Consider the following 144,179-nt stretch of genomic DNA (forward strand, 5'->3'; position numbering starts at 1 on the left):
TGTAAAAACATAATTGCATTACATATGTACTTGTGTTCTGTTTTGTTACACAATGTGTATAAAAGCCAGTTAGACTATTGCATACTGTATTTAAAAGATAATCTTAACATTGAAAAGATCTACAATTTGTATTTAAACACACAATAATAAACTAACAATAACATTAACATTGAAAATGAAAAAACAGAAAATACAACAGAACAACTAAAATAAAAGGTAATAAATGTTAGAAAAGATGGCTTTAAACTAGAGGGGGGGTGAATTGTTTAAAGAGGGTTTTCGCAAACTTTTTAAAACTATAATGAATTTATCTCATAAACCAATTGATTCAGCAATTCAGTTAGCCAAAACAGCAAGCAAAAGCTGTAGTACCAGAAAAACAATCGATTGTTTCGTAGAAACAATCGGTTGTTTATACCAGCAAACAACAAATAAACTGAATTTAAAGAGTTAGAGATAGAGAGATTGTACACAGTTGTTTATACTGGTTCACTCCAAACCAGAGCTACATCCAGTCTTCTCAGAAACCCTGAGGATATCCACTAAGCAACCACACCTTAATCACTTACACAAGAACCAAGAGAATGACCTTGAACACCTCAAGAAACACACTCTCCTTGGCCAACACTAAGATTACTGATCTTGAACACCTCAAGAACACACAGCCAATCTCAGCAAACACAGAAACGAAATTGTTCAACAGAGTACAAAGATTACACTTGTTACAGATGAATATCTGAAATCAATACAAGTAGAATCCTATTCCAGCACCTTGATCAATCACAAACTCTTATCAATCTCAGCTCTTTGAAAAACTCTTTAGAAAAACTTTGTCAAAAGATTCTGTTTTTCTTAATATATTCAAAGATGTAGTTTGTTATCAAATCTTAACAAACTCTTAAATTGCATTAAAAGATTGGTCAAAGCATTTATTGACTGGAGCGTATACAGTTAAAGCATTTAAAGCTTAGTCAAACACAAAACAGTTTTTCTGTTATGATTCCAAAACAAACAATCGGTTGTTTCCTCGAATCAATCGGTTGTTTTGGTACTTAACAGTTTCAACCATTCAAAAACAGTTTTCAATCTTTCTCAAAACACCTAAGTATAAACAATCGGTTGTTTCGACAAAACAATCGATTGTTTCAACGTAGTTTGAAAAAGATTTTACTTTCATAAAGATTGAGATGCTAATTGCTTGAGATTTAATCTAAGGGTGGATTACAACATATAAACTACCCCAGAACAAAGGTTAAACCAGCACAGCAACATCAAGCAAAGCAGAGGCTTCAACATCCTTCAAAGGATTTGGATTCTTCAAAACATTTACCACCACTTGGTTCAACAATCTCCCCCTATTTGATGAAGACAAATCCCTTATGCTTGTGTTGTACCTGATTAAATCTGAAGCAGTTCCTGCAATAGAACTTTGAGCAATACATTGAACTTCTGATATTCTGTTAGCATACAGATAAACAATTTAAAGCTTAAAACATCTAATATCATAGATATATTACATATTCCAAACTGTTTTATCAACTGAAAAACAGAAACTTAAAACAAACTAGAAACACAGCATATATCCTAGAAACACAGCATATATCTCCCCCTATTTGTCTTCACAAATAGACAAAGATAATAGATAAAACAAGATATTGTTTTCATTACATCAGAATAAAACAGCAACAACAGAAGGAAAGAAATTTTAAAACCAGAAAAGAACAGCCAAAAACAATCGATTGTTTCGATGACCAATCAGTTTTTTTCCTTCATTCTTCTTCATCAGCAAACTGAAGATTTCCAAGATTTGATTCTGGACAGCTTCAATCTGTTCATCCAGAGTCATAAACCCGGCATCCATGTTGTCAAACCTGGTGTCAATCCTTTGGAAATTACTAACACAAAGATCATGGAGGCTCCTTTGATTTTCAGCAAAGCTATCAAGCCTATTCACCATGAGTCTTTCAAAAGACGACATGGTTGGCATTCTTTCTCCTCAGCAGCAGTAGGTCCTGCATCTTGAAAATTTTCAGTTGGATCTTCATGTTGAACATCCATATCAGCAGGTTCATCTTGTTCAAGATTAGCAGCACCACTAGATAAGGCACCATGATCACCATCCTTGCTTATCCATTTTCCACCTACTTTTGTAAAGCCCATCTTGCTGAGTGATCCATTGTTCAACTCTTGAGTTGACTTGACCAGCTCAGAAGTTTCATCTTCAAGATTAACTTCAAAAAAGAGTAGAAACTTAGATATTAAAACAACATAGGGATAATGATAATCACCTAACCTCATGGCTTTTTGCACATGTTCTTTGATTATATGAATCCAATTGATCTTGATTTTCTTGGTGATGCAGAAGATATAAACCAGATCTTCTTCAGTTAGCACAGAGTGATTACTCCCCCTTGGAGTTAGAATCCAAGTTACAATGAGAGCAAGCAACCTCTCATCAAGCTTCAAACCTCCAACTGAGCATGTACTAACTTGAGCATGTTGATTCTTCAAGCAACTTTTGTAGAACTGGATTTTATTAAAATCCTCCACCACACCAAGATTTCCCTTGTTGATTCTCAGACCAGAAAACTTAAGTCCAGCAACAGCAATCCAAACTTCATGAGTTATCTCCATTTCCACACCTTTCACATGAGAAACTAGATTGTTTCCCTCAAACTTCAATATTGAGTAGAACACCCTCACCAAATCTGGATAAATGTTCCCTTCATCTCTAGGAACTTTCTGAGAGATTGATCATTGAGCAGCCTTCTTACATTATCAAGCTTTTGACTTTTCATCCAATCAAAGCATACAACCTTGGGGTTGTTTATCTTCTTGATACTTGTCTCATATCTATACTTCTCAATGAGATCATTATCTCCAGAAAACCAGCCTTCCATCCTTCCTCCAGACCTTACAGCCCTGGTTTTGACTCTCTTGGAGGTGGGAGGGGTTGATTCCATGACAGCAGAGACGAAAAAAGAGGAGAGCACACTTCACAGATTTTTGCAAGAGATGGTGCAAGAGATATTGCAAGAGATGTTGCAATTGGTTGTTCTTGTGGAAGAGATCTGCACCTGATTTTATAGCAGTAAGAGAATCAATATGAATTTAATTTTATTAAAGGGTACCTGATTTTCAGAGAGAGAGGACTTGACTCTGCTCTGCACAGAAAAAGTCAAAAAAAGCTGAAAATCACATGGTCTTCACATGTGACCTTTGACTAGTCATTAAGGCTCTTGAATTTCCAAGATTTTGGAATATTCTCCTTTATGACTGTTGTAACTTCTCTCTGAACGTAATCAGCTTTCAATTACAGGTTCTTTGACCAAGATTCTCCATTTGAATTGATCTGCAACGGATAGAAATGTAAAATAGCAATTAAAAGAATTTCTTCACAGTGCTGTCAGAACCAACACAGTCGGTTGTTTCGAAGAAACAATTTGTTGTTTTTCTGCAGCAGTTAAAAACTTGATTTTGAAATTTTAACCATAAGCATAAGCAGTTCAAAGCAGATGACATTGATTAAAAGAAAATTTATCACAAGAGAGAACTTTGAAACAGAAATTGATAACAAATAAAGGAAAGTCTTATCCTTATGTTGATTTTTCAATGAGCCAATTGCTTGTTGATCAAGAAAACTCCTTTTCACTGTTTAGATCTTTTGCATAGCATTGATTCAGCTTCAATGACTGCCTTTTTCTTCAACAGCTTGATCAGATGGCTCAGTTCTTCTTTTTCTCTTTATTTTTCCTGCATAAACAATTTCAAGTAGCAAGATTTGGTCCCCTTACAAATTTGGGTCCGTTTGACTTTTCTTTGCAGTTAGAAACATCACATCCCTTAGGAATCCATTTCATAAAACCTTTAGGAACACAATATTTTCTAATTTTACAGAATCTAACAGAGTGGCCTTTCTTCATGCAGTAAAAGCATGTAACAACCGGTTGTTTCGTCTTAACAATCGGTTCTTTTTCTGATTTTCTAAAAAAGCTTTTTGAAAACCTATCTTGCTTGTTCTGTGGGTTGAAGCCTAAACCAGCCTTTCCAAAAACACAACTTTGAGATGCCAAGACATTCTCAAAGTTTGATTTCCCCTTTGAAAGCTTGTCCACAGTTTCAACAAGATAGTGAACCTTTTTCTCAAGATTTTCACAATTTGTGCAAATGAGAGCATCACACTTGCAAGAGGCATTTTTGAAATGATTTTCCAATTTTTCAAAATCATTTTTTGCTTTTCTCAGATCCTCTTCAAGTGATTTAACTTTCTTTTCAAGCCCACTGTTAAGATCTTTCAATCGGTTGTTTGAAAGAACCAATCTATTAGCTTCATCATGTGTTTCTTGAAAAGCTTCAAGCAATTCACTATAATTTTGTTCATTTAAGGAAGCACATGAACTTACCTCACTTGAGCTGCAAGATTCATCATCATTTTCAGCTACCAAACATATGTTTGCTTTTTCATCTTCACTTGATGAAGAACTTGATGATGACACCTCATTTTCATCCCATGCTATGTAGGCTCTTTTTGTCTTGCCTTTCTTCTCCTTGTAACTAGTCTTTTTCTCTTTGCTCTTGTTGGGACAATCTGCCTTTATATGACCTTGCTCACCACAACCAAAACAAGTATAGTTATTTGAATTAAATTCATTGGGTTTCTTGTTTCCATACCTATCCTTGTTGTTGTCTTTGTTGCGGTTTCTCTTTAGGAATTTGCTGAACTTTCTTGACAGCAAGCTAAGGTTTTCCTCATCACTTTCATCACTTGAATCTTGCTTTCCCTTGTGCTTGGATGCTTTCAAGGCTATGCTCCTTGTGTGCTTATCTTCACTCTCTTGAACATTGAGTCTATTCATCTCTAGCTCATGTTCCCTAAGCTTTCCAAACAAAGAAGCAACACTTAATGATGTTAGATCTTTATATTCGGAAATAACAGTTACCTTTGGTTGCCATGCTCTATCAAGACCTTTCAAGATCTTGATGTTCAGCTCTTCTTTGTCAAACGTCTTGTCTAGGCTCATAAGGTGATTGATGATGTGTGTAAACCTTTTCTGCACCTCAGCTATTGTTTCTCCTTTAAGCATTCTAAACATCTCATACTCTTGGATGAGAGCATTCTTTCTAGCTCTTTTCACCTCATTTGTTCCTTCATGAGTGACTTCCAAAGTGTCCCACATTTCTTTTGATGATTTGCATTGTGAGACCCTGAAAAACTCATCAGAATTTAAAGCAGAGGTTATAATATTTTTGGCAATGCAATCGAATTTGACCTTTTTGCTTTCAGCATCAGTCCATTGAGACCATGGCTTCTCAATGACAGATCCATCTTTTTCAAACTTTGGGATAAAAGGGCCATTTTCAATTGCATCCCAAATTCCTTTGTCAAGAGATTCCATAAATATTTTCATTCTTACTTTCCAAAACTGGAAGTTCAAACCACAGAACAAAGGTGGTTTGTTAATTAAAGCACCTTCCCCAAACGGTAGTCTATCAGCCATTTAAAAAGATTTTAGAATCAACTTGAATAACTTTCAAGAACCAAGCTCTTGATGCCAATTGTTAGAAAAGATGGCTTTAAACTAGAGGGGGGGTGAATTGTTTAAAGAGGGTTTTCGCAAACTTTTCAAAACTAGAATGAATTTATCTCAGAAACCATATGATTCAACAATTCAGTTAGCCAATACAGCAAGCAAAAGTTGTAGTTCCAGAAAAACAATCGGTTGTTTCGTAGAAACAATCGGTTGTTTATACCAGCAAACAACAAATAAACTGAATTTAAAGAGTTAGAGATAGAGAGATTGTACACAGTTGTTTATACTGGTTCACTCCAAACCAGAGCTACATCCAGTCTTCTCAGAAACCCTGAGGATATCCACTAAGCAACCACACCTTGATCACTTACACAACAACCAAGAGAATGACCTTGAACACCTCAAGAAACACACTCTCCTTGGCCAACACTAAGATTGTTGATCTTGAACACCTCAAGAACACACAGCCAATCTCAGCAAACACAGAAACGAAATTGTTCAACAGAGTACAAAGATTACACTTGTTACAGATGAATATCTGAAATCAATACAAGTAGAATCCTATTCCAGCACCTTGATCAATCACAAACTCTTATCAATCTCAGCTCTTTGAAAAACTCTTTAGAAAAACTTTGTCAAAAGATTCTGTTTTTCTTAATATATTCAAAGATGTAGTTTGTTATCAAATCTTAACAAACTCTTAAATTGCATTAAAAGATTGGTCAAAGCATTTATTGACTGGAGCGTATACAGTTAAAGCATTTAAAGCTTAGTCAAACACAAAACAGTTTTTCTGTTATGATTCCAAAACAAACAATCGGTTGTTTCCTCGAATCAATCGGTTGTTTTGGTACTTAATAGTTTCAACCATTCAAAAACAGTTTTCAATCTTTCTCAAAACACCTAAGTATAAACAATCGGTTGTTTCGACAAAACAATCAGTTGTTTCGACAAAACAATCGGTTGTTTCAACTTAGTTTGAAAACATTTTACTTTCATAAAGATTGAGATGCTAATTGCTTGAGATTTAATCAAAGGGTGGATTACAACATATAAACTACCCCAAAACAAAGGTTAAACCAGCACAGCAACATCAAGCAAAGCAGAGGCTTCAACATCCTTCAAAGGATTTGGATTCTTCAAAACATTGAACACCACTTGGTTCAACAATAAATAGTTCATTACATTTACTTGTTCTGGTTTTTTATCCACCCAAGAGTTGTCTTTAGGTCATTGGTGTGTGCGACGAAACAATTTTAATATAGTGAGAGGAATTCCATTCATCTTTGTCTAAAAAAATAAAATAAATTTCACACACTTTCCATATTATATATATATATATATATTGAGATGTTATAAAAAGAAATTAGTTAGGAAAACAAATTACCATATTATATTTATGCTGAGATGTGCTAATAGAGCCACATGTGTGACGAGACCCTCCAAAACCTCCACAGCCATAGACTTTATTTATTTTTTCGATCGTGCTTTTCTTTTAGAATTCTTCAAATGCCCATTGTTGACATAATATATCCCATGTACTATCTCCAATCCAGTTTGGCTTAATCGTTCTTTGTCGAGCCTTATTTAGATTATTTTTCATGGGTACAACACCTCGCATTTCAAAATTCTTTCTTGCCCAATCTGGTGGACAAATCGGAAATTTCTTATGCATTAATAGAGAAAAAAAGTTATATGTAAGACTAACATAGATAATAAAATTAAACTAGATAATTAAACAAAGTTAATTATATGAAATCAACCAAAAACTCTCTGAACCACAAGTCCCTTGTTCTAATCGGTATCTTCTTCCACGATAGCCATGGATCAGTATAATGACTTTTGAGGATATCTCCAATCCCATTAGTTGTAGGGCGTGAAGGTAAGAATCTGCAAAATGTAAATTATCACTATTCCTGATGGATTTGTGCCTTCCTATTTTCGGATTTGTTGATGAGTTGCGGAAGCTTCACGGTTTGAAGATGGAACAAGGTCCTCCTAGGAGTGGTGGTGACCTTGAAGGTGCATGAGAAGTAGGATTTGAGAGTGGTGAGGCCAACTCTACTTGGAAAGGGAAGGTTTATGAAGATTAAGAGCCTAACCTAGGAGGTTTTGGGCAAAAAGTGAGATTGGCACAATTTTGGCAGCAATTCACTCATGTATTAATCTTGAATTTACATTACCCAAGCTCCTCTATATATAGCAAGAGAGGCTGAATATGAAAAGAGAATTGGAGGGAAATTCAAATGTTGGCACATGGGAAGGTGGCTCCTAAATTCAGCACATGTGAGGTAGGTTCTAGAATTCTTCCATGTGCTAGGAGTTCTAGAACCTTACGCTCCACTTAGGTTAAATGTGGGCTAAACCTAAGTTTAATTAGGAGTAGTAAACTCTAATTAAACTTATGTTAGCATTTTAGGTACCACTTTGCATGTTTCAACAAAAATACAAAAGAATTAAACTATGCTACTTTTGACAAAAATGTAAAAACTATTCTACACTAGAGTTTATGACATGTATAATGCGTCCTCTTGACCCCTCTTTGACCATAACTCTAGTGGTTGCCTCAATTTGACATTTTGGTGCCCTTTCAATGGATTGGTGCTGGGGGCCTCTTCCATCAATTCCACAATTTATTATTAATTTGGTTGTCCTAAGAGTAATGATAACATTGATATACATACCCTTGCCCATCAAGGTTTAAAACTTACTTTACATAATTTCCATGTGAATTTGATGCAACAAAGTTTCATTTGATGTAGAATTAGTTTCATTTGGTGTTGAATTAGTTTCATTTGATGTTGAATTAGCTGCAAACTGAGATGTTTTGGATGATTGATCAAAATTTGATTTTGAACTTGAATTAAATGCTCCTTGTGCCAAAGGTTTGAGTTGCAAACTTATATGTTCTGAATGATGAATCAATGGACGGGAAAGCAATTGGTCGAGAAACACAAGTAATTTGTGAAGGACGTCTTGAACGTTGTTTGGTCGAATGTTCACAAAAAGTAACTACTTTACCATGATTTTTGTTTGACATCCGCAATAACAATAAAACAAATTAGAAATTTGTTGAAATCAATAAAACATAATAAAAAAATAGAAAAAAGAAAACACAAATACAAATGAAACCTCACCTTTACACTATCATAAAAAAAGTGATTTGCTCATCACTATCATCACTATTACCATTAAAGTAATCATGAAGTCTATATTGATGTAACATTTCATCATCTTCAGAATCATACTCAAATTCACTTTCAAAAAAAAATTCTTCTTCCTCTTCTTCCTTTTCTTCCTATTCTATTTGCTTACTTTCTTTTGAGTTCTCAACAACTCTCATGTCTACTTCATTTATTTCCTCATACTCGTCTTCATCCACCAAATGACCAAGTAGCTCCTCATTTGTTGTGATATTAACGTTAGTTGTTGACTCTTAATAAGCAACCTCTAATGTATATCGATCATCAACTGTACATCTTGGTTTGGTTTTAATAACCACCCACCAATCAACCTTTTCTTTTATTTTTTCTGGATAAGGTACATAATATACTTGAATTGCATTTGTTGCAAATATGAAAGGATCAAAATTTGAATATCATCAAATCACTCACAGTTAAATACCACTAATTGTTTGGTTGGTTTTCATGGGTATTCTACTTGCATAATCTTTTTTATAATACCATAATAGTATTTTTCATTATCATCCTTCACACAAACTCCACATTTGATTGTTTTCTTACCAATACTCCATTCTTTCTTGTGATACTTGAAACCATTGACAAAGTATATGAGCCAAGTATGAACCATTTTTTTGGGGGCCCATGCCAAGTGATGCAAATGTTGATTTTGTACTAAGTTATTTCTATAATGAACCTATAAATAGCAATCCCAAAATCATTATTTTTCATAATTAATAAAACTATTCAGAAGAAGAGTGTATAACACTTACACATGTTCAAAACCAAAATGGAAATTCATATGCAATTCTCCCATCAATATCAATTCTACTTATATTTGGAATAAATGCTTCCAAATATTGCACAAGGTGACTGTCATTGTATACATTCTTATATACATTAAAACTATTAACAAAATAAATAAATGAGATATAAAATTAAAATACTTACTTAATATATGGTTGAACTTCCTCACAATTAAGCAGGACATGCAAATGCAAAGTAGCTAATTATTTCTCATTCAAATATTGACTTTTACAAGTTCCTACTGGATGACCAACATGATTGAAAACTGATAAAGTTTTTTGGCTCATGTCATTTTGACCTCCAAAATCATTTCGACCAACTTTAGTTCGCATTGATTGAACATGTGACTCAAAATAATATGAACAAAAATGAGAAGTCTCAAAGCTTAAGTATGCCTCACAAATAGATCCCTATACATGGGATTTGTTTTTAACCATTCGTTTCAACCTATTTAAGTACCTATGCAAAATCATAATGTTAACTATTAAACTCAAAACTAACATATAAAGTTGTGTACATTAAATGAAGTAAACAATTACCTCTCAAATGGATACATCCAGTGGTATTGAACAGGACCTCCCACTCTAGCTTCATACAGTAGATGAATAGGCAGATGCTCCATGGAATTGAAAAATCCAGGAGGAAATATTTGTTTCAACTTACATGTCATAATGATGATGTTTTTTTCATTAATAACAAATCATCCACTCTCAAAATTGTTGAGCACAAATCCTTAAAAAACTTACTTAAATCAGCTATAGGATTCCACACCTGATGGGGAAGTGCACGAAAAGCAATAGGTAATAACATCTCCATTAACACATGGCAATCATGACTTTTCATTCCAAACAAATTCCTCTGATTTAGATTTACACATCTACGCAAATATGAGGCATACTCATCTGGTATTTTCAACTCACTAATCCATTTGTAAACAATATTTTTTTGTTCATTGGACAAAACAAACTTTGCTTTAGGCTTTAAGACTTTTCCACTAGGTTGAACTTGTAGTTCTAGTTCTCTTCGCTTACAATACTCCTTCAAGTCCATTCTCGCCTTAAGATTATCTTTGGTCTTATTTTTTATAGGTTTAATTACCTTTTTCGTCCCTATATTTATAGCCAATAGTCAATTTGGTACAGTGGTTTTTAAAATATTCAATTTGGTCCCTAAGTTTTTTAAAATGTATTCAAAATGGTCCTTTTTGTTAAATATCACCAAACGGTGTTAAGTGGTGCTTATGTGGCAGACACGTGTAAATACTGAATTAGGGTTTAGGTTATTCAAATTGGGGATTTCGAATTTCTGATTTAGGGTTTCTAATACGAAGATTGCTCCCCTGGTTGGATTCTGTGGTGTGCTTCCCTGCTTCGATTCCATTCGGAGGTGTGCTCCCCTCATTCGATTCTGTGGTGCGAGTGAATTCGGAGGTGCGATCTTCTGGTTTGTGATTCCTTTATGGGTGTAGTTCCGTTTATGGTTGAAATGTGTGCATATAAATCTGCATCTGTATCATCATGTAGCTGTAACCGAATGGATGTGCAACAACAACGATCGAATTCTAGCCATGGTGGTGGGAGTAGGATGACTTTTGTTGCTCCCATTTGCGATTGTGGGGAATTTTCGGTTTTGAGAACCGCAACAACGGTCAAAAATTGTGGGAGGCAATTTTGGGGGTGTCCAAAGTATAAGGTGAGATGTATTAAACTATGGCTTATGAAAAAAAAAATGCATTGGTATTGATTTTTTGCTTATGGTTTTGTCTAATACAGAGTAGGAGTGGCGTAAGCATGGGATGCAATTTTTTTAGATGGTGCAAGTGCATTGAAGACATTGGGGATGACAAAGATGGAACTATTGCTAGACAAAGAAACAAGATTTGTAGCTTGGAAAAGCGTTTGAAGATGTCAAGAAAGTGAATAAAGATGTTGTTAGTAGGGTTGTGTGTTGTTGTTGTAATAAACCTTACTATGTTGATTATTTTCTTAAAATTCCCTTGAGTGACGTCTGAATGTATGTTTTGGTTGGGATTATGATTGAAAGAATTAATGTAATATGTATTAGTGTGTTGAGTTGATTATATCTAGTATGTAATATGTATCCTGAGATCTGTATCAATGAAAAATGAATTTTAGCAAGTGGTTGGCATAAAAGTTATGTACTGTTTTCTTGTTTTGTGGTGCTGCATAATTTTGGGGTTGAATAAGTTGGCATTGTGGAAAATAAGAATGGTGTAACCAAATTAAGATGCAGATTCATTCTTGAAATCAGTATCAGAATAAACTAACATGGGTTAGACTTGCTTAGCTTGAACATTAATGTTAAATACTGCATCTAGTATACATCTTAAGTTTTTACTTTTTTATGAGACAATAAAGTTCAGCTATCCTGTGTCTGAATAAGGTGATATGCATCTCATAATGGTCTAATGGACAATTCCACAATGGTTGCAGTGAGCGAAGTAAACTTCATAATTGAAACTATGTTGGTTAACTGATTTGCAATTCCCAGGGCCAAGGCTGCATTGTAAACTCAAGTTTATTATATGTAAATGAAACCTGATTGAAGATTTCACAAAAGTGATGTGAGGGTACATCAAATACGTTGGCTGTTTAGAAGATATTTATAGAAAAGATAAGCAGTGATATTCTCAGAAAAATTTAAACAACATTTAAAAATGTGCAACCGCTATATAAGTTTTTTATCCAAGGGCTTGAGATTGCAAGGTATTATACAATTGAAATTAAGAATCAAACAGATTAGTATCATGAACAATTAAGAACTCTGATTTGGAGAACATCAAGAAAATTCAGAGCAAGCAGAGGCCAATCTCATAAAAGACTAAATAAATGAAGGAAAATTGTGATGTTATAATAATATAAAGGTAAAGTATGTAAAAGTAATACAAAAGATATGTAATACATTAGAAGATAAAGCACAAACAGATTTTCTTCACTAATGAATCCATAAGAGCTACCACAGTTTGGTCCTATAATAATTGTTTTTCAAAATACATATGTTTAGAAATGAGTGAGTTCCAAAAGCATTCATGGCTTCCAAAATCGGCCTCTGATGGACTGTAACTTAAGCCTCGTGTTGGGTCTTGAAAATGTTGCAGTTGTAGCTGCCTGACTTGGAGCTTCCTGAGATGGCCCTGATGCCCTTGGAGCTTCCTGAGGTGGCCCTGGTGCACTTGTAGCTGCTTGACTTGGAGCTTGCTGAGATGGCCTTGGGTGAGATGGTTGTTTTGCACTTGGACCTTGTTCAGATGGCTTTTCAATGCAAGACTTTCTATTGTGGCCAAGCAAGACATAATCGCTCCTCCAAATCGACCATGGGAACGCAGCTCACCATCATAACTCACGATCGCACCACAGAATCGAATGAGGGGAGCACACCTCCGAATGGAATCGAAGCAGGGAAGCGCACCACAGAATCCAACCAGGGGAACAATCCTCGTATCAGAAACCCTAAATCAGAAATTTGAAATCCCCAATTTGAATCACCTAAACCCTAATTCAGTATTCACCAAAGTAATGTAAGCACAATCCACGTAACTTACACGTGTTTGCCACATAAGCACCACTTAACGTCGTTTGGTGATATTTAACAGAAAGGACCATTTTGAATACATTTTAAAAAACTTAGGGACCAAATTGAATTTTTTAAAAACCACTGTACCAAATTGACTATTGGCTATAAATATAGGGACGAAAAAGGTAATTAAACCCTTTTTATATCCATCACTATGTTGAAGACATTATCAAACACATTTTTCTCTACATGCATTACATCAAGATTATGTCTTATCAAATTGGTTTTCCAATAAGGCAACTCCTAAAAGATGCTTTGTTTTTTCCAATTTGAGACCCACCATGTTCATCACAAATACAAGGACTAATTTCAGTTGTTTTTGGGAAAAAACAAACTTGTTCCCACAATTCATTCCCAGTCAAAATTTTTAGAGCTTGCGACTTTTCAATTCGATTTTTATAAAATGCATCCTTATTTCTTCTAAATGAATGGTCCATAGGCAAAAATTGACGATGAGAATCATACCAAGAAATTTTCCCACCTCTTTTCAATCTAAAAGCCTTTGATTGGTTCATACAGTATGAACATGCTAATCTCTCTGATGTACTCCAACCCGACAACATTCCATATGCAGGAAAATCATTAATAGTCCACATTAATGTAGCTTTCATCATAAAATTTTGTTTTCTTGAAATATCATATGTCAACACTCCATTCCATAATTGTTTTAACTCATCAATCAATGGTTGCAAATACACATCAATTTTACCTTTTGGACTATGTGGCCCAGGGATAATTAATGTCAAAAACATAAAAGGAGTAGTCATGCATAATTCTGGAGGAAGATTGTAAGGAGTGATAATTACCAGCCAACAAGAATAAAGTGGAGTCGAATTATTAAAAGGTGAAAAACCATCAGAACATAAAGCTAACCTTACATTTCTTGGTTCAGATGCAAATTCAGGATACATTTTATCAAAATGTTTCCAAGCTTCACCATCGGATGGATGACACAACACCCCATGTTCTCGTCTATTTTCATGATGCCACCTCATGTGTGGAGCAGAACTCATGGAGGCATATAATCTCTTAAGCCTAGGAATGAGAGGTAAATAATGCATTCTTTTAACAAGAACTTCTTTGTATTTATCTCTACCAACACCTCATATCTGAAAACGTGGTTTGTGACAAAATATACATTCTTTTAACTTCATTTCTTCATCAGTGTAAAATAACATACAACCATCAACACAACAATCAATTTATTTTTTTGCAGTTAAACCAAGTTTTGAGACTGGTTTTTTGGTCCTATAGAAATCTTTAGGAATAAGATTACCAATAGGATGTGTCTCTTTCATAAGGGCAAATGTTTGATCACAAGATCTTTGAGACATGTTCCCTTCTTATTTAATTGTCAAAAATCTAACAGCAAAAGATAATTCAGTGTGATTATTACATCCGGGCCATAATGGATTTTGGGTTGCATCTAATAGCTCATAAAACTTTTGGGCTTCTATTTTTGGAGTCTTATCCATACAGGACAGTCATCCATTTCTTGATCATGATCTATTTCATACTCTAGACCAGCAACATCATAAACCATGCTCTCAAATCTATTGAGGTGTCCTTCCTGTGTACTGAAAATCTCAGGACTAGTATTTATACATATGTTTGGGTCACTTTCTCCATGACATGTCCAATACCAATTCAGAAATGAATCCTTTCTTATAAAGAGGAACTTTAACTTCTTCAAAATAGAAGAACTTTAGATTTTTGCACTTAGAACAAGGACACCTTATTTTTCCATTTGACAAATTTGTTTCTTTACATGCATAGGACACAAATTCATCTATTCCTTTTAAAAATGCATTTTTATATCCACTTCTATCATACATAAATCTATCATACATCCTACTTCGATTTTGACGAATATCCACAATCTGTCGTATAACAGAATGCATCATTCAACTATAAAATAAAGTCTTATAATATGTCATTGTTTAATTTATTTAAGAACAATAAAATATTCCCTAAACTATGAACATACAATGACTAAAATAAAATATGTCTAACCTTTTTTCACTTGAAGAAAACTTGCAGCCCCACAACAAGTGTGCCTTGGACTAAAAGAAAAAAATTGAGTCTACAAATATAGAGAACATTTCTTTAAACTGATTAGCTTATTAGTAACATGGCTCATAATAATAATAATAATAATAATAATAATAATAATAATAATAATAATAATCTATACCTATATATAAAGGGGATTCCCCTCTTAACTGATCTTCATTTTTTTTCCATTTTATCCTTATATTAATATTTAATTTTATTATTGTATTATGGTCATTGTGTCATTTCTTATTTTTTTCTACAATATTTGGTATATGTAGTGGGGGCGGTTTTGAATTGAAAGAGAGGTGGAAGAGTGGTTTTGAATTGAAAGAGATGTGGAGGAACAATTATGAATTAAAAGAGAGGTGGATGAGCGGTTTGATTTATTTTCAAAATCAATTACATTTTATTAATATTTTATATATTAATATTTTATTTTATTTCTATTTTATTCTTATTTTTATTATTTTGTAACTGTTTTTTATATATAATTTTTTTAAAAGAACAGTTAAATATAAAGAGAATTCTCCTAAATAACCGTTTTTTATTATTTTGTAGACAGTTTTGAATTTAATTTTCTATTTGTTTTTTTTTTCTTTTTGAATCAGCAGAACGGTTTTTCATTTTATTTACGAAACAATTTGAATCAGCGAGAGTAGTTCTCAATTTGATACAGAACAATTTATCATTTGATTTACACAACAGTTTTCAATTTGATTCAAATAGATTTTTCATTTCCTCATTTCTTACCTTTTTATTCCTTCAATCAACGAAATCTAATGTAAACTCTCATTTTCTCTCTGTTGATGTTGTTTCGTCTCTCTGTGGATGTTGCTTTTGATTTTCCAGAGAAAGTGGAGAACAAGATCGAGAAGTCGATGTGGTTTCATGCGATTAGTCCTTTAAACTTGATTTTTTTTCAAGCCAAAAGAAAACCGTGAGGGGGAGTCTGAGAAAAAGAGGGACCAATCCAAGCACCCCAACTCACGCGAAGATTTCATCATCTTTCTCAGTCACATTATGCTTCGTTGCAAGTTCGTTTTGCATTGCGATTAACAAGGTTTTGCCTTCAATTTCTCAATTAATTTTACTCCAAAGTCAAGATGAAGACAAATGAAACTTTTTATTACAGTTCGTGTGTTTATGCTTGAATTAATACATCATGACCTGTGCAGGCTGGACTTGCTAAGGCTTATTGAACTCGACTCAGGTACGTGTGTGCTTGCTTCTGCATAAATAAATCCATGAATTATAGTTTTTTTTATTTAATTATAGCTTTTATTTGTTTTCTATTTTTGGTGTGGTGAGATTTTAAGACATTGTTTGCAAACCCAAAAAAATACTTGCAGTTAGGGATTCGTATATGTCATAACAGTTTTATCTTTGTATTTGTGAGAGGTTTGTTTTGAATTTTCCTGATATATTCAACCTTGGTTGCTTCATGAAGAATGGCCTACATGAACAGGAGAGGTGAAAAGTGCTTCCTTCAAGATGTGGTTTGTGGGACATGATTTTAGTGATGCAAGTATTGTTGCTAAAGAAAACACAAAACCTGATATGGAGATTGTAACAAGGGTAATGGGACTTGAAGTTGGATATCTGATCACACCAATAATTGTTTTCTGTGTGCAGCCCAACGCAACAACATTCCAAATGTTCATATAATGAATTGGTGGTTGTCTTGCTATGTTTGAATTTAGTTTATTGAAGCAATTGATCAAATCCGAGAAGAACTCTGCCTCATTTGTAGGATATAGTCCTTGGGGTACCATATAGACCATATGGAGGTAACCCTTTTGTAATGGCTTTCTTGAATTGATTAAGATTAGTAATTTATTTTAAATAATGAATATTTGTAGTTATTTTTATATTTTTATGTTGAAAGGTGCTCTCTCTCTTCTCTTCCCTTTCTATCTTGTTTTCTTTCTATTGGTTCTTCTATAATAATTTATTATTTACGTCTCTCTCTCCTCTTCCCTTTTTTTATCTCTTTTTGTTCGTTCTTTTATAATAATTTATTATTTACGTCTCTCTCCTCTCCACTAACTATACCAACCTTTTTTAAAAATACTATTATCTTTGAGTTGATCTGAGTTCTAATGGGATCATTCATTTTTTAAATTATTTTTGTTCAATATTTCTGTAATATAAAAATGTGTATATTTAATTGTTGTATAAAAATATAAAAATAACTAACTGGTAGGATAGTGGAGAGATTGGTTACTGATGAAGAACAGATAAGATAGGCTTTTACCAATGGAGGAAGAGGTCATTCATCCACACATTTAAAGTTCTTCCTTCTAGTCTTCTCAAAATTAAAAGAAGACATAAAATAAAGAGAGGATCAAGCCTAAAGCCAAAGAAGTTTACAAGCTTTCAAGAATGGGCTTCAATTAAATATCTCTCTTTATAGTTTCTTTTGTATTAATTTGTAAATAAATATAGAATAGTTTTTAGGAAGGTGCTTAGAGGAAAACATTAGATACCTCTTTTGTAAAGCAACCTTAGGCTTTAGTTTAGAATTTTCTAGAAGGTGATTCTTCATAAGTCACTATAGGCGTTAGCTTAGGAGACTCTTGGGTAGCTTAGGGTACAAGCTTTGTAGCTCATGACTGGCCCTTACTCCTATAAAAGGAGGGATTGGGTCCTTCATAATTGAGAATTGGAATTTGTAGTATCAAAACTCTCCCAAATTGTTGATTGAGTGTAGTGAGAACTTGTCTTCTCCTCTTCCTAGTCTCATCTTGAGAGCCTTGGTTCTCTCAAGTGGCGCCAATTCACACTTATCTTGGAGCTTTCACTCTCCAAGTGGCGTGTTCATCAACCAAGAACTACAACCACATAAGTCTTCTTTCTTCTCCATCTTCTCATTCCATTTCCGTGCCTATTTGAATTCCTAAACATGTATTAGGTTCCTTTCTTGCTTTCTATTCGGTGTTCTTGCTTAGTTTCATGTTTCAATCGGTTCATCTTCTTCCTTCCTTGCTTTTGTTCGCTGCTTTTCATTTGTGAAGCTTTTCAATCGGTTCCTTTCATTTCTTTAGCAATTTAATCGGTTCATTTGCTTTCCTTCATCTTTTAATCGGTTCAATTGACAAGAAATGGAACTTCCATGTGAGTTTTGGTGTTTGGCGCAAGTTTTGGTGAGTTCTTGAAACATAGAACATTGATCCATTTCTATAAAAGTGCCTCTTCATTCTTCAACTCAAGTTGATTCCATAAAATGTCAAATAATCATCTATATCTTGCTATTCGAATCATATCATGTGGTATCATGAGTTTAGGTTTCTTCTTGTTTGTGTTTTGAGTTGATTTGCACTTTTAATTCAAGAACTTTCAATTCTTGTTGTTTCATTTCTGTTTTTAGGATACTTTTTAGTTTTCTTGCTGTTTTCCTTTTGATATTACATTGTGTTTGTGTCATTTTAATTTTTGAATCCATACAAGTTTTGTCATAGTCATGTTTTTCCAAGCATGTTATCAATTCCTTGTGTTCCTTTTATTGTAATTTTTGTTTCTTGCTTTTGTGTAATGCAATTTTCTGAGTTTGTTTCTTGTTCCTTTTATGCATTTTCCTTTTAGTTTTGAGTTCATACTTGTATTTTAGATCTATACAAGTTCTTATACATCATTTCTATTATGTTTTTGCTAGTTCTTAATTCTGTTTTTCATTCCTGTTAGGATTCCTCTGTTTTCTGCAAATGTGCTGACTGTTTTGCCTTATTTCAATTGATTTACTTACTGGAAATTTCTGAAATTCTATATTTGTGTTCTTCAAGGTGTTATAAAAGAGTAGAAAAAAGAAGTACTTAAAAATTCAAAGTACCAAAAAAATGATAAATAAAATACAAAAAGTGTGCAATTCTGCCGAAAAAAAATACGGTAATCTGGCAGTGATTTTAGAAAATTTATCACAATTAAATGGCTTACTGTTTTTGAGTAATTCCAGTGCCATTGTTGAGCTAAGATCTTGAAATTTCTGTGGTTACAATTTCATAATCCAGTTCGCTTTATATCATTCCAGATAAATCAGTAAACATTTCGCACAGTTTGCATAAAAAATAAATTTTCCAGTAGTTCTGTTTTTGTTTTCTTCATCTAATCTAGTGCTTTTCTTTAGGTCTCTTTTGTGTGTCTTCTTTTTCATTGAGTACCTTATTTTCTTTCTTGTCTTTTCTCCATTACTCTTTGAGTTTGTCATACATCTTGTATTCCTTTTGTTATAGCCTTTTCTTGTTTATACCTTTTCTTGTTTGTCTTTTATTGTTTCTTTGGTTTTGTGGTGATTAGCTTTGAGATTGTGTGCTCTTGCTTTGACATCTTTCATTTGAGGTTACTGAAGGCCTCAAGTTCAGATTGTTAAAGGGGAGTATTCTTTCTTTGGAGTGTTTTAAGTGACACTTCACTTCGGCATTTGTTCTAAATTTTGTGTTTGCTAACATTGTTTCTTAACATTTGTGTGCTATTTTGTTTGCTGTTTTTCTTTTATAAATGGCTTCATATTCCAGCAGTGATTCTTCCAAACAGCATTCTCCTAGCAAAGCTTCTGTTCTTATTGAATTAAAACAAGCAAACCGAACCATTAATCTCAAAGATGAAGCTATAAGAAAGTTGGAGGAAAGATTACAAAGACTTGAAATGAAGCAACCTAGGTCCTCTCATTCTATCAATGAAGAACATCATTCTCATAGACCTTCATCTAGAGGTTCTTCCAATGATCATGGTCGTGAAGAGGATACTAGAAGAAGGAGGCATCATCATCATTCCAATGAAAGAAACCATCACCGTGACCAAAGACATCACCAAGACCCCAAGTCTCACATTCCTTTTATGAAAATTCCTACCTTTAATGGGGATAGTGATCCTAATGTTTATCTAGATTGGGAGGCTAAATGTGAACAAATTTTTTATGTCTATGAGGTCAAAGAAGACCAAAAGGTTAAGATGGCCTCCTTAGAATTCATTGATTATGCCATGAAATGGTGACATAGTGTTGTAAAGGACATTATCTATAACAAGGGTTCTCACGTGGACTCTTGGGACACTTTAAAGGAACGCATGCGCCTTAGATTTGTGCCACCACACTTTAGGAAAGACCTCATGTTGAAGCTCCAAAGGTTTCAACAAGGCACGCTAAGTGTGGATGCTTATTTTAAGGAGTTAGAAACGCTTTTACTTAAAATTAATTTGAAAGAAAGTGAGGAAGCTATGATAGCTAGGTTTGTAAGTGGCCTAAGAAGGGATATTCAAGATGTTGTTGAACTTCAAGAGTATTCATCTTTGGGATCTTTGGTTCATCTTGCAATGAAGGTTGAAACCCAAATTGCTAAGAAAAATGCTTTTAAAAACTCTCCCAATGATGGTTACTACAACAACTCTTGGAAAAATAAGAAGTCTTTTTCAAACCTTCCTTCTAAGGATTCTTCTTTCACGCCTAAAGAGTCTAAGCCTTCTACTTCTAGTCATATATCACCCATTAAATCATCTAGTAAGAAGTGATTTAAGTGTATGGGTTATGGTCACATTGCGGCTAATTGTCCTTCTAAGAGGAATATGTTTGTGCATAATGGCATTGTGATGAGTGAGCATGATTCCAATTCATCTAGGCATTCTTCACCTTCTAAGCCATTAAGTGAGATTGAGAGTGAAAGTCCTTGTGGAGGTGACTTATTAATGATAAGGCGTATGTTGGGCACAATTCCAAAATCTTTGAATGATACTCAAAGGGAAAATATTTTTCACACCCGCTGTCTTATCAACAACAAGTTATGTTCCTTGATTATTGATGGGGGTAGTTGCACTAATGTGGCTAGTACAAGAGTTGTGGAGAAGTTAGCCTTACCCACTATCTCTCATACCAAGCCTTATAAGTTGCAATGGTTAAGTAATGAAGGTGAAATAATGGTGAACAAACAAGTCCTCATTAACTTTGCAATAGGAAAGTATAAAGATGAGGTTTTATGTGATGTTGTACCCATGGAAGCAACTCATCTTCTTTTAGGAAGGCCTTGGCAATTTGATAGACATGTTTTACATGATGGCCTATCAAATACAATGTCTTTTTCCTTCCAAGGGCGCAAGGTTATCTTAAAACCTCTCTCTCCCAAAGAGGTTCATTAGGACCAAATAAAAATGAAAACTAAAAGAGAAAATGAGAAAGAAAAAGAAGTAAGTACTAAACCGAGTCACACCACTTTATCCACTAAATCCATCATGTTGACTCGTCCTACGCCTCACATGGAACCTCCAAGGTTTTTTTCTTCTTTATCTTTTTCATTACCCAAGGTTCCTATTTCAACACCAACTTGGTTAAAAAATGTTAGGGATGATTTTTTCATACCTCCTAATGGGTTTCACCATTTAAGAGGTCTTTTTCCAAAACATATCATCATTCCCAAACAAATTTTTCCAACTTGGTTTGCTTATAGAACCTCATTTTCTGAACTCCCACTATTTACTAAAGCTAAGTCATGTTTGCCTTTTTCTTCCACTTTTAATTGTAAAAATAAACTGACTTTGTTATATGCAGGGATTCAGAATTCGTGGTCGAATTCTCTCCAACTCGAGGAGTATGATGAAGAAAAGATAAGAGAGACTTTTACCAATGGAGGAAGAAGTCATTCATCCACACATTTAAAGTTCTTCCTTCTAGTCTTCTCAAAATTAAAAGAAGACATAAAATAAAGAGAGGATCAAGCCTAAAGCCAAAGAAGTCTACAAGCTTTCAAGAATGGGCTTCAATTAAATATCTCTCTTTATAGTTTCTTTTGTATTAATTTGTAAATAAATATTGAATAGTTTTTAGGAAGGTGCTTAGAGGAAAACATTAGATACCTCTTTTGTAAAGCAACCTTAGGCTTTAGTTTAGAATTTTCTAGAAGGTGACTCTTCATAAGTCACTATAGGCGTTAGCTTAGGAGACTCTTGGGTAGGTTAAGGTACAAGCTTTGTAGCTCATGACCGGCCCTTACTCCTATAAAAGGAGGGCTTGGGTCCTTCATAATTGAGAATTGGAATTTGTAGTATCAAAACTCTCCCAAATTGGTGATTGAGTGTAGTGAGAACTTGTCTTCTCCTCTTCCTAGTCTCATCTACAGAGCCTTGGTTCCCTCAAGTGGCGGCATTTCACACTTATCTTGGAGCTTTCACTCTCCAAGTGGCGTGTTCATCAACCAAGAACTACAACCACATAAGTCTTCTTTCTTCTCCATCTTCTCATTCCATTTCCGTGCCTATTTGAATTCCTAAACATGTATTAGGTTCCTTTCTTGCTTTCTATTCGGTGTTCTTGCTTAGTTTCATGTTTCAATCAGTTCATCTTCTTCCTTCCTTGCTTTTGTTTGGTGCTTTTCATTTGTGAAGCTTTTCAATCGGTTCCTTTCATTTCTTTAGCAATTTAATCGGTTCATTTGCTTTCCTCCATCTTTTAATCGGTTCAATTGACAAGAAATGGAACTTCCATGTGAGTTTTGGTGTTTGGCGCAAGTTTTGGTGAGTTCTTGAAACATAGAACATTGATCCATTTCTATAAAAGTGCCTCTTCATTCTCCAACTCAAGTTGATTCCATAAAATGTCAAAGAATCATCTATATCTTGCTATTGGAATCATATTAGTTACTTTTCTGTTTTAAACTGATATTCTTCTTTATTAAATAAGCATATTTTTAATTTTAAAATTTTATTTTATGTGTTCTCACTTAACTGGCAGGAAAGTGGAGAGATTGGTGCCTTTTATTAGGGAAGAGTGGAGAGAGAGGGGTGAAATGTGGATTTATGGACGGTTACTTTTTTAGGCAAAAGAGTGATATATAAGAAAACTGTGAGAGAGAAATAATATAAAAACATCTTAATGTCTCCAAAATCCTCCAAAATCTTAATTTTGAGATTCTGAAAGAGTGATATATAAGAAAACTGTGAGAGAGAAATAATATAAAAACATGTTAATGTCTCCAAAATCCTAATTTTGAGATTCTGAAACTCTATTGTTGTTCTTCTTCACATTTCATCACCGCCACTTCACCAGGTCTTCCGTCTCCTTAATGCTTCAAAAACCCTAATGTTGAGATTCTAAAATTGTGTATTGCTAATTTATTTCATCTCTTTTATTTATCTTATTTTGCTTTTCCTATTTCTCTAATGTATACATTTTATTTTATTTTTTTTATATAGAGATGTTTCGTTTCTTTTATAATTAAATTAATAACTTCAATTTCTTTAGTTAAGAATCACATTCTTAAAATATTAAGTTCTTCAATAATATTACATTTGATTTATAATTGTTTTAAACATATTTAATTAAAAATAAATATAAATATAAGTAATAAAAAATTAACACAAATAATAATATATTATTTAATTTGTTTAAATTTTGTATTTCATTATATAAAAATAAAAAAAATAAAAAATGCGGATACACAGGCGCTCTCACGCCTGTGTGCCTGCTAGTAATAATAATATAAGTGTGTATATACATTTATTCGCTTATAAACTATATGGACCGATAGAACAACGAGGACAAACACAAGTGCTTTTTACTAGCTTTACTAATGTCGAAAAAAATAATAATACTAAGGACAAACTTGTACTAATTCTCTGATGTCTATCATTAAGGTAGTTCTCAAACAAAACAAAGCTCATAGCAGCAATGGTTGACAGAAAACTGCCTCGCTTATAATTTGCCAGAACAAGACAACATAGATGTATCTAGGGAAATTTTCTCAAAAAGCTTATGGGAAACTTAAAGGGAGGTGTAGAACAGTAACAGTGATACATCAAAACCAATTGACCACCAAAAACAGAATTTAGAAAAACTAATCATTGAAGGGCATGCATATTGAAGTACAACAAATTATTTATTGAAACATGTGGATTCATGCTTAATTGCATCGCCTGTTTTAAAACTTAAAAAATACAAAGATAATATTATGATTGGAATTTAATAAAATTAATTCTTTTTAATAACAAGGAACAGGATAAAATATATACATGATTGTCTTAAAATGGTTGGGTTGTGAATAACTTAAGTTGCTTAAGGGCTAGTTAAATATATTGATTCATAGGAAAATAGTACCGTGAGCATAGAGATTTACCACCAAACAAAAACTCAGAGGAAACAAACAAAGTACTTACTCTCTAATTTTTTTACTTCAAGGGTCTTCATTCAATATTATATGTAATAGTCTTATAGGTTTGGAACTAGACCACATTCGATCTCGTGAATTAAATAATGCTAGAAGATACTCATTATGTGGCGTCAAAGATTCGAATAGAAACATCATATGTATTGTTTATAGAATCAAAAAGTGTGTGCAAGATTATAAAGCCAATTTCATACAAATATATCTTATTAATGTGTTCAAGATGCATAAATTTAAGTGATGAAGAATTTTGTGAATGAATTAATGGATTGATTTGGATTTTATACCACACAGGGAATACTCTATTCCAAAAACACTAACACTATTATCTTATAAGGAATCTATACATAAATTAAAATAATTATCAGTTGATAGTTGAGATAGTTAGTTAAGTATTTACGCAATCACTGGATGAGAAGATTAAAAAGAATTGCCAAGTCTTGTATTTCTGAAATGGTAATAATTAAAAAATGTGTAGGAGAACCATTCAAAGAGTCTATGGGATTGAAGATCAAATGTTGAAACTCCACACTGAAATATAATTGTTAAATCTATACATATATATAAAGGGGATTCCCTCTTTAATTGCTCTCAAATTTTTTCCTATTTTATCCTTAGATTAATATTTGGTTTTATTTCATTATTTTGGTTATTGCGTCATTTTCTACTTTTTAAAAATATTTGAAATAGATTATCGGTTTTGAATTTAAAGATATGATGTATTTTAAAATTATGAGAGAGAAACAAATATTAGGAAACGTGAGTAGTGGCCAAAGTAGTGGCAACAATTTTGAAATGTAACATCTTCTTTTTAACTTCTTTCATAAATATTTTAACTCCCCACTTCTTGGGTTAACCTCCACGATTCCCCTTTAATTGTTAACTCCTTATTTTAAGTCCTTTAATAGTGCTCCCCCTTTAACTCCTTATTTTAAGTCACTAACACCCAACCTTCTCAGAAGAAATTATTACTTTTACTTTTGGAGAATAAGAAGAAGGCGAAAGAAAGAGAAGTGTTCTTCTATATGTTCCTTCTTTTTGTTAGTATGTTTCCTCTTAACGGAGAGTGACGAAGATGAAGAATGGTTCCGATGGAGTTATTGGAAAGAAGGCTTAACATATGCAATTCATAGGTACCATCACTGAGTCAGACACCTAATTGAAAGGGAGACAGGCGCAACTCCGTGACTCGATCATTGGTGCACGCTACTCCTCTCCTATCGATGCACGCTACTGCCGCTTACTAATGCCATAACAACTCCCCTTTCTATTTTTTTTTGTTTCGGTTCGTTCTTTTATAATAATTTATTATTTACATCTTTGTCTCCTCTTCCCTTTCTATCTTTATTTTGGGTTCGTTCTTCTATAATACTGTTCTTTTATAATAATTTATTATTTACGTCTCTCTCTTCTTTTCCTTTTCTACCTTTTTTTCTTTCTGTTGATTCTTCTATAATAATTTATTATTTAGTCTCTCTCTCCTCTTTCCTTTTTATCTTTTTTTTCGTTCTTTTATAATAATTTATTATTTACGTCTCTCTCCTTTTCTGTAACTATACCAACCTTTTTTAAAAATACCATTATCTTTGAGTTGATTTGAGTTCTAATGGGATCATTCATTTTTTAAATTGTTTTTGTTCAATATTTCTGTAATATAAAAATGTATATATTTAATTGTTATGTAATAACAGAAACGGTTAGTAGATTTTAATTTTTTTTAAACAAAAATAATTTAACAAAATAAAATAAAATCAATAGATACAAGTTTATTATTTGTTTTTTTTTATTTTTTTTTATTCGCTGTTAGTTTGGGATTTTATAGAAAAAGGGTGCTGATTATTAAGGTAGTGTTAAAAAGGGTGTTGATTATTAATGTTTTAAAATAAATAATTAATATTATTTTGAAAAATTAATATATTTTGATGTCATAGATGAAAATCTTTTATTGTTAAGGGTGCTGATTATTAAGGTAGTGTTAAAAAGGGTGTTGATTATTAATGTTTTAAAATAAATAATTAATATTATTTTGAAAAATTAATATATTTTGATGTCATAGATGAAAATCTTTTATTGTTAAAGATCCATTTTTTTTAGTATCATTTGGAAGTAAAATATTTTATTTATTCTCACTTAATGGAGAGATTGGTACGTTAATTTTATTTTTTGTTATCACCTGGCAGGAGAGTGGAGAGATTGGTTACTTTTCTGTTTTAAACTAATATTCTTCTTTATTAAATAAGCATATTTTTAATTTTAAAATTTTATTTTATTTGTTCTCACTTAACTAGCAGGAAAGTGGAGAGATTTGTGTCTTTTATTAGGGAAGAGTGGAGAGAGAGGGATGTGGATTTATGGACAGTTACTCTTTTTTAGGCAAAAGAGTGATATATAAAAAAACTGTGAAAGAGAAATAATATAAAAACATATGTCTCCAAAATCCTCCAAAATCTTAATTTTGAGATTCTGAAAGAGTGATATATAAGAGAACTGTGAGAGAGAAAAATATAAAAACATGTTAATGTCTCCAAAATCCTAATTTTGAGATTATGAAACTGCATTGTTGTTCTTCCGTCTCCTCAATATTTCATCACCGCCACTTCACTAGGTCTTTCGTCTCCTCAATGCTTCAAAAACCCTAATGTTGAGATTCTGAAATTCTATATTGCTAATTTTCTTCATATTTCATCTCTTTTATTTATCTTATTTTAAACATATTTAATTAAAAATAAAAATAAATATAAGTAATAAAAAATTAACACAAATAATAATATATTATTTAATTTGATTAAATTTTATATTTAATTATATAAAAAGAAATGCGGATACACAGGTGCGAGAGCGCCTGTGTGCCCGCTAGTTTGACATAAGGAAAAACATCCTACTTTGCTACAATAAAACAAAGTTTAGTCAGGTTCCTAAAATCTATAAAGAATATGTTCATTGTAATGAAAAAACATTAAAATAAAATATTCAAAATCAAATCTGATATCTCCTTAAAATTATAAAATGCATAGCGAGAATAGAGCATGAATTGAAACTTACAATAGAACGAGAGTAGAGCCTCCTTCAGAGCAGAGAAGCGCCATTTTCGTAGAGCGTGTTACCGTCACAGGGTGTGTTGTCGTTGCGTGTTGCCATTGCACGTTACATCGCACGTTTTTTTTATCAACAATGAATTAATGAATAAAAAGAGACACTTTAGGGTTGTCTCAACCCTTATACAAACCTCAATTGCACAGATACAAAACAGAATAACAAAAGCACATGATTCAAGCCTTCTTTTGCTCAAGCATAAACTTATGATTTGTACCTAAAACAAAAAATTCTCAAGAGAACGTTGCATCGCGCGTTGCCGTCACAGAGTATAGTTTCGATTGCAAAGTGTGTTACTGTGAGAGTGAGAGATGAACCGAAAATCTTAAAGAGAAAGAAAAAGTTTGAAATTCAAACCCTCAGCCTATTTTCTCAAATTTTAAAAAAAATTAATTAATTTTATATTTAAATAAAATTAAAATATTAAAATATTATTTTAAATGTAATATTTAAATTGATATTAATTATTTTAATATTATACTAAAATTAATAAATTAGTAAATTTATTCATATTAATTTAAAATATTTTATAAATTAATAATTAATAATTAATTTTATAAAATTTAATTAGTCCAAAATTAGTATCTAAATTTAAATAATAGTGACTAAAAATTTAAGTATCTAATTATATGATTATTAGAAACTAAAAAATTAGTTTCTAATTTTATTATTTTTAGAGACCAAAAATTAGTTTCTAAAATAGATTAAAAGTGACTAAAAAAATGTTTCCATTTACATTTTAGCAAGAGACTAAAAAAATGGTTTCTATAAAAAAAATTTATTTTTTTTATTTTTAGCTACTAAAAATATAGTATCTAATTATATTATAACTTTTATTAATAATAGATACCACTTTAGTAACCAATAATTTTTAGTTTATAAAATGGTATCTAAATTAGTTACTATAATTTTATTTTATTTTTGTTTCTAAATTAGTTACCATTTAATCATTTTCTTGTAGTGAAGAAAGGCTAAACCAAAGTTAGAAAAGAGATATGACAAAACTTTGAATAGAAGACAATCAAGAAAAGTACAAAAGAAAACCCAAAGAATCCTTACTAAACTTTTAACTATGAAACTTTTTGAACTAGAAAATTACTAAAGCAAAATGATACAAAATTGCACAAAGTAGAAAGCAATTTGTCAATCAAGTTGAATCCAAAGATGTGAAAAATGAAATTCTAAACCAAGTGATAAGTAAGATGCCTTTTGAAAAAAATTATTTGCTGTTTTTTTATTTGAAACAACAATACCTTGCTGTTTTGAAATTGCTTACTGTTTTTAAATTAGGAAAATAGCTTGCTGTTTTGGCTCTTTTTTTTTTTATATCCAAATTGCATCATGCAAAGTGTCAAGAACATTCAATTTTCCACAAAAAATTTTGGTAGATTCAGGATAATTGAACACTTGCAATCATATGTTTGGAACTTAACATCAACTTTTACTAAAACAAGTTTCTAATTGAAATGAAAAGTTCACAATTAAAAGTAAGCAAGAAGAATCAAAGTAAGAACACCTAGAACATTAAGAACATATGACACAAAGTAAAAAACAAGATCAAAGAAAAGGCACAACAAGGAACATATTCAAAACGAAAAATGAAATGAATATAACAAGGCTAAAAAAAAAATCTGCACTGAATTAAAGGTGCTGGAAAATTAAAAACAAGAATGTAATGACAAGAAAGTAAAGGTACTTGAGTTTAAAGAACAAGAATGTAAAGGTACTTGAATGTAAATTGCTTGAATTAAAAGTGTCAAATCAACTCAAAAAAATGAACAAAACCATAGCTCATGATACCACATGATGTGAGTTGATTTTAGGTTGATTCATTAGGTGACACTTTTTAGAATTAGGATCAAGATTCTTAAGCAATTAAGGTGATAAATCTAAGGAAAATTCTCACTGGACATTAACTTAACAAGTGTTAAGTAGAAGTTAATGTTCATTTCCAAAGATCAAAGGAAAAACACAAGTATAGGTGATGAATGAGTGTTAAACATGGAGCGGAATCATGAAGACAAGAACAAGAACAAATTAACCAATTAAAACAGCAAACAACACATTTTAACCGATTAGAATGAACAAGGAAGACATATAAACCGATTGGAATGAAGAACAAAACAACACATTATATTTAGGCATTCAATAGAATGGAAAATGGAATTAGAAGATGAATGATAGGAAGAACTTATGTGGTTGAAGCAAGGGAAGAGGTACACTCCACTTGGAAGGTGAATAGACTCCAAGATGAGTGAAGGATGTCGTCACTTGAGAGCTCCCAAAGACTCACAAGATAAGACTAGGAAAGGAGAACAAGTCTGACAAATTCTCACTCAATTTGAGTATAGTAACTTTACTTCAATTTCAATGTATCTTTACATGAACCAAGCATCCCTATTTATAGTGCCATAGGTTCGGTTTTCACAAAGAAAATAGGTGGGAAATTCAAATGAAACTCATTTGAAATTACCGCCCAATACTAGTCACATGGAAGGTGTGACTTCACATGGAATGTGTGACTTTGCTACTTCTTCTCATAAGCCCTAAACTCCTATCCACACCTCCCTTTTATGTTTTATTTAAATCTTCTCTAAAGAAATTACAAAAAGAGTCACCAATTGATACTCATCTATTAATGCTTGTACCCTTGCTCTTAGTAATCTTCTGAGGCATGATGGATGATGAAATCATGTGTTGGGCTTGGGCCTCAGTTTGGGCTTGGGATCAATGTTAAGAATACTAATAGGAAGAACTTCAAGTCTTTTGGTCCTTGACCATGTTAGAATGTATGGCTTTAAACTAGAGGGGGATGAATGGTTTAAAGAGGGTTTTCGCAAACTATTTAGTCTAGAATGAAATTCCTTTGAGAAAAATTGATTCAAAATTCAGTTTGTCAAAAACACAAAGCAATTTAGCACAGCATCAGAAAAACAATCGATTTTTTCGCAGAAACAATCGGTTGTTTATACTAGTTAACAATATAAACTGAAATTAAAGAGTTCAAGGGATAGAGAGATTGCACACACAGATTATACTGGTTCACTCTTAAACCAAGAGTTAAATCCAGTCTTCCCAGAAACCACTGGGGGAATCCACTAAGCAATCAAACCTAGATTACTTACAAACACCACCAAAGAAGTAACCTTGATCCCCTCAAGACACACACTTCCTTTGGCTCAGCACATACACCACCAAGAATGTTGATCTTGACAACCTTAAGAACACACAACACTTCTCAGCCTTACACAACAGAGTTTACACAAAGTACAGAAGGATTACACTTGTTACAGAATGATCTGAAATCAATACAAGATGAAAATCCTATTCCACTCTCTCTTGATCAAAGCAATCTCAAAGCAATCTTCAACTCTTCAAAAGCAAAATCAGTGAAAAACTCAAATATGTTTTTCTATGATTTAATCTTAGTTGTTTGTTACAAAAACTTAACAAACTATTTGTTGCTTTCAAAGACTGGTCAAAGCATTTAAAACTGGAGCGTATTCAGTTATAAAATCATTTAAAGCTCAGTCAAAGCACAAAGCAGTTTTCTGTTATGGTCCTAAAACAAACAATCGATTGAATGCTCGAATCAATCGGTTGTTTTGGTTTGACAGCAAGTCAACCATCAAAAACAGTTTTCAACCTTTCTCAAAACACCTAAGTATAAAACAATCGGTTGTTTCAACAAAACAACAGGTTGTTTTTCACTTAGTTTGAAAAAAACTTTCAATTAAAAAGGTTTGAGAATTCTTAAGCTTTAGATTCAATCTAGAGTGGATTAACACAAATAATCTACCCCAGATCCTATTCTAATACACCTCAGCAACAACAAGCACATCCAGTCTTCCATTAAACTTAAAGGGTTTGGATTCTTCAACCTTGAACACACTTGATTCAATAATCTCCCCCTATTTGATGAAGACAAATCCCTGGTTGCTTGTGTTGGATTTGATTGAATCTGAAGCAGTTCCTGTAAAAACAGCATATATACAATCTAGTGTCTCCTACAGCAGCAGGCTAGTTTTTCACAAATTTAAAACAATTTCACAGACAAACAATCGGTTGTTTACACGAAACAATCGGTTGTTTCTATCAGCAGAAGCAGGAACAGTTGTGATATCAGAGATTTCAGCAGTTTTAAACAATTTTAGAGAAAGATACACAAGAATCAATCAATTCTCCCCCTATTTGTCTTCACAAATAGACTATAACAGGTATAAAACAGATTTAGGAAAGATTTTGAAGGTCAAGGATAACTAACTCATTTCGCAAAAAGAAGAACCTCTCTTTTGGTAGTGGTTTTGTGAAGATATCTGCTAGTTGCAATTTTGTCTCAATAAACTTCACTTCACAGTCCCCATTGCTCACATGATCCTTGATGAAATAATGGCGTATCTCAATATGCTTAGTTCTTGAGTGTTGAATCTGATTTTTGGTAAGATTGATAGCACTTGTATTGTCACACATCAAAGGGACCTTGTTGATTTGCAATCCAAAGTCTGCAAGTTGTTGTTTAAGCCATAGGATTTGTGCACAACAGCTTCCAGCAGCTATGTACTCAGCCTCTGCAGTAGAGAGAGCCACACAAGCTTGCTTTTTGCTATGCCATGAGAAGAGACTTGAACCAAGAAGGTGGCAAGTGCCACTTGTGCTTTTCCTATCTAGCTTGCATCCTGCAAAATCAGAATCTGAATAGCCAATTAAATGAATGGGAGAGTGAGAAGGATACCATAACCCAACAGTTGATGTTCCTTTGAGATATTTCAGAATTCTCTTTGCAGCTTTGAAGTGGGATTCCTTTGGATTTGCTTGATATCTTGCACAAAGACATTTCGCAAACATTATGTTCGGTCTACTTGTTGTTAGATAGAGCAAAGAGACAATCAAACCTTTGTATTTTGTTTGATCTACCGCTTTTCTAGTAGCATCAGCGTCCATGTAGCCGCTTGAGGGCATAGATGTGCTTGCTTCCTTGCAACTCTCCATTTCAAATTTCTTGAGAATCTCTTTAAAATACTTTGATTGGCATAGAAAGATTCCATCCTTTGTTTGCTTAACCTGCAATCCAAGAAAGAAATACAATTCTCCCATCATAGACATTCCAAACTCACCTTTCATAGCAGCCACAAATTCTTCACTCAAACTATCTTGTGTAGCACCAAAGATGATGTCATCAACATAGATTTACACAAGGATAATTTCAGAATTTGACTTTTTGATGAAGAGAGTCTTGCCAATCATTCCCCTTTCATAGCCATGAGACAAAAGGAAGTTGCTAAGCCTTTCATACCACTGCCTTGGAGCTTGCTTCAGCCCATACAAAGCCTTTTTCAGCTTGAAGACATGATTAGGATATTGATGATCTTCAAAGCCTGGTGGTTGATCCACATACACTTCCTCATTGATGTAGCCATTTGAAAAAGCACTCTTGACATCCATTTGAAAGAGTTTAAATCCACTCATACATGCAAAAGCCAGCAATAATTTCACAGCCTCCAATCTTGCAACAGGAGCAAAGGTTTCACCATAATCAATTCCCTCCTCTTGATTGTAGCCTTTGGCAACTAGCCTTGCTTTGTTTCTTGTGATCACACCATCCTCATCCAATTTATTTCTGAAGACCCACTTCGAACCAATGATGTTCTTCTCATTTGTTTTAGGGACAAGAAACCATATCTCATTCCTTGCAAACTGATTCAGCTCTTCATGCATAGCTTCAACCCATTTTTCATCCTTGAGAGCTTCATCAATTGACTTTGGTTCAATTTGAGAGACAAAAGCAGTGTGCTTGCAGAAGTTTGAGATAGAGCTACGTGTAGAAACACCCTCCTTTATCTGCCCAATGATGTTCTCCACTGACAGATCTCTAGGAATCCTCCATTCTTTGGGCAACTCACTCTGCTGCAAAATTTCAATCAGTTGTTTCGAGCAATCAACCGTTGTTTTTCTGCACAGATGTCCAACTTCTCAAAACTGATGTTATGCTCATCCTCTTCAGCATTGTTCTTCGAGATTTGAATGTTTTTGCGATCCACTTCATCAAAGACAACATGAACAGAATCTTCTACAGTCATTAGCCTCTTGTTGTAGATTTAGTATGCATGACTATTTAGAGAATAGCCTATGAAAATACCATGATTAGCTTTTCCATCAAATTTCCCTAGGTTTTCCTTTCCATTGTTGAGAACAAAACAGTTGCAACCGAAAACTCTAAGGTGATTTATGTTTGGTTTCCTTCCATTGAAGAGCTCATAGGGAGTCTTCTTCATAATTGGCCTTATTAGCACTCTATTAATCACATAGCAAGAGGTGCTACCTGCATGAGCCCAAAAAATACTTGGAAAGAGAAGATTCACTTAGCATTGTTCTAGCTAATTCTTCAAGGGATTTGTTCTTCCTTTCCACTACACCATTCTGTTGTGGAGTTCTTGGAGCTGAAAAATTGTGCAGAATACCCATCTTTTCACAGAACTTACTGAACTTTTCATTTTGGAATTCACCTCCATGATCACTTCTTATTGAGCCTATGTTGTTGTTCTTTGTATTTTGCAATCTTCAAGCAAGATTCTTGAATGCAGAGAAGGCATCACTTTTTGATTCCAAGAAGAAAGTCCAAGTGAACCTAGAAAAATCATCCACAATAACAAGAGCATAATAGTTGCTACCAAGGCTCATGGTTCTTGAAGGTCCAAAAAGATCCATGTGAAGTAGCTCAAGAGGTTTTAAAGAAGAAACAACATTTTTTATTTTAAAATAGTTTTTCACTTGTTTCCCCTTTTGGCAAGCTTCACAAATATGGTCCTTCTCAAACTTGAGCTTGGGCAGCCCAATCACAAGATCCTTAGATATTAATTTGTTCAAGTGATTCATGTGAATGTGAGCAATTCTTCTATGCCAAAGCCAAGACTCATCATGCTTGGATAGAAGACAACCAATTGAACAAGGAGAAGAGATATCTAAAAGATAAACAGTATTGATTTTCTTACCAATCAACATTACCTCTTTTGTGTTGGGAAGACATATTTGGCAGGAGTTTGTTTTGAAGATAACTTGATATCCTTTGTCACACAATTGACTAATGCTCAACAAATTGTGCTTTAAACCTTCTACATAGAGAACATCATGGATGACCAAGATATCTTTGTCTCCTATGGATCCTCTTCCAAGAATCCTCCCCTTGTTGTTGTCCCCATAGGTAACATGCCCTTCTTGCTTAAAGGAGATGCTTAGAAACTTTGATTTGTACCCAATCATGTGCTTTGAGCACCCACTATCCAGGTACCATTGTTGCATGCTCTCCTCCAAGGTTTCCTACAAAGAAGATTTTCAAGTACAAAGATTTGGTCCCCTTATGAATGTGGGTCCATTTGGTTTACATTCATCATTTGAACCTTTACACAATATTTGGGAATCCACTTCATAAAGCCTCTAGGAACATCATATTTTCTGATTTTACAGAATCTGATAGAATTGCCTCTTTTCATGCAATAGAAGCATGTAAAAACCGGTTGTTTCGACAGATCAATCAATTGTTTTTCTGGCAGTTTCGAAAATGACTTTGAAAATCTATCTTGTTTGTTCTGTGGGTTAAAACCCAATCCTGCTTTTCCAAAAACACAGTTTTGAGATGCCAAGACATTCTCAAAGTTGGATTGACCTTTTGAAAGCTTATCTACAGTTTTAACAAGATAATGAACTTTCTTTTCAAGATTTTCGCAATTTTCACAAATAATAGTATCACACTTGCAAGAAGAGTTTTTGTAAATAATTTCAAGGTTTTCAAAATCTGTTTTTGAATTTTCCAACTCTTCTTCCAGTGATTTTACTCTGTTTTCAAGCCAGCTATTCATTCCCTTTAACCGGTTGTTCAAGAGGGCCAATCGGTTAGCTCTTTCATGTGTTTCTTGAAAAGCTTGAAGTAATTGACTGTAATTTTCAGAATTTGAGGAGTTAGAGGAACTTACACTACTTGAATCATCTTCCTTTCTGGCCATGAAGCAGAGGTTGAGGCTTTTTCTGTTTTGCCTCCTTTTCCTTCGTGCTTGGCTCCTTGTTCTTACTTCCTTTGATTCATTGATGTTCCCATGAGTAGCTTTGAGTGTGTCCCACATCTCTTTGGCAGATTTGCATTTAGATATCCTGAAAAACTCATTAGTATCCAGTGCAAAAGCTATTATGTTTTGAGTAGTACAATCAAGCTTGGCCATCTTACATTCTTCATTGATCCATTAGGACCAAGGTGTTTTGCAATAAAAGATCCATTCTTTTTAAGCTTTGGAATGAAAGGGCCATTTTCGATTGAATCCAAAATTCCTTTATCAATAGATTCAACAAAGATTTTCATTCTAGCCTCCCAATACTTATAATTCAAACCACAGAATAAAGGTGGTTTGTAGATTGAAGCACCTTCCTCAAAAGATAGTTTTCCAGCCATTGAAAAAGATTTTCGGATCAAACTTGAGTATCTTTCAAGTACCAAGCTCTTGATGCCAATTGTTAGAATGTATGGCTTTAAACTAGACGGGGGGTGAATGGTTTAAAGAGGGTTTTCGCAAACTTTTTAGTCTAGAATGAAATTCCTTTGAGAAAACTTGATTCAGAATTCAGTTTGCCAAAAACACAAAGCAATTTAGCACAACACCAGAAAAACAATCGATTGTTTCGCAGAAACAATCGGTTGTTTATACCAGTTAACAATATAAACTGAAATTAAAGAGTTCAAGGGATAGAGAGATCGCACACACAGATTATACTGGTTCACTCTTAAACCAAGAGTTAAATCCAGTCTTCCCAGAAACCACTGGGGGAATCCACTAAGCAATCAAACCTAGATTACTTACAAACACCACCAAAGAAGTGACCTTGATCCCCTCAAGACACACACTTCCTTTGGCTCAGCACATACACCACCAAGAATGTTGATCTTAACAACCTTAAGAACACACAACACTTCTCAGCCTTACACAACAGAGTTTACACAAAGTACAGAAGGATTACACTTGTTACAGAATGATCTGAAATCAATACAAGATGAAAATCCTATTCCACTCTCTCTTGATCAAAGCAATCTCAAAGCAATCTTCAACTCTTCAAAAGCAAAATCAGTGAAAAACTCAAATATGTTTTTCTATGATTTAATCTTAGTTGTTTGTTACAAAAACTTAACAAACTATTTATTGCTTTCAAAGACTGGTCAAAGCATTTAAAACTGGAGCGTATTCAGTTATAAAATCATTTAAAGCTCAGTCAAAGCACAAAACAATTTTCTGTTATGGTCCCAAAACAAACAATCAGTTGAATGCTCGAATCAATCGGTTGAATGCTCGAATCAATCGGTTGTTTTGGTTTGACAGCAAGTCAACCATCAAAAACAGTTTTCAACCTTTCTCAAAACACCTAAGTATAAACCAATCGGTTGTTTCGACAAAACAACAGGTTGTTTTTCACTTAGTTTGAAAAACACTTTCAATTAAAAAGGTTTGAGAATGCTTAAGCTTTGGATTCAATCAAGAGTATATTAACACAAATAATCTACCACAGATCCTATTCTATGCCTCAACAACAGCAAGCACATCCAGCCTTCCATCAAACTCAAAGGGTTTGGATTCTTCAAAGCTTGAACACACTTGATTCAACATACCATTCCTCCTATTGATGCCATCTTCATTTGCTTGTTGAGATGGCCATTCAACATCTTGTTATGGATTTGGGTCGTATCAGTCTAACCCCAACAATATCCATATTATATATTTCTAACAAACTAGCTTTCTTATTTTAGAAAAATACCAAAATATTGTATTCTTTACTTTTAACTTTTTTAATTTATTGCTATTTAATCTCATTTCATGCCTTATCATTTATTCTATGCCTAAGAGTATAAAGTTAGTGTACTTCTTAATATTATACTAAGTCTTTATTAATTCCACACTCTTACTTATTTTTAAAAGTATTGAACACAACAATGAATTTTACAAAAATATAAATTAAATATTAAGTAATGTAAAACTTATTTGTTACTAATATTATGTAAACTCGTAAAGGTCATTGGCAATTGATAGTTGTTATTTCTCATCAATCTTTTGTGTTTATTAAAAAAAAACTATATTCTAAGGTTACTAAGTTAATATTGATAAATTTAATAATTAGTACAATTTTAATGTACATTATATTTTATAGAATAGTGGGAGCTCATATAAAGTTGTTGGGGGCTTTCATGACTTGTTAGAAAGGAATTATAGTACATTTTATCTAATGTGAGTTATTTGTCTTAGTATTATTCAATTATACTCCAATTAATCGAGGAACCATGATTCTATGTATTATGTGACAAGGCACATGCATACAATTGTATATGCAAGCATTAGTTACTTACTCATGGAAAGGGGTAATATATAATTAACCCATACTTGAAATATCTGAATGTGAATTTAATCTTTTATTGATCGAATAAATATTTGATCGTCTAGATATTTAGTTATTCATTCCACTAAAGGATTAAGTACTACAAGAAATTTAAGAATAGTTGACGTAATTTCTTAAGTATTCCTTATAAATGATCATGTTAAGATTAACCATTTTGTATAGTTAATTATTTTTATGTAGTTGAATACATTAACTTTAGGTAAAGTTTAGAATTGTTTATATACTACGTCATTAAGATTTTACTTTAAAATTCATGCCTCAAAATTGTGTTTGTTATGTATGTAGGAAAGTGATTACGCCAAACAATTTAAAAAAAAAAAAACTTTTTATACCAATTAAAGTTACATCCCAAAAAAAATCTTATTTTCTATGAATATAATACCTTAACCAACATTTTAAAAAAAAAATACTTTTTATGTCAATTAAAGTTACATCCCTAAAAATAAATCTTATTTTCTATGAATATTATAACCTTAACCAACATAGAAAGTGAAGATAAAAAAGGTATACAAAAACATCTTTTAAAACTTTTTTTCTTTGTGAGGAATCTTTAAAATCGACATAAAAGATAGACTTTATATATAACTAATCAACGTAGAAATTTTGGACCTTCTATTCACTTATATAAATGTTAGTTCAAAACCCACATAGAAAATTCATTTTAACAATGATAAAAAAATTCTTGATGGAAGAGTGCAAGTCATTTTAGTGTCATATATAAGTTTCTCTATCATGTTACGAAAGTCATAAAAAAATCAACTATTATGCTCTTTTTGTATTCGAGTGAATACTGTTCACTCGGATTGAAATGCACAAATTTCTTTTGTTTGTTTTCACTCAATTGCACATATTGGAGAGCGTTGATTTGCGGGAGAGTGATAAAAATCATCTTCACTACCTAGCGAAGAAAGGCAAAGAAATATTACAAAAAATACATCATACCATTGCAAAAGTCTAAATTACCCTTAATTTTTAAAATTTAAAATAGAGATAATATATAAAAAAAAATTATAAATAATAATAATAAATAAAAATTAATACTTAATACTTAATAATAATAAAAATAAATTTATTAAATAATAATATTAACAATAATAAAAATTAATTTTAATTTTGATTTGATTTGATTTTATGAAAATATTTTTTATATGTAATTATAAAATTTCAATTACCTAAAATTAACACAAAAATATCTCATATTTTATTATTTAAATATTTTTTAAAGAAAGGATAAATTTGTAAACTTACATTTTAGACATTTAAAAAAATAAAAAACTTCTTACAATCATCGTATCACTCACAAACTTTAATAAACTTTTCTCACAAATCCACTTTAATATACCCTAATCCAAACAACCTCACTTTCTTTACACTTTCCTCTCAAATCTCGCTACAAATCCTCTCCCTAATCCAAACACAACCTTAATGACAATGAAATAAGAACTACATCCAAATAAATTTTAAAAAATATTCTACATGTCAAAACGATGGTTATTACCCATACTTATCCATATCTATACCCTTTTTTTTATCAGCATATCTATACTTATATATAAAGGAGATTTCTCATTATAACCGTTTTTTTTTTTACACAATTTTTTCCGATTCTATCCTTATTTAATATATCTCATTTTATTAATACAATGTAATATTTTGTCATTTCATATAAATTACTTAAAAAATAAAATTATTTTTTAATTTTTAAATTAATATTGATGTACCGTTTTTATATGATGACTTCCCACTCTTTCATTTTTCACTAATTCCTTATTTTACGGCAACAATAGGAAGAGAGAGCATACTCTCACACGTTTCCACACCAAATCTAACATATCAGAAAAAATAATCTCCATTTCCAATCACCCTCTTCACTCCATTTCAAGTAACTATATTTTTTGGTAAAATCATTATTCTTTTGTATCTACCATCAAGTCGATCTTAACCTTAACGTGAACATCATCACACTCTCTGATCCCAAAACTACCAATGGAAGAAGAGAAAAAACTTGAAGAAGAGAGACTCAAACCGGATAAGAAGAGAAAAAGGTTGTTTAATCAATTCATCATTTTTTTTACATGTTATTTTTTGTTTTTCAATTTTGACTCATCCAAAATTATTTATGTATGTATGTAAGATTATTTTTATATATATATTAAATTTCTATCATCATGAAAGTTGAGTAAAAGAGAAAAAATGCAGATACACCGGCGTTGTTGTACTTGTGTTTCCGCTAGTAAATAATAAAGCTTTTTTTTCTTTTTATGCTTAACTAATTTCTAAATAAGCATTTTGTTTTCCATGCACTGCTTTAGTATTACTATATTATCTTTTCTTATATTTTTTTATAAATTAACTTATATGTAACAGTAAGAATAAATTCAATTTTTAAATAGACATAAATTTAAGTTAGGGCATGTGCAATTACAAAAATACTATATTTAATATTTAAATAAAAGTTGAGAAAAAGTAACTAAAAGAATTGAATGAAAGTTGCATACTAAAGTACAAACTTATTTTGACGATTAAAAAATAAATCATCCATAATAAAGCTGTGTTTAATACGATAATTGTAGTTTCATCAATTTTAAAAATGAAAAATGAAAAAGTTGTCGCTTAAAATACAATTTTTTTAATATTGAATCCTCCTTCAGTCACATGAACAAATACTAAAATAAGCCCCTCCTTGGGAAGAGAAAAAAAATATATAGAAGCATAAAATATATTTACTGGGAAAATAAAGTTTTTGATGCATCCGACAATTTAAGTTCCTGGTTACCATAACATGAATTAACAATTATTTCATATTGATAAAAAAAGTAATTAAGAGTATTAATGTTCAGTGTATAAATAATTTAAAAAACATTAGACGTATTAGCCTTCTAAGTTATTTGAATAGAAACTATAGATTAAAATCTTAAACATGAATTTGAATATTGAAAGTGTGAAGGGGAGAAATCGAAATTGCTTAAACTTTGATCTCATTTGTAGTTAAAGAGACAGAAAATAGAAATTGGGAGAATGCAATAGAGTGGAAAGGAAAGGAAAGAAAAGAAAGATTAAATCTCAGCAGGTAGACGTTTGTACAAGTGTGAAGGGAGCCTAGGAGAAGCCACAGCTTTTAGTGGTGTCCTCATGTATGTGACCAACCCAGGACTCTCACCCATGTCAATATCTTCACCCTTCATTCCCTCACCTGGACTCCAACAGAAATGGTGCAAAAGGTGGCCCAACATGGAAGTCACTAAGTTTATTCCGAGTTGGGCACCCGGGCAAACCCGACGACCCGCCCCGAATGGAAGCAGTCTATAGTCATGGCCTTTCATGTCCACATCCTCCTCAAGAAACCTCTCCGGTCGGAACTCCAACGGCTCCTTCCACACGGCCGGGTCACGGGCCACTGCCCACACATTCACATGCACATTGGACCCTTTGGGGATGTCATACCCTCCAACTTTTACATCGGCATTTGCTCTGTGTGGGAGCATTAGTGGTGTTGGTGGGTGGAGCCTCATTGCCTCCTTCGCCACACATTGCAGATATGGCAGGCTTAAGAAGTCTGCTTCAGTCATCACCCTTACAAGCCCAATCACCTTGTCTAGCTCCTCTTGAGCCTTTTGCTGCACTCTTGGGTTTCTTATTAACTCGGCCATTGCCCATTCCACAGAGATTGCAGATGTGTCCGTCCCTGCTGTGATCATGTCCTGTCAAAATTCATAAAAATGTTAAGTCTTTAGTTACCATCAAATTAAGAAAATGTCTACGTTCACAAAACTATCTCAATTTAAACATACCCAAAGGAGGCCAATGATGGTGTCTTCACTAAGGTCATATTTGTCCTGCAATGTGAGGAGGGCATCAACAAAATGATGCTTGGCCCCACCAGATTTCTTGCGTGCTTCGGTGTGCTCTTCCATGATGGCTCTGGTGAGTCTGTCACGGCGAGCTCCATGCTTGGCAAAAGCCTCTTCTTCGAGAGGGAACATCCAGCGCAGCCAAGGGATGTGTTCTGCCATGGCCAGAGATGCTCCCAGTTTTAACCCATTTTCTACAACGCCCTTGAATTCCACTCCTTGTTCGTCTATTACACCTTCTGAGTTCACAAATCTTTTCCCAAATGCCAACCTCGTGATGTTGTTGAATGCCACTTCCCCCAAGAACTTCCTCACCAATATTCCCTTCCCCAAATTCTCTGCTCAAATACACATCACAAAAACCATTCATTTTATTTCCTCAAACTTTCTATCAAAAACTTTTCCACTAATTATTCTTACTGCCTCACTAGTGTACCGAGAAATTAGGTGTACCGACTTAACTATTTGCAATGTTTGGGTGGAAAAAACTTTAAAGTTGCTTCCAACACACACATTAATCAACATGTCTTCATAATGCAACCACCCTACCAAACCATTTATTATTAGGCATAGCTTTTTCAAAGAAAGAAAAAAAAGTCTTAATTAAATTCACTTTCAATCTTATTATTTCTAATCCTTATAAAACTTAATTATGTATTTCACTTTTTTAGTTTTTTCAAAATTCAACCATTTTAATTTATTATTACTATGGCCATGTGACTGCGTAGCACAAACACTAATACTGACACGAACACAAAAATACATATAATCTCTAAAATATAGGATACAGGAATATATCATATAATTATAAATTATATAAATTGACAATAAAGATATATGTGCACAAACATGTTTCAGTTTTTCTAACTAAAGATGTTCTCCATGGTTGGTTCAAAAGGATTTGTTTCATATTCTTATAGATATAATAAATATTTATATATTAAGTTTAAATTTTTAGAAAATTAATGTATTTCTTTTTTTTTTTAAATTGTGTTAGAAGCATATTAGAATTGTTAGAAATCTAATAAATATTTTTTTAATTGAACACTTTACTTATACGTATCCTACGAGTGTCGGTGTTTGATACATGTATCTGACACAGACACGCCATTTAATAATTTCAATACTCACATATTAAAAAATGGTTGATAGAGATAAAATGTATGATTATATTTTTATAGAGATAAAGATTGAAAAATAAAATGGAATATATTTGAAAACTAAAGCATGTCATAACTTGTAAGGTTTGGAGAAAGAAAAAATAGTAGTTGAATTTGTTAAACCTACGCTACCCGTTATGGACCTAAATTCTTAAGGAAGGCACCTTTTTCTTTGCACACAAAATTAGTTCACCTTACCAACCACAAGTAATCATAATCATAACTTATCACATTTACGCTTTCACCTAATTAGTTGATTGATTGTTACCAATAACCTAACAGATTCGTATAAACAGAATACCAATTACTCATTGTGTTAAAAGTGTTAATTATGAAAGTAATTTATGAAGCATTTAGTGGGGTTTTTTTTTTCTGTCTTTGCTTACTAATATAGTTTTTTTCCTTTTCTTCCTTGGACTTTTCTTTCACAGCCAAAATATTGTCTTGTATTTATGATTGTAAATAATTCATTTGGGGAATTAACAAGTTGCGCAATGTAAATAAATAAATAAATAATTATAAATCAATGGAAAAACGAAAACCACATGTCAAAGCCCATATCTTGTGATTAAGTTGAGAAAGCAGTTGTTCATCTATATTTGACTTATAAGTCGTAGTGATGTAGACATGGAATTCACATTAAAAAGCTAAGTAAATTAAAATTTTAATTAGTTATATTTACTTGTATCCTATTTATTTTAAAATAACTGAAATCTATATTTGTAACGCACATTTTTATCTTTATTTTTAATGAAAAAGTATAAATATGATGTAAAAATATCAATGTGTAAATATTAAAGCCCATTTTAAAATAAACGAAAATCAATTTATAAGGAAAAAAAAATGTTTTCCGGCCAAAAAAAATCTAGTTTATATATCAATATCTTTTAATAATTTCACGTAAGATGGTGTCCATCAAGAATTTTTTTAATAGTTTAGCTTTTAATATATTTTTCAACAAGTTACTCTTTTAGAAAGACAGAAAAACTAGAATGGAGAAAACTCCAAAGAAGTTAATAACTCGCGCGACGCATGGTACGCCTTAAGAAATAGGAAAACAAATAAAAAAAAGTATCCCAAAAATAGATAGAACAGTGTTTTTTTTTCTTGGATCAATTGAATTAATTTGTGAAATTTACCTAAAAGAGCTAAAATCAAAATTGTAGTTCTTTATAAAACTAGATTGACCTCTGGCAAGTTCATGGAGCTATTCAGAGTCAAACTCTCTACCATCAGACCAACCCTACTCGGTTGTTGTTGGAAAACCGTGTAACACACCATGTGTATGATTTCATGAAGTTCTTTGTTCTCATGTTTTATTTTATTAAATTTATCATTTTACCAATGTTGCCAAAGAACATTAATTTGGTGAAAAGAAGAACAAAATTGTAACTTTTGAGCACCCAACAACGGTGAGTGTATAAAACGTCAGTGCGGAGGTATAGTTATTTGAGAAAAAGGGAAACAGAAGTAAAGAGAAAGAAGGAGAAACGTACCAGTAGAGGTGCAGTGGTGGAAAATGGACTCAACCATGGCAGTGACCTCGTCTTCCCTAATGGGCCTGAGGGCCTCGAGACGTTTGGGGGTGAAGAGCTCTAGCGTGCAGACCTTCCTCACTTTCACGTAGTGGGGTCCATAATCGGCCCAAATGAGATCCTTGCCGTCGCGGCTGAACTTCGCCGCCGATCGGCTGCGGTGGCGGTCAGCGAGGTGCTGGTCCTGTTCCTTCAGCACCTCCTTTGCGAGCTCGGAGTTCGAAACGATGACGTTGAGCGTGGAGCCGAACCACACCGATATGATGGGCCCGTAGGACTGGGCCCACTCCGCGAAGCACCGGAACCGGACCGGCTTTATGTCGTAGAGGTTACCGACTACCGGCAAGGGCCGTGGACCCGGAGGCAGCTTGAACCTTAGCCTCTGGTACAGCGTGAAACCTACCCAGAGGGTGATGAGTGATAAGGGTATAATCAGAAGCAGAGCCATGATGAAAAAATACAGAAACAAATATTGATTAATTGTGGAGCCTGTGTGGTTCCTGGAAGAGCAGGAGGAAGGTTGATATTGATTTATATTCTAGAACATAGACTGGGAGTTGGTGAAGATTGGATGTATCTGTAATAAACGTTTCGTTTATACATCCTAAACATGCATAATGTATTCAATTTTTGTGTTTAATTTGGGTTTCTTTATTTTATTTTATTTTTCTGGCTATATAGTTATGGAAAATTTATTTTAAATTATCACACCCACTTTGTAGAGCACGATAAAGCTGTAAAGATAAAGCATGGGAAATTAGCTTTCGGAAAAATGGGAATTAAATTCCATCTGTGAAATAAGTAGGTGGGCGGAACAATTGACTTTTGAACCAAACATATATATAATTGAAGAGATCTCAGTGGGAATTGTTGTAATTTTCTTAGTATTTATCTTTAATTTCTATGGATATTTTGTTTTAAAAAACTTCGAACAAAAATTGCTTACAGAAAGTTATTTTGTGAAATCGATTTCTAAATTTTTCACTACGCAAGTTTGGTAAAATTGTGAAAAAGATAAAGTGTAAAAACTGTGAGAAACTAATTTCATGAAAACCAAAATAGAGTTTGAAAAGTCAACTTATATTCTGTGGGTGGTAATTTTTTTTTAATGATTAAATTGAGGGTTTTGTAAAATTATATTGACATAGACAAAATTCATAATTGTGGTGAGATAGTATTCCTTTCCGAGGAGAAGAAATAAACGGAAGCTTAGGTAGTGAAAGTTGGTATTTGGTGAACGAATGTTGAGTAGAAGAGTGAAATTTGTGTGTGAGAGTGAATCGGTTGATAAAGGGTGACGTGGCTTAGGATGATGATGAAGTGACGTTGAAGGGCTAAGAGGTTGCAGTGAAGCACTGGACTCTTCTTTTTTGGATTGGAGGTTGGTGAGGTGAGTGACTTTGTGATTTAAAATTGCAGGTATCTGAGTAAAACCCTTGAAAATGTTTCTTTATACGTTAAAATAAAGCATGGTTTAATTTATCAAAATTTATGCAGAATTAAATTAGAAATGTGCAGGGGGGGTTTGGATTGTGGGAGAATCAAAGGTTGGTGATGATGTAGACCCTCTCTGCTGTGCAGCCCACAGAGAAGTGAGAAGTGGAAATTTTGAATTTGGAGTGGAATTGGTGGCTAAATTTGACTTTGAAGTTGGTGGGAGGACAATAGGGCATGTTGAGGTTGCTGCTTTCTGCATCCATGGATTAGGAGAACATAATTCCAAAAACTTATGACGCCTTAATGCCAGTTTTTTATCCGCCATCTTATATATACATAATTTTATTTTATTTTATCAAGCATGCCAATTTAGTTTTATAATTTTTTTAAGTTTCAAACATAATTTAATATGTGAATTACTTATTATATTTCATGAAAGTATATCAGTATCTACACTTTTCAAACATACATTTAAAGGAGTTAGTGTAATGCAAAAAAAGAAGGTTAGTACAATGTTTTTTAACAATTAAGAAAGGTAAGGGTAATGATAAAAAAATGGAGAATATTTATGTACATAAATTGGTTCAATGTACATGCTTTAATTTTTTTATTTTGTTTTTCAAGTAATATGAAATTTTCTTATTGGTTTAGTTGTAACTTTTATTTAGAAATTATTTTGTATTCGTTGTATGAGATTTTAAATTTTCATAACTTTAAAATGAATATATGATTTAGTGGGTTTGGAGTTATATGATGTTTTCTATTACTTTTAGAAGTTGAAAAAGAAGTCATGGAGTTCACTTCTCCTTCTTTTAGTTTAGACTTTTGTAGTTTTCAGAACATTTATATAGCCTAAATGTGCTATCAACATTAGATAGAAATCATTTATTTAGTTTTGTAATTTTAGGAATTGTATCTCCATCTCCTTTTCTCTTTTTTTTTCTCAATTTATGAATATCTTTTCTTTTTCTCATTTCATTCATGTTTTTTCGTTATTAATCATTGGAAAATTGATTCTTGAGATCAATTCAGGGAATCAAGATCAAACAAGTCGCATTGTGTTTTGCACTATCATGGAATGCTCCGAGTTTATTCTTCTCTTCTCTAATTTTGCATTTTCCTTTTACGATTATGATTTACATTTTTTATTTTAAAATCAAATTAGGAATTAGTTGAATCTTGATTTGATAATTAGATACATATTAGATTGAATGATACTTTGGTTCGTATAACTAATTTAATTGATTAATTGAATCAATTAATTGTTCAAACTTGAATATGAATCTCTAAAGAAATATGATGAGAGGAATTGTTTGGTTCTTGAATATGTGATTTGACATTTTATTTTCTCTTGATTTTCATTTGTAATTTCTGTTTTGTTTCACATTTTTCCAATCCATAAACCCAAAAATTAATTTATATAGGAAGAATATTAAAGATTGAATACAATTAATATGTGTCCTCTTAGAATCGATCTAGGTTGTGCTTTATATTGAAAGTTTTAGAGAAAACTTAGAATATTTGGTTTCAAGACAACATTAAAAATCATGCATCATAAATTATCATCTCATCAATGTACAACATGATTTTGGTGTTACTCATTCTTTCTTACTCATGAGTTTCTGAAGAATCTAAAGTTACATATATTTATATTACCATATGATTTGATTGTTCTACTTCTACCAGTGTTCCTTTCATTACTTCACTTGCATCTACAAAGTGTTGTATTTCTATAGAGAATAAATATTTTTCCCTATAAATCTTATATGTTTACTTCTATCTCATTTGGACATTGTTCTAGGAATGGACTAATTATCTTTCAATCATGTTCTTATAATTGTCACGATAAGAATTTTTTTTGCAAATCAAACCTTGGTGAAGTTTCCAACTCAAAGAAATAAAAGAGATTACTATCAACCACAATGAAGCTCCAAAAGGATCAGAAGTCTACATGATCTTAATTTTTTTAAAATTCAAGGAAATTCCAAACATTAGTAAGTTCCTTATAGTCTGTGAGTTATGTTTTTTCTAAAGATTTTTTGAATTACCTCTATAAAGATAGATTGAATTTACCACAAACTTAGTACTAAGATTAAGGCATGTGTTTGTATCCCCTATCAGATTTCACTTCTAGAGTTAATAGAGTTAAAAAAGAAAATAGATGAACTATTAGATAAATAAGTCATTACACTTAGTGTTTTTCCTTGGGGCGCTGGACAAAGATTAAGATGCATACTAATATATGAAGCTCAAACAAGGTGGAAAGGTGTTGTTTTCACATTTATGACGCACCACCGACACGGACACTCAAACACATCTTTGTGGGCCAAAGAGCAAATGCTTCACTCCCTAGACACGTCTTCCACACAAAAAGATGAATATTTAATTTATTTTGTTACAGGAAATTAAGATGAATATACTTAATCAAGCTACCGAAAAAAGAAGATTAAACAAAACCTTTGTGGAGATATGTTTCAAAGTTAAGAAAAATTCCCGGTGGTGGAAATAATATGTTCAAGTGTAGTCTGTGTGATTTTTCATTCAATGGATCTTACCACTACAAGCAAAAAGGGTTTAAAGGAGGTTATCTAGCGGGGTTAATATAACCCTAGGAATTGATTTAATTAACAGAGGTTTTTTAACTTTCATTAAGTTCTAAAAGTTATTTTAAAACCTCAGAAAAATAACGGTGGTTTTTTTAACCTTCATTAAATTTCAAAGGTTTATTTTAAAACATCGGAAAATAACAGAGGTTTTTTTCACATTCGTTAAATACCAAAGGTTTATTTTAAAACCTCAGCAAAATAACAAAGGTTTTTTTTAACCTTCATTAAATTCCAAATGTTTATTCTAAAACCTCAACAAAATAACGGAGGTTTTTTTAACCTTCGTTAAATTTCAAAGGTTTATTCTAAACCTCGGCAAAATAACATAGGTTTTTTTAACCTTAATTAAATTTCAAAGATTTAGTGTAGAACCTTAATAGAACACTCCATATTTTTCAAAGTTCAATAAATAAGTAAAATTATATCTATTTATAAATAAATAATTAAAATATTTTATAACTAAATTCTCTAAAATTTTGAAAGTGTAACTTTACATTACAAATAAGTTTTCTAAAGTTTCAAAACTTTGTTTTAAAAGAAAAATAACCTTAAATAATAAGTATTTCAACAACTAATCTTGGATAATAATTATTTCAACACTATTTTCATATTTCTTATGATTTGTATATTTCTCATGATTGATGGTAGTTGGTTTCTATAATTTCTAGTTTTTTTATTTTTTGTGACGAGCTCATACTTCAAAAAACCTGACTTATGTTGTTTTATCTTTTGATGTACGTATATTTTATGTGCAATTTAGTTTTAGTTATAATTGTTAAAATTTAATTCTCATAATTTTGAAATATTTTAAATTAAGGCCTTAATTTTAAAATGCATCCAATAATTAATTCACTTCGAAAGTAAGAAGTAATAAAGTTAATTTCTCCTTGTAATATGTTCTTGCAATCTTTTGAAGCCTTTGTATGCAAGAGCACACATGGCTTTGAAGCCCACATAAGTGTGGCCGAGTTGTGAGTCCTTGCTAGGACTGTCGTTGGCGGTCATTGAGTCTGTGTCAGAGAATAGTGTGTCTATGGTGAAAGATAGAAGTCAGGAGGATCGTTAGAGATTGTGGAAAATGGGGTTGAAGGTTATTTCAAACAACAAGTCATTTTATAGAAATTATGAAACTTGTGGTATTTTACGAATGTTTTAAAACCCATGGTATTTTATAGAGGTTTTTAAAACCCATGATATTTAACGAAGGTTTTTAAACCCATGGTACGGAGGTTCTTAAACCCACGATATTTAACATGGGTTCTAAAAGACTTTTCTTAAGGTTTAAAAAAACCCCGGAGAACACGTCCCCCAAGGATGGTTTAGCGGGAGAAACTGCAACCCTGGGTAAACGAATTAATAAAGGTTTTAATCCTAGATAATGTAAAAATAAACCCTTGTTAAAACTATTTTTTCTTGTAGTGTACACTCTAGTAAGAGCTCATTTGTTAAAAATTACCGGGGAGGAGTTAAAATTTGTCCGAATGTGACCCCGTCAAAACTTATTGAGTTAAAAAAATTAGAAAATGAAGGAAACCAAACAAACAATGATCTTAACCCAAAACTCAAAGGTTCTTTACAAGCTACTTTCAATATTCAAGTGAGGGATACTCTTGATTGTGAAGTTGCGAGGATGTTTTATTCTTCAGGAGCACCATTTCATTTAGCAATAAGACCTTATTATAGGAGTGCATTTTCTTATGCAGTTAATACTTATAATCTTAGTGGATATGTACATTCAACATATAATAAACTGAGAGGTTCTTTACTTTCAAAGGAAAGAAGTCATGTAGAAAATCTTCTACAACCTATAAGAAACTCATAGAATCAGAAAGGCGTAACAATTGTTAGTGATGAGTGGAGTAATCCTCAAAGAAGACCACTTATAAATTTTATGGTTATCACTGAGAGTGGACAAATGTTTTCGAAGTCAGTAGATGGATCTGGTGAAATAAAGGACAAAGATTTTATTGATAAACACATGAGAGATGCAATTATGGAGGTTGGGTCGAGAAATGTACTACAAATTGCAATTGATAGTGAATTTGTATGTAAAACAGCGAGTATGCTCATAGAATTAGAATTTCCTTCAATCTATTGGACTCCTAGTGTAGTACACACCTTAAATATTGCATTAGAAAATATATTTATAACAAAAAAATACCAAAAAAAATAGTGATACTTATTAACAATGTTCTTGGATCTCATAAATTGTTGATGATGCGCTACTTTATTAAAACCTTTATTATGAGGCACTTTACGAGATTATTAATGTTCAAAAACTTCAACTCATTGAAGTTGCTTTTTGTTGCTTCAACAAGATTTGCTTCAACCATAGTCATGCTAAAAAGTTTTAGAAGTTTGAAAAAGGGACTCCAAGAGATGGTTATTAGTGATGAATGGTCTTCTTACAAATAGGATAATGTGTATAATGCACAACTTGTGAAAGAAACTTATTTAACTGATAATTGGTGGATGAATGTTGATTACATACTTGCTTTTATTGCCCCTATTTATGATGTTATCATAAAAACAGATACGGATATGGCTACTCTTCATTTAGTATACGAAATGTGGGATTCAATGAGTTAGAAAGGTCATATACAAACATGAAAGAAAGACAAAATTTGAACATTCATAATTTTTTTGGATAGTAAACTTAATATTAATTGATTGTTGGAAGCACATCTCTTAATTGTCTTTTCATTCTTTAAATCCAATGTAATACATTATATAGTTAAATTATTTTATAATTATATTTTATTGAGTACATAATATTATGTTAATTTATGTTTATATATTTTTTATGTGGATATTATAATCATGAATGGTTAAATGAAGATTCACAAAGACTTGCCCCACATCAAGATAAGGAACTTACTCATGAAATAAAGAAATGTTTTAAGAGGTACTTTGATGATGCGGTTATAAGGAGACATAGAGTTTGCAAAGTTTTCAAATGGAAGAGAAGATTTTTTCGATGTTGACTCTTTAAGGGATAGAGGTAAAATGGATGAAAAATCATGGTGGATTGTTCATGGAGTTCATACACCAACACTTCAGAAGATAACTCGGACAACCATGTTCTTCTTCTTGTTGTGAGAGGAATTGGAATACCTACTCCTTTATACATTCTTTAAAAAGAAATAAGATGACACCTAAAATGACAAAGAATCTAGTATTTTTCCATAGTTATCTTCGTCTTCTCTCAAGAAACTCCTCAAAATACAAAGAAGAGGAAACTAAATTATGGGATATTGTAGGAGATGACTTTTCATTGGATAACAATGGAATTCTTGATATTGCTAGCTTATCTCTTGATGAACCAGAATTATAATTTGTATTTTTTAATAAAGATGAACAAATGTAAAAGTCAAACACTATGGTTTACATAAGTACATCTTTTTCCTAAACTATTTTTATGAATGTTTCTTTTATTTTTTTCATATAAAAAAATATATTACTACATTTTAATATATATATATATATATATAGTTGGGTCTTTGTGTCCTATAATTTTCAATTTAGTTGTATCTATGTGTCTATGTTCGTGTTGTATCCATGTTTATGCTTCATAGGTACTAATGCATGAATGGAGAGAGGTAGCTTGTGCTTCATGAAAATTCACATAACATGGAGTTAATTACCTTTCACGCGATTTAGAATTATTTGTAATAGTGTTTGCATTAAAAATATGGAGACATTGAGCTTAGTTCAACTTATCACCCTCAAACTATCAGTTTGAAAGAACTACCCAATATTTAGAGGACTTGTTAAGAGCACGTGTCTAGAACAAACTAGAAATTGAGATAAGTTTATATCATTGATAGAGTTTACTTATACCAATAGTTTCCACTTAAGTAAAGGAATGACTTCATATGAGGCTCTATATGGAGAAGATGTAGAACCCCATTATGTTGGGTCTAGAAATAATTCAACAAGCATCTAATAAGATTAAGATGATCAAGGAAAAGATAAAAACTTCTCAAGATAAACAAAAAAGTTATAACAACAAACAAAGGAAACACTTTGAGTTTTAGGAAGACATGTTTTCTTGATAGTTACACTTGTAACTAAAGTTGATAGAGGTCTCAAATTCATAAAACTTTCAGTCAAATTCATTGGTCCTTATCAAATTATTAAGTGGATTGGTTTCATCACCTACTAAGTCGTCTTACTTTGTAACCTTTCATAACTTCATAATGTGTTTTATGTCCCAAATTCATAAATATATACATGCCTTCTTTATATGATAGAACTTGATATAGTATAAAATAAAAAAAAAACTTTTCATATAATATGTTCCTCATGAGGATTGAAGATTTTTTTGGAAAGAACATACTTAAGATAAAATCATTGTGGAGTCTACAAGAAGACAATGATGTAACTTGGAAATTAGAAAGTAATTTGCATGAAGTGTATCTTCATCTCTTTACAACTTAGTTAATTTCGAGGACAAAATTCCTAGAAAGAAAAGAGTAATGTAACATTCGTATTTTTAAATGACTATATTATTTTTTTATCTTTACTTTAAATATAAAATATAGAAAATCTTACCTTTTAATTCTTATATTAATTTAATATTTTAAAAGTTCTACACATATTATAATATTAGTATTCTTTCAAATAAAGCTTGAACGTAAAAAAAAAATCAATTAATCTTTAAGAAGCATTATAGTAAAGTAAAAATAAAAATTAATGTTTAAGAATAAAAAGTTTTTGAAAAGTTAATAAATTATTAAAAAGGATAAGGAAAATGTGTTGTGATTTGCACAACCCTTAATTTAAGATAATGATTAACAATATAATAAATTCATTAAATAACAATCAAAATTAGTGATAATTAGACATTATATTAACTAAAATTAGATACTATTTTATATATTAAAAAATTATTTGTATATAAAGTGGTTTTTATTCTTAATAAAAATTTATAAAATGGTTTCTAAATTAGTATCTAAATTAGCTACTAAGGTTTTAACCACTAATATTTTAAATTCTAAATTGTTCTCAATTAGTCTTTTAGAGACTAATTTAGAACCTAAAATATTAGTAGTTAAAACCTTAATAGCTAATGGTTAGATACCAAAATTACTTTATAAATTTTTATTAATAATAGAAACTACTTTAGATACCAATAATTTTTTAGTCTCTAAATGGTCTCTCTAATTTAGTCAAATAGTAACTAATTATTTTGGTCTATAAAATTAGTTACAATTTGATGATTTTCTTGTAGTGTAAAAAGTCTTTATAAAAATCTATCACGCTCTTCTCTGTTCATTACTTTCTCTCTCGATCTGTACCACATCTCTCATTTTCTCTTTTTCTCTATCTCTTTCTTTCTCTTTTTACCTTTATTTTGATTCTTTTGTTTAAATAATGGAACTTATATAATTTGTTTATGACTTTGATTAGTAAAAGGTAAGAAGAAGGGAGGATAAGTCATTTTAAATTAATCTTAATAGAGTTATACACTACAAAAGTTTTTAATTTAAGATGGCTTTATTACTCGAGGTTACTATAACCTCTAATAAGACATGTAGATAATAGAGGTTATTTAAACTTCTAGTAAATTTAAGAAGATTTTAACATATTAAAATACATTGTAATCTATTAAAACACATTTTATTCTATTAAAATATAATTGTATACAACAAAGGACTCCATAAACCCTAAATCCTAAACCCTAAACTCTATAACACTTTAAAAAAATTTAACTTAACAAATGATCAAATCAAGATTAGGAAAGCACTTCCACCATAATTAAAACAAAACAAAAACTCAAACACAAGATGAACATCTCCAACACTTGCATAATCATAAACTTAAGATATTGTGGTTGCAAATAATCATAAATATAGACTTATAAACCCACCAATTATTAATGTATACAAATGGCAGACCTTCAAATACCTTAATGGGAAAGAAGTGTGGGGTAGGTGGGAAGAGGAGGGGTAAGCCACCATAAATGGAGGGCGATTATGGGAGGCACAATGGCAACAAAGGCTTTAGGGGATTTGGATGACAAATTGCATGGAAAGAGATGGCGACAATGACAATAAAAATTAACAACAATGTATTACAAAGAAAAAAACTTAGTGATTCGACGGAGGAAGTAATCTTCTAATGATTATTAGATAAATAAAAATTGAAAATTTATAAATAATTACATGTTTGTTGTTACTATATTTTTTTTTTACATAAATTATATAATAACTTGTGTAAAAGAGGTAATAATATTTAAGTTAAATATATAAGTAGTGATTTAAGAATTATGGTTTATCAATGGTAATAAATTTGAATTTCAACTACTATATATTATTATTTAACACTTAACAAAATTATTTTTTTATTCAATTGTTCATTTTTGGAGCAAAATGATACGTTTAATTGAAGTTTTATTTTTATGCTAATAATTGAATCCATTAAGAAATTTATCTATTGAAGAACTTGTGCTAGTATATTTATTAACAAATATACTTAAAGCTTATTTACGTTAATTACAAAAAGTAAGAAAAAAAAAGCAACTACCAAACCATTGCTAAAGTGGGGAGATTTGTGGTCTTTGTGTCGATATTTGTTTAGCTAAAAAAACAAAAACTCCGTAAATTAATTTTGTCAAAAACAAAATGCTTTATTAAAAACGTTAATTGGTACTGTTATTTACACCCAGAATTTAAGTGTATATCATTATACTTCTTTCCTACTTTCAATTAAAATTAAAAATTTCATCTTAAAGGTTTATGCGAAAATTATCATTTATAACCCTGCATAAATTATTAATGTAAAAATAAAATGTAAATTAAAAATAATACTATATTGGTTGGTGGCATGTAGTTCTAGCTTTATAAAGTTAGAGCCAAGAGGAGGGGACCCACACGTTCAGTGGGTTGGTGAGATGATGAAATGTCGGAATAGAGCCCATACATAGAAAAGGTAACATGGGTTCACACATAGAAGAAAAATAAATTAAATGGAAATAAAAATAAGTAAAAATAATTGAAAAAAATAGAGTATACCTATAGATAAGAAAAATGAAATAAAAATATTAATAAAATCAATTCATTTTTATTTTTATATCAAACAAACTTAATTAAAGTTGATATTTCTATTTTTTTTTCTTTTTTTTTCTACCATTAATAAAGCATTACTGGAAAAAAGTTAATGAAAGGAAATTATTTTCAGTTAAATGAAAAGAAAATAAATAAGTGATATGTTAAAACTCGTTACCATCTATTATTTTTTTTTATCGTATTATGTATTTGCATTTTCTTCTCCAATATCTTTATCATTTTAGGTGTCTAAGTTTAATCTTGAACAAATATTTTCCGTAAAAGTAAGAGTAAAAGTAAAGGTAGAGGTGCTATTAGTACTTTTTTATTAGAACTAAACCCCAATTCCAACCCAAAATGTGGCGTTGTAGTTGGTGATATATCGTGGTTCTAGAAATGGGATTTAGAACTTTAAGTGAGATAAGAATAATAGAAAAAGAGAAAAAAAAATAGTGATGATTAAAATAATTGATGTGACGAAATTTAAAAAGAAACAAATATTAAACATAATTATTCTTGGCCTACCGAACCATTGACAAAGAGGAGGGCATAGATAAATGTAAACCGTACTTACAACAAAAGAAAGTGACATTTTGGTGAGGATAACTGCATACAGATTTTTAAACAATACTTTTTTTTTTAATTTTTCAAAGAGAAAAATATAAATAAAAAAACTTTTTCTAATTTGAAATTAACTTATACAACATAACTTATATAAATCCTCTTTTATATATTTTTTAAAATTTATATGTATAAATTAACTTTTAATTAATGATTTTTTATTTTTTTAGCAAAATGTGATCATAACGATCTCTGTTCAAACAAACTCAATTATTACTTCTTCCAGGATCGATTTAAGGGATGACTAATGAGTGAGATAAGTGCGAATTTGATTATATTTCTTTTCTCTCTTTCTAAGGTAAAAAATTATATTTATTTCCATTGAATATAAAATTTGTGTTGCGTGTCTATCTGCATTATGTAACATATATACGTGTACTCGTGCCAATATTCACACTACCTGAAATATTAATTGTATAATTGTTTTACAAAAATAAAAAATCATAATAAAAATAATGTATAAAAAATTCAATGTAAGAAGTATATCATTATTTTTTCCTGTAAACTTTTAAGAAATAAATCATAATTATATAAATATTAAAATATAATATTAAATAACAATATTGTAAGAATTATGAAAATTATAATATCTATTATTTTAATAAATGTGAAGAAGGTAATTAGTGCATCAAAATTTGAATAAGCTTTATCAAATGAGTTAAATCATGAGAGAGAGAATGAGAAATTATGTAATGAACAAAAATTATTCAAATAAAACTAAATTAAGAATTAAAGAATAAAGAGAAAATAAATTTTTACAACACCTAATAAATTAAGGGATTATAAGATTAAACACTCAAAATTAATAATCAAACATTTCCATGTGGGGAGCAAGAGAAGGTAAGGTGTCATCGAAGGAGAATACTTAGAGAGTTAAGAAGAAGAGGCGTTCACGAAGCTTCAGGAACAAGTACCTGATGCTTCGTCAACAAATTTGGTTAGTCACGGTGTTGGTTTGTTGGAGCCCCCAAAACTCCTCGTCTTGACGATTCCCTTCTAAATCGAAGCTCGAGTCTCTCCCCCATGGAATTGTCGAATGTTTCATAAGATTAAATTTTTTGAAGTTCTCAAGTTAATAAGTTTTCTGTAACTTGTGTGTTTGTTCATCTTCATGAGGAAAATTGGTTTATGTTTTGTTTTTCAAGATGAAATGAAGATTGTTATTCTTATGAGTTAATTAGAATAGTGATTATGTGTTTAAAGGTTCAGATTCTCCATTATTGAAGAACCAGTGTTAATGGGTTATGTTAGGGGATCAGGTTTCTTTTTTTGTTTAATAATGGAATTGGGAAGATAATGTAATTTGTATTATAAATGGTTGTTGAAACTCAAATTTGAGTTGTAAAACTAAATTTGGTTTGTGTTTTTTTAGGTAATAAATTTTGATTCTTTTCTTAAACTTTTTGTCTGACACGATCATTAATATTTACATTGATTTATGTTTAAATTGTTGTCCAATATTTACATTGATTTATGTTTAAATTGTTGTCCAATTTTTTTTTCTTACCTCTTGTGATTGTGTCATATGTTCTTAGTGTTCTAGGTGTCATTACTTTGATTCTACTTACTTACTTTTAATTGTGAAGTTTACAAACTAATTAGAAACTTGTTTTAGTAGAAGTTGATTTAAAGTTCCAAACACATGATTTCAAGTATTCAATTATATTGAATCCAACTAAATCTTTTGTGAAAATTGCAAGTTCTTGAAAATGTGCATGACGCAACCTATGATCATTCTTTGCCATAAGTCACATTAGGATATAAAAAAAAAAGTAACAATTTTTCCAGAACAAAACTGTGATGTTAAAAAAAATATACATAAAAAACAGCAAAGAATTTTTTCCAAAGGCATCTTGGTTATCACTTGGTATAGAAAATCATTTTCAAAAATTATCGATTCAACTTGATTGACAAATTATTTTCAACTTTGCGGAATTTTTTATCGTTTTGCTTTAGTATTTTTCTATTTCATAAAGTTTCATAGTTAAAAGTTTAGTAAGTTTCTTAGAGTCTTCTTTTGTGCTTTTCTTGTTTGTCATCTTTTCAAAGTTTTGTCATCTTTCTTACTTCCAATTTGGTTTAGCCTTTTCTTGTTTGTCTTTTCTTCTTTCTTCAAGTTTTGTGGTGAATTACCTTGAACAAGTGTTGAGGCTTTGACCTATTTCACTTGAGAATTTTCATACCACAAGAAAGACTTTGGTTAAGGGAAGAAACTTTTTCTTTGAGTGGTTGAGTGCTTTTACTTCATTTTTGTCGCAAGCTTTCCCTTCTTCTAACTTCTTTTCTTTAAATGTTTGTTACTTGTGTTTCTTCGTTTGCTTGTTGTGATGACTCATATTTCAAGTGGTCATCTAAGCCCCAATCTCCACAAAAAGCTTTTCTTGTGGGAGAATTGGCGGCGACCAAAAGGACTATTGCACAAATAGACGAAGCCATGAGGAAAATGGAGGAAAGACTCCAAAGATTAGAAATGCAACATGAAAGACCCCAAATAGGAAGAAGGCATCATCATAGATATGACTCAAGAAGTTATCACACTTATGGTGACCATGAAGAAGAAGACGAATGGAGTTGGCAACCTTTTGAAGATAGGCACCAAAATGTGGCAAAGCCTTTTCTACCATATGTAAAATTGTCTAGTTTTAGTGGGGAAAGTGATCCCAATGTTTATTTAGGATGGGAGGCTAAGGTAAAACAAATTTTTAATGTGCATGAGGTTCAAGACGAACAAAAGGTAAAACTAGCCTCCTTAGAATTTTTGGAGTAAGCCATGCAATGGTGGCATAAAATTGTAATGGACATTGGTTTAAACAAGAGACCAACCGTGATCTCTTGGGAGGATTTGAAAGAATGCATGCGCGCTAGATTTGTGTCTCCACACTATAGGAAAGAGCTTTTGTTGAAACTCCAACGACTTCAACAAGGTATACAAAGTGTGGATTGCTTATTTTAAGGAACTTGAAACAACCATAACAAAAGTTGACATGTATGAAAGTGAGGAATCAAAGATGGCTAGATTTGTAAGTGGCCTAAGAAGGGATATCCAAGATGTGGTAGAACTCTATGAGTATACCTCTTTAGAAAAGTTGGTTCACCTTGACATCAAGGTAGAATCACAAATTTCAAAGAAAAACTCTTTTAAAAAATCTCATAATGATGGCTTTTATCACTCTTCTTGGAAAAACAAAATCAAAACTTCTTCAACTTTTCCCTTAAATTTTAAAGAGTCCACTTACAAACCTAGAGAGTCTAGACCATCACCTTCCACTCCTAAATCCCTAACTAAAACCTCAAGTAGAAAATGCTTTAAATGTGGTTTTGGCCACGTTGCTTCCAATTGTCCCTCCAAACGTAACATGATGGTGCATGAAGGGGTAGTTTTAAGTGCCCATAGTTCACAAAGATCTAGGTCTCCCAATCCCTCTAGATCCCCAAGTGAAGACGAAAGTGAGAGCCCTTGTGAAGGCGACTTATTAGTGGTGAGACGAATGCTAGGCCAAGTTTTGAAACCCTTTGATGAAAGTCAAAGAGAAAATATTTTCCATATTAGATGTCTCATCAATGATAAGTTTTGTTCTTTAATAGTGGATGGGGGGAGTTGTGCTAATGTGGCTAGCACAAGAGTAGTAGATAAACTTGGCTTGTCTACTATCTCTCATGCCAAGCCCTATAAGCTTCAATGGTTAAGTGAAAAAGGGGAGATCATAGTTAATAAACAAGTACTCATAGACTTTTCTATTGGCAAATACAAGGACAAGGTCTTGTGTGATGTTGTACCTATGGAAGCTACTCATATTCTTTTAGGTAGGCCATGACAATATGATAGAAAAACTTTTCATGATGGCCTTACTAACAAAATTTCTTTTAACTTCCATGGGCATAAGGTCACACTAAAATATTTCTCACCAAAGGAAGTCCATGATGACCAACTTAAAATGAAAGAAAAGAGAGAGCAAGAAAAAGAATTTTTTTTTCCAAGAGAAGCCTTCTCATTTCCCACCAAGAGGTCAAAAAGGTAATGCTTTCACAAAAGAACATTTTTATAGCTTTCCCTAGGTCCCTTGAAATTGAGTTGGCGTTAGATAGTCCTCATTGTTTGGAAAATTTGGTAAAGGAATTTGATGATGTTTTTGAAGACCCCCTAAAAGGATTACTTCCTCTAAAGTGCATTGAGCACCAAATAGATTTTGTACCCGATGCTTTTTTACCAAATAGGCCTGCATATAGTACCAATCCAACCGAGGCCAAAGAAATTCAACAACAAGTAGAGGACTTAATAACTAAGGGGTGGGTGCAAGATAGCATGAGTCCATGTGCTATGCCTATAATTCTTGTCCCTAAAAAGGATGGAAGTTGGAGGATTTGTACGGATTGTTGCACAATGAACAACATAACAATCAAATATAGGCATCCCATTCCTAGGTTAGATGACTTGTTAGATGAATTACATGGGTCTAAAATATTTACCAAAATTGATCTTAAGAGTGGTTATAACCAAATTCAGATTGGAAAACCGCCTTTAAGACCAAATTTGGTTTATATGAGTGGTTAGTCATGCCTTTTGGTTTGACTAATGCTCTTAGTACCTTCAAGCGGCTCATGCACCATGTCCTAAGGCCTTTCATTGGCAAGTTTGTAGTGGTTTATTTTGATGAAATTCTTATCTATAGCTTGTCTTTAGAGGATCATGAGATGCATGTTAGGCAAACCCTTAGGAAGGAGAGTTTGTATGCTAATCATGCTAAGTGTATGTTTGCACTAGATCATATAGACTTCCTATGGTTTGTTGTGAGTTCTAAAGGGGTGCATGTAGATAAAGAAAAGGTTGCAACAATTCAACATTGACCAACACCCACCAATGTTAGTGAGGTACAAAGTTTTCATGGACTTGCTAGTTTTTATAGGCGGTTTATGCAAAACTTTAGTACCATTGTCGCACCTCTAAATGCCATAGTAAAGAAGGATGTGGTATTTAAGTGGGGATAAGACCAAATTCAAGATTTTGAAACTTTGAAAGAAAAATTGACTAAGGCCCCCATTTTAGCCCTTCCTAACTTTACTAAGACATTTGAAATAGAATGTGATGCCTCTAACATAGGCATTGGGGTTGTTCTCCTTCAAGAGGATTACCCCATAACTTATTTTAATGAGAAACTCAAGGGGAGTCATCTCAATTACTCCACCTATGATAAGGAATTTTATGCTCTTGTTAGAGCCTTGCAAAATTGGCAACACTACCTTTTCCCAAAGGAGTTTGTGATATATAGTGATCATGAATTCCTTAAATATTTGAAAGGCCAAAGCAAGCTTAACAAGAGACATGCTAAATGGGTGGAGTTCCTTGAGCAATTTTCTTATGTGATCAAACATAACCAAGGTAAAATAAATGTGGTTGCGGATGCTCTTTCAAGAAGATATACCTTGCTAAATGTTTTGGATGTTCAATTCTTCGGATTTGATCACATAAAGGAAATCTATAAAGATGACCTTGATTTATCTCTCATCTATCAAGAGTGCTCAAGAGGAGAACACAAAAACTTTTTCATCCATGATGGTTTTCTTTTTAAAGGAAAAAGACTTTGTGTTCCCTAATGGTCTTTACGACAATCTCTTGTTAGAGAGGCACATGAGGGAGGTCTTATGGGACACTTTGGGTAGCTAAAACTTTAGATACATTGCATGAGCATTTCTTTTGGCCACACATGCGCAAATCCGTACATAACTTCTATGACAAATGCATAGCATGTAGGAAGGCTAAATCTAAAGTGCAACCCCATGGTTTATATACCCCTCTTCCCATCCCTACTATGCCTTGGGTAGACATTTCCATGGATTTCATCTTAGGTCTTCCCAAGACATCAAAGGGTATGAATTCTATCTTTGTGGTAGTGGACCATTTTTGTAAAATGGCTCACTTTATTCCATGACACAAAGTAGATGATGCTTGTTTTGTTGCAAATATATTCTTTAAGGAAGTAGTTCATTTGCATGGGCTTCCTAGAAGTATTGTATCCGACCGAGATTCAAAGTTCTTAAGTCGCTTTTGGAGGACTTTGTGGGAAAAACTTGGAACTAAACTCTTGTTTTCTACTACTTGCCATCTCCAAACTGATGCTTAAACAAAAGTGGTTAATAGAACTTTGAATCAAATGTTAAGGTGCCTTATTTCTGGGAACCCAAGGGTGTGGGAGAATTTACTACCTCATATTGAGTTTGCTTATAATAGAGTAGTAAATTCTACTACTTCCCACACTTCTTTTGAGGTTGTTTATGGGTTTAATCCCCTCACACCTCTTGACCTTCTTCCTATTCTTGTACTTGATGAGCTGTTGTGAAAAAATGATTTTGAGAAAACTTCTTTTGTTAAAGACTTGCACCACCACATCAAGCAACAAATTGAAAGGAAGGTAGGTAAGTATGTTGAGCATGCCAACAAAGGGCACAGGGCATTGCTCTTTGAACCTGGGGATTGGGTTTGGCTACACTTGAGGAATGATAGATTCCCTACTCATAGGAAGTACAAACTTATGCCACACGGTGATGGTCCTTTTCAGGTCATCAAGAGGATTAATGACAATGCCTATGAGTTGGATCTGCCTGATACATATTTAGGTAGTCATTCTTTTAATATCAGTGATCTAACTCCCTTCTCTGCAGGTCTTCCAAATTCGTGGACGAAATTCCCTCCCACCCGGGGAGCATGATGAAACCCAAGGAGAGAGGGCGCCTACCCATGATGAAGACCAAGCCCAACCCATGACCCCAACACCCATACCTCAGAGGATTAGTAGGATTAGAGCACAGACTCTGGGTTCTGAGCATCAATTGGTCTCTTTTTTTGTAATTTCCGTAGAGTTGATTTATATAACATAAATGAGGAGGTGAAGACATAAGAATGGGCCCATGAGATGTCTATTAGGGTAGGAAGGAAACCCTACCTTCTATAATAGGTGAAGGGTGCGACATTGACTATAGTCAACACCCTAGCCGCCCCACTTTATGCTCTCCCCATTCTACCCTTTAAGTTTGCTCTCCAAGACTCCTAAATCTATAAATAGGGAGGCCTACCTCATGTATTCACAAGTTGAATGAATAGAGAAAAGTTACTCTGTACATTTTGTGTGAGAATGATTAGTGAGGCTTGACCTCTTAGTCTAAGTCTTATCTTGTGAATGTTTTTTATCAACAAAGAATAAAATTAAATTAAGAAAGGGATACTTCAGGGGTATACCAACCCTTATACAAGGCTCATACCCTCAACCTAAGATCTCCATCTCACCAGGAAACCTAATGCATAAAGATGACCATTATCTACAACAAGATCATAAACCCAACACGTACAAGCTTCTTGCTGCCTCAAAACACACAGCTAGGAGGATTGCAACCTGCATAGATGGACTAATCTTTTTTAGCGAAACAATCTATCAGCATAAGTATCCCAGCAGCTACTGCTTTGTGTTCACCCTCATAACAGTACTCCTTCCCAGTGCTATTTCTTTTCAACGACAGTCCTTTGGCTTGACTTCCCTTCAAGATCAGACTCACAACCTCCCCTTGACCATGAGCACTAACACTTCTTTCAATTCTTTATTGGCTAGAGCTGTCTAGCAGTGACATTGTCAATTATTATGTGCATTATGTTCATCAGCTAACACAACGCGTAAGCTGGCTCAACTTGTTTCGTCCACTTAGCTCTTCTTGCATTTCCTGCACAGTCATAAACAACATTTAAAGTATAACTATGAGCTCTCAAGTGGCGACATCTTCACTTATCTTGGATTCATTTCTCCATTTCTCCATTTCACCATTCACAATTCTACCTCTCATAAGTTTCCTTATCTTTTCATCTTTTCCTTCCATTATCATTCCATGATATTCATAAACATGTTCTTATTTGGCTTCCTTTTAATCCCATTCGGTCATTTCATTGTTCTTGTGTTCCTTGTTTAAATTCCGCACCATATTGTCATCATCTATCACCATATAATTGTTTTTCTCTTTGCCTTGTGGAAATGAACCTTCACATCTACTTAACCACTTGGTTAAGTTAATGTGCAGTGAGAATTTTCCTTAGGCTATCACCTATATTTGTTTTAAAATCCAATTCTAAGTAAAGTGTCACCATACAAATGAACAATCCTAAAATCAACTCACATCAAATGGTTTGGGCAAATGCTATAGGGTTTCATAGTGAAGATGGTCTCACTAATGCAAAAATAGGAATCAATGACAGGTTATTATGACGGGTATACTTTATCTGTCATAGAAAATGGTATGGTGGCATTTTTGTAATAATCATAAAATTTATTATGACAGTTAAAATAAAAACTAACATAATAAGTATTTATTATGTCTGTTCAGTGTAGAAATGTTATAGTAAGTTTTTACTATGTCAATTTTTTATTTTAACTGACATAATAAGTATTCTTATTTTTTTAACCCTATTGCTTTCAAAAAAATTTAACCCTAATTCTTCCGCGTGCCGTTTCTTCTTACACATTGCAACTTTGCGTTTCTTCTTCCTTCCACACTGCGGCTTCTGCGTTCTTCTTCCACACTGCGGCTCTGTGGCTTCTGCGTTTCTTCTACACTAGGGCTTCCACATTTCTTCTTCCACACGACGGATTCCGCGTTTCTTCTTCCACATTATGGTTCCCGCGTTTCTTCTTTCACACTACGATTTTTGCGTGCTAAGCTTCTTCTTCCATACTACGATGCTGAAGCTTCTCCTTCCATCCTACGGTAACCCTTCCGCTTGTTTGGTTCAATCTGATGCATTTCTCATTTCCTTCGAAACTTGTTTTGTTCTGAATTTTGAGTTTCCCATTTTTTTTCCTTTTTTTAATTCCTAAATACTTATTTTTCCTTTGCACAGTGATCATGTTGCCTATATTTTTTAATTCATTTTTGAATTCTCTGCTTGTTTATGTATTCCGCATACATAGCCAAATGATACAATAGAGCCATCTGATATATATATATATATATATATATATATGTGGGAGAGTCTTCAAATTAGACAATTGTTACCCTGTCACGACTAACTATAACAACAAATTATTGCTAGATAAGTATACATGTTGATTTAAGTAGAAGTTGTTTTTAAAATTTTATAATAAATTAATTAGCATGCTAGTAAGTGAATGAGTTAGATGTGTGTGAAATTGTGAAATTTCTTATGAGGTATAATTGCAGGATGAGGTAATAGTAAGTTCCTAGATAATCAAGAATACGTGAATCTGAGTTGTATATATAGATGCTTGTGTTAGTAAAAAAAAAAAAGGATTGATAATCAATGTCACAGTTCTAAGAACAATATTTATATTTATATTCCATGAAGAACGATGACTTTCTTTTTGTAGGTGAGATTGCTAGTGCATAGTGCTCTGAAGGTTTCTCAACTTGTGATTCTAGTTTCACTATCTCCTTGGCTGGTTCACTTATACCAGTTTGCTCTGAAGGTTTTTTAGCTTCTGATTTATTACTCATGATTTATATGAACTCCTATTTATTCTTGTTATGTTAGTCTTTTAATAACTTCCAACAAATACTTCCTTGCCAAGTTTTCAATTATCCAGGGAGTATTTCCTTTCTTTCTCTCATGTTTTGTTCTGTTCAGGAAGGATTTATTACTCATTCAGGTTTAATATAGTCTCTGCCTTTGTCTCTCTCTATTCTAATAAACGCATGCACTAATAAGTAATCTTTGACTTTCAGGATCTTGTTTTGCTGCAACATTTCTCTAGAAATGTTGAGAGGAAGCTCCTCATAATCCACAATACCCTTAACAAAGCTGAGATACTCTGGAATCAACTCTTCACAGTTGTCCATGATGAAGACTCTGCGTACATACAATTTAGAATTTTTGGATTAACATGCTTTTTAATAATGTGGATTAACATGCATTTTTTCAGCTTCTAATGTTGTTTAATTAGTTTTTTCAGCTTAGCACTTTGTCTGTTTTGCATTCATTGGAAGATTTTATTTAGTCTCTAACCTAAAGTTTCATTTAGCATAAGCATGACATTATACACCTTTGCTAATCCAGGTTGGTGACTTTGATCGTTTCCTCTCTATTCTGACTATATTGTCTCGCACTTGCCTTCCATTAAACACCCCTCATTACAGGTTCATACTATTATCCCTCTTTAATAATAAAATCTTACATGTGGAAGTGGTTAATTATTTTATAATTTTTTCTTCTGATAGGCCTAAAAAATGGAATGGAAGAAGTATTAATATGGGTGCAGTTTTTGTTGATATAAATTATATTTCTTACATTTCATAAATTTATTGTTGTTAGATTTTTTTTATTTTTTTTTCTTACATATTCTTAAGAACAATAAAGTGAACAATGATAGTGTGTAATACTTTAAATTAGGTTTTAAATTAGGAACCGAGAGAGAGCAAAAAAAAAGAAAGAAAAATAAAATGTAATGTGATCTTTGTCTAAATATTATATTATATTTAATTTGGGTATATTCTGTATTGATTTAAATTTTTCAACAAACAAAATTTAAAGGCAATTAGAATGCAATTAGAATTTGTCCTGGAAAGTGATTTGTAGATGGTAGAGTTGATGTGCATGTGGCAGGGTCACTAACCGTCATTGTGAATTGATAAAGTGTGAAATTATTAGATTATATGATCCATTTCACTTACCCATTACTTGGTTAAGCAAACTCTGTAGTCTTGAAGGCTACGTTTGTGCAATGAATTGAACATATGGTCCATTAAACAAGAGTAAACCAAATCCAACCCTGGTATCAGATTATTCCCTAAGGCATGGACAATTTTATGCTTTCATTTTGTGCAATTAATATGATTGTATTCCCAATAAAAGTGTTTGTAAGATGTAAATTATTATGATTATAATAAAATATTTTTATATATTCTTACTTTTCTATGTTTTTCTTTCATTCTTCGAATGCACCAGCTTTCTTGTTTTGTCTCTTCCCAAGTTGTCGTTGACTCTTTAACCTACATTGTCTAAGGTATGTAAAATATTTATTTGTTATTAATATTTATTTTATTGTATTTATGATTTGTATGCTATTTCAAATTTGGCAACATTGTATGATGATATTCCGAAAGACGATCCAACCTGATCCGTAAATACACTAATACCCATAAAGTTAAAATATATAGTTATTTGTTGTGTTATGTCAGAGAACATAACAATGGATCGAAGTTGGATCAATTACAAACGCACAACAAATGAATATGAGAATGGAGTACAACAATTTCTTGAATTTGCAAAGGTGAATGTTCCGGATAATAATGGAAGATTTTATTGCCCGTGTGTGAATTGTTTGAATGAGCGAAGACTACCGACTGAAGTTATTCGAGAGCATGTTCTTTGTGATGGTTTCCTAAAAAGTTACACAAAGTGGATATGGCATGGTGAATTAGTAGACATACCAAGTGTACATATGTCTGAAGTTGAAGCACAAGAAGTTGATTTAGAGATGGATGATCAACTAGAGGAAATGATCCGTGATGTAGGATATGATGCCTTCCAACATGCACATGTGTATGAAAATTTGTGTACTGATGCTGAAAAACCTTTATATCCAAGATGCACTAAGTTCACTCGATTGTCGGCGGTATTAAAATTATTTACTGTGAAGGCAAGAAATGGGTGGACAGATAAAAGTTTCACAGAATTGCTTGAGTTGTTAAGTGACATGCTTCCTGAAGATAATACATTGCCAACACGTAATTATGATGCGAAGAAGATATTGTGTCCAATGGGTATGAAGTTTGAAAAAATTCATGCATGTCCCAATGATTGTGTGTTGTACAGGAAGGAATTTGATAAGTTACATCAATGTCCACATTGTGGGATATCACGATACAAGAAGAAATATGATGATTTTGAACATGATGTTAAGAAGGGTCCTCCTGCAAAAGTGTTGTGGTATCTTCCTATAGTTCCAAGGTTGAAAAGATTATTCAGTAATGCGAATGATGCAAAACTTGTTAGATGGCATGCAGATGAACGTAAAAAGGATGGTAATTTAAAGCATCTGGCAGATGGTTTGCAATGGAAGAAAATTGATTCCATGTTCCCAAATTTTGCCAATGATCCAAGAAACATTAGGCTTGGACTTGCAACAGATGGAATGAATCCATATGGTAACTTGAGTAGTAAACATAGTTCATGGCCTGTGTTGTTAGTGATTTATAACTTACCACCATGGTTGTGCATGAAACGCAAATATGTGATGTTATCTTTGATGATCTCTGGTCCAAGACAACCGGGAAATGACATTGATGTTTATTTGAGCCCGTTGGTTGAAGATTTGAAGATGTTATGGGAGGAAGGTGTTGATGTGTTTGATGGGTACACAGGTGAGTCCTTTAAGTTGCATGCCATGTTATTTTGTACGATCAATGACTTTCCAGCATATGGTAATTTGAGTGGATACATCACCAAAGGCCACAAAGCATGTCCTATATGTGAAGAAAACACATGTCATAATCAATTACAACATGGAAGGAAAACAGTGTACCTCGGACATCGGAGATTTCTTAAATCAAACCATCCGTATCGTAAATTAAAGAAACCATTTAATGGGTGTCAAGAAAACAAATTAGCTCCAACAGCTTTAACTGGATTGCAAGTATATGAGCGTGTGAAGGACATCCAAGTTGTGTTTGGAAAGACACAAAACAAAGCCACAGGAAGTAACATATGGAAGAAAAGGTCAATATTCTTTGATCTCCCATATTGGAGGGTGCTTGATGTGAGACATTGTATAGATGTCATGCATGTAGAGAAAAATGTGTGTGACAGTATTATCGGAACACTCATCGATATTCAAGGGAAGACAAAAGATGGTGTCAATGCTCGTTTGGACATGGTTGAAATGGGTATAAGAGAACAATTAGCTCCACAGTCTCATGGTAAGCGCACATACTTGCCTCCGGCATGTCATACGCTGTCTAAACAAGAGAAAAAAAGTTTTTGTGAGTTTTTACAAGGCGTGAAGGTTCCACTAGGTTATTCTTCCAATTTCAAGAGACTTGTATCCATGAAAGATTTGAGATTAATTGGCTTAAAGTCTCATGATTGTCATGTTTTGATGCAACAAATATTACCCGTGGCTATTCGAAATATATTGCCTAAGAATGTCAGATATGCCTTAACTAGATTGTGCTTCTTTTTTAATGCAATATGTAGTAAAGTTTTGGACCCTGAGAAGTTGGATCAGTTACAAAATGATGTTGTAGTCATATTGTGCCAATTGGAGATGTACTTTCCTCCATCATTTTTTGATATTATGGTTCACTTGATTATTCATTTAGTTAGAGAAATTAAAATTTGTGGTCCAGTATTCTTACGATGGATGTACCCCATGGAGCGATACATGAAGATATTAAAAGGGTATGTAAAGAATCAATATCGTCCTGAAGCATCAATTGTTGAAAGATATATTGCAGAGGAAGCCATTGAGTTTTGTACAGAATACTTATCAGAAGTTGAAGCGATAGGGGTACCTAAGTCTCGTTACCATGGAATAGGTGTTGGTAAGGGTACTCGAAGTGCAAAAGTTATAACATTGACACGAGATGAAGTTCTTCAAGCACATTTTTATATACTGAATAACACTAAAGAAGTCATCCCCTACTTAAATGCTCATAAAGATATTGTGAAGAGAAAAAACCCACGAATGCCTGAGAAGTGGGTGATTAATGAGCACAACAAAAGCTTCTTGAAGTGGTTTAAACAACAAGTTCAAAATGATAATACAACTTCTGATACATTAAATTGGCTAGCATCTGAGCCAAACTTTGAAGTCATAAGTTGGAGTGGTTATGATATAAACAATTATTCATTTTACACAAAATTTGAAGATGAAAAAAGCACCATGCAAAATAGTGGAGTAATGGTGGTGGCTGAATCAATGCATTTCTCTAGTTCAAAAGATCAATATTCTGTTATGGCATCAATGTGCTACTTTGGTGTAATTGAAGACATCTGGATGATAGATTACACAATTTTTAGAGTGCCTGTCTTTAAATGTAAGTGGGTTGACAGTAATAGTGGCGTGAAGACTGATGATCTAGGTTTTACCTTGGTTGATCTGGAAAAGGTAGGTTATATTGAAGAGCCATTCATCATGGCATCTCAGGCAAAACAAGTGTTTTATGTTACTGATCTCACTAACAAACGGTGGTCAGTGGTTCTCCATGGAAGAATCATGCATGGTACTCATGAGAATGATAATTTAACATTCGATATAAGTGAGACTCCATCTTTCTCCACAAATATGCCAACCTTGAATGTCGATAATGAAGTAGATGATGTGCATGCCACACGTGATGATCATCATGAAGGATTGTGGGAGAATGTTCCAATTTGACAATGTAAAACATTTATTTATGTTTATCCTTTATATTTTTAATAACTATATGTTTAGTTTTTTACTAATAATTTACAATCTAATAATTTGAACAGAGATATGTCTAATCCATCTGATATCTTCCCTCCTTCACAAGATGGGGACAAGAGTCAATCATCTACCCATAAAAAAGGTAGGCGTGGGACTAGGTTGAGAGAGTTGACTATCAGCCGCGATGCTAATCAGAGATTGCCAATCCAATTTGATATGCAGACGGGTAAAGCTTTGGGAGAGCATAGTACAAAATTTACTAGCTATGTGGCCTTGCTTGGTAGAAGCAAAGTTAGTATTCTTATTGATGATTGGGAGCATGTTCCAGAGATGGTGAAGAATCAAATTTGGCAGAGTATCATTGTACGAAATCTTAACTTATTTGTTTCATTGTAAGCATACATAATTGCTATTTAACATATATAATTTATATTTATTGTACAGATCACATATGACGTCCCAAATAATAACTTATTGAGGAAAAAGTGGATTTCATATGCTGGGGCACGATGGAGGGGTTTTAAGAGTGACCTTACTAGTCATTATATTTATGGTGCCTTGGGTGAAAAAAACCCCTGTGAGCAATATCAATTCCTCGATGAGGAAACATGGCAGACTTTTCGAGAAAGGCGATTAGACCCTACCTTTCAGGTAAATTAATATCATATGTTGGTTAAGTGTCTAATTATCATGCATTATAATAATTTAATTTATGTATATAATAGGCTAAGAGGAAAGCTGCACAAGAGATTCAAAAAAAGAATGTTCACCCTCACAGACTATCTCGTGGGGGTTATGATAAATTAGAGCAAAAAATGATTAAAGAGATATCTTCCTCTCACTCCACCGAGGACTCAAATTGTAGCATTATAACCCGTCCTCCCCGACATGAAAAATGGAAAAGAGCTCGCCAAAGACCATCAGGGGATTACACATCTGAAGAAGTTCAAAGCGTAGCTAAGCGCATTGTTAGTAACTTATATTGTATGTCATGTTTGAATGTTTATGTTTATTTGCACATATTTTAAAATAAGTTTTAAAAATTTGTGTTGTAGGATGAGTTGGTGGAGCAAAGCACGCAGGGATTGTTCATTCCACAAGGGCGTGAGGACATATTGATGGTTGCCATTGGTCGCCCAGAGCATCCTGGACGTGTTCGTGCTGCAGGAAGAGGGGTGGGAATTCGACAATTCTTTGGTCCTCCACCTCGGTATTATAGTAAATTACATCTTAGTGAGACCGAGATGGAATCCCTCAAAGAAGATATTAGGAAGGAAATTAAAAAGGAGGTATATTCTGAATTGAAGAAAGAGTTGTTATTAGACATGCGAGCAGAGTTAGCATCCATGTCTGTTAAACCTTCTGTTGCCCCTTCAGAGCCTTCCCCTATTCGTATAAGTACAAAGGAGAGTTGTGATGCTCCTGAAGGATCAGAGGAGGTTGGTCCTACTATCCTTGCAGACTGCGAATTGTATATTGATGATCCCCTCGAGTACTTGGTGGCCTTAGGTAATTTTTACTTTAATGATATTGTTTGATATGTTTTAGTCTAATTATATTATTTAATTTCTTTCAATTACATTATTTGTGTTAGGTAAAATGTATACATTAGGGTCAACTATCCACCACCAGAAAATTGTAGATGATATGATAAGAGTGGTTGTTGTAGACGTTCGGGATGCTGTTGCTCGAATCCCTGTGCCTACTAAGGAGGTTCAGACGGTGGGAGAAGCACCTGGGAATTTCATTCTTTGGCCAGCTAGATTAGCAAAACCAATTACGTTGAGAGTAATTTTCTTTACTTGTTTTAATTATGCATATGTCTTTTTGTAGGTATTATAATTAATTAAATTGATATACTAGTGTTACTTAATTTTTTTATATATGCATAGAATGATACTAAAAAAGCAAAGGAAGTTGTGAATCATTCACAACAACATCCAAGTACTTTTCAGCAACTCGGTGCAATGGCAGCGACTATCAGGATGCAACCTATACAATTAGATATGCCACTGGAAGTTGTAGGCAGGACTAAAAACATCCCTTTTTTTCTGTGCCAAAGGGATATTTTTGATATTCTCACCGGTACTGATATGATATGCGTATCTGTAATACAACTTTGGTTAATGTAAGTAAGCTTCCTATAATAACTTTTCATAAGTTTTAATATATTCAATATGTTGTTATAACAATATTTTTTTTCAATGTTCAAGGTATTTACATCATCTGTGCATTGAGAAAAAAAATGTTAACATATATGGGTTTCTTGACCCTGTTGCCATTCAGAGTGTTGGGAATAAAGCTAGTGAGGTGCAAATGTATTTCAAAGAGACATTTCAAAATGGGAACAAAGAGGTGTACTTAGCACCTTACTTGCATCAGTAAGTATACATTTATAAATTAATGCATCTATCTAAAATTCAATTGTTACTAATATTATTTCATCTTGTAGGGGCCATTGGCAATTGATAGTAATTATTCCTCGACAATCTCTTGTTGTTCTCTTGTGTTCATTGCACAAGAAAATTAATAGTTTGGCAATTAGAAATATACTGGATGCGTAAGTTTTCAATTATTTTTTTATGTTATATGATTTTATAAATAATATGAAATTTAATGTATGTAACTATTTGTAGAGCTATGGAAGCTCATTTAAGGTTGCAAGGACTTCCACATATTGCTAAGAAGAAGCTACAATACATTGCACCAAATGTAAGTAATTCATCTTACTAGTATGAAATTGCAATGTATAAATTATTATATTATTCTATTTGTATTTAACTTGTAGTGCTCATATCAACCGGGAAACTATGAGTGCGGATATTATTTGATGAGACATATGCATAAAATTATATCTGCTAACATTAAGGACTCGTGGAAGGAGGTAATATATAATTAACTCAAATATGTTAAATATGTTAAATGTGTTAAATGTTAATTTCATCTTCAATATTTGATTATGTAGATATTCAATGATCCATCTCCATTGAAGTTGGAAGTGCTACAAGAGGTTCGAGAGCAGTGGGCATCATTTCTTTTAAGTACTGTAAATTCTCATGTTAAAACTAGTTAAATGTTTTGTATGAACTTCAACATATTCACTTTTAAGTATTTACTCTAAATGATAATTTTAGAACTAGTTAACAATTTTGTATGAATTTCAACATATTAACTTTTAGTTAAATATATCATTATTTATATGCTAGATCGTTAAGATTTTATTTTAAAAATATTTGCTTGAGAATTGTGATTATTATGCAGGGTACTTTATGCATGTAAGAAAATGAATATATAAAAAAAGAATTAAAAAAAAAAACGCATTCTATGACGGTTAAAATATTATCAATCATAGAAAATAACATATTTTATGATGGTTAAAACAATATGTGTCATAAAAAGTAATATTTTTTATGATAGATGTAATTTTAACCGTCATAAAATGTGTTATTTTCTATGATGGTTAAAAATAAATTAGTCATATAAAGTAAATTTTTTATGATGATTTTTTTAAATATGACATAAAAAATATAGACTTTTTATGTTGCCTGCATCTATAACGGGTCTAAAACCGTCATAAAAAGGTATGTTTTAACCGTCATAAAATGTCATTTTTCTATTAGTGTCTAGAGCTTTTCTAATTTTTATTTGCTATGTGGTAGATGTTTTTCTGTAGTTGCATCAGTTTATTGCTTATTGTGGTTTGGTCTTTGGTAGTTATGATAGTATTCATAATCTTGTTTATGAATTGTTCATTTTCAACAACAATTAGTGTTTTACCCTAAAACTTAAATAGGCCATACATATCAAACAATGTCATCTGAGCATGGAATAAGTAACAATAATGAAGAGTACCATTTCACCTAATGAATTTGGTCAGGCATCGTGGGGTTCACTAGTCCTGGCTATACATCATTTTCTTCATTTTCCCAAGCTAGAATATCTGTATAAAGTTTGGACATATCTCCCATGATCACCATTGCAGATTCGTTTCACATTTTCATGAAACTTCCAATGATTTTATTTACTTCTGTTGTTGCATTTCCAAAACTAGATAAAGTAAAACATTTGTATGTCCAAGTTTTTGTACCCTACCATTTAACACTCTACCTATGATTATTCTCTCACTTCTATAATATTCTACTAATTTTCAACAACAATTACGCCTTTTCCCATTATAAATCGTTAGATGAATTAGACCTATGTCATAATGTTTTATCTTAAATAATATTTATACCTTTGAATTCTTCTTAGTAATGTACGTTGCTTATTCTTTTTCTTAATCTCTGTTTGCCTTGATCAATCAGGCTAACTAGTTTATTCTTTTTGCCTTTCAACCTCCATCTCTAAATTGTATATTTAGATTAGTTAGAAAGGAGGTGCCCATGTAAGTAATTTGTCGACTCATCTTAGCAGAGTCAATATTAAATAATGAATATCTTGAGTTTGCTCTTGATCGTATGTTCCCCTAGGACCTCCTTTACTGTCCTACCAAAGTAACTACAAGGCAATGTTAACTGTTTGTTGAGCTTGCAGTTGATCGCCCATATAAAGATGGGGACCCAATTGTTGTTTGGTATTTTACTTCATTTTATTGCATCTAATTGGAATAAGCATATGGTGTGAGGACCTTTTTGTTCTGTGTAGGAACTAGGTTATAATATTTGTAGTTGCTCATTTTCAGGTGTGGCCCACAACCTAACTCAAAGTTACTTATATAAACTATGGTTTTGTTGATGAAAATAATTCCAATGATCGCCTAATATAGTTGAGGTATAAGTTGGACTTTTACTGTTGTTTTTCCCAGTATTTTGCTTACATTCAAATTTAACCTTGTTGATAGAACTGTTCTAGGAAGCTTTAGATACTGAAGATCCGTAATATCAAGATAAAAGAATGATAGCTCAAAGGAACGGAAAGTTATCAGTTCAAGTTTTTCGTGTATTGATACTAAACCTACTCTTGTTTAAGGTTATTTAGTGAATTTGATCATTAATTCCTTATTTCAACCTTTGTGCAGGTATATTTTGGGAAGGAAAGGGAAGCTCTTTTAGATATGCTTCCTTATATGCATTTGGGCTATGTTTTAGATCTTTTTAGATATACTTTCTAAATTTAGTAGAAAAATATTGATTGTTAATTAGATATCAATTTAAAAAATATTTAACAATAATAAAAACTAATTTAAATTTTTTTTTTTTAGTTTTTAAAATGGTCTCTAATTTAGTTATTATTGTAACTAATTATTTTAGTATCTAAAAATTAGTTTTCATTTCATGATGATTTTCTTGTAGTGTTAGTTTTATTTTTTTGTCCGAATGAAGATTATTCTTAAGAGAGTAACTCTTTGATGTGAAAAGTTGATTCTATTTATACATTATAGGTAAGCCCTTTTATGGAACGGGTTGTGTTGGACCAGCTGGTAGATTATTTCAAGACTCGACTGGCCGGGTACCCTACAACGTTGTCTGAAGATGAATCTATGGTATTGTTTCTATCATTAGAAGTTTACTATAATGTAATGTTAGACTTGTCAACTTTTTCATTGACAATTTACTATAATGTAATGTTAGACTATAGTCACTATTTACATTGCAGCTTTCTACTCTCGTGTCATTGGTGCTACCATCACTAAACAACTCCACAAGATTAGAGCACCCATGGATTAAAGATGGAAATGCTCCAGACAAGCCAATAGACAGTGCAGTCCTTTCCAAAATGAAGAAGCAATGAATAAACTAAAGAAACTTGCCCTCAAGATATGTCCATTCACAATCTACATGAAGAGTGACCGAAGTCTTTAATGCTTTATTTCTTGATAGCATACTAGCACTAAAAAAAATTAATTTTAGTAGAAGTTTTTTAGAAGAGGTTATAAGAACCTCCACTAGTACATATATATAATGAGGTTTTTTAAACTTCTGATAAGTTCCTATACTTTTATCAAAGTTTTGTTTTTCTTTATTTTTCATTTTCCGTATTTTGTTGGTGGCACACTTCTCATTTTTACACATTCTTCAATCTTCGAACGTTCAACCCTTTAACCTCTCACATTTTTACAGATCCCTCGGTCATAGAAATTCAGTTCAGCTCTCTCACGTTTCAGCCCTAGAAAATCATCTTCCACCTCTCTGTTCTTCCCTCTGAAGCTTCATTTCTCACTGTGATTTTTCCCTAGAAAGTTGTACCGTACGGTCCTCGGGCGTTGACCAAAGTCAACATGGTGGGACCCAGAGCAGGGAATCCACTTGAAGTACTGCAATGCAAGAGAGGGAGTTTCTTGAAGGTCCACGACCTCGGGCATTGACCAACCTCGGGCGTTGACCGGCCTCGGGTGCCGCCCAGGTTTAACACCACGAATGCACCTATGCCAGAAGGGTGTCCCATCTTGATACCCACGGTAGGGAAGACTGTGCAGGAGGCGACACGGTAGGGGTGTGGAGGCCTCGGGCCTCAGCACCCCACACAATAATAATAGATAAAGAGAGGTGGTTTTCAGGCCACACCCCCAGTTCCAGCAGGGAGAGACCCAACTCACGAGGGATCCGTGCATGAGGTATAGGGACGCGACAGTACGCACCACCGCTGGAAATCCACTGGGACAGAGACGACCCATGAGAAGGTCACGTCCCAGAGGGTGATCTGCATGCATGGCACGTGAGGAAGGCGAGGTACTCCAGGGCGAATGACTCGGAGCTTTGGCGCACGAGTTGGCATCCAAGCAGTCATCCCCGCGCGAGTTGCACTCCAGCGAGGCAACCTTACACACTAAGAAGGCCCTAAGACTGGGAACAATTCTACTAAGGAGCGCCCATAGAATACGCAAGTCTCAGGCTGACACGTGGACAAGAACACAAGGAAGGTATATAAGGCTTATGGTAAACAGAACAAGGTACGTTTAAGTTAACTCAGTTTTGAGAGATTTCAGTTACGATTCATTTACGCATTTCTCTGAGCACTGAGCTAGTGGTGTTCTGCGATGGGAAGTGTCACGGTGTTTTCTGCCATAGCTGACTTGAGCGTTGGAGCGCAAACAGCCGCGAGGGCGCCCATTTGTCTCTCTGTTTCAGGTGTTAGCAGCGGAGGAAGAACAACGTTGGAATAGAAGCGAAGGCGTTCGTGAAGCGAAGCTCGTAGAGACGTGCGAAGGTGTCCAAGTCAAAGCGGCAGGAACAAAAGTCATCTTCAACTTATCCGTTTTTCCCTCTGAATTGAAGGTTACTTTCTCACTTTGCTTTTGTTATATTTGGTATTGATCTTCTCCATTTCTCATTTTTAAAGCTGCAATGCGTTTTGCACGTTCGTGCCTCGGGTTTCTGCTCAAGGATCTCTTGGAACACTATCTCTGATTAGTTTCAGGTACGCTATTCTCTCATTGTAATGATTTTTAGTTTTTTGGTTTGATGACGTGTTCTTCATCTCCGAGCTTTGTTTTTCTTAGAATTGTTCTCAATATTTTTAAAAAATGTATGCATTTTGTTTTTAAGGATATAAATGTGGGCATTGCATTCACATTAGTTCTTACTTCTCTTATGGAGGGAAACTGTTTTGTGTAGTGGAATATAGGGATATTGTTTTTGGTGAAGCGAAGCTCGTAGAGACGTGCGAAGGTGTCCAAGTCAAAGCGGCAGGAACAAAAGTCATCTTCAACTTATCCGTTTTCCCCTCTAAATTGAAGGTTAAATTCTCACTATGCTTTTGTTATATTTGGTATTCATCTTCTCCATTTCTCATTTTTAAAGCTGCAATGCATTTTTCATGTTCGTGCCTCAGGTTTCTGCACAAGGATCTCTTGGAACACGATCTCTGATTAGTCTCAGGTACGCTCTTCTCTCATTATAATGATTTTTAGATTTTTGGTTTGATGACGTGTTCTTCATCTCCGAGCTTTGTTTTTCTTAGAATTGTTCTCAATATTTTTTAAAAATGTATGCATTTTGTTTTTAAGGATATAAATGTGGGCATTGCATTCATATTCCGTAAGTTGTTTCAGTTCTTACTTCTCTTATGGAGGGAAACTGTTTTGTGTAGTGGAATATAGGGATATTGTTTTTCGTGAAGCGAAGCTCGTAGAGACGTGCGAAGGTGTCCAAGTCAAAGCGGCAGGAACAAAAGTCATCCTCAACTTATCCGTTTTCCCCTCTAAATTGAAGGTTAATTTCTCACTTTGCTTTTGTTATATTTGGTATTCATCTTCTCCATTTCTCATTTTTAAAGCTGCAATGCGTTTTTCATGTTCGTGCCTCAGGTTTCTGCACAAGGATCTCTTGGAACATTGTCTCTGATTAGTCTCAGGTACGCTCTTCTCTCATTATAATGATTTTTAGTTTTTTGGTTTGATGACGTGTTCTTCATCTCCGAGCTTTGTTTTTCTTAGAATTGTTCTCAATATTTTTTAAAAATGTATGCATTTTGTTTTTAAGGATATAAATGTGGGCATTGCATTCATATTCCGTAAGTTGTTTCAGTTCTTACTTCTCTTATGGAGGAAAACTGTTTTGTGCAGTGGAATATAGGGATATTGTTTTTGGTGAAGCGAAGCTCGTAGAGACGTGCGAAGATGTCCAAGTCAAAGCGGCAGGAACAAAAGTCATCTTCAACTTATCCGTTTTTCCCTCTGAATTGAAGGTTAATTTCTCACTTTGCTTTTGTTATATTTGGTATTCATCTTCTCCATTTCTCATTTTTAAAGCTGCAATGCGTTTTTCACGTTCGTGCCTCAGGTTTTTGCTCAAGGATCTCTTGGAACACTGTCTCTGATTAGTCTCAGGTACGCTCTTCTCTCATTGTAATGATTTTTAGTTTTTTGGTTTGATGACGTGTTCTGCATCTTCGAGCTTTGTTTTTCTTAGAATTGTTCTCAATATTTTTAAAAAATGTATGCATTTTGTTTTTAAGGATATAAATGTGGGCATTGCATTCATATTCCGTAAGTTGTTTCAGTTCTTACTTCTCTTATGGAGGGAAACTATTTTGTGTAGTGGAATATAGGGATACTGTTTTTCGTGAAGCGAAGCTCGTAGAGACATGCGAAGGTGTCCAAGTCAAAGCGGCAGGAACAAAAGTCATCTTCAACTTATCCGTTTTTCCCTTTGAATTGGAGGTGAATTTGATGAGAATAAAAAAGATGTTATCAATAGAAGAAATGGACAAGGGCCAAAGCATTTAATGTTCTTCTTATTAGTCTTTGCAAGAGATGAGGCCCAAGCCCAAAGCCCAAGCCGAAGAAGGCCCAAGCCCAAGAAGCCCAAGTCCAAACCATGAGGGGCAAGGCCAAGCATTAAATAAAAAAGCATCATTTGAATGACTCTTGTAGGAGGTGTGGATATTAAATAAATAGGTGTGAATGGATTAGAGAGAGTCACATTGTCCATGTGACTTAGTAGGGGGGTGTAGGTGTAGTTTTTAGGAGGTGTCATAGTAGAAAAAGGTGACACCTCCCATGTGACTTATTTTTTGTGGGAATTTCAAATGAGTTTGATTTGAATTTTCCCACCTATTTTTCAGCACCTCTTAGGCTATAAATAAGGTGCTTGCCTTTGTAAAATTCAGAATTGGAAATTAGAAGTAAAGAAACTATACTCAAGTTTAGAGAGAAATTGTGAGTTTTGTTGTCTCCTTCTTCCTTTGTCTTATCTTGTGTGCCAATGGAGAGCTTCAAGTGGCGGCAACCTTTCACTTATCTTGGAACAAGACTCCAAGTGGCGTGATGCAGTTCCAAATTCTCAAATCCAGCAAGCTTCATCCAATAAGTGTTCATTCTTTCATCTCTTGCAATTTCAATCGGTAGTTTGGTTTGTTTTAGTGTTCTTCATCCTTTTCACCGTTTGATTTTGTGTTTCTTAGATTGTTCTTCAATTTCTGTTTGGTTCTTGGTGTTTCTGTTTTCAATTATGTTTTGTATCTTGTTACATGGTTATTGACAAGGAGATAGCACTCTTATTGAGTTGTGATCATCATTTTGGAAGGCTATGTCTCCATTGATGACTCCTTAAGCTTCCTTTGATTCCATTTCTGTTTTCAGCTTGTTGTTTGGCTAATGTAATTTCGTTTCCTTTGTTTTAAGCACTCTTTGATCCTGAAATTGTTGTTATCTTTCTCATATCAAGTTGTATTCAAGAGTTTTAAAGTGTCTATGTTCAATTCAACTCATATCATGTGGTATCTAGAGCTATGGTTATGTGCAAAAAAATTTTGAGTTGCTGGACACTTTGATTCTGTTTTGTGATTAGTAATTCTGTTTTTAGGCTTAATTTGAGTTTTATTGCTGTTTTCTTTATGATGCCTATCATATGTTTGAGTATTTTCCTTTTTGAATCCATACAAGTTTTTGTCTTAGTCTTGTTTTTCCATAATTGTCATCACTTTTTGTAGTTCTTTTCTTGAATTTTTTGTTTCTTGCTTTGGTGTCATATAATTTTCTGAGTTTGAGATTTGATCCTTTGTACATTTTCTGTTTTAGAATTGAGTTCATACTTGTATTCTTGACCTATACAAGTTCATATACATCATTTTCCATTATGTCTTTGCTAGTTCATAATTCTGTTTTTCATTCCTATTAGGATTCCTCTGTTTTCTGAAAACGTGCTCACTGTTTTCCTTATTGCAATTGATTTACTCTCTAGAAAATTATGAAATTATGGATTTGTGTTCTTCAAAGTGTTATAAAAGCATAGAAAAAAGAATTACTAAAAAATTCAAAGTACACAAAAAATGATAAATAAAATACAAAAAGTGTACAATTCTGCCGAAAAAAATACGATAATCTGGCAGCGATTTTGAAAAATTTATCTCAATTAATTGGCTTACTGTTTTTCAGTAATTCCAGTGCCATTATTGAGTTAACATCTTGAAGTTTCTGTGGTTTAAATTTCGAAATCCAGTTCGCTCTATATGATTCCAGTTAAATCAGTGAACATCAAGCACAATTTGCATAAAAAATATTTTCCAGTAGCTTGTTTTTGTTTTCTTGATCTACTCTAGTTCTTTTCTTTAGGTATCTTTTGTGTGCCTTCTTTTTCATTGAGTTCCTTATTTTTTCTTGCTTGTCTTTCATTCATATTCTTTTCCAGTTTGTCATATATTGCTTTCTGTTTTGGTTTAGCCTTTCTTGCTTATACCTTTTCTTGCTTGTCTTTTTGTTCTTCTAAGTTTTGTGGAGACTTGTTCTTAAGTGAGTGTGATTTGCTTTGACATTCTTCATTTGAAGCTCCTCCAATCCACAAGAAAGGCTTGGTTGAGGACAGAACACTTTCTTGGAGTGGTTTGAGTATTTTCTTTTGGCATTTTCCAGCAACCTACATCTCACTTTATTTTGCTAAGAAGTTTCTTTAATTGTTTGTTTCTGTTCTTTGTACTTTTTGATCATGGCTAATTTTTCTAGTGGAGAATCCTCCAAACCTTGCTCACCTCAAAAGGCAGCTCTTTTTGAAGATTTAAAGAATGCTAGACAATCAAATGTTCAATATCTTGATGTGATAAGACAAATGGAGGCAAGACTCCAAAGCTTGCAGTTAAGCCGTGAAGAAGTCCATCAAAACCAGGAGAGAAGACATCATCCTCCTCTTCGGCATTCTTCAAGGAATTCTCATTATTCTCATGGATATTATGAAGACAATGCACGGCCAAGGAACCATCACCATGAAGAGAGGCGCCAACATGTGGCTGGCCCTTATTCACCTAATGTAAAACTTCCTAGCTTTAGTGGTGAAAGTGATCCTAATGTGTACTTAGGGTGGGAGGCTAAGGTTGAGCAAATATTTGATGTAAATGGGGTTAGAGACGAGCATAGGGTTAGATTAGCATCTTTAGAATTCTTAGACTATGCCATGCAATGGTGGCATCAATATCTCATGGACATTGACCTACACAAGAGACCGCCCGTGGTCTCTTGGGATGATTTAAAAGCTTGTTTACGCGCTAGGTTCGTACCCCCACACTTTAGGAAAGACCTATTGTTGAAACTCCAACGGTTTCATCAAGGCACGCTAAGTGTGGATGATTACTTTAAACAACTAGACACGCTTTTAATAAGAGTTCATATGGATGAGAGTGAGGAAGCTAAGATAGCTAGGTTTGTGAGTGGCCTTCGAAGGGACATTCAAGATGTGGTAGAGCTACAAGAATATTCTTCATTGCAAAATGTAGTTCACCTTGCTAGTAAAATTGAAAATCAACTTGAAAGGAAAAATGCTTTCAAAAATTCTTCTAAAGATAGCTACTACCACTCTTCTTGGAAAAATAAAAATAGCTCTTTTTCAAATATCCCTTCTAAAGACTCTACTTTCAAATCTAGAGATTCTAAGCCTTCCACTTACACTTCTAGGCCTAAATCACCAACTAAATCGTCTAGTAAGAAGTGTTTTAAATGCTTAAGCTATGGACATATTGCTTCTAATTTCCCTTCTAAACATAATATGTATATGCATGATAGGGTAGAGGGTAGTGAGCATGAGTCCGAATCTTCTAGACATTCCTCACCTTCTAGATCCCCAAGTGAGAGTGAGAGTGAAAGCCCACATGAGGGTGACCTATTGGTAATAAGACGCATGCTTGGACAAGTTTTAAAACCTTTTGATGAAAGTCAAAGAGAAAATATTTTCCATTCAAGGTGTCTTATTAATGATAGGGTATGCTCTTTGATTGTAGACGGGGGGAGTTGTGCTAATGTGGCAAGCACAAGAGTGGTAGACAAGCTTGGATTATCTACCATCTCTCATGCCAAGCCCTACAAATTACAATGGTTAAGTGAGGTAGGTGAGATTGTTGTTAACAAGCAAGTCCTCATTACATTTTCTATTGGTAAATATAAAGATGAGGTCTTGTGTGATGTTGTCCCAATGGAAGCCACACATATTCTTTTAGGTAGTCCATGGCAATTTGATAGAAAAGTTTTTCATGATGGCTTTACCAACAAAATGTCTTTTAATTTCCATGGGCACAAAGTCATTCTTAAGTCTCTCTCTCCAAAGGAAGTTCATGAGGACCAAGTTAAAATGAGAGAAAAGAGAGAGAAAGAAAATGATATAAAAAATTCCAAGAGAAGCCTTCTCATGTCCACACAACAAGTTAAAAAGGTAATAGTTACTCAAAAGCCTATTTTTTTAGCTATTCCTAGGACTATTGAATGTGAGTCGGCTAAGGATAGTCCCACATGTTTGGACAATTTGGTAAAAGAATATGAAGATATGTTTCAAGATCCTCCTAAGGGCTTACCACCTCTAAGAGGGATTGAACACCAAATAGACTTCATGCCCGGGGTTTCTTTACCAAATAGCCCTGCATATAGGACCAATCCCAAAGAAACTAAAAGAGAAAATGAAAAAACAAATGAAGTACATGATAAACCGAGTCATAATACCTTCTCAAATAATTCAATTTTGTTGACTCGTGCTACTCCTACAAGGTATCCTTCTATCATAATTTCTCACTTTGCTTTTGTTATATTTGGTATTCATCTTCTCCATTTCTCATTTATAATAATGCGTTTTTCATGTTCGTGCCTCAGGTTTCTACTCAAGGATCTCTTGGAACACTGTCTCTAATTAGTCTCAGGTACGCTCTTCTCTCATTGTAATGATTTTTAGTTTTTTGGTTTGATGACGTGTTCTTCATCTCCGAGCTTTGTTTTTCTTAGAATTGTTCTCAATATTTTTTTAAAATGTATGCATTTTGTTTTTAAGGATATAAATGTGGGCATTGCATTCATATTCCGTAAGTTATTTCAGTTCTTACTTCTGTTATGGAGGGAAACTGTTTTGTGTAGTGGAATATAGGGATACTGTTTTTGGTGAAGCGAAGCTCGTAGAAACGTGCGAAGGTGTCCAAGTCAAAGCGGTAGGAACAAAAGTCATCTTCAACTTATCCGTTTTTCCTTCTGAATTGAAGGTCAATTTCTCACTTTGCTTTTGTTATATTTGGTATTCATCTTCTCCATTTGTCATTTTTAAAGCTGCAATGCGTTTTTCACGTTCGTGCCTCAGGTTTCTGCTCAAGGATCTCTTGGAACACTGTCTCTAATTAGTCTCAGGTACGCTCTTCTCTCATTGTAATGATTTTTAGTTTTTTGGTTTGATGACGTGTTCTTCATCTTCGAGTTTTGTTTTTCTTAGAATTGTTCTCAATAGTTTTTAAAATGTATGCATTTTGTTTTTAAGGATATAAATGTGGGCATTGCATTCATATTCCGTAAGTTGTTTCAGTTCTTACTTCTCTTATGGAGGGAAACTGTTTTGTGTAGTGGAATATAGGGATACTGTTTTTCGTGAAGCGAAGCTCGTAGAGACGTGCGAAGGTGTCCAAGTCAAAGCGGCAGAAACAAAAGTCATCTTCAACTTATCCGTTTTTCCCTCTGAATTGAAGGTTAATTTCTCACTTTGCTTTTGTTATATTTGGTATTCATCTTCTCCATTTCTCATTTTTAAAGCTGCAATGCGTTTTGCACGTTCGTGCCTCGGGTTTCTGCTCAAGGATCTCTTGGAACATTGTCTCTGATTCGTCTCAAGTACGCTCGTCTCTGATTGTAATGATTTTTTGTTTTTTGGTTTGATGACGTGTTCTTCATCTCCGAGCTTTGTTTTTCTTAGAATTGTTCTCAATATTTTTTTAAAATGTATGCATTTTGTTTTTAAGGATATAAATGTGGGCATTGCATTCATATTCCGTAAGTTGTTTCAGTTCTTACTTCTCTTATGGAGGGAAACTGTTTTGTGTAGTGGAATATAGGGATACTGTTTTTCGTGAAGCGAAGCTCGTAGAGACGTGCGAAGGTGTGAAGTCAAAGCGGCAGGAACAAAAGTCATCTTCAACTTATCCGTTTTTCCCTCTGAATTGAAGATTAGTTTCTCACTTTGCTTTTGTTATATTTGGTATTCATCTTCTCCATTTCTCATTTTTAAAGCTGCAATGCGTTTTGCATGTTCGTGCCTCGGGTTTCTGCTCAAGGATCTCTTGGAACACTGTCTCTGATTAGTCTCAGGTACGCTCTTCTCTCATTGTAATGATTTTTAGTTTGTTGGTTTGATGACTTGTTCTTCATCTCCGAGCTTTGTTTTTCTTAGAATTGTTCTCAATATTTTTTAAAAATGTATGCATTTTGTTTTTAAAGATATAAATGTGGGAATTGCATTCATATTCCGTAAGTTGTTTCAGTTCTTACTTCTCTTATGGAGGGAAACTGTTTTGTGTAGTGGAATATAGGGATACTTTTTTTCGTAAGTTACTACACGGTTCTGTCTCCTGCACTCCGTCACTACTTTCATCCCCTTCTTTAGCTTTACAAAGTGAAAACTGTGAACAATTTCTGCTTGGGCCCTATGATACTTGTGTCTCATTCCAAGTCAAATTGTTTTCTCATATTAACTTATTTTGAATTTTTTTTTGTTTTGTATTGTATTTAGATCTTATGACTAGTGGTTTTTCAATTTAAGTTTCTTAGAAGTTACCATTAGTTGACGAAGCTATTGGTGAGCAAATGTGGTGTTCTCATTGAACACCACACAATACTATTTAGCATGAGAACTATGGTCTAAGGAAACCTAGAGAAATTCTCAACCATAGCTTTGGGAAAAAGAAGTTGAGCAACCACTGTGAGCTAACACTTTTTCAAGAGCTTGATAGTATATTATGATTTCAAGTCAACTTATATCCAACGGTTCCAATGGACCAAGTTGTACTACCTAGCAAATTGACAAAACTCCTAAACTCTGGCTAGAGAATTTTATTATTACTATTAAGATTAAAGAACAATTCCTTGAACCATCCATCCATGGATTCCAAATGGTACTAGTAGATGACTTTTTCAGCACCCAAATGGTACTGGACCTGCAGGTGATGCTACTGTCAAGTGTTTTTGGAAAGGTTTTTGGTATGTAGAAGTGAAGGAGGTCTAGATAGATGTTGATAAACCTTGTGTGAAAGGAGTTTGTGCAACCGCTGTATAATTATGCAGAAAACATGTCCTAATTTTTCACTAATGCATTCTGTTTTTTTTTTTCTACTTTTTCTGTCTCTGTTGCACCCTATTTTAATCTACAACTTTTGGCCTTAGAAAAAGTATGATGTACTTAGAATAAGGTTGAAAAGAAAAGAAGAACATAAACTATTCACCTAATTAACTAACTTAGAACAATGTGTGTGCAATTTTTGTGTTGTTGTTGCTATTACTATTATTATGATTAGATTGTTAGTTTTGGCCCAAAATAGTATTAATCAACTAGTTTCTAAAGCTGTAATATCGAAGATTTTTACTAGTTTTCCTAACTACTGGACTTTCAAGAAGATACCTTTGGACATACTTTAAAAATTATTATTATATAAAACTCAACAAATTTATCTTACACCGTAATTAAATAAAAATTTAATTTTTACATAACGAGGGCATACATGTACTAACGGAGTATTGATTTATCTGTATTTATTTCTTGATTGACATGTTGATTTGGTTGAGATGGTACATATTATATGTTTAAAAATTCAAGTGACATCAAAACAATTTTTTTATGTGGATTAATTCAAAAACTGATTTAGAATATACTTTTTTAAGTTTAGAATATATCTTTATATTTGTACTATTATATAAAAAGGATATATTATTTGATAACTTTCTTTATAGCATCTTCATCCTTTGTTATCTAACATGACAGAAAAATCATCCTCACATGTTTGGTTTTGTGTTAATAAAGAATTAAGATCATTTAATATATTTTTATTGAAATAGTTAAATGATGTATCAATCGTTGTTTTAGCATACCTCATTTCATTGGATAAATCTTGGATAGACAGGCCAAGAAATACACTGAAATACATGGAAGACTTGGATAAGTTTTTGGACTTTGCATTTGCTAATAATGGTGTGAGGGGGAAGATAATATGCCCATGTCAGAAGTGCAACTTTAACAAATGGGAGTGTCGTGAAGTAGTGTATGACCACTTGATTGTTAAACCTTTTCCAAGAGGATATAGAGTCTGGCTTCTACATGGGGAGAGAACAAGAGTAAATGTGACAAATGAAGCACATGTAATGTCGCAAGAAGATAATGAAAGAATTGTTGTAATAATCTGATGTGTGATATGGTTAACGAGGCATTTGGGCATCATCAATATAGCAATGACATGGTGAATGATAGGGAAACGAGTGCACTTTCAAGCCATACTGTGAATGATGATATTGAAGAGTTTTTTGAGTTAATGCAAGATGGTCAAGAGAGTCTATATGAAGGGTGTGATAAATATTCTAAACTTTCTTTCTTGATCAAGTTGTACCACATCAAATGTCTATGCAAAATAAGTGACAATGCAATGTCCATGATACTAGAGTTGTTAGCAGATGCCTTTGAACATGCTAAAATTCCGCACTCATTCTATGAGGTGAAGAAAACCATTAATAAGCTTGGTCTTCGTTACACCAAAATTGATGCTTGTCCGAATGATTGCATGTTGTACTTAGGAGAAGACGCAAATAAGGATTTTTGCAAGAAATGTAAAACATCTAGATGGAAGGCAAAAAAAAAGGTACAATTGCTTGTGCTATAGGTAACAAACGAAAAAAGATTCCTGCAAAAGGTATTTCCCTTTGAAGCCACGCTTATAGAGGATGTTTATGCCTTCTAAAATAGTCGAGCATATGCGATGGCATGCATCGGGAAGTACAAATGAAGGCATCTTAAGGCATCCAAGAGATTCTGAAGCATGGAAGTCATTTGACTTTAAACATCCTGAGTTTTCCTCAGACCCTCAAAATGTGCGACTTGGTTTGGCTACTGATGGGTTTAATCCATATGGAAATTTAAGCACTAGTCACAGTATTTGGCCAGTTGTACTCATATCGTACAACCTTCCTCCTTGGATGTGTATGAAACAAAGTTCATTCATTCGCTCTATGATCATTCCTGGAAAGCGAGCTCCAGGAAATAATATTGATGTATATTTACTGCCATTAATAGAAGAGTTGAAAGAGTTATGGAACACTGGCGTGAAAACTTTTGATTCATATGGAAATGAAGTGTTTGATATGCATGCAATCATATTGTGGACTATTAGTGATTTTCCAGGTCTTGGAACACTATCTGGATGGAACACACATACTGGGTTGGCATGTCCTAGGTGTAATTTTGACACCATTCCTAGGAAGCTTCTTAACGGTGTTAAACTTTGTTTCATGAGTCATCGTTGTTGGTTAGATGGAAGGCATAAATTTAGACTAGCTCGCATGAGATTTGATGGAACTATTAAAGACAAAAGTCCACCTTTGGCAATCTCAGGATATGATGTCTTACAACAAGCTCAGAATCTTAATGTTGAATTCGGGAAAGAACCAATACTTGAAGAGCGGGCAAAAAGACAGCGGGGAGTTAATCATGCAAAGTTAGACACTCAACAATGGCGAAAAAAGAGTATATTTTTTTAACATCCTTATTGGGTAGACAACTTATTGCCCCACAATTTGGATGTTATGCACATTGAAAAAAATGTATGTGATAATGTGGTGTTTACATTGTTGAATAATAGTTCAAATAAATGTAAATACAATCTAAAGGAACGAAAGGATTTACAGCTTATGGTAGATATCTCCCTGCTATATATACACTGACAAATGTAAATAAAGATTTCTTTCTCAAAACTTTGAAGAACATAATTGTTCCAGATGGTTACTCTAGTAACATTAGCAGATGCATTGATGTCAAACAACGTAAGCTTGGAGGATTGAAAAGTCATGACTCATATTTTGATGGAGCAGTTTCTACCTTTGGCAATGAGAAATACACTTCCTAAGGAAGTTTGCTCTGTTTTGATTGATTTATGTTTGTTTTTTAGAAAATTGTGTAATAATGTTTTAAAAATAGATGAACTTGACGAGCTACAAAGTATAGTGGTCCTCACATTGTGTCACATGGAGATGTTATTTCCTCCTTCTTTTTTTACAGTCATGGTTCATTTAGTTGTGCATCTAGTAGAAGATGCCAAGCTTGGAGGACCCGTCCAATATCGATGGATGTATCCCATTGAGAGGTATCTAAGAAAATTAAAGTCTTATGTTCGTAATAAAGCACAAGCAGAAGGGTCAATAGCTGGAGGATACATGGCTGAAGAGGCTTTAACTTTTTGTTCGAGATATTTAGATGGAATTGAGACTGTATTCAATCGATTGCATCGTGTTAATGATGAGCCTGCTATTGTGCCTTCTAATGAAAATACATTGTTCCCGCCAGTCGGAAAACCAGTTGGGGGTTTTACTTATTTCACTCTATCTACAAAGGAAAAGTTGCAAGTACATCGTCATGTGTTAACTAACTGCATCATAGTTGACCCATTTCTGCAGTAAGTTTATGAACCATAGTGTTTTTTTTTATAATTGATTTTCTCTTCCGTATTAACTTATATATTTTATATGTTTAATATAGGGAATTTAGAGATACTCTACGAAGACAACTAATAAGTCGCACACGATCATCCTCTGTGATAGACAAGAGGGTTCATGGAGAATTTGCAGAGTGGTTTTCACGTCGTGTATGTATATTTACACCAATAATATTTGATTCATATATATATTTATATATTTATATTACATTTCATATGATATTTTTTTATTTTAGGTAAGGAATGAATCAATTGGTATCCATTCAGATGATTTAAAATTCTTAGCTATGGGTCCGATTGATTGTGCTAAGCGGTATAGTGCCTACAATGTTAATGGGTTCAAATTTCGTATATTGGAGCGTGACCTTTGGCTTAAAACACAAAACAGTGGAGTGTTTGGTACATTTGGGACAAGGAGTTATGCAAGTAGTAGTGATACTCAAATGCGGTTTGGAGGTGTAGCGTATTATGGTCGATTGATAGACATAATTGAGATAAACTACCATGGTCGATTCTCAATTGTTTTATTCAAATGTATGTGGACTAATACATCTAAAGGGATTATGAGTGATGAGTATGGATTTACATTACTAAATTTTTCACACTTGATCCACACTGGTGATAACGATGATGACGAGCCATACATCTAGGCATCAAAAGCTCAAATGGTATATTATGTAGAAGATGAATTTGATAAAAATTGGTGCATACCTGTACATTTAAATCCTAGAGACTTGTATAACATGGTTGAAGATGATGTTGACAATTTTCATGAATCTGAGCCATTTGAACAACAAAACGTAGAAACATTATTTCTATATGTGGAAGAAAATATACAACTAACAAGGTTTTTTTTACTATTTCATTTTAATTTATTATCCTATAACTTTGAATTTATGTAATTATTATCCTATTGCATAAATTTATGTGTTTATCTTATTGTTTGTAGACCACCTGAAGATGAAGAAAATACCAACCAACAAGAATAGTTCATCTGCAACTTATCCTCCATCTCATCCAGGTAATATGCTCAATTTAAAATTGAGTTTTAATTTTCATTAATACATAATGTTACATCTTCAAGAGTTTTATTGATTGTTAGGAATCTTGAAGATGAAATTTGTAAACTCAAGTAAGTCTAAGTCAGAAAATCAAGTGAGTAGTCATCCTTCAAGGCATAATACTCACCCTTATAAACCTGGTTAAATGTCTAAACTTTCATACAATTTATTTGTTATCTATAAATTACATTCTTCAATATATTGATTCATTTGTAATTTTGTGATTGATGCAGGACTTGAAACAAGTAATCCTAAAGGTATTCCATCTCCATTTCCCCATCCACCTCCATCTGCACCTCAACCAAGTATTAAATGTGTTCCCCTTCCACCTACAACCGCATCTCAGCCAAGTAATTTACCTTCACTTCTTTTTCAAATTTATTAATAATCACATCATTAATTGTTTTTTTTCATTGAGTTGATTTATTTTCAGGAACCTTGAAAGTTAGGATATGTTCAAAAAGTCATACTAACTTTGCTCCTACATTCATTGTTCAACTGCCAATAACACCTCAATTTGATTCTCATCCACCACATCAATATGTACATGTACCTGTACCAACAATACCTGGTATATCATATGTATATTCAGATAATAAAGAGGAAGAAAACAAGGAAGCTAAGATGCAAGCACATCAACAAAGGCCTACAGCCCGCAAAAGAGCATGGCTCGTTGATATCATTGGTAAGTCACTATATATCAAGTTCAAAATGGAAATTTGTATAAAGCCACTATCAATTTGTTAAAATCATACAATGTTATATATAGTTATGTAGTATTATTTTTTCCGTTTAGTCTTATATCCCTTAAACATAAATGTTTTTATATTTCACAGATGAGCAAGGAAAGAGAAACAAAAAATAGCTAAGTGTTAGAATGGATGACTTTAAACTAGAGGGGGGGTGAATTGTTTAAAGAGGATTTTCGTAAACTTTTAAAACAAGAATGAATTTAGCTCAGGAAACTATTGATAAGAAATTCAGTTTACCAAAAATAGCAAACAAAATCAGCACAACCAGAAAAACAATCGGTTGTTTATACCAGCAAACAACAAATAAAACTGAATTTAAAGAGTTAGGGATAGAGAGATTGCACACAGATGTTTATACTGGTTCACTCCAACACCAGAGCTACATCCAGTCTTCTCAGAAACCCTGAGGAAATCCACTAACCAATCACACCTTGATCACTTACACAACAACCAAGAGAATGACCTTGAACACCTCTAGAAACACACTCTCCTTGGCCAACACACCAACACCAAGATTGCTGATCTTGATTCCCTCAAGAACACGCAGCCAATCTTAGCAAACAAAGAAACGAAACTTGTTTCACAGAGTACAAGGATTACACTTGTTACAGAAGATAATCTGGAATCAATACAAGCAGAATCCTATTCCACAAACTTTGATCAATCACAAACTTTCAGCAATCTCAGCTCTTTTTAAAACTTAAAAACTCTTAGCAAAAACTTGTCAAAGATTTTTTTTCAAATCTATTTTTCTGAACTTATTCAAAGATGTAGTTTGTTATCAAATCATAACAAACTCTTAAATTGCATTAAAAGATTAGTCAAGGCATTTAATGACTGGAGCGTAAGCAGTTAAATCATTTAAAGCTCAGTCAAAGATAAAACAGTTTTTCTGTTATGGTCCCAAAACAAACAATTGGTTGTTTCCTCGAATCAATCGGTTGTTTTGGTTCTTAACAGTTCAACCATTTGAAAAACAGTTTTCAATCTTTTTCTCAAAACACCTAAGTATAAACAATCGGTTGTTTCGACAAAACAATCAGTTGTTTTAACTTAGTTTGAAAACATTTTATTTTCACAAAGATTGAGATGCTTTATGCTTTAGATTTGATCAAGGGGTGGATTACAAAACTCAAACTACCCAGAACTATACTAAACCAGCACAGCAACACCAAGCACAACCAAGGCTTCAACATCCTTGAAAGGGTTTGGATTCTTCAAAGCTTGAACACCACTTGGTTCAACACTAAGAACCAATGATGTTTGGCATGTACGTCCTAATGAAAGGATTCTTGTGAAATGGAATAATGAGGGTCAACCTATTGCAGATGGTGGAGCATTATTGAATAGGTTCTTAGGTAGTATTACAAGAAACCATAATGCCTTTCCTATTAGTTATTCTAGTTGGAGGAAGATTCCTAAAGTTTATAAAGAAGATATACTTAAAAACACTATTCAGGTAATTTATGTCTAAAGTTATACTATAATTATTTTTTTAAAATTAAATATGTTGTAATTATTGTTAATTTTATTTGTTGATTGTTTTGAAGGCTAAATTTGATATCCATTCTGATGTTCATATAAATCATATCCTTAAATCACTTAACACAAAATGGAGAGACCACCGACAAGAATTGTGGCAACAAAGGAATGATGGAACACGTATTAGAGATGAATTGATTGCAATGGCTCCAGAAGGAATAAATAGAGATCATTGGGCTTCGTTTGTGGATTACCGTCTAAATTCAAAAACGAAGGTATAACTAAAACATTTTTTAGGCATTTACATTCAGATTATTAATTTTTACATGTTGATGATTAGGAAAATGCTCTAAAAAATAAAGAGATTAGGACAAAGCAAATCATTGCTCACACGGGTGGATCTAAGACCATTGCAAGGAAAAGAGATTAAATGGTGACAATAATACATATGTTCATGTCAAATTTATGTTTTAATCTCTCTTAGAATGTGTCATATAATTTTTCTTCATTTTAATAGGAAAAAGAGTGTGGCCACAAGGTTAGTAGAGGAGATATATAGATAGCAACACATAAGCATGCTAATGGAGCATTTGTGAGTGATGAAGCGAAGGAAATTGGTGTAAGCTTAATTCTGATAAAGTTTATAATTGTCAATCACACTTAATGTAAGTTTAATTTATTTCTTCTTGTGTTCTTTGTAGGAAAAAAAATTCAAGCATATGAATTAACTTCATCACCATTCATATCTAAAGAAATATCAACAATTGATTCCTTAGCTTATGTTTTCGGAAGTCAAGAACATTGTGGACGAGTTAGGGGTTTAGGTTTGGGTCCTTGTCCATCTAAAGTATTTGGCTGCAATGCTCATTCGTATAGTGGGACATCTTCCAATACAGATTTACAAAATCAGGTTCATTATTTATTACTTTTGGTCATATTTTTTCATTTGGGATGTAAAGTGCAATAGTGGAAATGTGGCAACATTTTTTTTCTGTTGTATATTTACACACTAGTTCCCTCGTCTTCATTCTTAATATTAAGCTAGGCACTAACCTCTTTTAAAAGATGAGAAAACTTGATTGAAATATCATATTAGAGACTTGTATTTGAGGCATATTAAAGACTTGTTCAGTTTTTGGAGTTGGCCATAGGGATAGAGTTGGTGAGTAGGAATTAGGGAAAACTAAAAGTTTTGATACTCAGAAAAGAGTATTGTTGGAGTCCCTCACTAATGAATGAATGTAGTTTTAATAGTGGATGGAAGCATTGTTGTAGTGATTGACCTGCTAAAAAGAAAGAATTAGGTTAACAACTTTGTGAACTTGGCACGGTTTTAAATGTTGATAAACAGTTTGTCCAAAACAGTGTATAATATATTTTCCAAAAAACTAAGAAAAATGTCAATATAATTCTATCAAAAACTTAATAAACCTAAGACCTAAATACACTTGACTTGGGCTGACGATAATTCATGGTCATTTTCATCACTTTTCACGCATGCAATCTCCAAAGGACTTAGTGGTTTGTCAGCAACCAAGATGGCACAAAGCAACTACACATCTGATTTGTTTACTAGCTTTATGCGTCACTGAGTATATTTTTTTTTCTTAATATTTATTTGTACAGAATATTTTCTTTTAATATTTATTTATAGGGTATTAATTAGTGTGGTGTTATGGCATGACATAAGTATACTAGATACAATCACGAAATAAAGCCTATTAATGGTAAGTTCTGATTTTTTAGGAAGTGGTGATTTTGGATATTGGCCTAAATGATGAAATAGTGTTTAGTGCTGGAACTAGTTTGTAACCACTTAGTTTAATCAGAGTAACATCATATTGCTTTTCTTTGTTTTTGTTGCTAACATTTACATATTACCTTTTATTAATCAACTCAATTGTACATTATTATATTTTAATTTTTACTATGGTGTTGACCGATTTGATTTGACAATAGTATTTTGATGGCAAGTTATTAATTTTATCCATTTTGTGTTATAAACTAGGTTTCTATATTGACATTACAAGTCAATGAAATGAAGGTAATGATGACTTTTTTTGTGCAAAACTATTTTGGAGAGTTGTCTCATGATTTTGCTATGTTTCATGCATCACCGATAATCTTTATTAAATTAATATATTTTTTATATTGTAATTGGAATGCTACTTATTATAACTATTTTTATATATTAGGCATTTGATCAAGGAAGTGTTCCTAATGACGAAACAAATGATCAACATCAACAATCATAGCCGAAGAATGTAGTAGGAATTGTTTTATTATTCACTTAAGATTTCATAGATTTTAGTTATCTATGGATTCTGTTTTGATTCAATGGAAGAGAAAAATGGTATTTTACTTTCTCTTCCATTTTGCAGATTCACTTGAGAGAAAAATGGGATAAAAATTTCTTGAAGGTGAAATGCAGTTATATAAAGAACTTCAAGGTTTTTTTTGGAATTGTTCCTATTTATTTTTTTTTTTATATTTGAATGGCGTTAGAGCTCCTAAGCTATTGGAATTACGCTTTGCAATTGCGATTTTGAATGCTGGGAATTTGAAGAATGAACAAATCAGGGAACGAAACTGTCTCAGGGCACTGATTTGGAGTAAAATGTGTTTTGTGCTGTAAATTTTAAATGTATTATTAGATATATTTTTTTAAAAACTTGAATTATTTTTTTTTTCTAACATTTAAAGTAATTTTCTATGTCTTTTTAACTTTTAAATATTAAAAAACAACTATAAGTAAATTTTAAGATTAAATATGATTTTATTTAGATTTATAATTAACCTTATATTAACACTGGGAATAAATATATTTCAGGTTTCAAAAAATACATTCCAAAATTGTTTCTATTTAAAAATATACATTTACAATTTCAAGTAGAAATATGTATTTTGTATGATGCAAAATACAAAATATAGATTTTAAATTATACATATTTTACATTTTGGATTATAGTTTTAGAAAAAAAAGTTTAACTTCAAACGTTTGGGAATTTAGGATACAGGGATAATTTATTTTGACGGGTAAAATTGGAATTTCAAAATATGAGAGTGGAGAAAGTGCAGAATTCAATAAAGGTTTCATCTTTCACCTGCTTCTCCCTTTTTATCAATTCCAGGTTTGAATTTAGTGGGGGTTTTCAAACAGCCAGAAATAGCGGAGGTTTCGAAACTGTCAGAAATAGCAGAGGTTTGTCAAACCGTCGGACATAACGGGGGTTCAAAACCGCCGGTAATATTATTTTCCAGGGGTTCTTAGAAACCGTCGATAATCAGTTAGTGACGCTGGTTCTTCCAGAGGAAAAGCAAACCGCAGGTAACGCACTTAACGGGGGTTAAAACTGTCGGTAATGCCAAATATAACCCTCACTAAAAATAATTTTTTTTTTTAGTGTAGGTATCTCTTGTCTATGGATTGTTAAAAATTATCAAGGTTAATTTTAAACCATATTTTCTTAAAAATGTCTGTTAAATAATAGTTACAACATTGAGATATGAAAATTTTCATGTTAGTGTACTTGTTATGAATTAGACCAATATGTATGACTTTTTAGTGTTGGTTTCCATTTCAAAAAAATCATTGGACTACAAATATTCTTTTAGGTCATTGCTGAGAATATGTCTGTAGAAGAGATTCAAGGTTTGAAGGCAATGTTTACAAATATGAACACTAACAAGAGTGCTACAATCACCTATGAAGAACTAAAGGCAGGATTTCATAGATTTGACTCAAAGCTTATAGAGGCTGAAGTGAAACAGCTTATGGATGTTGTAAGAATTTCTTTTGTCATCTCTATATATTTTCTTTAAGGATTTTCAAACTTATATTTCTTTGTTCAAAACTGTAGGTTGATGTAGATGGAAATGGTTCAATTGACTACATAGTCATCATAACTACAATGAATAGACACAAGTTAAAAAGAGATTACCAACTCTTCAAGGCATTTTGATAAAGACAACAATGAGTAAGCCCTTCATTATCTTTATTTCTTTTCCATCCAAGTTTTTCCCCCCAATTTTTTTTTACTTTGCATTATACCATCCATACGAACCTTTCAACTATTGAGTTCAATACTTCACTGTTAATGCCATGCTTGTCAACTAAGTGTCATGGATCTTGTTATAGTTTTTAATACTAAACAATGCACAGTGGCAAGCAACCTCATTTACAAATCATTAACTATTGAGTATAACTTGGATAGAGATGTCATGAGCAATGACATATCTTATTCTCTAGTCTCCATTTGATTTCATTGTAGGTATATTACAAGAGATGAACTGGAATTAGCCATGAAAGAATATGGTATGGGTGACGATGCCACAATCAAGGAAATCATATTTGAAGTTGATAAAATTATCTTTGAAGTGGATACAGATCATGTAAGTGCATTTTCTATTGAATTACTATAAGTTTATATTCTAGTTCCATAAATAATACTAAAATGTTGTGGTTTCACATGATGATAAAATCAACTATGAAGAATTCTCTGCAATGATGAAAAGTGGAATCCAACAAATCAAGTTATTCTAAATCACACCATTTAACCAGTCTGAGTGTCTGGTTTCCAAGATCCCCCTTTGGGGAAAGGTTTATACCTCTGAGAAGTACTTCCAAAAGTTTGTATTACTCATTGACATGTAAAGCTTTAGTTTAGAATGTTCGATTTACATTGTTTCACATGACCGTTAGTCAACTTCCTATTTCATTTTTGTTTTTTTTTTATTTTTATTTTCACTGAGATTCTATTTGAGTCCCCTCTTTGAATTTTTTTTGGACACTAAACTATAAAATTCACACAAAAATGTTGATATCTCAATAAGATTATACGTTTTTTTTACATGAAAGTTTACATGCTGCAAGGAAAGTGGTTTATTCCAACCTTGGTCCATTATCTGATGACAATCACTTTATGCATCAACATGTTTGGTTGCAATTAACAATATTGTATTCTGACAATGGCAGTGCCATCTCATTTTTCTCTTTTTGAATGTTCCCAACTCTTTCAGTATTTGTTCACAACGTGCACAGACTTCATAATCTTGTTCTTGCATCCATGGAATCATTTACTAATGTACTTTGGTTTCAACACCTATTTACTAGTTGTGACAACATGCCCTTCAAACTTGGTACTTTGGTTTCAGCACCTATTTACTAGCTGTTGTCACTATCTCTTATTTACTAGTACCTGAAGAATAATTGGTAACATCTTTTGAAGAGAAGAATGTAATATGATAGTCCTTCAAGTATCCAGGTTGTTGTTTGATACGAGTAGAAACTTGAATAGATGAAGGTTGTGGATCATAATGTTGGTGTTGCAATACATCAATATCAATTAAATGTAATGGTGTAGAAGAATCAGTAGTAGGAAGACGGGATGATAATACAGTTTCAGAAACTGAAGAAACAATATTACTAACAGATGTAGGCACAATAATATCATTATCAAAAAATAGAAGAAAGTAAATGCTTAAAAATATCATGTCTGTCTAAATTGGTATCTACGTTGTCCTTATAAAAAGGAAAATGATTTTCATAAAAAGTAACATCGCATGTCATGAAAATATTTTTCCGTTTCGTATCAAAAAGAGTAAAACCTTTTACCCCGTCTTTGTAACCGAGAAAAACACATTTTCTGACTCTAGAACTAAGCTTTGTTCTTTGAACACTACTAGTAATAGTGAAAGCCAAACAACCAAAAAAATTTATATCAGATAAATCTGGTATGTCATTATAAACCATTTGATATGGTGATTTATCATGTAAAAGAGGAGCAGGAGTTCTATTAATTAAATGAACAGAATGCTTGACAACATATGAACAAAAACAAATAGGTAAGTGAGACTGAAAAATCAATGCATGAGCAACATTCAAAATATGTTGATGTTTTCACACAACTAGTTTGATGAACAATCTCTTTTTTATTAAATAAATCAGTCATAAGGAACTCAGGGCCATGATCACTTCTTAATACTTTTAAATGAAAGTTTAACTAATTTTCAATCATATTGATGAAATTTTGTAAATGTGTGAGTGTTTGAGCTTTAGTTTTCATTAAACGATTCCATGAATATCAAGTAAAATCATCTACAAGAGTTAAAAAACACTTTTACCCTTTAACATGAAGCAAATCAAAAAATTGAGTTGATTTAGTAGAGCTAGAAGGAAAAGGTAGTCATTTTTTTTTTAGCAAAATGACATGTATCACAAGGATGAACAAAACCTATGGAAATATTTTATTAATATGAAGACAACAAAAATTAACCAATCATGAGACAAATGCTCATTCGAAAATGCCATAGTTTAGCATTATCAATATCTACACAAGATTTATTGATGTTGGCAGTCTTATTAGGAAGGCACGAACTCTCACTATCAAGTCTACTCGTCCCAATTTTTGTTTGTGACACCTGATGGATACTAGAAATCCTTAATTGATAAAGGTTGTGTGATTTCTCAGTTGTACCAATCGCTCTCCATGGTTGAGTTTGAATAATGAAAAAAGAAACAATTTTGATTTGTGGTTAATTTAGAAGCAGAAATCAAATTGACGTGAAATGAAGGTACATATAAAACATCAGTCAAAGTGAGTAAGGGAGATATTTGAACTGTACCAGACTGATTAACACTTAATTGACTTTCGTTAGGTAAAGAGACCAGGACAAGAAAAATACTATGAATGGAGAAGAAAATACTTTTATTGTAGCATATATGATTTATAGCCCATGTGTCTAATACCCAGTGACTAGAAAACTTACTTGATTTGGCTTAAGTGATTTGGGACGTATTGTTATGATTCAAAGCAGGAGTTTGGCAAGATGATTGTTGGATCAAAGCCTTTAAAATGTTGTACGGATCTCAAGAAATTTGAATGTTAGAATTGGGGAGAGTGGCATCTTCTTAATCATTAACGAATGCAATCATATGAACATATTTTGTTGCTCCTTGCTTGAATTTGTAACCTGGTGGGAAACCATGTTTACGATAACATGTATACACAACCCTCAACCTCAAGTTAAGTAGGTGAAGAAGTTTATCCAGTAAAAAACTTGAAAATAACAATATAAGTGATTCCTAATCGATTTATGGTCATGCACAAAAACATTGTATCGACCAATAAGACTTAAGTTGTGCTTAATTGGTTCATTGTCGTGTTCGCTCTCAATGTTTTATCGCTTTCCCTTATTGAAATTACCTTACCGGCTAACATTCAACAATTGCCTTAGTTAAGTAACAACTTACATCTGTCGCAAGATGTTAGACTTTAAGCAAATGTTAGCAAAGTAAGGTTGATACTACCTAATAAGGTCAATCTTGATTGATGTCGCCGGATAACGTTGACATTTTAATGTTATGACCATAGTCAGCTTTTTAATGTTTCGGGCATCCCAGTATCAAAGCTGATCATAGTCAATATTTTAATAATCCAAAGTTGAGTTCGAGATTGATTATAGTGTTTTTTTTTAACAATTCGGTCGAGTTAGGATTGAGGTTGATCATAGTTAATATTTTTTTAACAATTCAATTGAGTTATGATTGAGACTTATCATAGTTAGCATTTTAATAATCTAGTTGAAATAGGATCAAGATTGACCAAAGTCAGTTTTTTAATAATCTAACCACCGAAATTGATATTTTTTTTTTATCAACAATAATAAATTAAATAAAACGGGATAATTCAGGGTATCCCAACCCTTTTAAAAAATACTATTAGACCCTCCTATGCTTTAAACCGAAATTGATCATAATCAACATTTCAATGATCGAACCAGAGTCGAAACCAATCATAATCCGCTTTTTAATGATCCATCCAAATTAGGATTAATGTTACCTAATGAAATTCTTCCCTGTCACCACCACTTCGACCTCCACGACAACTTAAATAACTCTTGCGCCCACATTCATTGTTTAAACAAATAAAAAATATTAGAACATAACGCCTAAAATTATTAATTTTATTTCAATGGAATTAATGTGCCCTTGAAAAATGGGCCTAGATTTTTTTTTAAAAAAATCTGAACAAAAGTACACACGTGAAGCCCAAATCAGCCCTGAAAAACCATGCACTCTCTCACCAAGGCAATCTTTGTTGTTTCTTCCTGAATCTCATAGCTTACGGGGTGACACCCATATTTCTTAAAAAAATAAAAATATCATTTATTCTAATAATATTTTTATTTTAGAATAAATGATAAAAAAAATTTGCATTATAGAATTTGAAAAGTATTTTTTATCTCCAAAAATATCTTTCAAATTTTATAATCTAAAATGTGTTTCTTTAAAAAAAATACATTTTGAATTTAAATTTTGAAATAACTTTCAGATTATTTATTTTAAAATATATTTTTTTAACAAAAATTCAAATTATAGAATATGACTTCTCTAGGTTTAAATAAAAAATGACAATTTCCAGATTCATAATGTATTTTTTTTAAGAATAAAATGACAGGGATGTAAGTGCATTAAGCTAGGGAGGGGCATTAAAAAACAGCCGGTAACGTTTAGATGCAAACAACCGAAAAGCTGAAAAAAATGATGACCCATGCTACAAGAGTAGAACAAGCTGAAATGTAGCAAACAACCCAAAAACAAAAAGAACAGGGAGAACGTAATGAAACAAAAAAACAACATGGTTTGTGGGTGACCGTGAGAGTCTTGGGATGCTTGCTCGAGGAGTTTGGTGGAGAAACCATAGAGCTGTTTTGTTTTTCGGAGACAGTGATGTCGGTGGTGATGATGGAGGAAGCGGAGTCATGTGTTGGTTATTAATTCTGATTTTATTATTATTAATTTTGATTTTATTATCCTTAAACTATTTTATCGTTAAATCAAAATGAATGTGATCAGCTCAACAGTTTTGCAATCTTGTGCAATTACCTTTAATCAGTTTCTACAACCTTTTGTCTTTTCTTATTTCCTTCAATTAGTTCTTACAACTAGTATCAGAGTCATTTTGTTATCATGAATTCTACCCAATTATCAGTCCCTATCCTTGATGGAAAAAATTACAATCGGTGGTGTGTGCAGATGAGAGTTTTGTTTGATTATCATGAGTTATGGGATGTCGTTGAGAGCGGAGTGTCTACATTAGCTGCTAATGCAACTGAGGCGCAACGAGTAGCGCATCATGATCAGAAGAAGAAGGGCAATAAGGCTTTGCATCTCATCCATCAAGGAGCAACAACTGAGGCTTGGACAATTTTGTCAACCAATTATAAAGGTGATGATAAGATCAAAAGGGTGCGTCTTCAAACTCTAAGACGCCAATATGAATTGCTGCAGAAACCACAGAGACTAATGATATTTATATAAACAAAGTTCTTGCCTTGACAAATCAGATGAAGAGCAATGGTGAAACACATTCGGAGCAGGCAAAGGTGGAAAAGATTTTGAGGTCTTTAACTCCCAGATTTGAACATGTTGTTGCCACAATTAAAGAGGCCAATGACATTTCAAAAATGACAGTAAGGTTATTGTATGGTTCCCTAGGAGCGCATGAACAACGGATGAATGACAATAAGATTGAAAAACCAATTGAACAGGCATTACAAGCACAAGTCTCAATTGGTAGATCCTATCATAAACATGGTACTTATTGTAGTAAAAGTCGTGGTGGCCAGAATCATGCAGGTGCTAAGCAAAACAACATTGGTTCCAATCACAATCCAAGTTCAAATAACTCTTGGTGCGGTGAACGTGGACGCGGAGGATGAGGAGGCATTTATAGTAAATCATCAAATGTTGAGTGTTATAATTGCCATAAACGCAGCCATTATGCAAATGAGTGTAGATCAAAACATGATAATCATGTTGTCAATTGTACTCAAGAAGATAGTAATCACAAACAAGAGGAAGACGGAGTCACTCTTGAAGCACCTGCAGTTCAACCTGAAGCTGTAATTCAACCTGAAGTTGCAATTCCAATTGCAACTATGATGGAGCGACCAAGAAGGCAGCAACGACAACCTGTACACCTTCAAGATTGCGAAGTAAATCTTGATGATGAAGTTGATGAAAATGGAGATTTAGTTCACTTTGCTTTTCTTGCAGATTCAGAACCCGTGAGACTTGCAGATGCCATTCAACACCCCCAGATGGAAAGAGGCTATGAATGAAGAATTGATGGCGATTGAAAAAAACAATACATGGCAGCTCACTAATCTTCCAAAATGACACAAAGCAATTGATGTGAAGTGGGTGTACAAAATTAAAGTGAAAGCAAATGGTGAGATTGATAGATACAAGGCAAGGTTGGTGGCAAAGGGATTCGAGCAAAGAGAAGGCTATGATTACAGAGAAATATTTTCTCCTGTAGCTCGAATGGAAATAGTGAGATTAATCATTGCTTTAGTTGCACAAAGGCAATGGAAAATTCACCAAATGGACGTCAAGTTTGCGTTTCTAAATGGCCCACTTGATGAAGAGGTTTATGTAAAGCAGCCGCTGGGTTTCATACAATCTGGAAAAGAGGAGAAGGTGTACAGACTAACTAAGGCTTTATATGGTCTTAAACATTCATCAAGAGCTTGGAACAAAAGGATTGATTCATTTCTTCATGCCATTGGATTCAAAAAATGTGCATCAGATCATGGTCTTTATGTAAAGACAAATGATTATGGAGATTTGCTAATTTTATGTCTTTATGTTGATGATGTGATTTTTACATGAAGTAATCTCAAAATGATTGGTGATTTCAAGCATATCATGATGAAGGAATTTGAGATGACTGATCTCGGTCTTATGTCCTACTTTTTGGGCATTGAAGTCATCCAAGGAGATGATGGAATCTTCATTCATGAGAGGAAATTTGCTGAGTTTTTAAAGAAGTTTAAGATGAAGGATTCAAACTCAGTTAAGACTCCAATTGAAACTGGAATTAAGCTCACGAAGGAAGGTTATGGACAAACTGTAGATGCAACATACTTTAAGCAGATTGTTGGGAGCCTTAGATATCTCACGTGTACTAGACCCGACATATGTTATGTTGTGGGATTGATCAGTCGATACATGGAGTTACCTCGACAAGTTCATTTACAAGTTGTAAAGAGAATTATGCGCTACATCAAAGGTACTACAGCTTTTGGTCTATTTTACTCTTCATCTAAGAAGATTGAGATCGTCAGATACTCAGACAGTGATTGGGGTGGAGATTCATACGAGAGGAAGAGCACTAGTGGTAATTGTTTTATGATCGGAAAGACTGTTTGCTTGTGGTCATCAAAGAAACAGTCAATTGTTGCATTATCTACTTGTGAAGCTGAGTATGTAGCAGCAGCAGCAAGTGCTTGTCAATCAGTTTGGCTTAGCAATATCATGACTCAAATTGGTTTTAATCTAGATGTTCCAATTAAGATTTATGTTGATAATGTCTCTGCAATTAATCTTGCAAAGAATCTGGTTTTTCATCAAAGAAGTAAACACATTGATATTCGATATCACTTCCTGCGAGACCAAGTTGGGAAGAACATGATCAAATTGGAATATTGTATCAGAAGATCAGATTGCAGATATTTTCACTAAGCCATTGAAGATCGATGTTTTCATCAAGTTAAGAGATATTTTGGGTATGAAGGTTGTTCCAAATCAGAATTAAGGGAGGATGTTGGTTATTAATTCTGATTTTATTATTATTAATTCTGATTTTATTACCCTTAAACTATTTTACTGTTATATTGCATTAATTGTCAGTATACATATATGTTAGTATTCCTATTTCATAGCTTCCAGTAATTGTAATTATATATATATATATATATATATATATATGTGTGTGATTGAGTAAATCAAAATGAATGTGATCAATTCAACAGTTTTGCAATCTTGTGCAATTATCTTCAATCAGTTTCTACAACCTTTTGTTTTCTCTTATTTCCTTCAATTAGTTACTACAACTACAAGAAAAATGTGTGATACATGTGAGTGTGACGAGAATAGGTTTCATTCATATCCCCTCTTTTTCTGTCGTGCTCCCTTTTTATTATTTACCTACTTAGTTTTCTCTTATTCTTTCAATCTTAACTTTATCTAGCCGCTTCTTCTTATTCCAAGTTTAAATGGTCTTCAATTAAAATATTTAGAATTTAAGTCTTAATTAATTGTTTCTTATCTTTAAATATTAATTAATATTATTTAATTTTAAAGATTTGTATTTTTTTTCAATAGATTTCAAATAACACAGTATATATTTCCTTCTTTTTTTTCTAAAATTATGGATAGTTTTATTAAATCTCTCCAACCTATTTTAATAAGATATAGGACTAACTAACCATACAATTAGACATAAAATAAATAGTGAGAATTTTTAATTTTAGAAGGACTAAAATAATCAGGAACTAAAGTTAATTAATACTTCTTATTTCTTTTCAAGCACTAAAAGTACTATTTTAACTTAAAATCTTTAATAATTTTTAAAACAGAGAGACTAAAATAAGTATTATTTAATATTAATAAAATTTTCAAATTAAAAAAAAATAAAATTTTGTCCTAGATTTGAGAAGTTAAGTTTATAGGCAAAAAGATCAGAGAACCAAGAGGGTTACAAGAATGAGTGTATTATGCATTGATCAAAAGAGATTGAGGGAAACAATGCCTTTAAGCTAACTAACCCCCTCAACTTGTTGATTCATCCACGTCTGTTAAAACTATAAATGTCATCCTCACTTTTCTCTAACTATGATGTTTCCAGGTATGCTTTGTCATCATCTATAAACACTATGATATTTCAACAAATTATCAAACATTGCCCTATCCAAATGCAGCACATATATACAATTTTACCTAGTAGCAACTATAGTAGAAGAGAAACCTTCCCTTTCCACACTTTCTTATCACTGCTGTTCCTAAATCCCTTAGTAGTTAGACACATCACTTATTTTGGATGTTAGAGCATTTACAATCAACTACATTTTTTCACCAGTAATGGTAATGACTTGTGCTTTTTAACTAATGCAAAGTTTAAATTCTAATGTTATTTTGAGTATAAAATAAACTCTTTTTAACAGGATAAGATAACGTAGATTTCCAAGAGTAATAATATACTGAACAGAGTTATTTGTACTTCAAAAGGTAGTTTGGAACGCAAATTGGCTTTCTAAACTAGCTCATTCTTGAAACCATTGTGCTGAAGATGCCAGCTTCATATCTACTGTATTCCTTTTGCTTAAGTTTCAGCTCTTTGTACTCAAGTTTAATGTCTCTGATAATAAGCCAGGAGAACAAATAATCATTCATTCATCCAAGAGAAAATAAAAATTATCAAACAAAATATGTTAACTAGTGCTTGTCAAGAGCAGCAGTTGAATAGGGTAGAGCTTGAAAAGGCAATGGATGGTGCTTGGTACCTGTTATTTGGATCAATAGTCAAAGCTCTTTTAATGTCAGCCTCAGCTTTCTCCAAGTCTGATGTTTTCACGTATGCTTGGCTTCTTCTATAAAGAGCCTTGATATTTAAAGGGTCTTGTTCTAGAACCTATGTATTTATGCAAGATAGGATTAGTTTGAAGCATTCAACCTGCTGAAAATTATTGCATAGTTGTAGAGAAAACAACTCCTTTACACTTTCCTTTTGCTCTCTTTTTGTTCATTGTGCATAATAAAGATATTATTTGCATGAGAAATATAATGGAAACACACTCAAACATATTCTTTATTATTAGTTGAACTTTATAAAAAAATATCAAATCAGAATTGAAAATCATTAAACAAAACATGATACCATATAAAATTGTTTTCAATAAATTTCAACTCAACAGAATGCTAGTGTTTTCTTAGCATTTATATGTTTGCATTCAACATAATCAATTGTTTTATGCTTAACTAACCAAGGTGATATAAGAATGTTGGAGATCTTGAGAAAGAATCTAGAAAATTTCTTGACTAGGAGAAAGAAAAGAAAAATCTCAAATTAGGATCAGTCTCAAAAAAATTAAGTTTTATGTTTTAGACAGCTTTTTGTGAATTTGCCTAATGGAAATCATGTTTTTGCCACTCATAAAGGAACCGTGAAAATAAATGATATCTGGTTTTTCTTAAATAATATCATCTTCATATCTAAACTCATATCTACTAGCAGCTACTAGCTTGTTTTCTACTCAAAATCTTGTGTTATTCAGGACATATAGACCAACAAGAAGATTAGTATAGTTGAGGTTAAAGATTTGCTATATACTTTTGATGATCAAGCTACATAATCTTGCTGTATAAAGTCTGTTGTTAAACCACATATGATGTTCAAAACATTGTTTGGATACTAGAATGGGACATTTGTCCGCTAAGAGACTTGATATTATGAAGAAACAATTTCCTTACATATCCACTAGCAAAGATTTAATTTGTAATACTTATCATGCTGCAGAACAAAACAAACTTCCTTTTCCATTAATGATTCTTATGTTGAACAACTTTTGTTCTTATTCATGTAGATATACGAAGTCCATTCTCTAATATTTCTTTGAATGGATATAGATATTTTCTGACCATTGTTGATGATCATGCTCTTTTCACTTGAATTTTTCTTTTGAGGCTTAAATCTGAAACTAAAAATCATATCATCAATTTTGTTGCATATGAATGACTACTTAAATTCTGAAGGCATTGTTCATTAAACTACTTGCGTTCAAACTCTTGAGCAAAATGAAATTGTTGAAAGGAAAATTAATGTTGGGTTGATAAAGTTACTTCCGGTTTCTTCTGCTATGCAGCTTATAGATATCTTAATCAAGGCTCTTCCTCCGTCAACCTTCTCCAATTTGAGTTTCAAGCTGGTAATGTTCAACTTGTATTCCCAGCTTGAGGAGGGATCTCAAAGGAATTAAGTTTTATGTTTTAGACAGTTTTTTGTTTTAAGTCTTTTTATCTTTCTGTTTTGTTTTTCAGATTTTTCTGTTTTGGGAAGTTCTTTTTTACCGTTGGCACTATATAGGAGTGCAAAGTGTTCAACTTTTGTATGTTTTATTTTTTCTGCATAATAGTATACTTGCACCAGTTCTTTTTTTCTCTGCCTTTTCTCTCTTTGCATATCTTTTTTCTTTTGTCTTTGACTTTGACTTCTGCTACGATTCCATTCAATACACAAAAATAGGTGCTGAACGCTCAGCTACTGTTCTTCATACAAAGTTGAATACCATTTTGATGATCAGAGAGTAGTACCTTTGTGCATAGTCTTGAAGCTTCAATGTACTCTCCCAATTTAAGTTTACAGGCAGCATTGTTCAAGTTACAGGATAAACGTAAGGTATTAGAGCGATGCTTCTCATCTTCACTGAATGAGTGATCAAACTCAATGTACTTTACAGCCTACAATATCAATGAAGTTCATTCTGTTATACACCAAATTAAGTGTCATTGAGATCCTTCTATAAAAATACTCACTATAATGAATTAGCATGTAAGTTACAACAAATAACTCAACCTTTTCATATTTCTTAGATGCGTGCATGAAATTTTCAGCTTTGAACAGCAGATTTCCATCATACTTCTTCCTCTCACAAGCTTCTATTTTCTCTTGTGTGTCCATTTTCCAAAATGGTTTTTCCTGTTCACGACAGGATCATTTGAGAATATTATAACACTACATAAATGGCGTTACTGGCTTCTACTTTCAGGTTGTGTTATTCAAAACTAATTACAAGTCAAAGGCTGCACTTGCTACAGCCAGAACAACAGTTGTTCTAATGTTTCCAACTCTTGTCCAACATAATCAAGTTTAAGAACATTGAAAAATGCTTTACCTTGAGATGATTAATCATTATTTTCTTCGTGGTTAGTTGATACATTCAGAAAATCCACAATATATTGGGAAAGGAAAGAGAAAAATGATTGAAGAAAGGAAAAACCTTCACCAAAATGTATGCTTAGAAAACCTCCGGTCATATTTCCCCTCTTAGTTTTAATAAACTAATATTTTGTAACACATAGGAGCCACTAACCTTAACAAAATCAACCAACTCAACTTCATAATAAAGGACTTTATGATTTTCTGTGTTTCCCTGTGAATTATTACAGCCGCACAAGTATTCTGCATCGACGGTTACAAGAGCTTGTTCTGCTTTCTTCATTGTCATTATTGCTCTTTCTAGACCCTCGGGTACTTGTTCTGAAAATGCATAGAGCAAAGCAGTACAAAGATTGAAAGCAGATGATAAAAAAAGAGAACACATGAGGCGAAAGGTTCTTAACATTTTTCATTTAAATATGCATGATCCATGTCATAAACAGTAACTTTTTACCTTCCTGAGTTGTAAACTCAAAAGGTTCTTCCTCTGATCCTTTCCTCTCAATAATCGTATCATCTTCCCCTTTACACAAATATATCACTGCTCGAAGTGTAAACACTAGTTAAGAACCGTAGGAAGCGCATTTGGTTCAATGTTTAGTTGACATTTTCTCTGCTTAGGACAAATTACACTATTCCTCTATAATATCTTGAAATTTCTAATCATACTCTAATTTTTTTAACGCCAAGAATAAACTCTCTTAATTGTTTGAAACACATTACACATCCTTGTTATCCATGTGTACCTGTAAAGAGAGTTATAGCAGGCGTTTAGAGTGTGAAATTTCAAGAAACTACAGAGTTTCAGTGTAATTTCTTCTTTAGTGTATGATTGAGAAAACAATTTCCTCATGGTGTTTTCAATATCATGTTCTTGAGATACAGTTTACCTTTCACTTGGGATCCCTCGTTAGGACGATCAAACCCCTCACCCACTTTCTTAATTTTTTTCATTATCTTCTTGTCTCCTGTGACATCAGTAACAATTTTCCATGATACCAGCTCAAGCTTGATACTAGTTAAATTAGAATCTGGTGGAGGAACACCATCTAGCTCAGTGATCATATTTGAATTTTGACTGTGCCCGTCTGCAAGTTATGTCATGATATTATTACATGGTTCGAATTATGGCAATACATGCATGTTTCATTCGAAATAAAAAATGACTTTAATTAACTTACAAAATAATCTCACTGCTAAGTCTGCCACTTCGCCCTTTCTCATTGTCTTTACTGCTATACTCATAGCAGGACATAGATAGCCTGTTCCAAACACTAATCCTTAAGCATTCCATAGATGGATTAGTTTTTTATGAATTTTTAAGGATAAGTTCTAAATACAACATATTAAGTGTTCTTAGTGTTATTCTCTTATCAAAATTGAAGTTTCACCTGACATAATGTAAACTTTTATTATAGAAATTACTTGGATGAAACTTTAATTTTGATTGGAGAATAGTACTATAAGTTCTCAAAGAACAGCAACCTTAATTTTTTAAACATCTATAAAATTTCTTAGAAGTTATGGATAATACTACTGAAATAAGTGTTGAAAGTATGTTCCAATTTTACTAACGTACCATCACTTACATTAAACTCCACTCCCTGATCAGACTTTGAGACAAGCATCCCATTCTCCAGCCTTGCTTCATATTTCACTGCAAATTTTGATGTGCAATATTAATGATACTTTTTTTAGAGAGTAGCATGTTTAGATTACACTAAATACACTTAAATATATGAATGTTATTACCTAGCATTACTATTATTAGTGTCATTACCTAGCATTTATATAAAATCATTAGTATTGTTAGTGTTATTACCTAGCACCTCATCAGCCTCTCTGGGAGTTGCCCACCCTTCTCCCTCTCTTGTTAGCTTTTTCATGATTCCTCCATCTCCAGTCAAATCCCTTATGGTGCTCCAAGTCAGCATTTCAATGTCATAAATGAGAGTTGCATTTGGAGGAATCAATGGAGGAGACCCTTCTTCCCCATATGCCAAGTTAGGTGGTATTTTGAAGATTGCTCTCTCTCCTTTCTTCATGGTGGCAACTCCTTCATCCCAGCCTTTGATAACTTCACCTGGAAGCAAATGAAAAAACACTTGGTCTAATGACACTTCTTACTCTCTCTACTCATGGATTGAACAGAAATAATAGCTAGCCATACCAATTTCATTTCATTAACCACATTGGGACACATACTGGTTCATAATTTAAGGACCCTTTTTTTCATTTAGCAATTAACACAAATGAAGTGCTTACACTGGCCTAATTTGAAACGAAAGGTGGACCCTTTATCATAACTGGATTCAAGAGATGCTCCATTCTCAACATGTCCTCTGAAATGAACTGAAAGGTTAAAACAAAAGGGTTGTGTTAGAATTCATAGAGATAGTGAAAGAGTTTGAGGGTATTACTATGGTTTCTAACCTTCCACTTCATCTCCAGATAATGGAGTTTGCCAAGTGACTCCTTTTCTGAGAATCCGCTTTGTGAGACCTTCATTTCCAATTTCCTTGAAAGGGAATTCTGAGTCTTCAGTTTTGAGTTGATTTTGATGAGAATTTGCCATTGGCATGACAGAAATAGAAAAAGAGAAGAACTTCAAGTTTCCAAAACAGGATAAGCCGTTATTGGTTTCCCTCCTTTGGAGCTTTCGGTTAAGAGGCTTTTCCTTATCATCATTTTTATTTCACGTTATTTTTTATATAAATAAATTATTATTTTTAAATATATAAAATGTATTTTTCATTTTATAATAAATAATTAAAACTCTAACATAAATTTATTTTTAATTATAAATCTATTGGAATTAACGTTATAGATACATCGAGTACATTCAAAAAAGACAAACTGTTAAAAAAAATCAAATATACAATAATTAAATAGAAAAGATAAGTTAGAATGATTGAAGATATTTTTTTGAATAATTATGGAAATCTAACATTCAAAAAAGTCTCTAATTGCAAATGTGTCGCAATAAGTTGAATATTTTTTTGTCGGCAGCAATAAGTTGAATTTGCTTAATTTATCAGTTTAAATTTTTAATTAAAAATAAAATAAAGAAATAATTTTATTATATTATTTAAATAATACAATACAATAATATAATAATTTAAACCATTAATATTATGAATTAAGTTTCAATTATCAGTTGTGATGAAGTTATTTAGCATATAAATGCAGTAGTTTTCTCCATTAGTAGAAATAGAAATAATAATTAATCAATTAAAACTTTAGAAAATATTTACATAATTAAATATATATTTGATATATATATTAAAAATAACAAAATTGTATTAAAAAAAAACTCACAAGTCCCAACCAGTTTTGAGAAGGAATAGCCTAAAAAAATGGTTTTTATAGTAAAGTGGTGTACTTTTTTTCGAATTTCTCAAAATAAAAAGAAATATTTTTTCTTCTGAAAATGAGTAAATTTTCAATACGGAATACCATTTTACCATAAGAAAACTGTCAACTATATTAGAAATTTTAAATTTTTTTAAAAAAATAATACATGCGATATACAATTTCTATTGAAATGGTATTTAACATATACATTTTTATAATATTATTGTTCTCGCTGGTTGACTCAGCCGTCGTTGACTTCAAAGGCAGATGATGGCTCCTCCTATTTTCTGGTGGTTTCTGCTCTCTCCTTGGGTGGTCGAGAGTAACTCCATTGAAACATAGGGGCTCTACCTGTTGATTGCACTCCCACGATCAAGTCAGTACTGAGCTAAGAAACAGTAAGTATGTAAATCAGTTTCAGTCTTAGAAACGGCGTACCTTTCTGGGGTTCTTACTACCCTTTATATAGGTTGTATCTAGGTCAACTCCTTGTTCCACGAGGATCTTTCCTTAAGTGGAATTAGGGTTACTAAAGAGGCATCCTGTGACGCGTTGCATAGGCTTAGCGCAGCCGCTGCACAGGACTTGCCTCTTCTGGAGTGCATAATCTTAACATTATGGTCGTCAGGGTACCAACTCATGCACCAGCGTTGCGGGGCCATCTGTTCTATGGGTACCCTAAGTATTCACGTGTCATGCATGCAGTCTCTCTTTGGAAACCATAACCCTTACAGGCCTTAGCGCCCCCAAGGGATACTTACTTGTGCTAGACCTGAACGTATTATACTGATGAGAATCAAAAAGATGTTATCAATAGAAGAAATGGACAAGGGTCAAAGCATTGAAAGTTCTTCTTATTAGTCTTTGCAAAAGATGAGGCCCAAGCCCAAAGCCCAAGCCCAAGAAAGCCCAAGTACAAACCATGAGGGGCAAGGCCAAGCATTAAATAAAATAGCATCATTTGAATTACTTTTGTATAGTTGTAAGAGGTATGAATATTAAATAAAGAGTGTGAATAGTTAGGGGGGTGTAGACGCATTTTAGGAGGTGCTGAAAATAGGAAAGGAGTCACACTTACTTCATGACTAAGTGGCACCAATTTGCATTTGAATTTGGAGGAAACTTTGAGTTTAATTTGTGTTTCATTTCAGCCCTCTTCTATTATAAATAGAGAGATTGGGCTCTTGTAAATTTAGAATTGGATAATTGCTATAGAGAAACTCTACTCATTTGGAGAGAGATTTGTGTGAGATTTGAATCTCGTTGCTTGGTCTCATCTTGTGAGCTATTGGAGAGCTTTAAGTGGCGGCTTCCTTCACTCATCTTGGGACTCCATCACCAAGTGGTGTGAGCAACTCCAATTCCCATTCCAGCCGAGCTTCATTCACCTAAGTTTCATTCCTTTCATCTCCATTTGCAATTTCAATCGGTAGTTTAGAATTTCTTTAGTGTTTTTCATCTTTCCACCGAATATTTTGTGTTCCTTGTGTTGTTTCTAATTTCTGTTCGGTGTCTTGCGTTCTTGATTCATTTGTGTTTAGTAATCTTGTTCCATGGATGTTTACAAGGAGATAACACTCTTAATGAGTTTGGATCATCATTTTGGACGGCTATGTCTCCATTGATGATTCCTTAAGCTTCCTTGATTCCATTTCTGTTTTCAACTTGTTGTTTTGTTTCTTGCTTTCCTTCAATTCCGCCAAGTGTTTGTGATAAGGACATGACACTCATTGTTCAATGAGTTTGGCTTCTCTCTTGGATGGCATTATCCTCCATTGAGATGATCTTAAGTCTCCTTAATGTTGTGTGTTTTGTTAAAGTGTCAATCCAGCTCATATCATATACACACCACATGCATGGTCTCCCTCATAACTTAGGTCTTTCTTATGTCTGGATGATAACTCATTATTATCTATGGGGCCCACTTACGTGGCCCAACATCCTGACCAGACCACCGATGTCCGATGTCAGCGTCTGATGTCGATCTCTAACGCCGATTTTCAGGAGATTGATCTTAATCATGATGACCCAATGGTAATAACAGTGGAGATAGCAGAGTACGCAGTTATGAAGACTCTTGTAGATCAATGAAGTTCAGTGGATATTTTGTTTTTGGATACTTTTAGGAAGTTACACTTGAAAGAGGGAGATATGGTGCCCTTTCGAGAACAAATTATTGGCTTCTCGGGTGAAAGGGTGGATACAAAAGGGTATATTGATTTAGTAACAACGTTTGGAAGAGGAAAGGCATCAAAGAAAATCAAAATAAGGTCTTTGGTAGTGGATGCTCGAACATCATATAATGCCTTGTTGGGAAGATCTTCCTTAAACAAGTTGAGAGCTATAGTATCAACGTCGCACTTAGCCATGAAATTCCCAACTGAGAAGGGTGAAATAGCAACCATTTATGTTAATTAGAGAGATGTTCAGGAGTGTTATGCAGCTGGCTTAAAAATGACTTCAAAAACGATAAAGAAGATAGAAGGAATACAGTGGCCATGGTGGATTTGGATCCAAGAATGAATGATGAGAGACTAGAATCGAAAGAAGAAACAACGTCTATTATACTAGGAGAAGATGAGAAACAATGTACATATATAGGTGGAAGTATGCCTGAAGAATTGTTGAGTAAATTGATTGCGGTGTTGCGAAGAAATAAAGATTTGTTTGCATGGAAGGCAACTGACATTCCAGGGATAGATCCTGGTGTAATTTCTCATAAGCTATCTATTTGTCAAGGAGCAAAATCGGTGGCACAAAAACGAAGAAAGTTGGGGGAAGAAAGACGAAAGGCAGCAATTGAAGAAACCGAGAAGTATTGCAAGCTGGTTTCATTCAAGAAGCTCAATATACAACATGGTTAGCCAATGTGGTACTTGTTAAGAAACCAAATGGTAAATGGAGAATGTGCACTAATTACACTTATTTGAATAAAGCATGTCCGAAAGACTCATATCCACTACCAAGTATTGACCGATTAGTTGATGGAGCATCTGGCCAGGAGATGATGAGTTTTCTTGATGCCTATTCGGGGTACAATCAAATACAAATGTATGAACCAGATATCTCTAAGACAACTTTTACAACTGATACGGCTAACTATTGTTACAAAGTTATGCCTTTTGGTTTAAAAAATGTTGGGGCCACATATCAAAGATTGATGGACAAGGTGTTTAGGAAACAAATTGGAAAGAACATTGAAGTTTATGTTGATGACATGATTGTTATGTCATGTGAAGTGCAACAACATGTAAAAGATCTTCAACAAGTTTTTGCATGGATAAGGAAGTATAACATACGCTTGAATCCTGAGAAGTGTGTTTTCGATGTAAGAGGAGGAAATTTTTTAGGTTTTATGCTAACCAACAGAGAAATTGAAGCGAATCCTGAAAAATGTGAAGCAATAATGAAGATGAGAAGTCCAACAAACTTGAAGGAGGTACAAAGACTGGTGGGAAAGTTAAATGCATTAGCAAGATTTTTACCAATCCTAGCCGAGAGAACAAAACCAATAGTAAAATTGTCGAAAAAAGCTGAAACTTTTGAGTCGAATGAACAATATGAGCGAGCATTTTCCCAAATAAAGAGTGTGATAGCCGAACCACCCATTCTGATCAAACCTCTGTTAGCCCAACCTATCATAGTCTACTTAGCAACTTCACACGAAGCTATAGGAGCAGCCATTGATCCAAGAGAACCCAGAGCAAAAACCAATATACTTTGTAAGTAGATCCCTCCAAAATGTCGAAACTAGGTACCCCCTGATTGAAAAAATAGCCTTAACACTTATGTACACAGTAAGATGTCTTCGACCATATTTTCATAATCATCAGGTAATTGTGAGAATTGATTATACAATATCTAAAATTTTAAGAAAACTAGAACTTGCAAGTAGAATGGTAGCATGGTCTGTGGAGCTTTCAGAGTTTGGAATCAAATATGAACCGAGAGGAGCAATTAAGGCGCAATCTCTTGCATATTTCATTATTCAACTGCCAGCAATAACACAACAGGAGGTATGGACTTTACATGTAGATTGTTCGTCTTATAAGAAGGGAAGCGGAGCAGGGATAGTACTTAAAGGACCAAAAAATTTCCAAGTAGAGATGGCATTGAAACTAGAATTCAAAACTTCCAACAATCAAGCCGAATATGAAGCTTTAATTGCAGGACTACTTTTGGCCAGAGACATAAGAATTGATAATGTCATATGCAAAAGCGATTTTCAGCTCAGTAGGTCATATTCAAGGAGAATATTAGGTAAGAGATCCATTGTTAATGAAATACTATCATAAAGTTCTAAATATTATGCAATGCTTTGGTAAGGTCGAGATAAAATACATACCGAGAGAACTAAACTTAAAGGCAAATTCATTATCCAAGTTGGCAAGTCAATAACGAGAGATTCGACATAATTCAGTCATATAACAAACTCTTAACAATCCTACAGTTGGTTTAGAAGAATGCTTCAATGTTACAACAACAAAAGATTATTGGATCAAAGCATACATACAAGTGATAAAAAATCAAGAACAAGGCATTGAAGTAGATTCTAAAATAGCAAAGAAAGTAGCCAGTTTTGTTCTAATAGGTGATGAGCTATACAAAAGAGGGTTTTCAACACCTTTGTTAAAATGTATTTCACAGGAACAAGCCGAATATGTGACCAAAGAACTTCATGAAGGGATTTGTGGACTACACTGTGGAGCCCGAACAATGGCGACAAAGATTTATCGGGTTGGATACTATTGGCCATCGGTCCGAGAAGATTGCAATCGATATGTCAAGGCATGCAAAAAATGTCAAGAATTTGGAAGTCTTAATCATATACCAGCACAAGAGTTACAAGGAATCATTTCTCCATGGCCATTTGCTAAGTGGGGAATGGATATACTTGGTCCATTTCCACTTGGACAAGGACAAACCAAATTCATGATTGTCATTGTTGATTACTTTACTAAATGGATAGAGCAGAAACTTTGACAAAAATAACTGCCCAGCAAGTTCAAACATTTATGTGGAAAAATATAATTTGTAGATTTGGAATCCCGCACACTATTATAACTGACAATGGCCGACAATTCACTGATAAAAAGTTTATGAAATTCTATGCAAATTTAGGAATTAAGTCCACAACAACTTCAATTGAGCATCCACAAACAAATGGACAGACAGAAGCAGGAAACAAATTTATTCTTGGACAGCTAAAAAGAAGATTAGGAAGTGCGAAAGAATTATGGGCAGAGAAATTACCAGAAATATTACATGCATATAGGTGTACTCCGCAAACTTCAATTGTCGAAACACCATTCAATCTTAGATATGACACTGATGCCATGTTACCAATTGGAATTAATGAGCCAACATTACGAAGACAAATTGAAGACTGAAATATCAACAATGAATGTTTAAGAACAAATTTAGATCTCATTGAAGAACTTAGAGAAAAAGCAAAAATAAGAGAAGAGGCAGTAAAGAGAAGAGCATCCAAAAGGTTTAATGCCAAAGTAAAACCGAGAAGTTTTAAAGAAGGAGATCTAGTTTGGAGGATGTGAATTGATGCTCGAAAGGATCCACAACAAGAGAAGTTAGCATCTAATTGGGAAGGTCCTTTCAGAGTTTTAGAAAATTTGAAAAATGGAGCTTACAGGTTGGAAACACTAGAAGAAAATGTAATACCAAGAACGTGGAATGCAAGTCATTTAAAGTTTTATTTTAGTTAGAAGATGTAAAAAGTTTCTTTTTATGTACAAACTTTTTATGTAATAAAGATATTTCACAAGCCGAAAAAATTTGTCTCAATAAAGTTCATTGTTAAGAGTCTCTCAGTCTTGGATGATTTCACTCCAGGTGAAATCCTCCCGAAAAAAGTATATTATAATATTTTGGTCATGGATGATTTCATTACAAATGAAACCCTGCCAAAGAAAATGCTCTAAAGATTTCTTAGACTTGAATGATTTCACTCCAGGTGGAACCCACCCGATAGATCTATCTTAAAAGTATCTCAACTATGAATAAATTCATTCTTCATGAAGTCTATTCAAAGCAACGTGGAAAGCATATTAAACGAAAAATCAAAATTATAAGTCTGATAAGCTCTTACGTTTTTAACCAGTCAGGTTGGCCGAGAGATTCGACCAAAAGGTCGCAAAGTATGTTAAACACTTATATTTTCAATCACATTAGCCAAGAGGTTCGACCGAAAGATCGCGAAGTATGTTAAGCATTTACATTTTCAATCACATGGGTCAAGAGGTTCAACCGAAAGGTTGTGAAGTACGTTAAGCATCTACACCTTCAATCACATTAGCCGAGAAGGTATGACCGAAATATTATCAAGTTCTTTAAAATATTTATGCTTTTTTAGATAAAGCCATACCGAGAGGTATAGTTTAAGTCATTTCATTCATAATCACAATCCTTTTAAAACAATTATTTTAAGTAATGTGAAGAGAGTTAAACCGAGCGGTATGACCGAAAGGGGTTGTTAATTTACTTAGCCAAAGCATTTAAAGATTAAGTTGATTGAATTGTTCGTGGTAAAAACAAGAATGAATAATAGAAGTAAACGATAAAGTTGAGAAGTTTTATATTAAATAAGCTGCAGAGGAATACATCAGTATAATCATAACGACACTCAAAATGATTTGAAACCCGATAGCTAAGCGGGATCTATAACAAAAAATCGAGTTGATACTTATTCAATTCATGATGTTAATTTTTGTTGCATCTTCATTTGGAATCTCGTTGATAGAAATCAGTTCACCGTTATAAAAAGTCCTTTTTGACATCAAAGTTTCCTTCATCAACATGAATTTTGTAAAAATACTTGCCTTGTTGAAGAGCTTTGTCAAAACCTAATTTATGTTGTTCAATGACTAAGCTCTGGGCTTTAGATAGGTTCGCCTTTAGTTGGTTTATTTCTTTTTTCATAAGTTGGATGGTGTTATGGTCAATCTCTTTTCTAGTAGACAATTCCAACAACTTTTCCTACAAACTTTGACTTTCGTTTTGAATTTGCGCCTTTACTTCATCACTCTTCAGCTTTTCAGTATTCAACTCAACAATCTTGTTTTCAAGATTCTCTTTTTTGGTCTTTCGCTGAATATTCAAAACGTTTATTTCTTTCACCTGAAGGGTTAAAAACTTAATCTTTTCATTTGCTTCAACAAGGTTATTCTTCATTTTGTCAAACTCAGCAAAAGAAATACCGTTTGCACTCTTTTCTTTCATCATTTTTCCAATCAGCAAGGTCCGACTTGAAAGCTCAATAATAGAGTCAACAAAAGATGGAGCATCGGATGCCTTGAGCATGTTATACGAAGATTCATCAACACTAGTATGAATGAATTTTGAAAACTTAGTAGTAGCAACAAAGATTGAATATGGAAGTGGTTGTGATGAACTTCCTTGAATATGGTGATGACGCCAAGAAGAGAATGATATCTCCTACAACTTCAATCTCTTTTCTTGTTTTTCTTTGAAGTACCAGCAATATGATCATCATTTAAAGGCTCAATTGCCTCAACCCGAGAGATAGGTTCAATAACTTCTATCTCCACTGCATGATCAACAACTGGTTCAGGACGAGGAGTTAAATCACATCTTTTGCTCATGAGTTTCGAGAAGTATGACCGAGCTTTCGGATTAGTGGCTACCATCAAATATGAAAATCAATAAAACATTTAGCAAAGTTAAAAATATCTTGCTACGTAACAAAAGTTTGAATAAATACATACCAATGAAATCTTTTTTAGACGTTTTTGAAGTGTATAATCGTAACAGAGCGCGAGTAGGAATCTGGTAAGAGAAGTGACTGAGAACTTCGATCACACGACGATCCTCGACGTCCATTGAGTGGTGTGACCAAGAGTTTGAACTTCAAAGGTTGGTTAGTCCAATAGAAAGGAAATTTTGGGGTATCTCCATTAAAGAAATACTTCCATCTTCCTCTATCAAAATCTTGAAAAAGAACCCTTTAAAGTCCTTATATGAGGAAGTAAAGGGCTTGAGAAAACAAATTCTAGGTTTACTAATTAAAGACAACCAGCCTGGTCGTTTACCAAGTCGAGAACTATAATAATACAAAAAAGATTTTGGACTAGGAGAAAGTGATAATAATTTACACAAGAAGTTAAAAGCTTGCATAGAAGCCCAACCATTAGGATGAAGTTGGGTTCGAGCAATGTTAAGAAAATTTAGTACACCCATTTGGAAATCATTCAATGGAAATTGAATGTGAAGATCAGTAAAAAAAACATGCATAAAAATAATAAAATTCGTTGCTATCATTCTCACGACCATGAAAAACATTATCAACATTCTCAGCACGACGAAAGGAAATTATATCCTCAAAATATTAGAAGAATAGATATGGGTATTAGAAAGAAAATCACAAAGATATTTAGAGGAACGATACTGAGAGAAAAATTCTCGGACTTTAGGATTAACCCAGTTATTACCAGGACGAGGGTTTGTTTTTGGTTAAATCCCTTTGGCCCCGTTGGCTACGACAGCGGTAGTGGCTTCATTTGAATCTTTCATACATGAAAGAGTAGCAGATGAGGAGATGGAATCAGGATTTCGATCGGCTCGTATCACTCATCCAGTAGATTCACCACTCGCTCGAAATCTCGTAAATTCATCAGAAACAGAAACAAAGCTCGAGATAGACATTATACCTTTGAAACAATTAGTTGGACTTTTCAGAAAATAACAAGATAAGATAACATCAAAACAACAAATGAAGTGAGGTATTTATAATGGAAGTAAAACCCTAAGTTTGAAACGTCACAACATCTTAAACCATTAAAATACTTTGTATCTAACGGTTGGGTGAATTGTTCACATCAAATCATTTGTTTCAATCAAGGAAAATCACGCAAAACGAGATATTTAATGCAAAATCAAAATGATTTCTAAATAAAGATTTTCTCTAACACATTTTTAATTTTAGGCATAAAGTTTTTCTAAATAAATAAAAATCTTTATGCTTGGGGGCTAGTGTACTGCTAGCACTAAGAGGTATGATCGAAAGAGTATACCAAAAGGTTATGCCGATAACTATATATATAAATGATAATATATATATATATATATATATATATATATAATCACTGTAGCAAGGCCCAATTCAATAGGGTCCAAATTAATGGGTACGTTTAAAATAATAAGTGGTGCAGAAAGAAAAGCCCAAATAAGTTATAAGCCCAATAAGAGAGCCTTATAAATAGAGGATCAACCTAATAGGTAAGTAAGAGTGAATTTTATCTGATGAATGTATAAACTATTTTTGACTTTGACATTGAAGCACCTTGCAGGTACACACCCATCTGTGAGACGAGAAGCCGAAAGCCCAATCTGGAGAGCAACAACTGTGAGAGGAGAAGCCGAAAGCCCAACATGGAGAGCAACATATGTTAGAGCAGAAGCCGAGAGCCCAAACCTGACAGCCCCACTTGGAGAGCAAGGTCTGTAGGAGTAGAAGCTGAGAGCTCAAACCCGAAAATCCAATCTGAGAGATCAACCCGTGAAGATTGTGTCATCAGTTTAATTAAGAGTTCTCGACCCTTTCGTAAGAACAATTTATATTTATTTATTATTTTGAATATTTTAGGAAATAAATATATTTTATATTTTTATTTAAATAAGATATTAAATATTTAAGATTTTTATTTTTTTAAAATGTTTTTATAAATGTTATATATTTTAAATTTTTATTTAAATAGAACATTAAATATTTAAAATTTATATTTATTTCTAATTTTAAAAATTTAATAGTTTTATTTAAATAGAAAATTAAATATTTCAAATTTGTATTTATTTAAACTTCTGAACATATAGAAATTTATATATTTCAAATTTTTTTTATTTAAATATGACATTAAATATTAGAATTTGCATTTATTTAAGATTTTAAATATTTTATAATTTTATATAAATTTTTTTATGTAAATAAAACATTAAATATTTAAAATTTATATTTATTTATTATTTTGAATATTTTAGAAATTTATATATTTAATATTTTTATTTAAATAGAACATTAATATTTAAAATTTATATTTATTTAAATTTTGAATATTTAAAAATTTTATATTTTTCTGATTTTTGCTTAAATAGAATATTAAATTTTTTATTTATTTATAATTTTGAATATTTTAAGAATTTTATATATTTTAGATTTTTAATAAAATAGGACATTAAATATTTGAAATTTATATTTATTTATTATTTTGAATATTTTAAAAAATTTATATATTTAATATTTTTATTTATATAGAACATTAAATATTTAAAATATTTATTTATTTAAAATTTTAAATATTTAAAAAATTTATATATTTCATATTTTTATTTAAATAGGATATTAAATATTTAGGATTTATATTTATTTAGAATTTTGAGTATTTTAAAAATTTTATATATTTCAAATTTTTATTTAAATAAGACTTTAAATAATTTTTCTAATAATCATAAACATGTTTCGATAATTTGACATAATTTTTATTTTTTATGAAATTAATTCTTACACAATAACGAAAATAATACTTTAATTAAAAAGAATTGTACTCAAGAAATAAATTACTCCAAAACCAACTTTTTAAGAATTTTTAAATAGAAGGATAAATTTGTAATGTTAGAAATAATTCGTATTTTTTTAAAAATAATTATTTAATAACATTAAAAGTAATTTAAAATTTGTAATTAATTATATAGAAAAACCTCAGTTTATTATTGAAATAATTTCTAAGACAAAGGTAAATTTGTAAACTTACATTTTACACCTTTTAAAAAAATAAAAATCCCACAACCATCACATCACTCAAAACGTCAATAAACTTTTCCCAGACATCCCCTCTAACATACCACAATCCAAACATACTCACTCTCTCCTCACATCGTCACACATTCACTCCCTCAGATCCCGCACTTCCACTCTCAAATCCAAACACAACAATAAAGTTTGATTTTTTTTTATTTTTTTATCTACCATGAACTAATTATATTAAATAAAATGGAACAATTAAGGAATGCCTAAACTCATATAGACAAAATATGTTAGATTCCTCAAAGCAATATATCATTATAACTCAACAACATACCATTTCAAAATTCTATATACATGTTATGAAACCTGTGAATGAAATGACTTAAACATAAAAACCTAACTAGAAGCCTAAAACATCACATAACGATGCAATAACTAACAAAGAAGACCAAAATCACAAGTTGTCTAGAGTATTATATTTCTTGGTAGTTTTGTAGTTGTGGCCACCAAAACCCAAGAAGCACTACGCTTCAATATGCTATTTTGTTCTAGATGCACCGCAACAAATACATAGTTGCAAAAGTACAACAGTTCAAGGCCCAAAAGTGTTGGCAACATCAACCCCCTAACCTTACCAACAAAATTCACAAGCATGCTTGTGTTGGAAACCAGCATGCAATGTTGTTCTCCAAAAAGCAAACTCCATAGTAGATACAATTTTTCATGTTGAGTTGCTCCAAAAACCTCCAAGAAGACATTATAACACACGCCGATTATCCTTCCAAAAGTCTTCGCGCCAGTTGTAGTTTTCCTTTTACCAGTTTCTCCATGAGACTTCGCTAAGAGAATCTATAAAAAAACCAAGAACATTTCCTAAGTCTAGTCAATGTATGAAAAGAGAAGAGGACCAAACTACAAATATGTTTAAAAAGATTTTTAATTTTACACACAAACCGCATAGTAGACAACAAAGAAATAAACATGCTACTACAAATTCATTTACAGATATCAAGCACAAAATAAGACATAACATCTAAACATATATGAAAAACAATACAATAACACAGCCTGAGACAGAGAGACTCATTTAATATATTTCAAACATTGAATAAGGCATAAAACCCAATTTGATAGGGAGAATAAAACAAAAGATGATCTACTTTTTATACTAGTCTACACATTCAATTGTGTCATATGGAAAATTTTCTCAATATCTACCTTACCTTCTTTGATTCTCTTCATATTTCCCTTAAATATTTTAAAGCAACAATTCATGTAACATGAAAATGGTAGGATTAAATAGATATTGTTGAACTAGGCCGAGTAAGACCTAAATATGAAGCCATAAACAATCTTAAATGACTTTTTCTTCCTCCACTCATAAATTTTTAAAATAATTATTTTATCTTTTATAAACGTGATTTTCATATTACCTATTTAAAAAAAAATCAAAATAAGCTTTCTAGAATCTCCAAAACATGATTTTCGAAACAATTTTTAGAATAAAATTTTCAAAACAAGATTTATGGAACGTATGAAATGCATTATGAAACAAGTTTTCCAATAGAATTTTCAAAACAAACTTTTTCCGAATATATGAGATGTTTTTTGGAATGAACTTTTGATAACACGATTTATGGAAAGTTTGTTGGAGAAAGCATAAAATGTGTTCTATGTTCGAAACAAGTTTTCCAAAATAAGCTTCCAATCAAACCCATCATTTTATTCTCTCTTCTTCTCTCAAAAAGTGTAGTGGGATGGGTGTAGTAGTAGTGTTGTACAGTTAGGGAGGTTATTTTAGTCTTTTCGATTGTAATCTGAGGCGCGGTTAGTAATCATGGGAATGCAGGAAGGAAAAGCCTCTTAAATACATCACTTATGTTGTGGGCCTTTGTTGAGGGTTTATAATAGTGATATAATATCATATTAGTCCTTAAATTAAGTATTCATCACTTTTATCAGTGAAAATAAAATGCTACAATTACTTATTGTATCTTTCTTATAACTTACATAAAAAAAATCAATTTTTAAATTAATTTTTCACAATTTTGAAGTTTATATAACTATGCCATACTCATAAATTTTTCTAATGAAAACAAAATATTTTAATTTGACTAAAAGCTTCATTTAAAGGTTTAAAATAATATGGAGACCTTAAAATATTGTATTAATTTATAAATAATAAACAATTTTAGAATTATAATTACTTGTATTTGTTGAGTTGAGCATGCTTTCCAAAATGCATATTTTTAAAAGTTGTCTAGAATAAACCCTTCTTAAAAATACTGAAAATTTAATTAAAAATCTATAATTTTTTATGAATTTTTTGTTATGACACAGTTAATAAATGAACACATATTTTAGCAATAAATGAAGTTATAATTTATTATTTTATTTTCGCGTAGAGTTTTACATAAAGGATATTGATTGAGATTAAAAAATATTTGAGTTATGTCAAAGTAAATTATATATATATATACATATATATATATACATATATATGTATAACTTTCTAGAAATATCTTCCACTCTCAATTTCTAGCCACAAGAATTAATGTATGACCTAAAAAATAGAAAGGAAATAACTTAAAAAGCATAACTACATTTATCCACGGATGGCCGTTTCTTCAGGTGATGCCAGTGACATCTACAAGGTCATGTCGCATGATTAAATTATTAGAGTTTTATTTTCATATAGAACATAAAATATATTTAAATTATTACTTTTTGTATAAATAGTCTTTTCAAGATGAGAAAAATAAACAACTTTATTAGAGGATTAAAAATATATTTAAAAATTAAATGAATCTCACTGTTTTGATATCTATTTAAAGATTTGAACGATATATATACAATATTATAATAAAAATATGAAATAGAAACTAGACAAAAAAAAATTAGTTGCTATAATAACTAACTTAGAAACTATTTTAAAAATTAAAAAAAAATAGTTTTTAAATTAGTATTTAATTAATAACCAAGATTTTAACTACCAATTTTTTAGTTTCTAAATTTGATAACAAAAATCTTGGTTGCTAATTAAATATTAATTTAAAAACCATTAACAATAATAGAAACTAATTTAGAAACTAATAATTTTTTAGTCTCTAAAATAATTTCTAATTTAATTATTATAACAACTAATTATTTTTTATATTAAAAATTAGTTTTTATTTTATGATTTTATTGTATGATATCATTGCTTAGTACTTAATTTTTACAGTCATTTAATTATTTAGTTAAAAAAATTGAAATTCCATACACTTATAAACAATCTGTAATGAATCCACAAACTAACTATTTGGGTTACAAGACTCTGGATAGTGATGTTTCAGTGTTTCAATACTGTCAACAGTAATTAGAAGATACAAAATGATTTCAATAGTCTTTGCAAATATTAGCATTGTTCTAAACTTCACAAATGCAAAACTTGGTTTAGTTACCTTTTATGTTGGCTATAACATTGATGAATAACTGACATTAATCTAATTAGCGTCAACTATTATAATCCAATCCTACTTTTTAAAATTCAATAATAAATAAGTAGGATTGAATTAATTAACCCATAAAATAACAAGTTATGATAAGTGAGTCACATAACTCTTTTGACCATTCTAATATTTATGCACTAGCATATTTTTTCAAATTAAAATTGTGTCGTAAAACGAGTCATGTGGACCAATACCACACAATAATTTTGTATCATAAAGTGTTACCCATAGATGTTGAGAAGCTCCAGATATGACTCTTATTTTATTAATTTCTAGCCATATCTTTGATATTTTATTGCAAAAAATTAAATCTATGATGACATACCCAGCATGATTATAAAAGCCAAGCTAATTTGGTTGATGAGAACGACAACAACAATAATATTACAATATATAGATTAATTAATAGATAAAAATAGTAAATTAAAAGGAGAAGTGGAGGGTGGGTGTAAGTGTCTACACTGTTGTGAGTCTGATTAGTGTCTCCTGGATAGGGTTCTGTTGTCTCTACAAACAGTGCTTTACAAAATATTGAGTAGGAAAGCCTCAGATATTAAACTAAGAGTATGTGGAAAATAGATGTTGCATAGCTACTCACTTTCATTCAACTTATTAAATATACTCATATCTCAATAATAAACTTTTTATCATAATAATATGATAATCTAATAAAAAAACAATCATTATTTTTTTTAAAATAAACATTATATTATAATAAAATAATATTTTTTTAAAAATGTTAAATAGATAAACTGGTGGTGTCGATTTCATCTATTGTTTGTTGCTGAAATACTTCATTTCACTAATAAGATATATCTATTTTGATTTTGGGGGTAAAAAGATAGTACCATTTAATTTCCAATTTTGTTATAGTGTACTCTAAAACATATGATAAATTTTACATAGTGCTTGTGATGGGTGATTTTTCATGAATAATTAGTATATCCATTGAACTAGTGTGTGGTGCACTAGGAAATATGAACAGTTGTTTAACATGTCCCCCCACTTTGCCAAACAAACTGGTCGTGTAATTATTTGATGGATGATTGTTGGTGAGATCAGCTTCTAGGTTTTCTGAATGATTGACCAGAATCAGTGTTTCATATGTGGTGTAGAAAAATAAAAAAAATGAAGTGTAATAGTTTTTTTTTCCTATTAAAAAGTTGATTTTTTGAAAATCTTGAACACCCCATAGAAAAAAAAAAACACCCTTCTTACCCTTCTCTGTGTATATATTAGGACAAAAGTGGATACACAATCATGTTTGCAATACGTAGTGGACGTTGCATCAGATGTCTAATGGTAATTGGCCATGACACATCTTCAAATAATTCAAGTTTTTATTTTCTTATATATTTTTATATTGATATCGATGTCTAATGTATTCACCCTCAAGTTGTTAGAAGCTGATGCAATTATAACTATATATATTTTGTTGCTTCTATGTCACATGAGATCAATCCCATTTAACTCTTAAGTCACAAGTCCACTTATAATCACTTAAATTTGTTATTTTTAAGAAAATAAGTTCATTTATTCATGAGTTGATACCACTTAATATATCAAAATAGTATGATTCCTTTGGGGTACACCCTATGGTTGATACATTCTTGAAGGAATCAATGCTCATTAATAGATATAATTTGAAAATACTTTTGAGAGATTTGATCTTTGGATTCTTTTATAGGATGCTACGTTTCTTTTCTTCAATGTCTTTCTCAAAAACACTAACAAAATATTAGGTACTAAAATTTTAGCATCGTTTCATCTTAAGAAACTAGGTTAAAGTGTTAATTTGAAGCTTTGACACTCAGGTCTATTTTAAAAACTCTGTTTTTCTTCTTATCTGCTCTGATTGTTTACTTGTTGACGATGCTTCAAAAAATCAGATTCGTTTTTTTTTTCTCTCTTGAAGTATGGTTTTAATTAGATATCTTTATTTTTGTTTATTTTTAGTGGGTGCTAGCATATACTCCCATGATACAAAGTCATACCCCAAAATTAATTTATTAATTACTTTTAAAGAAGGACTCTCTGTCATACTCTTCTGTTGTAGATGAGAGCAAACATGTTCTGAATCTACCACCAATAAAATAATGCTGCCTAATCATCCACTAATGTCCATTTCTTAGTTAAAGTTCCAAAACAAAGAGCAAAATTTGTTTGGTCACCTCAAATTTTCATTTTCCCTACTGCTTTCAAGGCTGAATTAAATAGAGTTCTAACTCTAAACAATGAAATTCAGTATAGCTTTGTTAACCATGTTTAAACTTAGTTCATCTACAGTACCAAAAGAGAAACACAATGCTAATCTTTCACAGGAATCAAAGTTAGAGCAAAACGAGGAATTGTTTGGTGGAAGTGTATCAAACATTTCATATTTCCTCCAAATTGGCCATTTAATTGACACATGATGGTGACAGAACCACAAGTTTGCATTCTTAAAGGAGTTTTAAGAATCAGAATGTGTTGTGCAAGCATTCTACGGAATTATAAATTCTGCATCTCATGATGGTTGCATACTTAATGTCACAGTTGCATCACTTGGAATCAGTGATGCAGTTATTCCCCCCTAGTAGATATTCAGTGAGTGAAGGATATGTTGTATCACTTTCACATAAATGGATGCTTATTCATAAACAGATAGCAGAGAATATGTGCTTGAAAAGAAGAGTGAAATATTTTTACTCTGAAATTCAGGATATAATCTTTTCACTATTCTTAAACTAAATTAGAATAAAATCTTTCAGCATTGCCATTGAAATTAGAACATTCCTGATTTCCTCTCCCAGTTCCTCTTAGTTCTAACTAAGTTTTTTTTTTTGTGAACTAAACTTTGATTATCTGGAATAAAAGGTTGACTAATAATTGTTACATTGTGAAATCTCAGCCAGAAAATATTGTAAACTTATGGGAAATGAGCATTGGCTTATGCAAAGAGCACTGTCTTTATTCGTATTCCTATGCACTATTAGTGTAATACTAGAATATTATACATTTAATGCTCACTTCATTTGCTGAAACTCAATAATTCAAAAATATCAAATTCATTGAATGATATATCTGTTTTGTTTTAAAGTTGGCTAAATTTGATTCTGGTATAATTAAATTCAAGCCGTTAAACATAAAATCAACATATTCTACACAAATTAGTCTTAATCATCGGTGTTAGCAAAAACAATACTAAAAGTAATATATTCAAATAACATTCTTAAAAAAATGTGTAGATTTATTTTTCTATTTAAAATCTTATTAAACAGAATCTTTTTTATGCTGTTATTAAAGGGTGTCTTATGTTAGTTAAGGAAAACTTAATATTTATTGCTTACTAATACTTACTAAAAGGTAAACATTAAACATTGGGAAAATTAACTAGGATTTGAAGCTTATGTTAGAGAAATTCCTTTTGTTGATGAAGCATAAATTAGCTTACAAGTGTCCCATGATATAGATAATGCTTAGATTGCTTTCTTTGAAACATTCGCATGTAATCTTGAGGTTACTTTACTTTGTCGTTCTTGTAATATTCTGCAGAAGGAGTATCAGGGAACTTGTGTCTTGTATGATTAGATAAGTTTCAGCTCCAATTAATGAATCAATTAATTAAGAAAGTAAAGAAGAAGCACCTAATGCTTAAATTATAGAAATCTTTCATGTAGATTAGACTGTTTATGCCTGCAATGAGATGTCAGCAATTAACATTCTGCGAATTATTCACTTTGTATAGAGAAAGAGAAAGAGAGAGGATTCTGCAATGTCAATTTTCCTTTCAACAAAGTGTGCAAAATTTAAGTTACATTATGGACAGTAAGGTCCACACAGAAGGTCCGAAAAAAAGAAAACTTTAGTTAATTTTCCGAAAAAGATGGTGAGTACACAAAACAAAACCCCTCGTAATTTCTCTGCTCTCCTCAGTTAACGACCCTTTTTCATTGCAGCCTCTATTATTCATTCATCCCTTTCTAATTATCACCACCACTTTAAACTTTTGGAACAACAATGGCTACCCTTAACTCTCTGGAGGCTTCTTCACCCTTTTGCATCTCAATATCGTTGTTTGTTTCACCATCTTCCACCACAGTCTCCAATCTCCCATTTTCTGAACAACACTTCGTCACCTCAATTGTTATCTCCTCTTCTTTCTCCTTGTTCTCCTTGTATTTTCCCCACAGAACCGAGTAAAGTCCCATTACTATGAGAACAGCTCCTGCGACCCTGAAATCACAAGTAGATGAATCCACATCAGTTATTGGATTAGCACCCAAAACATGTCCACCACTGTTTCAAAGTTTGAGCTTTTTGAGATTGCGATGTTTCGACTTTCATGAAATAAATACATAGCTTTTAGTTTATGATAAAGTGAAGTGACTCCGTCAAAACCAACTTATAAGCTGTGAGACGAAACCGCGTGAAAGAGAAGTTTGTTTGTGGCTAAAAACATGAAACGTTCATTGGGAATGGGAACAGTGAATGGATGTGAAATTGTGAATGAGTTCGAGTACTTACCCTCCAAGGTATATTTTTTCTGCGAGGATGAAAGCACCCATGATGGCTACGATAATCATCATAAAAGGGCTGAAAGCAGTTACAAAAACAGGCCCTTTCTTTTGCATGACAATCCCTTGAACATAGTAGGTGATTCCTGATGATATTATTCCCTGTTCACCAAAGTTTACGTCCATTTAGACTCTCATATGGTTCAACACATACCCACCAAAATAGAAAAAAAAATATTGTATAATCTGAAACTACTGTGTCTAAGCTCATTATTCCTGATTTAAATTTATGTAACACAGTTTATTAAAGTGATAATAAAATTTGATTATGTGTCGCATAGAGATTATTTGAGACCAATGATTTCAGACTGTACAATAATTTCTCAGATGAAGGACCGAAAAAAGATGGATAGAGTGAGACAGACTTACAGCATAGGCTGCTGCAAGAAGGTTCATATCCCAGCCAATGGTCCAAACAGATGTCTTGTGCTCCATGACAAAGGTAACGGCAATTGACTGCAGTGTACCTAAGGCACACACAAGTGCTGTGAGAGAGAGCTGAGCAGGGTATTTCCTTAGTGTCACTGCCTGCATTAATCATAACAAAGACTTGTCAATGATTAAATAGTGTAAAAAGTCAGTCACATGGATAAGAATCAAAGAAGTAGGTAAGGTACTCTCTCCCCACAGTTTGAATTAGACACTTGATTACTTGCCTGAAGGATGAAGAAAGAAGCCCAAGCAAGGGTGGCAATTATGAGAAGAATAGAGCCCTTGAACCAGTCCTTTTCACCAGAATCAGTGGTGTTTTCAGGAACATAATTTCTGGGGTGATGCATGTACTCAGAACCCAAGAAACTGATGACTTGCCCTTTGTACAATGTCATCAACATGGCCCCAGCAACTGTTACTATAGTTCCTATAACTTTTGCTTGGCATCTAAATTTTCTTATGTCCACCTTTTCCATCCTAATTCATCCCAAGCCGATAGAAAAAGCACGTCAGGTCAAGCAATAGAAAAAAAAAATGTAATAACAGTGAAAGGAATTAATATTAACTGCTAGTGTATTGAAATATACCTGAAAATAGCAGCCATCACAAATGTCATTGCAGGGAGCATGTTGCTTATTGCACATGAGTAGGTAGGGGAAGTAAATTTCAACCCCGCATAGTATAGGTTCTGATCAATCACAGGCCTATAACAACAGAAAAAAAAAAGTTTTAGAACACGTTTTTTAGATGCATCGATCGTAATGAACACGGATGTCCAGAGCAACAAAATTACTTACCCAAGTAGACCCAACACGAATATTTGCATGAACATAAGAAATGTAATCTTGGGCCTCACTTTCCTGCCAATGACAAACAAAAGAAGAAGAGAACGTTGATCAGAAAACGATTCAAAACAGAGAAGCCAATACTTTACTATTTTCTTCTGCCATAGGTACCTCTCAAGAACAAGAGCAAAAGGGGCAATAGCCGCAGTAGCAAAGGCATGTCTATACACCACAAGCACATAGTGGCTCATCCCACGGTTGAGGGAAACCTTAGTGATTATGTTCATACCCGCAAACCCGAATTGCAGAGAAATCATAGCTATGTAAGGCTTACACCTCTGAAAGAAACTCCCACAATAACCATCTCCTTCCATTTTTTTCTCTCTTTGAGGTGTACGAGGTAAAGGACGGTACTCTGAACTAGGAACAGAGTTGTGTACAGAGGAAGAACACTTGATGTTGTTTGTGTCTCCTAAGTGAAAAACGTTGCACCCACTATGGTATTTATAGCTTCTAAACCCCCGTAGAAGTCTTGAGGCATAACGGTACTAAGAACTAACTACGGTTGAAAGTTTGTAACAAAGATAAATTTGATTATCTTTTTTTAATTTGAAGCGTGTAAGAATCTCACCATGGAGCTCACACGTGACCCTTCTTTTTCACCAGGTATAATACGTAAGCCACAGGATATTCTTATTTGTTGTGTGTATACAAGAAATATTATGGATTCCACGTACAGATGATTGGATTGTTTTATTTACGGCTGAAATTTAGGTAAATGGCAATTATTCTTTTAATAGAAGAAAGTTTTTGTTTAAGTTGCTTTCATGTTAAAATAATGTTATTAAAATAAGTTACATTTTTTGATCCAGCAACTTCATCACCACAATTAAAACCCAAAAAATTAAAATAACATAATTATAATACTCAGTGAAAAGATACTTTATGTTCATCTTTTATTTATAAAAACCAATGGAATAATGATATAATAAAAATGATATTCGAATAGCAAAAACAGTGGATTCCACTTATTTTAGGAAGAAACAAGTGGTTGGGTCTGGTGATGCCATTAAGGTGCTAAAATTATAGAGGTGAATGGACAGGTCGTTCTCGAAGCTTCTCTGCCTGAGTTAGACGACGCGGCGAGTTTCTTCCACACCTTATCCATAGGAACGATAGGAACTAAACATGGACACCGATTTCTTTTATTTCATTTGTTTTATCTTTCATTTTCACACTTGTGCATGCATGGTTAAAATTATTATTCTGGAATCCCATTGCAGAACTCAATTATTGAAAAAGTTAGTCTAATGTTGTATTGACATTATAAAATCATATCTTTTTTCGATGTTTGTTTTGGTTGTGTCATTACACTTCACCAACTTATATAGGGTGTGGTTTTCTCACATGATCATCTTATAGTTTTTTAATCACTCTCTCATCTACGTAGCACATGCGAAGTTTTTAAATTATAGGGTCAAGTTTGGTTCATGAAATAAATGAATTCTTTTCAAGTCTATATATGGTTCACAAAAAGCCTATAGATATGAGTTCAAAGAAAAATGTGCAAGGGCTTCATTGACATCTGTGGCGAGACATGTCTTTGTTGAAGCAACAACATTTTTAAGAAAATAATGTTAAAGCAAAGAAAAGTCTTAAATCTGATAATTATTTGGTTCATAAGTTATTTAACGAGAATGCATATGTCAAAGAAGAATAGACATGCAGAGAAAACAAACACATAAAACGTTAGATGACTACATCAAGAACACACAATGAAACTATTGGACACTTTGTTCTAATTAAAACTCTTATTAAGTGGCGCTAATCCTACAAAAACAAGAATTTAGAAGGCGTAAAATGAGAATGAAAACCCTAGACGGTGGTGAAGAACATACACTTCTAGCAAAAGTAAACACAAAATAGGCAAGTCTATAAAAACTCAAAGCAACAAAAGATCTTTCACTAGTCAAGAAGAATAGATACATATCTCCAGTATAATGTACTAGACACATCTTTAAGATTTTATATTTTCTAATATCTACAAGTTGACTATGAACATTTTTCAAGGGAGATTCTCATACAAAATACCATTCATTAATGTGCGTAAACTAAACTTTATATTCTCAGTTTTATAGATTATCATATATAAAGAAAGTGATTTACATGTCTCACTGTATAATATAGGAAAAAGATGTCAACATAAAATTATGAATCTCTAAAACCGTGATGGTTATAAGGTACACAACTTACAACGATTGTCTCTATATGCCTACATAAAGAAGCACTATCACGCAATAGAGACTAAGATTCCAAGACATAATGAGTCTCAAGTGTACGAGAAAAGCGTTAAAAAACCTTCAAGTGTTTAAGTTAAAGTTGGTATTTGAAACGACATGCATAGATAAAAAATTCTTCATTACTATGAAGTTTTCTCTATAATCAAGGAGAACATAATTTTATATCCACAAGAAAAACATCAAATAGAAACCAATTTTAGAGACAAAAAATAATTAGTTGACATAGTAACTAAATTAGAGACCATTCTAGAAACTAAAAAAAAAATTGATTTCTAAATTAGTTTCTATTATTGTTAAATGGTTTCTAAATTGGTATCTAATTAGCTACCAATGTTTTAACTACCAATTATTTAGTTTCTAAATTTGGTATCAAAAACCTTGGTTAGATACTAATTTAAAAACCATTTAATAATAATAAAAACTAATTTAGAAACCAAAAATTTTTTAGTCTCTAAAATGGTCTCTAATTTAGTCACTATAGCAACTAATTATTTTTTTGTCTCTAAAGATTGGTTTCTATTTCATGATTTTCTTGTAGTGCTACTTGTTTGAGTATGAACTTTGTACTCAAACAACATATTGTTATATAGTTTGGAGAGATTTTGCGTTCTTTGCTCGCAGAAGTCTTGTGCAGTTGTGCTTAAACTTACTGAGAGTTTAAGTAGATAAATTTGAAAGACTTTGTATGCTTAGCCTAGAGAAGTGTTGTGTATTCAGATAATTATGAGTGACTTTATGTACTCATTATAAGTTAGAAGTGGTAGTTTTTTTTTAATCAATAGTTAAAAGTGGTATTATAATACTATTTGTAATTTGATTTGATTAGTATAAACTTTTGTCATTGATATTTGAGTAATAGACATGGTCTATGTTGGGATGAACCAATATAAAATTGTATAAAATTGTGTTAGTGTTGATTATTTTTTTATATGATACATTTATTATTAGTTATCCTTTTGAAAAAGATTGTGAACATATTTTTATAAAAGTATCACATCATCAACGTACAATGTATAATGGACTATTTGTAAATGGTTTTCCAAAGTATTTTAATAGTTATATTTAAAGGTATTTTAATAGTTATATTTAAACTCTTCTTTTTAGAAACATGATCTTTCAAATCGCACAATAATAGTTTCTCATCTTCGCGGTGGTGGCGTGATTCAAGGTAACTCACATAAAAATAGTAATTGTGTCTTTGTGGTGAAGGCAACACAATGAGAGAAGATAGATGAATGATGAGAAGAAAGGTAGGCACGTAGAGAGAGAAGATAGATGAATGGATGAATTGAGATTAAAATGTGTCACCAAGAAAAGATGAATGGGGATTAGTTGAGAAAAGAGAAGTAGGTGTATACATAGTAATAGATTTATGCCTTTTTAGGGTTAGATATAAAATATGGATTGGCGGATAAGTTTGGAATAGACCTAATTTCTCATGGATATATATATATATATATATATATATATATATATATATATATATATATATATATATATATATCAACGTGTTTACTTTTTTATTGGAAAACAAAGAAAGAAATGAAAGATTTTAACTTATATATTCTAATAAAAAGGATTGTATGAAATTGATGTGCAATTTTTTGTTTCTACAAATATTTCTAAAGAAATTTAATAATAATATAAAAATGTTTTTCATTATACATATGAGAAGGAAATTGTTTCTTTTTTACTATGAAAAAATATATTTTTTATTTTTGGCGAATTTTAGCGACAATTTTTTTTATCATAAATGATCGAGTCATTGTTAAAAACAGAGGTTTTCAATGTTAGTATGTACATATAATGATAGTTCTATACATAATTGTTATTGTATGTAGACAACAATAGTTGTTCGTAAAAACTATCGTTGTAGATCAAATTAAAAAAGAACTATTTATTTTTTGATATTTGTCTCAATTAAGCAAATTGTGTATATGATATTTATTACATAGTCAAACATTTATTTATCGACAAAGAAAATGAATTAAATGACGCATTTGAGGGATGTTCTAAATCATTTACCCAAAAGAGGAGAGACTAGATGTCTCCAACCCAAAATGTTCATGCCCAACTCAATGCTTCACTATATTACATTCTAAACAAACTATTCATAAGCCTCCTACTTTTAAAGAAACTTTAAGATGTTAGCTTCTACAAAAGCATATTAAAACGGCCAAAAAACATGTTTAAAGGTCATCAACACTGCCACGAGCAGAATCCAATTCCTACAACATTGATTATAATGTAGAAGCTTGGATCTTGCTAGAAAGACCTCTGAGGTGAGATACCAGCAAGGTTGAACAACACCAGAAAACTGGTCCAAGAATGGTTGATATAATTTTCCAGCAAGCTTAACATCTTCCACCACTACAAGAAAATTATTAAATAACAACCAAATTTAGAGACAAAAAATAGTTAGTCACTATATTGACTAAATTAGATATTATTTTAGAGACAAAAGAATTATTGGTATCTAAAAGTGGTTTCTATTATTAATAAAAAATTATAAAATATTTTCTAAATTGGTAGCTACCAAGGTTTTAGCTACTAATATTTTAGATTTTAAATTAGTTTCTAAAAAACTAATAGAGACTAATTTAGAATATAAAGTAGTTAGTAACTAAAACTTTGGTAGCTAATGGTTAGATACCAATTTAGAAATTACTTATAAATTATTAATAATAGAATCTACTTTAATACTAATAATGTTTTTAGTTTATAAAATGGTCTCTAATTTAGTCAATAATAACTAATTATTTTGGTATCTAAAATTAGTTTCTATTTAATAATTTTCTTTTAATGCACCTCCAAGGACCCATGTTGTAGGGCTTCAAGACTAAATATAGTGCAATAGCCATTGTGTGGGGATGACATGTTACTGCAATGTGAACCTGCTATACATCCTGTTTTACTACAACAACAAAAACTGGTAACCTTCCTCAACAAACATAGTTAAACATAATCAACAATATCATATGAAAGTTTAAATTAATAATATATTGCTCAATGAAAAATAATATAATGAAATGAAGTATAAAAAAAGTATCGCAAATATCAAGTGTCAATAATTTTAAAACATAAAATCCATGAGTAAAAAGTAAAATTAAAAAATAAGTCTAGAAACTATTGTAATATCAACTAGTCTAATGTGTTGTAAATATTGATAAAATTGATTGTCCATGTTGATCTATCATAATTTTTATATTGAATTTTAGACGAGAAACTAAGGTTCACTAGATGCAATGAAAACTAATTTACGCATTTAATGTGAAATAAAACAAAATAAATTTACGCATTCAACAAATTAATGTACAAGAAATTATATTACATATAATATTTATTTCATCAAAGTAATCCCTTACAAGTTTATAATAAAATAATTATTTTGAAATTCATAATTTAAAGTTTACATTTTTTTTAAAAAAATTTGGCAGTATAAGACCTAAAATATGAACTTCTAGAAAATGAAAGAATTTAATTTGTGGAAGTCAAGACACCCTCAGATGCAATACCAATGCCTTCAAGAATGTACTAATACAACAAACATAATATAGTAAAAATATCATTCAAATGCAAGTATATAGTTAAAAACAATCATCCAATAACTAGTGCAAAAATGCTTATTTGCGATAGCTAATATATAGTGTTTCACTACTAAACAATGTCTATCAAAACATGGTGACATTTTTCACTATAAGAAAATATGGTATTGCATACAACACAAATTTCCGTATGTAAGAGACCAACCGTATGTAAAACATAGTTACATACGGATTACATATGGACAAAAATTCGTATGTAAAACTGTCGTAGGTAACTATTACATATGGATTTAAAATCTAAATGTAATTACATACAGATAAATCTGTATGTAATATCCGTATGTAATTACATACAAAATTATCCGTATGTAACTATATACAGATTTATCTGTATGTAATTACATACAGATTTATCCATATGTAATTACATACAGATTTATCTGTATGTAATTTTTGTATGTAACTTTTTGGTAAAATTATATACGGATAAATCCGTATGTAACTGTAATTTTTTTTAGTATTAAAAACTGTTTTTTCTATACTTGAATATTTTCAAAAGCATTCATATACATAAATTCATCAACATTTAAAGACATCCATCACTTTAGTCAATGAAAATAGGGCAAAATGCATAAATAAAATGCCCATATTATACAAATACACTAAATATCAAAACTCATAAATTGCCATTTAAATCCTAATTAATATGTTCACTTGCTTTACTGAAAAAACCAATTTGAATTACAAGTTGAAATTAAATATAACACCTGAAAACTAACTAATATGAACAAACTCTTGCTTTGCCTTTTCTTCTTCCTTTCCCTTAGGCAACCCTTTCTCTTTATCATTATCATTATCGTCGTCATCTTCATCATCCTTGTCATGTTTTTCCCCTCCAAAGTTGGCATTGGGATCATCATCAAAGTCATCTTCCTCCCCCCTTCATCACTAGAGAAATCCTCGTCGTGAATAACTAAAAATTCTTTGAAACAAGTACGTAATGCTATAAATACATTCAAAATGAAGTTGTCTTCTATACTCGTTGCAATAAACATTAAGTTAAGCAGCAAAGTAAGTATTTTTGAACCACAACCACAATATTCAATAAGAGCCCCTACTTAATCACTGAAAAGGTGTAGATATACAAGTAAAACAACATATTAGTTTGAATGGGAAAAAAAATCCGAAGTCTAAAAATAGAGTTAATTGCCAATGAAAACTACAAAAAAATATCTAATTAACAATCAAAGTCAAAACAGGTTATTTGCATTGCAACCTACTACCAAAATAGGCAAGAAATTTGCCTTAAAGGAAATCAAGCATCAGAAGCACTTCTAAACATGTTTGAACAGGTTGATCATACCACCCACTATGTGACAAATCTGGCACAAGATGGGAGGTCATTTTCAGCATGGCAAAAGTACATCACTAGGTGTTGCTTATGTATCATAGTTAATAACTAAAATTCAATAAACAACTATATACTTTATAAGAAATAATCAACAAAACATAATTCTTCAACTAAGTAGGGACATGTCAACTGCTCAAGACTCAAGAACTTAATAAAATACCAGTTAGATTATAGTTTGTATCTCCATTCCCAAACAGAATATAAGCTTAAAACTGTATGATCACACTATAATTAATTTTCATCATAGGTCAAGCCTTGGTAGAAACTAGTGTACACTAATAAAAACGAGAAGAAAATAGAAAACATCATAAGTTATTTCACATTTACAGAAATGCATGGGTTGAAAGAAAGTGTACTACTTTAAATGGTTGCAAAGAAAATCAAATGAATTTTCTACATGGTTTTCCTTATAACTTCTAATACAACTTACAAATAAGCTCTTCATCAAGTGATGTTCCACATTTTCTATAGAAAGTTTTGTACGCTCAACAATTACACTCAAGGGAATAATTCGATCTTCTGAAGCCTGTCTGCAAGAAATGGCAATTAGTTTGAATTGGGAATGAAAAAAAAAAGGTTATTAAATGCACCTTAACATGTTACTACAATGCAATCTAATTAACTATAAAACTGAATATAATCTCCATTAGGTAGAGAATGTTGATTTTTTCCAACAACTTCTGTTCATTATGAACTAGTGTTGGTTGGGCTTTTAAAGTACCATTATGCACCCGACACAATTCTTGATATCGTACTAAATCACCAGAATTGAATGCCTACAAAATGTAGTAAACCCATTCCACTTTTGTCCCTAGAAGGCTCTTGATGTGCTTAACATATTATAGGCTATGTGAACCAACATATTAAAAAGATAGATGAAACAAAAGAAATTTCAAAAAATAGGTGCTCCAAATATTTTGGTGTAATTACTCACTATAGGATAGGCAAGTAGCTCTCCAAAGTTGTAGATGTTGTCCCCAAGAAGGGTAGAGAGGGACAAATCAAATGCTAAATCCTAAAAATAAAAAATAGCACATTAATTCATATAAAATTTGTAGAGAAATAGAAACTAACTGCTATACCTGAATCCTTGTTGATTCTAACAAACCCAGATTCAAGAACCACATTGTGGCCTGTAAACACTAACAACTTGAAATCATTGACGTTGTTTCTGAGGGCTTCTTTTAGAACCCTTCTCATAGAGAATAGTTATGAATTGGTACTCCTCACTACCATCTTATCATATCCATCAACCATTTCGACGGTTTCCACATCTGTGGAGTCCAAAGTCGGATGCTTTTCAATGATAGGGGTCGAGGGGCATCGTTGGCGAGGGTTTCCGGTGAGTTTTGGATAGTGGGCCGATCGAGAAGCGGTTTCTGGCTTGTGGGAGAGGGTTTCGAAGGAGAGGGGTGGGGTTGAGAGAATAGAAAATGAGGAGGTCGACGATCACGCCAAGGGAGTGGAGAGAGTCGTGCGGCGAAGAGGCGTGAAGTTCATCCTTTATGTTGAGGGAATTGTGTAGAGAAGAGGAACAAGAAGAGATGGTGCGAGAAATGGTATTGTTTAGTTACTCCTTTAAGGGTTGTTACGAGAAAAGTTGATGATTACAAAGTGATAGAAAATGAGAGGGTTAGGTCCGTGTTAAGGTTTCCAAAGAGAAGAAGTGAGAGGGTTTTCAAAAGAGAATGTTATGGAGGGAATGGGAAATTTTATTTTCGGAAAAAGATTAATGTTGTAAAGGGAAAGAAGATGCTTACATGCTTTTTTTAGGGTTTTTTAAAATTTGTATGTAACATATTATATACGAATTAATTTTTTAATTAAATATGTAATAACTTAGATACATATAAAATCCGTATGTAATTGTTTCCATTTTTTTTAATTAAATATGTAGTATGTTATATACGGATAGATTTCGTATGTAATAATTTTCACTTTTTTATTAAAAATGTAATGTTGTATATACGGATATGATCTGTATGTAATTAATTCCGCTTCATGGCGCTAAAATTACATATGGATTATGCCCGTATGTAATTACTTTTGGTTTACATACGGAAAAATCTGTATGTAATGAGTATTTACATATTGAATTAAATATATTATGTATATATGTGTATGTAACACTCAATTTACATACAAATTAGTATCCGTATGTAATAATCAATATGTAAATAAAGAATTTCTTATAGTGTTTGAAATTAAAACGAGTAGATAGACAATAGTTGTAAGAGGAATTGTTATCTATTCAAATCACAAAGGGAATAAATTGTGGTTGTTGGGTTAGAACCGTTGTCTATTCCCTCGTTATTACCCTAATTTGAAACCTGACACCACTTATGTTTTCATTCTTTTCATTTTCTTTCTTCTTTTCGTACTCTCTCTCTCCAATTCTGAATGTTCATCTTCACTCATTGCCTTTGTAAGTTCTTACCCTCATTGCTTATTCTTCTTCCATTCTTTTTATTGGTTCTTGCTCATTCTTCCATTGATTCATTGTATAAGGTTCTTCTTCATTGCTCCACCACTGCGCTCCGCTTCCCTCCACTGTTGTCGCCGCTGCCTTTGTAAGTTCTTCCTAACCTCATTACTTATTCTTCCACTTTCGTTCTTATCTTATTTTTCCTCCATTCTTCTATTGGCTCACTACTCATTTTTCAATTGGTTCACTGTTTAAGGTTCTTGTTCATTGCTCCACCACCGCGCTCCACTTTCCCTCCACCGTAGTTGCTTCTGTCGTCGTTTCCCTTCATCGCTACCCTCCACCGCCACCGCTACCATCACCTTGAGGTTGGTGTTGTTGTTTTTTGTTTATTTATTGAATATTTTTTTTTGTCTATATGTGATTTATAGACGACATACCTCAATAGAATAGATTACGTGCTAATAGACAACGATAAATCATTGTCTAAGTGCTAAAAGAACCGTTGTCTTTGACTTTTTTGGAACTAGTGAATGCATACTAATCTTTATAGAAAATTAAAAATTTAGGACAACCAACTTAGATTTTGAAGTGGAAGGGGTGGTGTTGGTGGCAAGTGGTGATAGTGGTAGCAACCACAATAAGGAATAAGGACTAGTGTGTGGCAGAACAGATAAATGACAATATTCAACCGACGATCACTAATCATTCAAATCTTATGTTCTAAATTCTAATTAAACACAATACAACTTAACTTTAAATCCCATCTAATTTATATGAACTTAAATGATAAATATTAATTCAAAATAGTAAGAAAAATAAATAATAATTAGAAATAAAAACTAATATAGAATGCGAAATTAACAAAGAGGCACGATAAACAGTGGTAACATCGGGATGAAATTGGTGGCAACAAGGGCGATGAGGACAACGATGATGAACCAACGACAATAGTCGTAATGGTAGTAGGAATGACGAAATGGGGCTAAGGAAGGGATCCCATGTAAAGGCACCACCATGAATAGTAGTAGGGGTTGCGAAAGGGGCTAATGCACGAAATACAAGTCAAGGTAAAAAAAATCATTATTAAAACTATTATTTGCAAGTAATCTTTTATTCATATATATTTTTGGAAAGAACGTGATTTGTACCTAAAGTATTAATTTCACACTAAAAGTATGAAATTAATAAAATTTAAAGTTTGTTCATGAATATGCCTTTATTTCAAGGGTGCGAAAGTGGAGTACTTTGTTCGTTAAAACGTACAGGAAGGTTGTAGCGTGCCCACACCACACAATTAGATGAGAAAGCTAACAAATAGATTATGCAATTGCCATTAGTTATAGGCACTGAAGAATCTTCCTCCTTTATGCATGTGAGCATATGTTATCTAAATTAAGGGGTTTCGTATAATCAATTACACAATACACATTATGTCAAATATTTGCATATAGATTCTTCTAATTTTTTAAAAATACAACTATTGTTTATAAATGTAATCTAGATTCTGTAGAAAAAAAAAATCTGGATTTCTCCTCTCACCACCTTATTTTTCATACTAAAATTATCTCTAAAATTGTTCTAACTTAAGTTTGAGTGTCTTGTTAGTTATATCGATGGGTTGATCATTATATTTAAAAATATACGAATAGAATGAATTAGGAATATTTTCTCTTGAATGCATTTTTCTTTATATAGGCTTCAATTTATGTTATAAAATTGTACCGCCCTGGAAGTCGGAGTAATGACGTGGCGTCGAGCTATTATATAGGCGTGTTGGATGAGACACCTGGCTAGAAGAAGGGGAGGAAGTCGGGGGGTTTCGTGTAGTCGCCAGTTATTAAGTTGGCGTGCTCCGATCTCCAGCATACCTGAACAGGCGGTCACAGGGTTGAAGATGAAGTCGCCAGATGCGAACCCAGGCGACCAAGTGGTTAGAGATCGCCGAAACAGGGACATCGCCGAAGATGAAGGCAGATGGTCATTTCCCAGCTGGCCAGAGAACGAGCTCGGGAGATAGCACACTTGAACATACACGGTGAAGCAGGTAGGGCAGATCATGAAGGCGGCCGGCGAGACCACAGGGAAGGTGTGTACGAAGGCACCCGAACTCGCCACCCAGAAGAGATCACGCTCCAAGGCAACTATGCACTGAGTATACCATGCATAAGTAACTTAGCCAAAGAAGAGTCAGAAG

At 32.5% G+C, this 144,179-nt stretch overlaps 6 protein-coding genes and 5 pseudogenes across 8 annotated transcripts; 7 read left to right on the plus strand and 4 right to left on the minus strand.

The window, feature by feature from the left end:
* Positions 1-9,657: 9,657 nt before the first annotated feature.
* LOC150029600 (uncharacterized) lies at positions 9,658-32,385 on the minus strand (annotated as a pseudogene).
* Positions 32,386-40,782: 8,397 nt separating this feature from the next.
* On the minus strand, positions 40,783-45,175 carry CYP98A3 (cytochrome P450, family 98, subfamily A, polypeptide 3). The gene is made up of 3 exons (XM_068616355.1): positions 44,329-45,175; positions 41,613-42,010; positions 40,783-41,522 (listed from the first exon to the last, which is right to left on the minus strand). The coding sequence occupies exons 1-3, from the start codon at positions 44,813-44,815 to the stop codon at positions 40,878-40,880; spliced, it is 1,530 nt and encodes a 509-aa protein (XP_068472456.1). The 5' UTR covers positions 44,816-45,175; the 3' UTR covers positions 40,783-40,877.
* A 3,082-nt stretch (positions 45,176-48,257) lies between these two features.
* Positions 48,258-50,825, plus strand: LOC150029601 (uncharacterized; annotated as a pseudogene).
* Positions 50,826-64,568: 13,743 nt separating this feature from the next.
* On the plus strand, positions 64,569-70,600 carry LOC137813891 (uncharacterized). 2 transcript variants are annotated; one of them, XM_090301935.1, is made up of 7 exons: positions 64,569-64,822; positions 65,443-65,541; positions 65,798-65,925; positions 66,129-66,208; positions 67,017-67,074; positions 67,250-70,453; positions 70,545-70,600. In XM_090301935.1, the coding sequence occupies exon 6, from the start codon at positions 67,261-67,263 to the stop codon at positions 70,447-70,449; it is 3,189 nt and encodes a 1,062-aa protein (XP_090158061.1). In that variant the 5' UTR covers positions 64,569-64,822; positions 65,443-65,541; positions 65,798-65,925; positions 66,129-66,208; positions 67,017-67,074; positions 67,250-67,260; the 3' UTR covers positions 70,450-70,453; positions 70,545-70,600. The 2 variants fall into 2 exon arrangements, with proteins under 2 accessions (XP_090158061.1, XP_090158062.1); XM_090301936.1 differs by lacking the exon at positions 67,017-67,074.
* On the plus strand, positions 70,545-73,684 carry LOC137813892 (uncharacterized). Its single transcript, XM_068616357.2, has 11 exons — positions 70,545-70,842; positions 70,924-71,130; positions 71,205-71,447; positions 71,535-71,988; positions 72,074-72,267; positions 72,372-72,607; positions 72,693-72,860; positions 72,932-73,039; positions 73,116-73,191; positions 73,268-73,363; positions 73,445-73,684. Exons 1-11 carry the CDS (start codon positions 70,549-70,551, stop codon positions 73,550-73,552), a joined length of 2,184 nt encoding a protein of 727 aa, XP_068472458.2. The 5' UTR covers positions 70,545-70,548; the 3' UTR covers positions 73,553-73,684.
* A 1,688-nt stretch (positions 73,685-75,372) lies between these two features.
* On the plus strand, positions 75,373-97,670 carry LOC137815845 (calcium-dependent protein kinase 15-like; annotated as a pseudogene).
* LOC150029602 (uncharacterized) lies at positions 86,287-89,247 on the plus strand (annotated as a pseudogene).
* On the plus strand, positions 89,402-90,482 carry LOC150029603 (uncharacterized). Its single transcript, XM_090301383.1, has 3 exons — positions 89,402-89,793; positions 89,877-89,982; positions 90,069-90,482. Exons 1-3 carry the CDS (start codon positions 89,402-89,404, stop codon positions 90,480-90,482), a joined length of 912 nt encoding a protein of 303 aa, XP_090157509.1.
* On the plus strand, positions 90,793-96,352 carry LOC137816141 (uncharacterized; annotated as a pseudogene).
* An 8,420-nt stretch (positions 97,671-106,090) lies between the features above and the next one.
* Positions 106,091-111,589, minus strand: LOC137813893 (70 kDa peptidyl-prolyl isomerase). 2 transcript variants are annotated; one of them, XM_090301937.1, is made up of 12 exons: positions 111,343-111,589; positions 111,175-111,261; positions 110,732-110,992; positions 110,499-110,566; positions 110,091-110,171; positions 109,800-109,997; positions 109,364-109,450; positions 109,064-109,230; positions 108,547-108,669; positions 108,285-108,431; positions 106,478-106,605; positions 106,091-106,332 (listed from the first exon to the last, which is right to left on the minus strand). In XM_090301937.1, exons 5-12 carry the CDS (start codon positions 110,152-110,154, stop codon positions 106,233-106,235), a joined length of 1,014 nt encoding a protein of 337 aa, XP_090158063.1. In that variant the 5' UTR covers positions 110,155-110,171; positions 110,499-110,566; positions 110,732-110,992; positions 111,175-111,261; positions 111,343-111,589; the 3' UTR covers positions 106,091-106,232. The 2 variants fall into 2 exon arrangements, with proteins under 2 accessions (XP_090158063.1, XP_068472459.1); XM_068616358.2 differs by having other exon boundaries at positions 110,489-110,566; positions 111,343-111,570.
* Positions 111,590-130,275: 18,686 nt separating this feature from the next.
* On the minus strand, positions 130,276-132,971 carry LOC137813894 (WAT1-related protein At5g07050). Its single transcript, XM_068616360.1, has 7 exons — positions 132,473-132,971; positions 132,314-132,376; positions 132,104-132,220; positions 131,737-131,993; positions 131,454-131,608; positions 131,035-131,186; positions 130,276-130,743 (listed from the first exon to the last, which is right to left on the minus strand). The coding sequence occupies exons 1-7, from the start codon at positions 132,673-132,675 to the stop codon at positions 130,509-130,511; spliced, it is 1,182 nt and encodes a 393-aa protein (XP_068472461.1). The 5' UTR covers positions 132,676-132,971; the 3' UTR covers positions 130,276-130,508.
* Between the last annotated feature and the right edge of the window lie 11,208 nt (positions 132,972-144,179).

Source organism: Phaseolus vulgaris, chromosome 1 (genome assembly GCF_051622355.1).
Source record: "Phaseolus vulgaris cultivar YP4 chromosome 1, ASM5162235v1, whole genome shotgun sequence".
NCBI lineage: Eukaryota > Viridiplantae > Streptophyta > Magnoliopsida > Fabales > Fabaceae > Phaseolus > Phaseolus vulgaris.

What these genes read in the sequence shown, in the direction of transcription:
- CYP98A3 (XM_068616355.1), bottom strand. Translation starts at nt 44,815, where the DNA reads ATGGCTCTGCTTCTGATTATACCCTTATCACTCATCACCCTCTGGGTA. An exon ending in CCACCACTGCACCTCTACTG is followed by an intron (nt 42,011 to 44,328) that starts GTACGTTTCTCC and finishes GTATTTGAGCAG; the next exon opens with AGAATTTGGGGAAGGGAATA. An exon ending in CCATCATTGGCCTCCTTTGG is followed by an intron (nt 41,523 to 41,612) that starts GTATGTTTAAAT and finishes GAATTTTGACAG; the next exon opens with GACATGATCACAGCAGGGAC.
- LOC137813891 (XM_090301935.1), top strand. Translation starts at nt 67,261, where the DNA reads ATGGATCGAAGTTGGATCAATTACAAACGCACAACAAATGAATATGAG.
- LOC137813892 (XM_068616357.2), top strand. Translation starts at nt 70,549, where the DNA reads ATGTCTAATCCATCTGATATCTTCCCTCCTTCACAAGATGGGGACAAG. An exon ending in AAATTTGGCAGAGTATCATT is followed by an intron (nt 70,843 to 70,923) that starts GTACGAAATCTT and finishes TTTATTGTACAG; the next exon opens with ATCACATATGACGTCCCAAA. An exon ending in TTAGCACCTTACTTGCATCA is followed by an intron (nt 72,861 to 72,931) that starts GTAAGTATACAT and finishes TTCATCTTGTAG; the next exon opens with GGGCCATTGGCAATTGATAG.
- LOC150029603 (XM_090301383.1), top strand. Translation starts at nt 89,402, where the DNA reads ATGGTTCATTTAGTTGTGCATCTAGTAGAAGATGCCAAGCTTGGAGGA. An exon ending in ATAGTTGACCCATTTCTGCA is followed by an intron (nt 89,794 to 89,876) that starts GTAAGTTTATGA and finishes TGTTTAATATAG; the next exon opens with GGAATTTAGAGATACTCTAC. An exon ending in CAGAGTGGTTTTCACGTCGT is followed by an intron (nt 89,983 to 90,068) that starts GTATGTATATTT and finishes TTTTTATTTTAG; the next exon opens with GTAAGGAATGAATCAATTGG.
- LOC137813893 (XM_068616358.2), bottom strand. Translation starts at nt 111,490, where the DNA reads ATGCCAATGGCAAATTCTCATCAAAATCAACTCAAAACTGAAGACTCA. An exon ending in GGAGTTTAATGTAAGTGATG is followed by an intron (nt 110,172 to 110,488) that starts GTACGTTAGTAA and finishes TGTTTGGAACAG; the next exon opens with GCTATCTATGTCCTGCTATG. An exon ending in TGAGTTTACAACTCAGGAAG is followed by an intron (nt 109,231 to 109,363) that starts GTAAAAAGTTAC and finishes ATGCATTTTCAG; the next exon opens with AACAAGTACCCGAGGGTCTA.
- LOC137813894 (XM_068616360.1), bottom strand. Translation starts at nt 132,675, where the DNA reads ATGGAAGGAGATGGTTATTGTGGGAGTTTCTTTCAGAGGTGTAAGCCT. An exon ending in TTTGCTCTTGTTCTTGAGAG is followed by an intron (nt 132,377 to 132,472) that starts GTACCTATGGCA and finishes TGTCATTGGCAG; the next exon opens with GAAAGTGAGGCCCAAGATTA. An exon ending in TTCTTGCAGCAGCCTATGCT is followed by an intron (nt 131,187 to 131,453) that starts GTAAGTCTGTCT and finishes TTTGGTGAACAG; the next exon opens with GGAATAATATCATCAGGAAT.